The sequence below is a fragment of the Mobula hypostoma genome, chromosome 20, assembly GCF_963921235.1.
Source record: "Mobula hypostoma chromosome 20, sMobHyp1.1, whole genome shotgun sequence".
NCBI classification, from domain to species: domain Eukaryota; kingdom Metazoa; phylum Chordata; class Chondrichthyes; order Myliobatiformes; family Myliobatidae; genus Mobula; species Mobula hypostoma.
This window is the reverse complement of record NC_086116.1, coordinates 18,483,190-18,627,368: the sequence shown is the minus strand read 5'-3', so window position 1 is coordinate 18,627,368 and position 144,179 is coordinate 18,483,190. Positions and strand designations below refer to the sequence as shown.

General features: G+C 40.9%; 1 protein-coding gene across 3 annotated transcripts; it reads left to right on the top strand.

Moving 5' to 3' along the window:
- The first annotated feature begins 46,392 nt into the window (after positions 1-46,392).
- LOC134359356 (potassium voltage-gated channel subfamily A member 3-like) lies at positions 46,393-124,749 on the top strand. Of its 3 annotated transcripts, XM_063072483.1 has the most exons (3): positions 46,393-50,737; positions 115,752-115,793; positions 123,877-124,749. In XM_063072483.1, exon 1 carries the CDS (start codon positions 47,125-47,127, stop codon positions 48,574-48,576), a length of 1,452 nt encoding a protein of 483 aa, XP_062928553.1. In that variant the 5' UTR covers positions 46,393-47,124; the 3' UTR covers positions 48,577-50,737; positions 115,752-115,793; positions 123,877-124,749. The 3 variants fall into 3 exon arrangements, with proteins under 3 accessions (XP_062928553.1, XP_062928552.1, XP_062928554.1); XM_063072482.1 differs by lacking the exon at positions 115,752-115,793 and having other exon boundaries at positions 123,877-124,738; XM_063072484.1 differs by lacking the exons at positions 115,752-115,793; positions 123,877-124,749 and adding an exon at positions 68,793-70,046.
- Positions 124,750-144,179: the final 19,430 nt, after the last annotated feature.

Below are 144,179 nucleotides of genomic sequence, written 5' to 3'. Positions count from 1 at the left end.
CCTGGTCCTCACCTGCCATCTCACCAGCCTCCGGATCCAGCACATTATCCTCTGCATCTTCCGCCACTTTCAACAGGACCCCACCACTAAGCACATCTTTCCCTCTCCACCCCTCTCCACTTTCTGCAGGGATCGATCTCTTCACGACTCCCTGATCCACACGTCCCTCCCCACAGATCTCCCACCCGGCACTTATCCCTGTAAACGTAAGTGCTACTCCTGTCCCTACACCTCCTCTCTTGCCACCATTCAGGGCCCCAAACTTTCCTTCCAGGTGAGGCAACACTTCACTTGTGAGTCTGTTGGGGTCATCTATTGCATCCGGTGCTCCCGGTGCGGCCTCCTCTACATCGGTGAAACCCGATGCAGATTGGGGGACCGCTTCGTCGAGCACCTCCGCTCCGTCTGCCAAAACAGACAGGATCTCCCAGTAGCCACCCACTTCAACTCTGCTTCCCACTCCCATTCAGATATGTCCATACATGGCCTCCTCTACTGCCATGATGAGGCTAAACTCAGGTTGGAGGAGCAATACCTCATATACTGTCTAGGTAGTCTCCAGCCCCTTGGTGTCAACATAGAATTCTCCAACTTCCGGTAATTCCCTTCCCCTCCCTTCCCCTATCCCTATGTCTCTCTGCCCCTTCCCCCAGCTGCCTACCTCCTCCCTCTTGGTTCCACCTCCTTCTACTACCCTTTGTGTTTTCCCCTATTCCTTCTTCACCTTTCCTGCCTATCACCTCCTTGCCTCCCTTCCCCCACCGCTTTATCTTTCCCCTTACTGGTTCTTCACCTGGAACCTACCAGCCTTCTCCTTCCCACCCTCCCCCCACCTTCTTTATAGGGCATCTGCCCCTTCCCCCTACAGTCCTGACGAAGGTTTCCAGCCCGAAACGTCGACTGATCTTTTCCATGGATGCTGCCCGACCTGCTGAGTTCCTCCAGCGTGTTGTGAGTGGGGCTAGGATGCAGGAGTCAGCTGGTGCATTTTGTGCATAGATTTTCTCATTCACTCTTGCTGACTGCTGTAAGAACATCTGATATCACTTGGGCATGGCAATAGATGACACATGGCCAGTTTTGACCTCTGACCTGAAAACCAAGATAAGACCACAATTTCTACATATCACACACTGAACACTTGTTCCTCAAGGATGTTCTACATACAAAAGGTATTGGCAGCCTTCAAGTTGACAACAGTGCACTTTCCAGGAACACTCTGTCCTGAAATAGCTGGCACAATGCTAATACTATCTCCATCAGAAGAGTGCAACAATTCTCCATTATGAGAAATAATGTATTCCAGCCTTTCCATGCAGAAAGCTGGGTTTGCTAGAGTAAGAATGTAAGGATGTAAATTTCAGCACTTTTGTCAATATGTTGACGCTCTGCCCATTTTCATTCAGAATGTTAATAAGTTTGAGATTTCACTGGAAAACCTTACATGTGACAGATTGCATTCAGTTAGAAAGTACACTATTGGAGGGAGCAGATGCTTTGGTTAGATGAGCATTGGTTCCAAAGAGTTAGAAAGTGATTTATAAGAAACTGGGAAGTGCCTTTGATTCACACTAAAGTGTGTTTTGTCGATGTCCTTTTAGGTCTTGAAAACTTCAAAAGGATCTCTTCACAGTGATTCAGGAACAGCTTCTTCCCCTTTGCCATCTTGTTCAGCTGCTGTGACATTGCTTCCCAGAATAGCCTAGTTGGTAATCCTCCATTGTAACCTCCGCACTGGGATTCTTTATCATCATATAATAACAATAGATTAATAGCCCTATAAAACAGGACTTTATCCTCAGAATAACATCCTGAATTGGACTGCTGTCTATATATCCACCTTAGAACATATTTACTTTGTTGTTTCTTCAAACTATTTGCCCGTATCGCTCACCTGTTTTTTTTCTTGCACAATGATCTCTCTTATCTATTTATTATCCTCAACAATCTTAGTGCTTCGTGTTTCTTCACATAAAATATTATGTGCTACATGTCTGTCCAGCTTGCTGTCTATTCTCATCCTGTATTTCATCAATGCTTTTTATTTCCTGATTTTTCAAAGTCCACCCCAGCTTAGGATCATATGCAACCATATTTAAAACAAATCAGGAATGTGGTATGTTTCTTCAATGAAAGGAAGTTGAAATTAAGAGTGTCATTAAGTGATAAAGTTAAGAAATAACGTTTGTGGAAGAAGTTACCCAAAAGAAGGGAAGTTAAAAATGGTGCTGCCAGTTTTTATGTATGACGAGTGAAGAAGAAGGAACGTTCAAATTAAGTGACAGGGACCTTCAAAATATTTATGAGAAGAACTTTAAAGAAAAAAATTAGAGAGGGTCTGGGTCATTTAGGAAGAAAAAGGTTAGGGGATAACCAATAAATGGAGCATTTACATTAAGCAACAGATCAGCAAGAGGTCTTGCTAAGTGGCCGGTGATCAGTCAGGAGCAATTGGAATTTTGATGGTGAGTGATGATGGAAGGGAAGTGGGCAGAAGAAGGGGTGAAGTAAAATATAAGTGAAATATATCTGAGGAAATTGTGAGTGGAGATTTTGTGTGTGTATATTTTTCAGATCGTGCAGGAATTTTAGAGAAATTGAGACAAGTAAGGCATATGTTTCAGCATGCAAGGATCTGGCCTTTGGAGGTCAAGGGACAGAGAACAGGATATATCTGGAATATATTACTGGGTAATGGTCACAAATGAGAGGACTGAGCTGGAATAGGGAACGGAGATGATTTTGTGTGTAGGATCTGAATAAGGACCTTACTGAGGTTCTTACGAGTAACAGTACTGCAATATTGGAGCTTTATGAGAGAGAAAATAACTGCCAAAACAGACAAGATCTCCCAGTAGCCACCCACTTCAACTCTGCTTCACATTCCCATTCGGATATATCCATACATGGCCTCCTCTACTGCCATGATGAGGCTAAACTCAGGTTGGAGGAGCAACACCTCATATACCGTCTAGATAGTCTCCAGCTCCTTGGTATGAACATAGAGATCTCCAACTTCTGGTAATTCCCTCCCCTTCCCTTCCCCATCCCTATTTCACTCTGCCCCCTTCCCCAGCTGCCTATCACCTCGCTCATGGTTCCGCCTCCTTCTACTACCCTTTGTGTTTTCCCCTATTCCTTCTTCACCTTTCCTGCCTATCACCTCCCTGCTTCCCCTCCCCCACCCCTTTATTTTTCCCCTTACTGGTTTTTCACCTGGAACCTACCAGCCTTCTCCTTCCCACCCTCCCCCACCTTCTTTATAGGGCCTCTGCCCCCTCCCTCTTCAGTCCTGATGAAGGATTCCGGCCCAAAACGTTGATTGATCGTTTCCACGGATGCTGCCCGACCTGCTGAGTTCCTCCAGCGTGTTGTGAGTGTTGCTTTGACCCCAGCATCTGGAGAATATTTTGTTTTTACATTCGAAGGGTAGCAGTAAATAAAAAGATTGACCTCAGTATGGGCTATTTTAACTCAATCATAACAGAAATGAAACCCAACATCATTCAAGGAAATCTGAGTGAATTCCGACTACGAGGATTCTGCTGTTTGGACATGTTTGTCTAGAAGCTACTTGCACTTAGCAGGGTTCTAAAACCACAACTTCCATATGCTCCTCGGTGTCCCTCACACCCCTCCACCCCCCAACACATATCACTACTTGTAGTGGGTTAGCCAAACATTAAATTGGAATAAAAGGCGATCAAGAAAGCTGAAAATCTCATGCCAATGTCAAAAGAATGGAATCTCTCATTTCCATTCCACACTTTTGGCCACTGCCTTCACTGTCTCCACATAACTCAAGTTCCACACCCCAATCCAGTATTAGTATTTCTCTAAGTCTTTGATAATCGGTTATATTGGTGTGCTGACCAGGATTTGATATAAAACTCCTCCTAGGGAACAACCAGTGGTTAACCAAGTTAGGATGCGACTTCCTTGTTTTGTATTCTTGGCCCCTATTTGCAAAGCCAAGAATTGACCATGTTTTTTTTTTGTAATAGTGCTCTCAACCAGTTTTAACTCCTTCAAACATTTGTGTTCATACTTCCTTGTTCTACCTGTTATTTCACCCCCTCAAATGAAAATTTTTGATAGATTGAGAAATAAAGACGTGTTCAGCTTTGGGGTATAATGTAACTCTACTTTCAACTTCATGTACTGTAAGTCTAGTTACATTTGTTAAGAATTAGTCTCCAGCAGTTACTGAATAAGCCCAGATACTGTATGGTTCTTTGTGAGTATAAATGATATCGCTCAGTATTTTAGGAAATTTACCTTTAGTCATATGGACTCTATGTACCACCTGAAATTGTATGAGGGAATGACAAGCACATAGCGATGAAGTATTAACCAGTTTAAAAATTTCATTCTAAGTTTCCTCAGATACTGATGTCTGTAAATCTTGTTCCCAGAGATTCTTAATTTTGTCTAAAGGAACATTCCCCGTCTCCAGTAACATACCATAAATATTAGATATTGAACCATTATGAAAAGGTGTCAAATTAAAAATTATGTCTAGTAAATTCTCATCTGAGCTTATAGGAAATGTGCAGAATTGAGATCTTAGAAAGTCTCTGATCTGTAGGTTATCTAAAAAGTGAGGTTTGGATAAGCTATATTTAGCTGACGTTTGCTCAAATGAGAAAAGATTTCCTCCAGCAAACAGATCCCAAAAACATTTAATACCCAACCTGTCCCATTCTTTAAAAATTAAATCAGTCATGGAGGGTTTAAAAAAATTAGAATAAATGGGACTAGAAAGGGAAAATCTCAATAAACCAAAATGTTTTCTAAATTGTATCCAGATCCTCAGAGTATGTTTAACTATTAAATTATCAGCTAGTTTACTTACAAATAAAGGAAGTGAGGATCCAAGAAGAGAAATGGTAGAAAATTTATTAACAGAGTCAGCTTCTAAAGAAACCCATACCAGACAGTCTACACGATTAATATAATATAGCCCAAATGTAAGACATCCGATATTAACTGCCCAGTAATAAAACCTAAAATTAGGTAAGGCTAAACCTCCAGACTTATTAGGTTTTTGAAGATGAACTTTCTTTAAGCAAGGACGCTTATTTTTCCATATATAGGGGGATAAAATAGATTCAAAAGAGTCAAAAAAGGATTTAGGAACAAAAACAGGTAAAGCCTGAAAAAGATATATAAATTTAGGTAGAGTATTCATTTTAATAGAATTTTTTGTCTAATCAATGATATTGAAAGAGGTGACCAATTTAATGATATCTTTTTTACATGGTTCAATAAAGTAAGAAAGTTTCCTTTAAACAGGTGTTTGTAATTCTTAGTGACTGTTACACCCAAATAAGTAAATTGATTCCTTACAATTTTAAAAGGGAGATTAGTATTAATTGTTACCAAATTATTTAAAGGAAATAATTCACTCTAATATAGGTTCAAATTATAACCTGAAAACCGGCTAAAACAGGTTTACCAAAAAAATTACCAAATTTACCAAATGAATAATGAAGCCATATACACCAGGATCACATGTTTGTACATAAACAGTTATTCTATGACAGCTTGAAGTTCAATAGGAATGTGAAACTTACTTCAGCAAATGTTGGCTTAAGGCATAAAAGGTCATCTCATGTTCTTGTTTCTGTTATCATCTCAGAACTTTTTGTTGGAATGCCGACATTCACTGTTAAGACAAACACTTACATATTGGCCTTTTGCAACTAAAATTCCACTGTATTCTGGAAAGAGGAAAAGGTTAAAAAAAAAAGACAAAAAAAACCCTAAAATTTTAAATATAACAAAATACTCAGACATTAGTCAACATCCAAGAACATAGAGTCAAGTCATAGTGGGCCTTGAATAGTGGGAGGAAATCCAGTCGTTATTCATCTCCAATACCTCATTTCCCAACCCTAAACCATGCGTTTCTCGAGGTTTTATTTGGATCCCTCCTTTTCTCATCTACATGCCACTGCTCAGCAACACAAACCAGCACAGTTTTCACATGAGTTTTGATGTCACTGTCTCCACAGAACCACCACCTCCTCTGACCTCTAAATTACCAGATTACTTGCAGAAAATTTTGTACAAATACTGCTGAGATTTTCTCTGTTTTCCTCAATAGTGCCCAAGACTACCACTTTAAGTTCACTTCCTAAAGCTCCTCTCTTTTGGTACTTTGCACTCCAAATTCCATTCCACAGTTCCTTTCAAAACTTAACTATTCAGAGGTAATGATGAGTTTGAGTACAGAGAGGAAATTAAGAACCTGGTGGCATGGTGCGAAGACAATAACCTATCCCACAATGTCAACAAGACCAAGGAATGGTACTCTTCAATAAAGTTTTAGCTGCTGTGTTTTATACATAGATATCAAAATCGAACCATACACATTGGGTTGGACTGTGCTCGCCAGAGACAGATGCTTCCTCAGAGAATTGTTGTGTATCTTCCTCACGCACTCCGGACTCCACCTCCCAGCTCAAGACAGGACTCCAGCAGTGAAGCAACGACCTTCTGAGCTAGGAGTCCTGATGAATTTTGTACATTTCCTGTCAGCTTTGTGCCAAACATAAAGCAACATGGACCCATTCATTTGCATTGTGCCCTTGACCTTGAGCAAAAGGATAAGTGCAGTTAAGTGATTTATTTATACTTATTTACTTAACTTTATCTCATTGATTTTCCAGGGTGTTTGATGACCATGTAGCCTCCCGTAACTCTCCATCTTCTTCTTTGGCAATCTCTGGAGTTTGAGGATGATTTGCTTCTATTCCAGTTTTGAGGAATGCAAGGCATCCTTGTACTTAAACATGAGGAGGCTATTTGCAAGCTCGCTATCACATGGCTGGGCGAAGCAAGTTCTTCGTCCAGTTTGAGAAGGTTCAAAATGAACACAAGCAATGCTCTGCTGCACAGATTTAGTGCATGAACACACATGACCACATCCACTTGTACTCTAACCCCCTGTCTACACACACATGTGCATGCACAAACATATGTGCATACACATATATATACATACACTTACAAATTTGTCCAAAACCAGCTGCCTTCCTTGCATACTGTTATCCTGATACCCTTCCTGCTCCATTGCCCATTCCCTCAATCTCCCCACTGCAATCTCCTCTTCCTCAGCCTCCCACTTCCCTCTTCCTCTCTCTCTCAGCTCTCCACTTCTGATTTCTGAGCGTAGATGAGGAAATGAGACAGAATACAAAAGAAAATACAGAGAATGTATTTATAGTCTAGAAGGAGTGAGAATTAGCCTTTGACCATGGAGGAAATGGAGCTAATATCACCAGTTTAGCTGCAATCTTAGCACTTACAAATTACCACAGGGAAATGGATTTTTTAACCCAATGATCTCTCCACACAAGTATTTTAGTCAAAATGAGTGATTTTTTGAGGACAAGCTTAAGATTGCTTATTTATTTCAATGAGATTCCCTACAGTCTTCTGACACAGGCTGGACAGATTTAAGACACGGTCATCATTCCCTAATTTCCTTTCCATCCTTAGTTCAAAAATGACCCCCGATCAACAGGCTTATTACGAAATCACAGAAATGATCCCCTTTAGTTAAAGCAAGCTTGTTGAAGGTTTTTGTAAAGACGGAATAATGAAAAAAAAATTACAAAATCACAGATAAATGATTAAAGATTAAGCATATAAGTAAGTTGCTTTTCTAAAAGTTCAGAGGTAATTATGGAATTGAGCAGAACTGCATGCTAATCTATTGCATTACAATGTCCTCAAACCCTTCTCCACTTTGTTAGCAAGCAAAAGACTCTAAGTGCAATTCAGTTCTGATGAAGGAAACACAAACTCTTTTTCTGCTTCCACAGATGCTGCTTGTACTTTCAGCATTTTTAGGTTTAGCTTTTTAAAATTACATTTATTTCAATTAAGGGGCACATTTACCTTATAAGAATAAACACAATGTAACATAGAACATATATCAAGATTAGGAGAGTTATAAACATTGCTGTACTTTCCAGCTTATAATCAAATTCTATCTCAGAATAAACAGTTAGGTAATTAATTAACCAATGCTGAGCCCTGTTCAAAAGTTTCTTTGTTGTGTTTCCTTTCTAGATCATTGTTCAAGGTCACTTTCACATTGATATGACACCAAACAAATGAGCAGCTTCTCATAACCAGTTCGATTCGGCCTCTGTCTACAAACACGGGCACATTAAAAATTTTTAGTTAAATAGTGAATATGTTGCAATTAACCTTGGATAACATGACCATTTTTTGATAATAGATTCCACAGATAATTTGAATTTCTTGCTTCAGTTCTAGATTTATCTTCCAAATCCATTTTGGAAATCTTGTTTTCTTTACTGGTATGTTAATTTTACATTTTGTAGTCTGGTGACAGTACTTGTGATAGCAAGAAATTGTCTATAAATTTGAAGGCAGAACAGATACACAAAGATGAAATTCTGACAACAGACAATTGGGTCTACTTCATTGCCTTTCAAGAGTAGAATGCCAGAATACAACCAATGCCGAGCATGTCTTCTCAGACAATAGAGGTGTTTAGACCTTATTAATGAGTTCATTTGTGGCTTTCTTTTTCAATCTTTTTATTAATTTCAACATCATACACATTACAAAAATTAAGTACAGAGTGATTGGGATTGTATTAATTAATAATATATCCTAAGGATAAAGAATTTTCTTTCTTTTCACATGTACATCATACTTATTCTAGGATTGACTTTTTTTTATAGATTCTCATTTAATTCCATCTGTATTTGAATGTAACTATGACATCATTGCCATCTCTGATCATGTACCATTGAATCTCTCTATCAAATTACGGGATATACCTTCTAATACTAGACAATGGCATTTTAATTCCAATTTACTTCAAGACTCAGATTCTGTAAAATTTATTAAGGATCAGATTGACTTTTTTTTTAACTAATGCTATGGACGAAATTCCCAGTGGGGTTATATGGGACACTTTTAAAGCCTATATCCGTGGTCAGATCATTTCCTACTCGGCTAGATTGAAAAAATGCACTAAGAATGAAATACTTGTGTTGATTGATAAGATTAAAGACATTGATAAACAATTCGCCACTGCTCCTAATGAGGAGCTTTACAAGCAGAGAGTTGAACATCAAATGGAGCATAGTTTACTCTTAACATCGTCAATAGAAAACCAACTAATGAAAACAAGAAGTGAGTTTTATATACATTTGTGGCTTTGATGAAACTGAACCAAAAGTTACATTTTCAATTTTTACCTTATTTCTCAATGTAAAATTAAGGCTAGGCTGACACACACATCAATATTTGTATTTCTGTCATGGAAACATCTCACTTATTTAATGGAGAAGACCAAGGACTTAAATTTTGAAATTCTCTCTCTTAATTGAAGAATAGGGGGAAGTTTGGTATACAAGGCTAGGTAAGGTGTTAAAAGCAAAATAAGCCCTTCATCTGTATTGCAGCCGACCAAAAAATTGTGTTTTTTGAAGAAATAGATTTATTTTGTCATGTTTCAATGCATTGGGAACTACCTGTCCTAATCTGGTCCTGTAAAGGTTAACTCTTTCACTCGGGAGAGTTGCCACAGTTTTTTGGAAGAATCTGTCTGATTGTTAAAACATAGATTTGTGTTGTGTACTCTGCTCAATAGCTTCAAACCATTTTTTTTTACCACCACTTAAGGGTTCCATTCTCATGATGGTAAAAGAACCCATTCTTCTACAAATAGGTAGATGGACAGAATATTCAGTCTGTATAAACCCAAGTTAGTGAGAGCTGTCTGCTATCTCCCTGAACTCAGACTTGGAAAGGAAAGTGAGGATAGCCTAATCCTTTGCTTTGGTCACAATTGCTCAAATATTTATTGAGTCATGAGTGATGAGATTTCCACCAGGAAACAGGATTGTCAAACTATCACATTCTGCTTCTCAGTCCAAGAAGAGACTCCTCATAAGTAAATTCTTCTTCTTCACATGTCCATCCATCAAAGACACAAATCTTTCCATGGATGGGTACAATCCCATGGAGTTGGCCTCAGCAAGATCCTAAACTGTGCATGAGCCATCCTCAAGTAGTGGGAGGACCTAGGTTTTCCACTCACCAGAGTGGCAGCTACCTCCATAACCTGGATCAACACGTTGACGTCGCATGGAGTCCTGCATGCTTCAAGGACTCAACAGGTGATGCCATCTCAGGACCACCCATGTTGGAATGCTGTGGATGAGATGTCAGATGAAGATTGATCCAACCGCAGCTCCTGAGTGGATAGGCTTGCATCTGCCCCTCCTGGACCATGCCATACAAAACAACAGTGGCAGATAGGTGGTACTATCCTAACAAAGATGCAAATGCTGTTAAGATTCTTTGGGTTGAGACAAATCTGCAGCTATTGTTCCACGCTAGGTCTCTATATACAGACGGAATGTTCAAACTCCACACAAGCATAATTAGCACTGTAATAACTTCATGCAAGTGCACAGCAACTCATTGTATGGCTGTCCCTCATTTTGCATATGGAACCTCCCAGACGACGTTATTTTAGACACTGACTTTACTTCTCATTTTCCCAATAAGGAGCATGTAAGGAAATATGCAATCCGGGCTTCCCTGAGATAAACTGCGTTGAGTTCCATTTGAGGTTTTGAATCTTATTTGTATTGAAATTGTGCAGGTGGTACAAATGAGCTTTGATGTACAAAGGTATTTGCATTTCTTTTGAGTTGATGAAAAGCAATCAGTCTTATTGCAGCTGTCATAATGTGCTCACTTTGGACAAAGTACTGCTGTCATCAGGCCTTGGCACTGATCATTCTATGTGAGTTAGGATAGATTAGTTGGTCATTTATGCAAAGGTCGAAGAATAGGGGTAACAATACATTTCCTTGGGGAAGACAATACTGGGCTACTGTAACATACCAAATAGTCTAACATAGCAGTTGCTATATTAATCAGTGATGACTTGAAATTTTCACTGCCTTCCTGCTGTAATCAGCACTGAGGGAGCCAAGTGTGCAGATATTATCAGGTGTGTAAAGTTCATTAATCTTCCGGATGTCCGACAAACTTTAGCAAGGTCAGGTGTGTACACAATGTTCTTCTGGGTGTGATACAGAGATGTCAAGAAGCCAGGTGCTGCTGTTTGTTTTGTCCCCTGCTTGCTCTGTTCAATTCAGATTCACTGGTGTAATGTGGCACCATAATGGAGGGAGTCTTACTCACAGAAAGAAGGCAAAACCTTGACCACCACATCCAAACTTCCTTGGCTTTATAAAGAAGCAACAAACTGATGAGTTTTGCTTTCAACATCAGGCTGTTGATATTGTTGAAGACTTTTTGGCGCCAGGCCTCAAAGAATCCTCTTGCATCATCATAGTTCAAGTTTAGTTGTCATTCACCCATACAAATGTATACAGCTAAATGAAATATCGTTCCTCTAGGGTCAAGGTGTAAAACACAGTGCATACAGTCTCACACAACACATATAATTATGATACAGTGCATACGGTCTCAAAATAGTATTTGCACAAGTCAGAAAATAGGGAGGCATGGGATCCAAGGAGACCTTGCTTTGTGGATCCAGAATTGGCTTGCCCACAGAAAGCAAAGGGAGGTTGTAGATAGTTCCTATTCTGCATGGAGGTCGGTGACCAGTGGTGTTCCGCAGGGATCTGTTCTTGGACCCCTCCTCGTTGTGATTTTTATAGATGATCTGGATGAAGAAGTCGAAGGGTGGGTTGGTAAGATTGCCGATGACACAAAGGTTGGGGGTGTCGTGGATAGTCTGGAGGGCTGTCTGAGGTTCAGCAGGACATCAATAAAATGCAGAACTGGGCTGAAAAGTTGCAGATGGAGTTCAATCCAGATAAGTGTGAAGTGGTTCATTTTGGAAGGTCAAGTTTGAAGGTAGAGTATAATATAAATGGTAAGACTCTTGGCAGTGTGGAGGATCAAAGAGATCTGGGGGTCCCTGTCTATCGGACACTCAAAGCTGCTGTGCAGGTTGACAGTGTTGTTAAGAAGGTGTATGGTGTGTTGGCATTCATCAGCCATGGGATAGAGTTCAAGAGCCATGAGGTGATGTTAGAGTTATACAAGACCTTAGTTAGGCCCCATTTGGAATACTGTGTTCAGTTCTAGTCACCTCATTAAATGAGGGTTGTGGATACTATAGAAAGACTTCAGAGGAGATTTACAGGGGTGTTCCCTGGATTGGAGAGAGTGCCTTATGAAGATAGATTGAGTGAACTTGGTCTTTTCTCCATGGAGCGATGGAGATGAGAGGTGACCTGATAGGGATGTATAAGATGATGAGAGGCATTGATTGCGTAGACAGTCAGAGGCTTTTTCCCAGGGCTGAAATGGCTAACATGAGGGGGCAAAGTTTTAAGGTGTTTGGAAGAAGGAACAGAGGGGATGTTAGAGATAAGTTTTTCCACACAGGGAGTGGTAAATGCGTGGAATGCACTGCTAGCGACGATGGTAGAGGTGATACAGTAGGGTCTTTTAAGAGATTTTTAGATAGGTACATGGAGCTCAGAAAAATAGAGGGCAATGCAGTAGGGAAATTCTAGGCAGTCTCTAGAATAGGTTACATGGTTGGCACGACATTGTGGGCTGAGGAGCCTGTAATGTGCTGTAGATATCTATGTTCTATGTTACTAAGTTCCTGAGTGGCATGGCTTGAAAATTGGTGGTGCACGGGATGTTGTCTTGGAGCCACTTTTCTGCAAGAACAAGCTGCAGCAGTTCCTCATCTCACACTGGGTCAGCCACAGATGAAGGCAACACACACAAGATGCTGGAGGAACTCAGCAGGCCAGGCGGCATCTATGGAAAAGAGTATAGTCGACGTTTCGGCCCAAAACGTCAGCTATACTCTTTTCCATAGATGCTGCCAGGCCTGCTGAGTTCCTCCGGCATTTTGTGTGTGTGGCTCGGATTTCCAGCATCTGTAGATTTTTCTTGTTTGTCATAGGTGAAGGCAATCCAATTTGTCTTCCAGGGAGCAAACACTGGAGAGCAGCACCAACGTCAGAGCCAGCCTGCAGTGGCCGTCCCCCAACCCCGCACAGATTCCAGTGCACCCGCCGTGGCTCTGTTCTCTCCCACACCATCTCCAGTGACTGCAACCGGCAATGCCATGTCATGAAGGCCTGGTCTCTGCAGCAACCTGAGGCCACAGCTCTTCTACCATCAACCTCACCAAATAACTAATGGACCAAACTTATAGGATTTTGTATTGCCAATATCCAACAGGGTCTTGCGATCAGAAGAAGAAGGTTTAAGACAAACATTTGCACCGTTTGTAGGACCCGGAGAGGCTGCTGTGATTAAGCACACCAGCAACTTACCAGAAGTCATGGTGCATAACCAGAACCAGGTGGTGTTAAGATGGGCCCTAATTGTCCTATTTATTACTCCCTGACTGGGCTTGGAGCTAGTGGAGCTGGGTCTTGAAGAAAATCAATGTACTCTGATAGGCAAGCCAAAGAAGCCTGACTATCTCACCATTTGCGAACATTTGCCTTATTTGCCTGTCCTCATCCTATTCCTTCTGTTTTAGACCAAGTTCTTCATGAAAAACCTACGTTGTGGAGCAAGGAGCAGATGACGCATCCCCTCAGGAGTACCATGGAGCACTACAGACACCAAGTTCTCATCTTGGACTCTGCACCACACTCCCTGTGGCCACCATTATACTGGCGCTTTGCGGCATCAGCCAGAGCATGAACAGAGGTGATGAGGGAGTGAGGCTTCCTGTTCCCCACGAGACAGCCATCTGTAGAATGTAGCAGCTGAAATGTGCCAGGCAATGCAGATTGCCTGAGGATTAATGAGTCATTGCAAATTCCCTGGAACTTGACTTCCCTGCGAGTGTCTGTGATGTTTCTGGATCAAAAAATCCCTGACCCAATTTCACTTGGGAATGCTGCAAACAAGTGATAATTGATTTCATCAATGCCCTGCATATGCTAACACATACACATATGGAAACAACAGTTGCATTTCTACAAGTTGTAGTACAAATGTAATTGTATAGCTCGACTAGGTTTGGGTGATTTATGCCCACATAAAAATGTTGTATAATTCGATGGATTTACTAATTCCCTGTTTCTTAAGATGTGGAAGAGTCAGTGCCAGGAGGGAGAGGAGGAGGAGAATTTATAGCAAGTTGAGGAGAGTTAGGTGGCGTATTTCAGCCAATTCATCTGACGGATGATATAGTGTACTAATAGCTACAAGTTCCGAGAGTCCTGGTCTAGTGAACATTCTTGCAATTCCACTATCTTTTATCAAGATGGAAACTCTTCACTTTAATCCTTTTTTTGAAATAAAATACATCAGATTAGCATGCATCGCTTAAAGTCAGTTTCTGGTCTTTCCAGGTGATAACTCAAGGAATATTTCTCCAGGCCAGAACTTGTGGGTCAAGAAGTATTTTTATACAGCTGCAAACAATAGAAACCTAACACTCTGACATTGTGTAAACACTTATGTGCATACCCTTTGGTAATTCCCAATATGTTCTCTTCCTTCTTAAAATCCTACATAGTGAAATCTCAGTGGCTTCAGCAAAGGGAAGGGCAGATGACTGCTCAAACAGCCGAGATGCTCTTGACCTACATCTTAAGCCTTTTGAAGCCCATGAGACTGTGCCAGAGTAATCCATGCAATATACAGGATGTCAGGATTTAACTGAATGAAGGGTAGTGGGTGAGTAGGACACTGGTGACATCATTCCTGCTGTCAATATGCTGCTCAGCAGTTTGCTGCTAGTTAGCTAGATGCTGGAGTTGGATATTTGTCTTCCTGTATTATGACCATAAGACCATAAGATACAGGAGCAGAATTAGGCCATTTGGCCCATCAAGTCTGCTCCACCATTTCATCATGGATGAATCCATTTTTCCTCTCAGCCCCAGACTCCTACCTTCCCCATTCTCGCCCCCACCCCCCACTGTATCCTTTCATGCTGTGACCAATCAAGAATCTTTGAACAGCTGCCTTATATATACATACAGACTTGGCCTCCACAGCTGCCTGTGGTGATGAATTCCACAGATTCACCACTCTCTGGCTGAAGAAATTCCTCCTCATCTCCATTCGAAAAGGACACCATTCTATTCCAAGTCTGTGTTCTCTGGTCTTAGACTCTGCCTCCGTAGGGAACATCCTCTCCATTTCCGCTCCATCAAGGCCTTTTACTATTCAATAGGTTTCAATGAGGAAACCCTTCATTCTTCTGAATTCCAGTGAATACAGGCCCAGAGCCATCAGATGCTCCTTATATGACAAGCCATTCAAATCTGGAATCATTTTTGTGAACTTCCTTTGAAACTTCTTCAGTTTCAGCATTTCCTTTCTAAGATAAGTGGCCCAAAGCTGTTCACAATTCTCCAAGTGAGGCCGCACCAGTGTTTTATAAAGTCTCAGCATTACAGCCTTGCCTTTATTTTCGAATCCTCTGAAAATGAATGCTAACATTTCCTTTACCTTCCTCAACATGGACTCACCTGCAAATTAATCTTTAGGGAGTCCTGCACATGGACTCCCAAGTCCCTTTATGCTTCAGGTTTTTGTATTTTCTCTCCATTTAGAAAATAGTCAACTCTATTATTTCTTCTACCAAAGTGCATGACCATACACTTCCTGACACTGTATTCAATCAGTCACTTCTTTGCCCATTCCCCTAGTCTATCTAAGTCTTTCTGTAGCCTCTCTATTTCCTCAAAAATACCTGCCCCTTAAAACCATACTGTCTATGGCCTACTTTATCATGTGGCTCCAAGTACCCAAAACCACATCCTTAACAATCGACTCCAACATCTTCCCAGCCATTGAGGTCAGACTAACAGTCCTATAGTTTTGTTTCTTCTGCCTCTCTCCCTTCTTGAAGAGTGGAGTGACATTTGCAATTTTCCAGTTCTTAGGAACTATTCCACAATCTAGCGCTCCTTGAAAGATCATTACTACTGTCTTCATAATCTCTTCAGTCACCACTTTCAGAACCCTAGGGTGTACACCATCTGGTCCAAGTGACTTATCTGTTTTTAGACCTTTCAGTTTCCCAAGAACCTTCTCTCTAGTAATGGTAACTTCACACGCGTCATAACTCCTGACACCTGGAACTTCCACCATACTGCTAGAGTCTTCCTCAGTGAAGACTGATACAAAATACTTTCTCAGTCCATCCACCATTTCCTTGTCCCCCATTGCTACCTCTCCAGCATCATATTCTAACAGTCCATTATCCACTCTCACCTCTCTTTTACATTTTATATGTCTGAAGAAACTTTTAATATCCTTTTTAATATTATTGGCTGGCTTACTTTCATATTGCATCTTTACCTTAATAACTTTTCTTAGTTACCTACTGTTTGTATTTAAAAGGTTCCCAATTCTCTAACTTCCCACTATTTTTTTTCTCTATTATATGCCCTCTCTTTGGTTTTTATGTTGGCTTTGACTTCTCTTGTTAGCCATGGTTGTGTCATCTTGGCTTTAGAATACTTCTTCCTCTTTAGGATGTATGTACCCTGTGCCTTCCGAATGGCTTCCAGAAATTCCAGCATTGCTGTTCTGTCATCATCCCGGCCAGTGTTCTTCTCCAATCAATTCCAGCCAACTCCTCTCTCATGCCTCTGTGATTCACTTTACTCCACTGTAATACTGATACATCGGGCTTTGGCTTCTCCTTCTCAAATTTCACGGTGAATTCGATCATATTATGACCACTTTTCCCTCAGGGTTTTTTTACTTTAAACTCGCTAATCAATTGAGGTTCATTGCACTATTCCCAATCCGAAGTAGCTGACCCCCTAGTCGGCTCAAACATGAGCTGCTCTGAAAAGCCATCTCGTAGGCATTCTAGAAATTCCCCTTCCTGGTATCTAGCACCAACCTGATTTTACCAATTTACCCACATAAATGACATGCATTTGTATTTTCTGTCCATTTAGAAAATAGTCAACCTTCTCATTGCTTCTGCCAAAATGCATGACCATACACTTCTCGACACTGCATTCCATCTGATTGTTCTGTTGCTGTCCCTTATGGATAGCCTCTGTTTCTATGGATGAAGAATTCATTACAAAGGACTGTGACACCCTGCCAGGCTCTGATGTCTGACAGCAGCTTGCAAATTCCTTGCTTCTCATGACAAACAACCCAGGAGTGGGACAGGGTGTGACACTTGCCTCCAGCCAAGCATACGGTGGTAGGGTCTGTGGATGAGTCAGTGTCACTATCTCTCTGCATGTTTTGTGCAATGGTAAATGCCCTGGAGTTGAATTAGGATCAATGGGTGGCAGGAGTCTTATCACATTCCTGTTATTCCGTGTTCCCAATACCGTGGTTGGGGAATTAAGATCAGATGAAACAACTGTAAAAAAAAGTCATCTGTGATCCATTTCAGTCAGAAGTATATACAGTGGATCCCAATTAACTGGGACACATCGGTGCCAGTACATTTTGGCTCAATTATGTAGCTGCCCCAATTTGCTGAGATTTCATGGAAACAGTTAAAAAGGTATAAAAAAGACAAATTAACATTGAACTGAATAACAAAATTTGTATTTTAATGAAGTACGTAATAAATTGGAAAACTACTAAAACAAATACAGTTCTATAAAACAGTGTATTAGTTCCTAATAGCTATTGACAGAAATCTTCATTCAGTGTACTTCAATCTGTTCTTTCGATTTACCGTAAATTAACAAAATCAGCGCAGACACCTGGTGGACTGCCTTCAAACAGAGCTTTCAATAACAGCGACCTCCAAATTTTCGTTTTAATTGTGACATTCAAGATTATGTGTCCCTTTAAATTTGTCATAGTTCCTATCTTGCTGAAGTAGTGAAATCGATTCATTTTCTCTCCTGGCCGTTTCTATTATCTCCAAGTCTGAATGCTGGAAACTGCATTGAGCAAAGCAGTTCGGAATTGTCTTACTGTTTATTTCTTGCCAGTTATCAGTGACAAAAATCATTGCTTTTTAAACAAAAGCACATGCAACAAGCACTATTTAAAAACAGTTCGATCTAAGCACGCTGTAGCTTCTAATGGCCACACAAGTGCACGTGACTGACACTACTTAGAACAGGTTCAGCAGCAGTCTCCTACCCCAATTAAATGGCATGGTGTCCCCAACAAACTAAGAGAATCCCAGCAATTTTATCGACTACTTTTTAGTTCTTTAAGAGTTGACCCAAATAAGCAGCTGCCCTGATTAACCAATGGCCCAATTAACTAGAATCCATTGTATTTTTAAAATTACATTTGATCCCATTGCCCACAACTTCTCCCATCATAGGTAGGTTATTTTTTTAGAGCTGAGTTATTTGTGCAGTGGCAATCATAGTTCTACATTCTCTTGGCTAAAGCAGAAAATGAAAGAGCAATCATTCCAACGCTTCAACAGATCATACATTACATTGCACTCAAATATGCCAGAAACTGTTATTACTCTACTTTAGGATTTTATATGGCTGCATGTTACAAATTCTACAATGTTCTTCCAGTACCTCTGTGTGTGGGCTACTTTTTCATTGCAATGACCAGGGATTCAAACTGAGGATCATTATGCCTGCAAGTTTCAGTCATATTTTAAAAGTTCTGTATTTTTATGTTAACTGAGTGCAGATTGAGTTTATGAATAAGAATGAACATCTTTATTGGATTACTTATCCGTGTAAGCGGAACAAGTGCTACACATGCCCTTACACTTCCTCCCTTACCACCATTCAGGGCCCCAAACAGTCCTCCCAGGTGAGGCATCACTTCACCTGTGAGTCGACTGGGGTGATATACTGCGTCCGGTGCTCCCGATGTGGCCTTTTATATATTGGTGAGACCCCGCGCAGACTGGGAGACCGCTTTGCTGAACATCTACGCTCTGTCCGCCAGAGAAAGCAGGATCTCCCGGTGGCCACACATTTTAATTCCACATCCCATTCCCATTCTGACATGTCTATCCACGGCCTCCCCTACTGTAAAGATGAAGCCACACTCAGATTGGAGGAACAACACCTTATATTCCGTCTGGGTAGCCTCCAACCTGATGGCATGAACATTGACTTCTCTAACTTCCGCTAAAGCCCCACCTCCCCCTCGTACCCCATCTGTTACTCATTTTTATGCACACATTCTTTCTCTCACTCTCCTTTTTCTCCCTCTGTCCCTCTGAATATACCTCTTGCCCATCCTCTGGGTCACCCCCCCCCTTGTCTTTCTTCCCGGACCTCCTGTCCCATGATCCTCTCGTATCCCCTTTTGCCTATCACCTGTCCAGCTCTCGGCTCTATCCCTCCCCCTCCTGTCTTCTCCTATCATTTTGCATCTCCCACTCCCCCTCCAGCTTTCAAATCCCTTACTCACTCTTCCTTCAGTTAGTCCTGACGAAGGGTCTCGGCCTGAAACGTCGACTGCGCCTCTTCCTATAGATGCTGCTTGGCCTGCTGCGTTCACCAGCAACTTTGATGTATGTTGCTTGAATTTCCAGCATCTGCAGAATTCCTGTTGTTTATCTTTATTGGATTGATGTTCACCTGAGGGAATTGAGAAACTAATTCATTAAAATAAAAATAAACTGCTGGAAGAATTCAGGAGGTCAAGCAGCATCTGTGGGGACAAAAAAGATGTGTTGACATTTCGGGTCAAGTCAACTCTAGCATCAGCAATCTCTTGTATCTCCTTAAAACATAACCATGAAACACATTAAACACAGGAATCCAGTACAGTCGACGTTTCGGGCTGAGACTTCGTCAGGACTAACTGAAAGAAGAGCTAGTAAGAGATTTGAAAGTGGGAGGGGGAGGGGGAGATCCAAAATGATAGGAGAAGACAGGAGGGGGAGGGATGGAGCCAAGAGCTGGACAGTTGATAGTCTTCTGACAGTTGATGCTGCCTGGCCTGCTGCGTTCACCAGCAACTTTTATGTGGGTTGCTTGAAATTCCAGCATCTGCAGATTTCTTCGTGTTTGCGTTTTTAAACACAGGAATCATTCTTCTCTGGAGGATGCATTACATGCATTGACAATATCAGAATTTTCCATATTCTTATCCAATGTGTAATAAAATCAGATTTTGTTGTTCTAATGGCATGTATTCCAGAATATATACCACAGCAAAATATTGCAGATTATCTCAGTCTTTTCCATGTGTCTCACTTGAGTTCCAGAGAACCACTCCATTGTTGTGAAGTTTAAAGGTATATTTATTTCACTTGCTTTATAATTATAAATTATAATCTTTGTAATAAAGTATAAGTAAGTTGTAATTACTTCATAACTGAATATTACTGAATTCAATGGGCTTCTGTAGTCACATCTACGAAACAATCTTGATGCTAATGAAAAATCTGGATTATTAATTCATTATAGTGTTGATCAGCATAGATAGTGTTGTCAGATATTCATCACTACACAAGGCACTTTCCATGCTTATTGATCGGAAGAAGATGGCAACAGCAAACAATGTGACCAAAGGCGATGTTCTTCAGGCAGTTCACAAAGCTACTTCTTTTACTTCTTCTTCTTTCAAAGATGATTCTGCTACTACTGAAAGCTGTGATTTACATTTTGCTGGTGCGCTTTTGGGTTGATTGAGTGATCTGTCTCTTTGATGTCTCCGAGGGAGATCGGCGAGGTTTTGAGTGGCCTGTGCGGCCTGGAGGCCAGGAAGCCTGGAGGTGGGGTGCGAGGGCATGATCAACTCCATTTCTTGTCGATCACACTGATTAAAACATTCAGCAAGTTTGAAACCAATAAGGACGAGAGTGGAAGGCAAACGAGCAGGTGTTCAGCACTGTCTCCCTCCATTTGGCAAGGCTCGATTGCTGCTGCTGGAGGAAGGTGCCTGTGTTTGATAGACCTCTCTCCCTCTCGTTTCATGCCGCCAGGGGATGGTACTGGAGTCTCAGGTCTTGGGCAAGGTTCAATCGACACTGTTTGTGCACTGGACTCTGTGGTTTATGTTATGGTGTCTTTCTAGTTTCTGGTTACTGCTTTTTTAGTGCTATTTTGTGCAAATTTGATTGGGGTGGGCTGGTTCTGTAGACTACAGTCAATGAATGACACAATACTAAATTGAACTAAACTGTATATTCCTAGACCGAATGCCTCTGTAGTGATGTTTTATATTCTGTATTTTTCACTTATTTTTTGCTATTTGCACAATTTGTTCTTCTTTTGTGCATTGGATGTTTGATGTTTTCTTTGAACAGGTTCTATGGTTTTTTTCTTTTGTGGCTGTCTGTGAGAAGGCAAATCTCAGAGCTGTATACTGCATACATACTTTGATAATAAATATACTTTGCGCTTTGAACCTTGAACTAATTGTGGATTGGTCATATAACATTGGTAATGGAAGAGTATACTGCATGATAAAGGGAAATATGTATATAAATATTTCAGAAAACATTAGTGGAAATTTAAGGATTTGCTATTTAGGCTTAGGCCCACATTTAAATGAAATTGTTCGATTCAGAGTGAGCAATGCTATAACCTATCTTTAACAAGTGTTGGAAGATAGGGATAGTAAAGATAGATGAACACATGTTCTTCCAGAAGATTGTGTGTAGCTCCAGATTCCACCATTTCCAGTCCCTTGTGTCTCTGGTACGGATGGCCACTATTGACTCAGTTAGTCAGAGAGCCTTTTCCATGCTGTGCGACTCCAATATTTGTAAAAACAGAACATCTGGACTATGTTTGCAACCCCTCAGATGTTTTACCAATACTCTGACATTCTTAACCTAGCATCACATTGCAAATAATTCTGAAGACTCAAGATACAAATAAACAAAGGAATTTACCAGGAACACAAAATAGTAGCGCACCAACAAGTTCCTCATTGATATTAAACTGAAAAATCGTCCGTGCCATTTTCTCTTGAAAATATCATTTCAGGCTTTACTAAAATTTTTGAGTAAGTTTTAAAAAACGTTGTATATTGCTTAAATAACAGTGTTGTCAGGACCGCTCCTGGTGTTTTAGAAATAGATGGCATCACCAAAATTCTCCAGTTGAATTTCCCACAGTTGCTGGCATGTAGTGACATAGCTGTCAGCTAATCCATCAGCTACTAAAGGCATGTATGCACAACACCAGGTCCCACCTCCCAAACACTTCTATTTCTTATACCATGGCTTCAGCTGTGGACAGGAAATGCTATCCCAGGTTTACTGACAGGGATGCCCTGAGGCTTATGCATTATATCCTCTGCAGGAGGGAAATTTTGTGCACAGATGCCATGCAGACCCACCAGGGCCATGTGCAGGTGATAATAGCAGAAGTTGCTAAGCAGCAGTGCACACTATACCGTTGACCAAGTATGACAAAAATAGTCCTCACAGTTTAAGACTTCTTCATTCCATTTTCAGCTCTCGTCCTTATAGCTATTTAGGCACAGTCGACAACTTCCCTTAGTATACAATCAGTTTTCAAAAAGAACTTGCTTTTACCTCCTTTCTCACCACCCTTATCCTTTCCTCTACCTCTCTCCCTTGATGTGTCCATGCTGCACAGTCTGTATCTATCTACTCTTCTCCCTAACCCTACTGCTCTGCTTGTGCCTGTTCTCCTTTCTCACTTTGCCTACTGTGCTGTCTCTCTCTCTTCCTTTCTCTATCTCTCTGCCTCTCTCCCCTTATGCCCTCTTGCATTCTTCGCTACTCCGACTCTCTCTCCTGCAACAGCACACTCACTTCTGCATTCTTCAGTAGCTGTCACTTCAGTCGTTCCTCTACTTCCACACTCCCTTGACTGAGACACAACATGACCCAAGGAAGCTGCAATGTTGAGATTAACCAGCCAACTTCCACAATTGTTATCTATTCCAGGTTACTAAGAGGCCTAGATCGACTGGATAACCAGAGATTTTTTTCCCAGCGTGGAAATTACTAATATGAGGGAGCATAATTTAAGGCGAATGGAGGAAAATAAAGGGGGAATGTCAGGGGTAAGTTTTTTTTTCCACAGAGAATGGTGAGTGCATGGGCACACTGCTGAGATGGTGGTAGAGGCAGATACATTAGGGGCATTTAAAAACTCAGACAGGCACATGAATGAAAGAAAAATGGAGGGCTTTGGGAAGGGTTAGATTGGTGGTTTCCAACCTTTTTATACCATGGACCCCTACCATTAACTAAGGGGTCTATGGACCCCAGGTTGGGAACCCCTGGGTTAGACCGACCTAAGTGTAGCTTAAAAGGTCAGCCCAAGTTGTAGGCCAAAGGGTTTGTACTGTGCTGTAATGGTCTATGTTCTATGGCACTCCAAACTGGAGGTAGATCACTTCATCTCTACAGAGGAGAAAATCTGGACCTAATGAAAGTTGAACAAGTAAACACTAGGTACATTAAGCACAGTTTACCCAAGATTATCAGGGTATGATTTCATTTTACCTAAGCATAACTTCACTAATTGCTGTTGGGGCTTTCACTTAAGACCATAAGACCATAAGATATAGGAGCAGAAGCAGGCCATTAAGCCCATGGAGTCTACTCTGCCATTCAATCATGGGCTGATCTAATTTGTCCAGTCATCCCCACTCCCCTGCTTTCTCCCCGTACCCTTTGATGCCCTGGCTAATCAAGAACCTATCTATTTCTGCCTTAAGTGCACCCGATGACTTGGCCTCCACAGCCACTCGTGGCAACAAATTCCACAGATTTACCACCCTCTGACTAAAGTAATGTCTCCACATCTCTGTTCTAAATGGACTTCCTTCAATCTTGAAGTCGTGCCCTCTTGTCCTAGAATCCCCTAGCATGGGAAATAACTTTGCCATTTCTAATCTGTTTAGGCCTTTTAACATTCGGAATGTTTCTATGAGATCCCCCACCATTCTCCTAAACTTCAGGGAATACAGCCCAAGAGCTGCTTGACGGTCCTCATATGGTAACCCTTTCATTCCTGGGATCATTCTCATGAATCTTCTCTGAACCCTCTCCAATGCCGGTATATCCTTTCTAAAGTAAGGAGCCCAAAACTGCACACAATTCTCCAAGTGTGCTCTCACAAGTGCCTTATCGAACCTCAACATCACATCCCTGCTCTTATATTCTATACCTCTAAAAATGAATGCCAACATTGCATTCGCCTTCTTCACCACTGATTCAACCTGGAGGTTAACCTTTAGGGTATCCTGCACAAGGAGTCCCAAGTCCCTTTGCATCTCTGCATTTTGAATTCTCTCCCCATCTAAATAATAGTCTGCCCATTTATTTCTTCCACCAAAGTGCATGACCATACACTTTCCAACATTGTATTTCATTTGCCACTTCTTTGCCCATTCCCCTAAACTATCTAAGTCTCTCTGCAAGCTCTCTGTTTCTTCAACACTACCCGCTCCTCCACCTATCTTTGTATCATTGGTAAATTTAGCCACAAATCCATTAATTCCATAGTCCAAATCATTGACGTACATTGTAAAAAGCAGTGGTCCCAACACCGACACCTGTGGAACTCCACTGGTAACCAGCAGCCAGCCAGAATACGATCCCTTTGTTCCCACTCTCTGTTTTCTGCCGATCAGCCAATTCTCCACCCATACTAGAAACTCCCCTGTAATTCCATGGGCTCTTATCTTGCTAAGCAGCCTCATGTGCGGAACCTTGTCAAAGGCCTTCTGTAAATCCAAGTACACCACATCTACTACATCTCCTTTGTCTACCCTGCTTGTAATTTCCTCAAAAAATTGCAGTAGATTAGTCCGGCAGGATTTTCCTTTCAGGAAACTATGCTGGCTTTGGCCTATCTTGTTATGTGTCTCCAGGTATTCTGTATTCCGTGATCTCATCCCTAATAATCAATTCCAACAACTTCCCAACCACTGATATCAGGCTAACAGGTCTATAGTTTTCTCTCTGCTGCCTCCCACCCTTCTTAAATAGCGGGGTAACATCTGCAATTTTCCAGTCATCCGGTACAATGGCAGAATCTATTGATTCTTGAAAGATCATTTCTAATGCCTCCACAATCTCTCTAGCTACTTCCTTCAGAACCCGAGAGTGCATTTCATCGGGTCCAGGAGATTTATCCACCCTCAGACCATTAAGCTTCCTGAGCACCTTCTCAGTCATAATTTTCACTGCACATACTTCACTTCCCTGACACTCTTGAATGTCCAGTATACTGCAGATGTCTTCCACTGTGAAAACTGACGCAAAATACGCATTCAGTTCCTCTGCCATCTCTGGGTCTCTCATTACAATATCTCCAGCATGATTTTCTATTGGTCCTATATCTACCCTCAACTCTCTTTTACCCTTTATATACAGAAAAAAAGTTTTTAGTATCTTCTTTGATATCAGTTGCCAGCTTCCTTTCATAATTCATCTTTTCCTTCCTAATGATCTTCTTAGTTTCCTTCTGCAAGTTTTTAAACGCTTTCCAATCCTCTATCTTCCCACTAGCTTTGGCTTCCTTGTATGCCCTCTCTTTTGCTTTTACTTTGTCTGTGAGTTCACTTGTCAGCCACAGTAGTGTCCTTCTTCTATTTGAAAATTTCTTCTTATTTGGAATATATCTGCTTTCACTTGCTTCATTTTTCACAGAAACTCCAGCTATTGGTGCTCTGCTGTCCTTCCTGCTAGTGTCCCTTTCCAGTCAACCTCGGCCAGTTCCCCTCTCATACCATTGTAATTTCCTTTATTCCACTGAAATACCAACACATTGGAATTTAGTTTCTCCTCAATTTTCAAAGTGAACGCGAACATATTGTGATCACTGTTCCCTAAGGGTTCCTTAACCTTAAGCTCTCTTATCACCTCCGGATCATTGCACAACACCCAAACGAGCACAGCTGATCCCCTAAACACGAGGAATTCTGCAGATGCTGGAAATTCAAGCAACACACATCAAAGTTGCTGGTGAACGCAGCAGGCCAGGCAGCATCTCTAGGAAGAGGTACAGTCGATGTTTCGGACTGAAACCCTTCCTCCTCCCCCTCCCATTTTCCAATCTCTTACTAGCTCTTCCTTCAGTTAGTCCTGACGAAGGGTCTCGGCCCAAAACATCGACTGTACCTCTTCCTAGAGATGCTGCCTGGCCTGCTCCGTTCACCAGCAACTGTGATGTGTGTCAGCTGATCCCCTAGTGGGCTCAGCAACAAGCTGTTCTGAAAAGGCATCCTTTAGACATTCTACAAATTTGCTCTCTTGAGGACCAGTACTGGCCTGGTTTTCCCAATCCACTTTCACGTTAAAATCCCCAACGATTATCATGACATTGCCCTTCTGACACGCCTTTTCTATCTCCTGCTGTAATTTGTAATCCACATCCCGGCTGCTGTTTGGAGGCCTGTATGCAACTGCTATTAGGGTCCTTTTACCCTTGCCATTTCTTAACTCAACCCATAGAAACTCTACACCTTCCGATCCTATGTCATCCCTTTCTAATGATTTAATATTATTTCTTATACGCAGGGCCACACCACCCCCTCTGCCTACTAACCTATCTTTCTGATACACCGTATATCCTTCCAAGGACTGCACCTCCAGTAAAAAGGAGTAACTTCTAATCATTCTCAATTAATGATGACTTGTTGCATCCACTTTCAGTTATGTCAGCCAATTCTGCGAAACTACCCTCAGCATGGGAACACCAATAAAATTAACAAATGGCTTCAAATTTTGCCTAAAAGATGGGTCACGTAAACTTACACTTGCCGAAATTTAGCTTCAGAGTGGAGTTTACAAATTTGTGTGTGTTGGTGGTGGGTAAGTGGAAGGTGAAGAATTAGGGAATTGAAGAGGGAATGTCAAAAAGGAAGGAGAAGATAGAATGGAATGGAGCATGTGGTTAGGGGTTGTCTGAGCAGGATGTAAAGGGCAGCACAAAGCGGCGAAAGGGAATTAATTTAAGGAGGCACAAGTAAGTAGGAGGGTCCAAAATTAAGAAGAAGTAGTGAGTTAGGCAGATTGAGATGAAACATGATAGCCTCCAACCTTCTCCATGACCATCTTCTAAGTAATCAACAACTCAATAATATCCCCAGCCACCTCAGCTCTTACTCCCATTTCCTTATCTTCCAACCCTGCTTTTCAGGCCTGGTTCTGAAAATGTCTTCTGTTTATCCGACTATGGAAGACCTGGGAGATCAGAAAGATCCAGGAGGAACAGGGTATGCGTGGAGATTGAATGTGACATTGGAACTCAAAATGACCGCATGGAGTACAAGGGATCTCCATAAGGTAAGATTGAATGGAGTCTGGTAATTCTGGGCAACATCCCTTCATGCAGTCATTCCAAAATTCCCATGACACTCTCATCTGAGATCCTTTCCATGTGCTGTGATCCCCAACTCTTTCAAGATGGCAGGGCCAGGCTCTTGCGTACTAAGGAAAGCATCATTCATGGCCACATTCAGCAAGTAGGAAATGCAGTTCGGCTTCCATCTGACATCCCAAAAATCACAGAAAAGCCAGTCTCCTGCCAATCTGATTTGCTCAATGTTATGTCAACAACCGACTGCAGGTATGGATTGAACCAAGGCTCTGTGACCAGGCAACATCCCAGCTGTCTTACTGAAGACCTATGTTCCAGAACTAGCTAGGCCTCTCGCCAAGCTCTGCAGTTCAGTTGCAACACTGGCATCAACACGGCAATGTGGAAGCTTGCCCAAGTATGTTCTATTTACAAGAGCAGGACAAATCCAATGTGGATAATCACCGTCTAATCAGGCTACTCTCAGTCATCATAATGTGATGGAATGTGTTGTTGACTGTGCTTACTGGCAGCGCTTAGCTCACCAAGAACCTGCTCACTGATGACTGCCCTTCGCACCTCAGCAGTATTTGACTAAGTGTGGCATCTGAAATTAACTGGAGTGAATAGCCATCAAATATAAAACTCCCCAGCACTTGGAATAAGTCTTTTCACAAAGAAAAAGACTTGTGGTTGTCAGAGGTCAATTATCTCAACCCTGGGACATCACTGCAGGAGTTCTTTGGGACAGAGTCATAAGTGGGACCATCTTTAGCTGCTGTGACCACCTGGTAAGATGTGGGATGTTCATTATTCCACTCCACATGCAACTCTTCAGTAAATGAGGCAATGCATGCCTGCATCCAATATGACCTAGACAATATTCAAGCATGGGTTAGTAAGTGGCAAAAATGTCAGGCAATCACCATCTCCTAAAAGAGAGAATATACCACCTGTTGAAAATCAGTGGTATTACCAATGCCAATTTCCTCAGAGGTCACCAGTGAACAGGTACCCGACCAGACCAGCATATAAATCCTCCAACTGTAAGTTAGAAGCCAGGTGTCCAGTGATTCAACGTCTGATATCCTACGGCCCTCTCACCATTTGCAAGGTACTGGTATGGTGGAATATTCTCCATTTACCTGGAAGCGTGGAGTGGCAACAACTTTTAAATTGCCCAAGGCTATCCAAAATATTGATTGACATCCCCTCAACCACCCTAAATATTCATTCCCTTCACCATGACCGCACAGTATCTGCTGTAATGAACTCTTCTGGCCTATGCGGGGAGCCAGAGGGCGTTTGGCACCAAGGTGTTTAGAACAGTTGAATTGGTTAATTGTTGTTTAACGAGAATTGTTAATTGTTATGGTACCTTTTGTTTTTCTCAAGCCACTTGCTCTTTATAATGTGGTCTCTAGGTGCTTTTTGTTTAAACTTGTTAAGTTTATTTTAATAGGCTTGGAGACTCCATGTTACTTGTATTATTTAAGCGGATGCCCAATTAGTGCTAATCGCAGGGTCCTAGTCTGAGAATGTTATGTCCCGCGGTGTTGTTCGTTCTGTTGGAAGTACAGCTCATGGACAAGCAGCATGGGTCACCTGACCTGTATATTATGCAGTTATGTTCTCTCTCATAAAGCTCCAATACTGCAGTACTGTTACTCTTAAGAACGTCAGTAAGGTCCTTATTCAGATCCTACACACAAAATCATCTCCGTTCCCTATTCCAGCTCAGTCCTCTCATTTGTGACCATTACCCAGTAATATATTCCAGATATATCCTGTTCTCTGTCCCTTGACCTCCAAAGGCCAGATCCTTGCATGCTGAAACATATGCCTTACTTGTCTCAATTTCTCTAAAATTCCTGCACGATCTGAAAAATATACACACACAAAATCTCCACTCACAATTTCCTCAGATATATTTCACTTATATTTTACTTCACCCCTTCTTCTGCCCACTTCCCTTCCATCATCACTCACCATCAAAATTCCAATTGCTCCTGACTGATCACCGGCCACTCAGCAAGACCTCTTGCTGATCTGTTGCTTAATGTAAATGCTCCATTTATTGGTTATCCCCTAACCTTTTTCTTCCTAAATGACCCAGACCCTCTCTAATTTTTTTCTTTAAAGTTCTTCTCATAAATACTTTGAAGGTCCCTGTCACTTAATTTGAACGTTCCTTCTTCTTCACTGGTCATACATAAAAACTGGCAGCACCATTTTTAACTTCCCTTCTTTTGGGTAACTTCTTCCACAAACATTATTTCTTAACTTTATCACTTAATGACACTCTTAATTTCAACTTCCTTTCATCGAAGAAACATACCACATTCCTGATTTGTTTTAAATACGGTTGCATATGATCCTAAGCTGGGGTGGACTTTGAAAAATCAGGAAATAAAAAGCACTGATGAAATACAGGATGAGAATAGACAGCAAACTGGACAGACATGTAGCACATAATATTTTACGTGGAAAAGATCGGTCGACGTTTCGGGCCGGAACCCTTCGTCAGGACTGTAGGGGGAAGGGGCAGAGGCCCTATAAAGAAGGTGGGGGGAGGGTGGGAAGGTGAAGGCTGGTAGGTTCCAGGTGAAGAACCAGTAAGGGGAAAGATAAAGGGGTGGGGGAAGGGAGGCAGGGAGGTGATAGCCAGGAAAGGTGAAGAAGGAATAGGGGAAAACACAAAGGGTAGTAGAAGGAGGTGGATCCAAGAGGGAGGAGGTAGGCAGCCGGGGGAAGGGGCAGAGAGACATAGGGATAGGGGAAGGGAGGGGAAGGGAATTACCGGAAGTTGGAGAATTCTATGTTGATACCAAGGGGCTGGAGACTACCTAGACGGTATATGAGGTGTTGCTCCTCCAACCTGAGTTTAGCCTCATCATGGCAGTAGAGGAGGCCATGTATGGACATATCTGAATGGGAGTGGGAAGCAGAGTTGAAGTTGGTGGCTACTGGGAGATCCTGCCTGTTTTGGCAGACGGAGCGGAGGTGCTCGACGAAGCGGTCCCCCAATCTGCGTCGGGTTTCACCGATGTAGAGGAGGCCGCACCAGGAGCACCGGATGCAATAGATGACCCCAACAGACCCACAAGTGCAGTGTTGCCTCACTTGGAAGTACTGTTTGGGGCTATGAATGGTGGCAAGAGAGGAGGTGTGGGAACAGGTGTAGCACTTGCGCTTACAGGGATAAGTGCCAGGTGGGAGATCCGTGGGGAGGGACGTGTGGACCAGGGAGTCGCGAAGAGACCGATCCCTGCGGAAGGCGGAGAGGGGTGGAGAGGGAAAGATGTGCTTAGTGGTGGGGTCCTGTTGAAGGTGGCGGAAGTTGCGGAGGATAATGTGTTGGATCCGGAGGCTAGTGGGGTGGTAGGTGAGGACAAGGGGAACGCTGTCCCTGTTGTGGTGGCGGGAGGATGGGGTGAGAGCCAAACTGCGGGAAATGGAGGAGATGCGGGTGAGAGCATCATTGATGATAGCAGAAGGGAAACCATGATCCTTAAAGAAAGAGGACATTTGAGATGTCCTGGAACGGAAAGCCTCATCCTCGGAGCAGATGTGGCAGAGACGGAGGAACTGGGAATAGAGAATGGCATTTTTGCATGTGGCGGGGTGGGAAGAGGTATAGTTGAGGTAGTTATGAGAGTCAGTGGGCTTGTAGAACATGTCAGTGGACAGTCTGTCTCCAGAGATGGAGACCGAGAGATCGAGAAAGGGGAGAGAAGTGTCCGAGATAGACCAAGTGAATTTGAGGGCTGGGTGGAAGTTAGAAGTAAAGTCGATTAAATTGACAAGCTTAGCACGGGTGCAGGAAGCAGCACCAATGTAGTCGTCAATGTACTGAAGGAAAAGTTGGGGAGCAGTACCAGAATAGGTTTGGAGCACAGACTGTTTCACATAACCAACGAAGAGGCAGGCATAGCTAGGGCTCATGCGAGTTCCCATAGCTACACCCTTGGTCTGAAGAAAGTGGGAAGAGCCAAAAGAGAAGTTATTGAGTGTGAGAACCAGTTGGCGGAACACCTGTTCCTACACCTCCTCTCTTGCCACCATTCAGAGCCCCAAACAGTACTTCCAAGTGAGGCAACACTTCACTTTTGAGTCTGTTGGGGTCACCTATTGCATCCGGTGCTCCTGGTGCGGCCTCCTCTACATTGGTGAAACCCGACGCAGATTGGGGGACCGCTTCGTCGAGCACCTCCGCTCCGTCTGCCAAAACAGACAGGATCTCCCAGTAGCCACCAACTTCAACTCTGCTTCCCACTCCCATTCAGATATGTCCATACATGGCCTCCTCTACTGTCATGATAAGGCCAAACTCAAGTTGGAGGAGCAACACCTCATATACCGTCTGGGTAGTCTCCAGCCTCTTGGTATGAACATAGAATTCTCCAACTTCTGGTAATTCCCTCCCCCTCCCTTCCCCTATCCCTATGTCTCTCTGCCCCCTCCCCCAGCAGCCTACCTCCTCCCTCTTGGTTCCACCTCCTTCTACTACCCATTGTGTTTTCCCCTATTCTTTCTTCACCTTTCCTGCCTATCACCTCCCTGCCTCCCTTCCCCCACCCCTTTATCTTTCCCCTTACTGGTTCTTCACCTGGAACCTACCAGCCTTCTCCTTCCCACCCTCCCCCTACCTTCTTTATAGGGCCTCAGCCCCTTCCCTCTTCAGTCCTGACGAAGGGTTCCGGCCCGAAACGTCGACTCATCGTTTCCACGGATGCTGCCCGACTTGCTGAGTTCCTCCAGCGTGTTGTGAGTGTTGCTTTGACCCCAGCATCTGCAGATTATTTTGTGTTAATGCATCCCAGCCCCTTGCCCAAACCATACCATGTCTCTTATGCCCTCTAGGGTGGATCCATTAGTGGGAACCCTCAAAGTGCACAATAGTACTCAAATGCAGCTCAGTCAGTTTTTACATCCTGAATTCAGGAACAATGTTGTTAAATTGGAAACCTGTGCTTTTTACTCTGCTCTTCACCTGAGAAAAGTGAACAGAATTATATACTGTTTCGCCTTGCATGTGTTTTTGAGAAATTACTGGAGTGTGTAATGAAACAGTGTGGCTGAACACCTTGATATCTTTCAAGGGTAGCTCATGTCTGACAAATCTGAATTATTTGGAAAGGTGATTAAACTATGAGAGTGCATGAATGTCTATGGATGTTATTTACAAGGACTTTCAGAACCTTGAGATAATATCTCTGGAAAAAAAAACTATCAGCTAAGGTTGGAGATCATGAAATTGAAGACAAAATATTGACCTGGCTAGCAAATTTGCTCGCAGTTTGAGACAATGGGCAAGTGCTCAAATTGGCAGGAGGTGACTGGTACTGTTCTACAAGGAACAATACTGGGACCACGTGCGTTCATCATATTTATGAATAACTTAGATGACGAGATAGCTATGCATTCAATTGTGCCACTGATATAAAGATAGGTGGCATTGTAAGCAGGGTAAATTACATTACAAAAGATTATTAATAGAATAAATAAATAGAGGTTTTAATCCCTGGAATTTAGAAGATTAAAGAGAACAGACTCAGAAACTAAACGTCTTTCTATTTTCCTCTGAATTAAATCTGTTTGTGGGCTTTTTATGTTTTTTCTGCTGAAATGTTTCTTTTTTAAATATTAATTCTTGTTCATTTTAAAGCATTTATAGGTCCCTCCTTCTGATTATTGTAATAAACTGCTGTGTACAAACAATGATTCTATTGTTCCACATAAATAATCTGATTAAAACTTCAAGTTAGTGATATGAGAGAAATATTTTTCAATAGGTTTCAACAGGTACACTTAATGTCAGAGAAATGTATGCAATATACATCTTGAAATTCTTTTTCTTCACAAACATCCACGAAAACAGATGAGTGCCCCAAAGAATGAACGACAGTTAAACGTTAGCACCCCAAAGCCCCCCCAGCTCCCCCTCCCATGCACAAGCAGCAGCTAGGCAACAGCACCCTCCAACGAGCACTCAAGCATGCAGCAAGCATCAATAAAGACACAGACTTGTACCCTAATGACTACTCGATCACCCGATAATTCGACATACCACAGCCTCTCTCTCTCCCTAATAAAGGAAAAAGAGGTGTCCCTGTTTCACAGCAAGAGGGGAGACATAACAAACAACTCACTGATTTCCGATGTTAAAAGTCTGTTGCCTTGCTTTTTCCGAGCTCTGCGCCCAGAGAGTCGGTCCCCCCAGGAACGCTCAGATCTCTGGACACACAACCCATGGCAACTAACCTGCTGCTCCCAATGTTCCGTGTTCTCAGTTAGTGGCACCAGCCTGGGATCAGCACGTCCTCAGAGCTATGTAAATCCGGCACTCTGAAGGCACGCTAGCCTTCCAGGCCGCGTCCTTGGGATATCAAAAAGTGGCCAGTTGTGAGGCCCTGAGAGCGGGTCCCATTCCCACAAAGAACTGAAGTCAGAGTGTAACTCCAGGTCAGGGTCTTCAAAAGAACCTTGAAAAGGAAAAAAGAGATATCAAAGATAGAAATAGAACTGTCTGTGAAGATGCAAGCAAAGAAGTCGCCATTTAGTTATCTATTTTCATAGTTCATTTAATCGAAATTATTTTTAGCAATATTTTCAGAAATTATTTCAACATATTATTGTGAAAAGACCTCAGTTCTAGGAACATTTATTGCAAAAGAAATTTAGTGAAATATTTAAATCCAAAATTTAGCTGAACACGAGCCTGCAATAGATTTATGTAAGAAACTCCTACCTCATAATAAATGAGCCATGATGGAATAGTAGAGCAGACTTGATGGGCCAAATAGCCTCGTTCTACTCTTATGTGTTATGGTCTTATGCTCTCCTGCCTGCAGTGTTGCTCCATTGGGTATGGCAGGGGATGGAATGGCCCTTCTGTGTGAAAGCACACACACCAAGGTGCTCACTCCATTTCCTCCACCGCTGCAGAGCTAGTGCAGGAATTCAGGCTGCATCAGTTTTCAGGGGAACCGAGTGGCTCGGTGGTGGAACTAGTACAGCTGCTGCTTCACAGCTGGAGTGACCCAGGTTCCATTCTGAATTCCAAAGTTTTTGGTGCGGAGTTTGCATGTTCTCTTTCTGACCATTTGAGTTATCTCTGGATGCTCAAGTTTCCTCCACATCCAAAGAGATGTGTGTAGGTAATTTAATTGGCTACTTACCAAGTGTATAGGTAAGCACTAGAATCTGGAGGAAGACAATTGAAATATAGGGAGAATAGGTTACAGTGACATTAGTGGGGGGAGGGGTGCGCATGGGACTGCTCTGTGGCCTTTATGGGCTTGGTGCCTGAAACAGCCTCCATTTAAGCAACAAGAAAATGTGGAAGTTCGTTGAGGGAAATCTTTGGGTGGACTGGGCCGACCAAAAGAAGATGAGACGGGGAGGCAGCATCAGAGTAAGCTGTGATCAGGGAAGGGAAGAAGAAAGCAAAAACATTTGGTGAAGCTACCTTGAGATGAGACCATGAGGCTACTCGGCCCATCAAGTGTGTTCCGCCATTCCATCGTGGTGATTTATTATACCTCTCAACCCCTTTCTTCTGCTTTCTTCCTCATAACCTTTGATGCCCCTATACTTATACTTTATTGTCACCAAACAATTGGTACTAGAATGTACAATCATCACAGCGCTATTTAATTCTGTGCTTCCCACTCCCTGGATTACAAATATTAAATATTAAAAATATTAAAAATAGCAAAAATTAGTAAATATTAAAAATTTAAATTATAAATCATAAATAGAAAATAGAAAAGTGGAAAGTAAGGTAGTGCAAAAAAACTGAGAGGCAGGTCCGGATATTTGGAGGGTAAGGCCCAGATCCGGGTCAGGATCTGTTCAGCAGTCTTATCACAGTTGGAAAGAAGCTGTTCCCAAATCTGGCCGTACGAGTCTTCAAGCTCCTCTTCCTTCTCCCAGAGGGAAGAGGGACGAAAAGTGTGTTGGCTGGGTGGGTTGTATCCTTGATTATCCTGGCAGCACTGCTCCGACAGCGTGTGGTGTAAAGTGAGTCCAAGGACGGAAGATTGGTTTGTGTGATGTGCTGCGCCGTGTTCACGATCTTCTGCAGCTTCTTTCAGTCTTGGACAGGACAACTTCCATACCAGGTTGTGATGCACCCTAGAAGAATGCTTTCTACGGTGCATCTATAAAAATTAGTGAGGCTTTTAGGGGACAGGCCAAATTTCTTCAGTTTTCTCAGGAAGTAAAGGTGCTGTTGAGCCTTCTTGGCAGTGAACTCTGCTTGGTTGGACCAAGTCAGGTCATTTGTGATATTGATCCCGAGGAACTTAAAGCTTTTGACCTGTTCCACTTGCGCATCACCGATGTAAATTGGGTTGTGCGGTCCGCTACTCCTTCTGAAGTCAACAACCAATTCCTTTGCCTTGCTGACATTGAGGGATAGGTTATTGTCTTCGCACCATGCCACCAGGTTCTTAATTTCCTCTCTGTACTCAAACTCATCATTACCTGAGATACGGCCTACAATTGTTGTGTCATCAGCAAACTTATATATTTAGTTTGATGGAAACTTGGCTACACAGTCATGGATGTACAGTGAGTACAGCAGGGGGCTGAGTACACAGCCTTGTGGGGTACCGGTGCTCAGAGTGATTGTAGAGGAGAGCTTGTCCCCTATTTTTACAGCCTGGGTCCTGTCTGTGAGGAAGTTGAAGATCCAGCTGCAGGTCTGAGTGGTCAAGAATCTATCAACCTCTTCTTTAATTATACCCAGCTGTCTGTGGCAATGAATTCAAAGTTCAAAGTACATTTATTATTGAAGTATACAACCTTGAGATTTATCTCCTTACAGCAGACATCCCACCCTGCAAAAACTCATTTCAGGGAGGTAGCACCAGCACCCCTGCACCCCCCCCCCAGCTTCCCGTGTGACCTCCAAAGGTGTATGTATACAGGACATTTGATTATGAAAGAACACAACAATTTATTTGATCACGTATTGACACTAGTTACACACACATATTTTGTTGGCAGTCTCAATGTTAATAGCTAAATGCCAATGCAAATAGCTTTTCTATTTCTTTTGCAAAACTTCCTTGTACTGTGGTGTGGCTTGCTTGGCAGATTTGAGCATTTTGCCGGAAGTCTCAACCTCATAGTAGTCTGTGTCAATGAGTTTGTTAGTTTTTACAGGACATGAGATTCACAAGTGTTTTGTGAGACTACTGACTTCTGAATTCTGTCTTAATATGACGCACCATGCTGAATGCCCTTTCTACATCACAATTAGAATTTGGCAGCACCAAAAGCAGCTTCATCAACCGGCAGAGCTCTTTGAATCTCAACTGCCCTGTGCTCACAGATTTTACTTCGGACAGCTTCCCCCAGAACACATTAACTGGCAAACTTTTGTAGTTTGGCACCAGTCCTTCAAGATTTGTTGAGACATAATCCAAGACTTCCAAGTGGAGCTGTTCTCTTGCATCTGCCTTGATCACATTTGGAAATCTCTCTGCCAAAGTCAAAATCTGCTCTGGAGTCACTTCATCCTGGCATTCTGCATTGACCACTGACAGATTTTTCAAGATTTGGTCTCTCATTGGGAACTTCTCCAAGACTTTTTGAAATCACCTGACATAGAATGCTCTGGCATCTTTGAAGAAGTGCTTTGTCTTGTAAGGAGGGATCTCTTGTGCTTCCTCGCTTATATTATATTATATTATCAGGGAGTCATTTTTTTACATAGAACATAGAACATAGAATAGTACAGCACATTACAGGCCCTTCAGCCCACAATGTTGCGCCGACCCTCAAACCCTGCCTCCCATATAACCCCCCACATTAAATTCCTCCATATACCTGTCTAGTAGTCTCTTAAGCTTCACTAGTGTATCTGCCTCCACCACTGACTCAGGCAGTGCATTCCACGCACCAACCACTCTCTGAGTAAAAAACCTTCCTCTAATATCCCCCTTGAACTTCCCACCCCTTACCTTAAAGCCATGTCCTCTTGTATTGAGCATTGGTGCCCTGGGGAAGAGGCGCTGGCTATCCACTCTATCTATTCCTCTTAATATCTTGTACACCTCTATCATGTCTCCTGTCATCCTCCTTCTCTCCAAAGAGTAAAGCCCTAGCTCCCTTAATCTCTGATCATAATGCATACTTTCTAAACCAGGCAGCATCCTGGTAAGTCTCCTCTGTACCCTTTCCAATGCTTCCACATCCTTCCTATAGTGAGGTGACCAGAACTGGACACAGTACTCCAAGTGTGGCCTAACCAGAGTTTTATAGAGCTGCATCATTACATCGCGACTCTTAAACTCTATCCCTCGACTTATGAAAGCTAACACCCCATAAGCTTTCTTAACTACCCTATCTACCTGTGAGGCAACTTTCAGGGATCTGTGAACATGTACCCCCAGATCCCTCTGCTCCTCCACACTACCAAGTATCCTGCCATTTACTTTGTACTCTACCTTGGAGTCTGAACTTCCAAAGTGTACCACCTCACACTTCTCCGGGTTGAACTCCACCTGCCACTTCTCAGCCCACTTCTGCATCCTATCAATGTCTCTCTGCAATCTTTGACAATCTTCTACACTATCTACAACACCACCAACCTTTGTGTCGTCTGCAAACTTGCCAACCCACCCTTCTACCCCCACATCCAGGTCGTTAATAAAAATCACGAAAAGTAGAGGTCCTAGAACAGATCCTTGTGGGACACCACTAGTCACAATCCTCCAATCTGAATGTACTCCCTCCACCATGACCCTCTGCCTTCTGCAGGCAAGCCAATTCTGAATCCAGCTGGCCAAACTTCCCTGGATTCCATGCCTTCTGACTTTCTGAATAAGCCTACCGTGTGGAACCTTGTCAAATGCCTTACTAAAATCCATGTAGATCACATCCACTGCACTACCCTCATCTATATGCCTGGTCACCTCCTCAAAGAGCTCTATCAGCTTGTTGGACACAATCTGCCCTTCATAAAGCCATGCTGACTGTCCCTGATCCGACCATGATTCTCTAAATGCCCAGAGATCCTATCTCTAAGAATCTTTTCCAACAGCTTTTCCACCACAGACGTAAGGCTCACTGGTCTATAATTACCCGGACTATCCCTGCTACCTTTTTTGAACAAGGGGACAACATTTGCCTCCCTCTAATCCTCTGGTACCATTCCCGTGGACAACGAGGACATAAAGATCCTAGCCAGAGGCTCAGCAATCTCTTCCCTCACCTCATGGAGCAGCCTGAGGAATATTCCGTCAGGACCCGGGGACTTATCTGTCCTAATGTATTTTAACAACACCAGCACCTCCTCTCCCTTAATATCAACATGCTCCAGAACATCAATCTCACTCATATTGTCCTCACCATTATCAAGTTCCCTCTGATTGGTGAATACCGAAGAGAAGTATTCATTGAGGACCTCGTTCACTTCCACAGCCTCCAGGCACATCTTTCCACCTTTATCTCTAACCGGTCCTACCTTCACTCCTGTCATCCTTTTTTTCTTCACTTAATTGAAGAATGCCTTGGGGTTTTCCTTTACCCTACTCGCCAAGGCCTTCTCATGCCCCCTTCTTGCTCTTCTAAGCCCCTTCTTAAGCTCCTTTCTTGCTTCCCTATATTCCTCAATAGACCCATCTGATCCTTGCTTCCTAAACCTCATGTATGCTGCCTTCTTCCACTTGACTAGATTTTCCTCCTCACTTGTCACCCATGGTTTCCTCACCCTACCATCCTTTATCTTCCTCACTGGGATGAATTTATCCCTAACATCCCGCAAGAGATCTCAAAACATCGACCACATGTCCATGGTACATTTCCCAGCAAAAACATCATCCCAATTCACACCCGCAAGTTCTAGCCTTATAGCCTCTTAGTTTGCCCTTCCCCAATTAAAAAATTTCCTGCCATCTCTGATTCTATCCTTTTCCATGATAATGTTAAAGGCCAGGGAGTAGTGGTCACTGTCCCCCAGATGCACACCCACTGAGAGATCTGTGACCTGACCCGGTTCATTACCTAGTACTAGATCTAGTATGGCACTCCCACTGGTCGGCTTGTCCACATACTGTGACAGGAATCCATCCTGGACACACTTAACAAAGTCTGCCCCATCTGAACCCTTGGAACTAATCAGGTGCCAATCAATATTAGGGAAGTTAAAGTCACCCATGATAACAACCCTGTTATTTTTGCACCTTTCCAAAATCTGCCTCCCAATCTGCTCCCCTGTATCTCAGCTGCTACCAGAGGGCCTGTAGAATACCCCCAATAGAGCAACTGCTCCCTTCCTGTTCCTGACTTCCACCCATACTGACTCAAAAGAGGATCCTGCTATATTACCCACCCTTTCCGTAGCTTTTTAGAAGTTTATTACAACTATAAGTAAGTCTACAGGGAGATTGGCCTCATCACGTAGGACATCAATGGAGTAGCTTCTTAGCAGCCAGCCAGCTATTTTAAATAATGTTAGCTGTGCTAATGAACAAATGTCACCTGTTAAACTCACCTCAACGTGTCTTTTACAGTTATATAACCCACCACGGGCAATAGAAAAGTCACTGCCTCAAAGAGTGCAGCGAGCAACACTGTCATTATTTTTGACCCCTGTTAGACAGGGGTACACTTTAGTGTAGCCTGGGGTGAAGTATGTTTTATATTTTCTTTTTTCGGAACACTCTGCCATGGTGTTGCAGGACACTAAACTGAACTGATGGACAATGAAAGAGAGATAGAGGTCAAATGTAAAGCCCACCCACAAAGAAAACTGATAGGTCTACTTAGCAGAAAGAGGGAATAATCAGGATGCTCTCTTAGTCACTCTCTCGCTACGTCTGTCATTCACTCTCTCTGTCTCTGTTCCTCTCTCCCCCCCACCCCTCGCTCGCTTGCTCTCAAAAAAATCGATTTCTGGGCTATCATATATAATTTGCGGGTGTCAGGGAGCTGCTATCAGTATGCAGGAGCTTCCCGGAACTTCCGGGAGAGGTGGGATGTCTGTTACAGGCAGCCACAAAACAAAGAAACCCAACTGAACTCATAAAAGAAAGAAGACTATCAAATACCTAATGTGCAGAGAGAGAAAAAGAAACAAATTGTGGAAACAATAAAATTAAGCAAATAGACTTCAGAACAAAAGTGTGTCGATAGACATGAAGCCCTGAGCAGGCCACAGCCTCAGTTCAGAGCAGAGCCAAGCAAGCACCGCAGAGCAGCCCAACCCTCACCTCTTGTCCTGACACTTTGCCTTTCAATCCATCTGGCCAGAGTTTAAATCGTCCAAACATCAGGTCGTTCCTTTCACTAGGACTAGGATCCAGGCCCTGTTGCATCGTTATGCTCTGAGCCTGGAACCTGCTGTCACGTTTTGGCCTGTACCCAACCTTTCCAAATAGGCCTGGTGCTTAGATTGGTCTAAGCTTGCTCTGAGTTCAGGTGGACGGGCCTCGAATCTGCCTCTCCACCGCTAGAACTTTGCTCCGTTCCACTCTCCCTGACTTTGTCTCCAACATGCCTCAGTTTCACCTCAACTTTGCCTCGCACCCACACAATTTGTCCCTCGACTCAGCCTTGCCTTCATTTACCTCTCCATTGTTTGTGGTGATCTTTTACCACAATTTACAAGAAAAACTGTTATTATTAAAATATTTAGTTGTATTCTTTATTTTGTTTGCCACCAGTAAACAATCACTGAGAATTCCACTGCTTCACCATGCTCTGGCGAAACTTTCTCCAATGTAAGCACATGCTTTCTTAGATGCAGGACCCAAAACTGCTCACGATACTCTCAATGCCATCTGACCAATGCCCTATAAAACCTCAAAATTACATTCTTGCTTTTATATTCTAGGCTTTTTGAAAGGTTCAAAGTAAATATATTATCAAAGTACATCTATGTCACTATATACAACCCTGAGATTCATCTTCTTGCGGGAGTGCTCAGTAAATCCAAGACCCATAACAGGATCAATAATGCTAACATTGCATTTGCCTTCCTTACTACTGCCTCAACCTGCAAGTTAACCTTTAGGGAATCCTGCATGAGGATTCCCAGGTCTCTTTGCACCCCCAATTTCTGAATTTTCTCCCTGTTTAGAAAATAATCTATGCTTTTATTCCTTCTACCAAAGTGTATGACTGTACACTTCCCTATACTGTTTTCTATCTGCCACATCTTTGTCCATTCTCCAAATCTGCTGAAGTCCTTCTCAACACTGCCTGCCCCTCCACCTATCTTTGTATTGCCTGCAGACTTGGCCACAAAGCCATCCGATCAATCATCCAGATCATATAATGTGAAAAGAAGCATTCCCACTGTGGAACAGCACTAGTCACCAGAAAAAATACAAAGGATTGGTTGATAGCTGAAGGGATATTGGATGGCTGGGATAAATAAGATTGTTTCAAATCATAACTGAGGATCCGAATTACCTTTGCACAGCAGAGCGATGCAAGAAAATGGGAATCTTAAAAGGGGATATTATTGCTGGAAAATTAATGCTGCAAATTCTTCTGCAGCAGACTGGGTAGGACTTTCTCCTTTTTGTCTCAATTCTACATCCAGCCTTAGACACATAAATGCATGTTGGCAAGTCATGTTGATGTTCCTTTGCATGCCCAATGGCCTCTGTGCAATATACTCATGAAGAACCCAAAACAAATTTTAAAGAGTCAATAACAGTGCACAAAAGACCAAATCTCATTTGGTACTATTTTATTTATAACCGTATAACCATATAACAATTACAACACGGAAACAGGCCATCTCGGCCCTTCTAGTCCGTGCCGAACGCTTACCCTCATCTAGTCCATCTACCTGCACTCAGCCCATAACCCTCCATTCCTTTCCTGTCCATATACCTATCCAATTTTTTTTTAAATGACAAAATCGTACCTGCCTCTACCACTTCTGTTGGAAACTCGTTCCACACAGCTACCACTCTCTGAGTAAAGAAGTTCCCCCTCGTGTTACCCCTAAACTTTTGCCCCTTAACTCTCAACTCATGTCATTAGATTCTATTGCTTACATAACCCAGAAACTACCTTCATTACACAGAACAGTCTGTCAACCTTGTCACTCTTACTAAGGTGAATTGTGTAATTGAAAGTGCAAGAACCAGGATCTTTCTTTATTGTTAACACCGTGGCAAATCTGATTTTCTTTATTGTGCAGCAACACGATCAAGAGTACTGGAGCAAATGGTTATCTGGAGATTACAATTCAAACTTGCTTACAGGTCCACAGGCTACTTTTTGCCAGAAACCCACTGATGGAATTGATCTTGACTGAGTGATGTCAGGACACCGAGCCTACAGTTAACACTAAATATTCCAGTGTAGTTGAGGCCCAGTATATTAAAGAGCAAATGTGCCTTAAAGTGACAATTAATGTAAAACAATCATTCTAACCTTCAAACTTAACGCATTTACAAACTGTGGAATCTAAGCCCAACCAGGAGCCTGGGCTGAATGCTGAGGAGCACTCCCTACTAAAAGCTTGGAACGCTGCCTTCATGTCCATGAAGGAACAGCTCTCAGAGCAACCAGGAGAAATCTCATCTGGGGCACCAAGAGGGCAAAGACCACCTATGCACAAAATTCAGGAACACCTGTCTGATAATGATCCCCGGCATATGTGGCCGGGCCAGACAACATCCCATGGGATGTGCACACCAGCTCACTGACATCTTCACGAGCATCTTCAACACTTCACTCATCCAGGCTGACATCCCCACATGTTTCAAATCAGTCACCATCATTCCTGTACCAAAGAACTCTACACCTTCAGAACTAAATGACTATTACCCAGTGGCAACGACGCCGATCATCATGAAGTGCTTTGAACAGCTGATAATGGCACAGATCAAAATCTCCATTCCTGTCACATTGGATACTCACTAATATGCTTACTGACAGAACTGCTCTACGACAGGTGCCACAGCATCTGTCATGTACCTGGCCCTGACACACCTAGAAAACAAGGACACTTATGTCAGAATGCTGTTTCTGGATTTCATTTTGGCATTCAACACTATTGTCTCACAGACCTTGGTCCTACTTCTTGGTTTAAATACATCACTGTGCAATTGGGTGTTTGACTTCCTAACCAACAGACCTCAGATAGTCAGGATGCACAGCAGCTCCCCCCTACCCACCATCCTCGACAATGGTGCCCCCGAGGGTTGTGTGCTGAGCTCATTGCTGTTCACTCTGCTCACACATAACTGCAGAGTTAGATACCCGAGCAATCACAGCATCAAGCTCGCAAATGACATGACGCTAGTGAGGCTCGTCACCAACAAAAATGAGATGGCTAACAGAAAGGAGGTGGAAAAGCTCGAGGGCTGGTGCCAGGCAGACAACCTCTTCCTTAATGTTGACAAGACAGAGGAGATGTTTTTTCACTGCAGGAGAACTCACACCACTCACATCCCCTCCCTTTACATCGGCAGCACAGAAGTGGAAACTGGAAGCAGTTTCAAACTCCTGGAAGTGCGGATCACCCACAACCTCTCATGGTCCCAGAACAAATCTTAAACAGTCAAGAAAGCTCACCAGCACCTCTACTTTCTGAAACGGCTGAAGAGAGCTGGACTTTTCACATGCATATTCATGTCATTCTGAAAATGTGCCGTAAAGAGCATCCTAATAAGCTGTATCACTGCTTAGAATGACAACTCCACTGCAGCAGGCATCAAGGCTCTACAGGAAGGCTCAGAACTGGTCACCATATCACTGGCAAGGGCATATATACAGAAAGGTGCCGGAGAAGGGCCAGAAATATCATGAAGGATCCCACCCACCCTACTCGTGGACAGCCTGCCCCACTCTCATCAGGAAGGAGGCTATGTAGCATCCACGCCAGGACCACCAGACTCAAAAACTTTCGCCAAGCAGTGAGACTGATCAGCACTAACTCCATCCCTACTTTATTATTTCCTGTCAGTCACCTAGCGTCACTTTATGGACATACAATCAATCCATGTATACAAGTTATCTTATATATTTATATTTATTGTGTATTTTATTATTATTATTTGTTCTCTATTGTTGGTGTCTTTTTGGTGCTACATCAGATCTTGAGCAGCAATTATTTTGTTCTCCGTGCACTTGTGTACAGGAAATGACATTAAACAATTTTGAATCTTGAATCTTGAATGTATTTCTTCAAACAGTAAATTGCCTTGGATATCTCCACTTTGACACAGGTTTGGTAGTTTAGTGACTGCTTAGGAGCATGGGGTATTTCTGTAGAGCTCAGCATGGCCTGTGGGACAACCAACGCTACTTCACAATCAGATATGTCATTCAACACTTTAGGCGTCCTTAAGAGATCTGAAGGTATGGTTTAATAACCAGCATCTAGAAAGATAGGATCATATTCAGGGGAGACCCGATCTGGAGCATTCAGGAGCTTTTCAGGCAGATGAATATGGGGAGAGGGAAGAGACTGACCCAGACAAATGAGCAGAAACAGCAGACCCTTTCTGACATGTATACCTGTGATGCCCTCATCACTGCATGCTTCACCTAGACTTCATTTGTCCACATATCTGAAATATAACTACCAAATCTGCTTGTCCCTGTGGCATTCTTGTCAACAAATCAAGAAAGTTGTCTGGAAACAGCATGCCTTGCAATCAGTTTTCTGTGTCCTTCCATGTATCTCGATTACACAAAGTTAAAGGACCTTGAAAGATATTAACTACAAGTCTACAAGAAAGTGTTGCCAGCAAATAATATTTGATCCTAATTACAATTAGTGTAACTTAACACTCTAACATTGCAATTCCCTGCACCAACACAAATCTGCTCTCTCTCTCTCTCTCTCTTTCTTCCTTAAACTCCCATAACTTCAGCAAAGTCAGAGCTTTTTGCTCAGATATGAGTTCTGACACTGAGGTGACTTTGGTATCATGAAAGCCCCCTCAGACTTCTCTTGCTGAGTGGAGGCTCATTAACAGATTGCTACCCAGCAGAATTTTATGATCTAATTCAGTCCAGCCTTTGTTTCATGAACATAATGCACACTAATCAGAACGGAGTTGCCATTCTTCTAATTGTGAATAGATCACTCATTCTATTTTTTGCCACAAACATAATTATCTCAACCTGGATAGGCAGCTCTTTGTTAATTAATATAGTCGAACTGAGGTTTTTTGGGAAGCATATTTCTCCTTAAATAAGCAAACAAGAAATCTAAAGTAAAAACAACTTTTGTACTGTTGGCAAATCTTTTATATTGATTACTTTTGGACTAACATAACATTCCATCAGCACCACTAACTTTTACCCCTAATGGTAAACCAAGACTGAGCAATACCCTCGACCACGACTGAGGATGAGGAAACCTAATCTCTCGTTAGCTGATGTCAGTGCACGTTTTCCAAGTGGAACTGCAGCGCAGCGGTCTGGAATAAAACTTAGTTCTCCCCTGTCCACCCCACACAGGGTCAGGCCTGCACGGTCTTTGTGCCATACACTAGGTGGTGCAGTTACCAGGAGAGCACTCAGGGAACTTAATTCCTGGCATTTTCCCCTGTGGTTCATTACAAAAATATATAGGATGTTTTGTTTTAAAAAGGATAGAAACTATAACTGAAGTAGATTGCCGTAGTGAAGTGACAAGGTTAACTTTCTTTCACAAAAAAGTGACAATTCATAGTTAAGTATACTCGTTCAGGACAGCAACTAAAGCGAAAGAGCAATGACACTGCATCGGAATCCCAAAGCGTAGGTACTTGTCTCATGTTGAAAGAACGCTATATCCCTCAACGTCTACTTTCTTTAAGCAAAGAAATGTATCAGTTACGTGTTAATATTTTATAGGTGTTGTTAGTAGCTAGGAATTAGTAACTTATTAATAAATGCTTCAGTAACGGCATGGTGTTGATGTTGGGGCGGTGCAAGAGTTGTTACAGATAACGTTAACCGATAGCATAAACGCCTGTGAAAAGCTGCAATAAAAATCAGGTATAATTTGGGAGAGTCCAGGTATTGAGATAAAGGGATTTTTTTTTTATTCTACCAGTTTTCATATGCATACACAATTTTATTGATGAAGGTGAGATTGAAAGAAAACTTCCCGGGAGCAAATAACTGAATTCTCACATTCCCTCAAAAAACTGAAGAGACGTTTTAAACTCACGTCTCCGAACTGGCGATAAACACCAGAGACAATTGTGGTAAACTGCCTCTTGGCACAGTCCCCTAGATTGTACACGCTGACCACGTTCCCACGGAGCGAGGTCTCGCTTTCTCTGCTCTGCTGAGGTAATGGGGGCCGATGAAATCTTCGCTGTGAGCCTCCACCCCCCCCCCCCGCACACTTTATCGTGATCTGGCGCGCTACTGTAATTCGTGCGGTAATCTAAACAGTTAAATTGGAAATCCAATCAAGGCAACCTATCGAGATGGGGAGATTTTGATTTATAGGACAGGCAGCCATGGAAAGGGACACAAGTCAGTCTGGAGTTTGGCAGAATAAACAAAGTGGAAGGGATGTGGAGCTGAGTCTTCGTCGGCAGTGCCACTCATTAATACGGAAGGCGGGTATAAATTGGGTGGACGAGTGTGGCCAGTGAGGGTGAGGGTGTGCTCTAGTGAATTGGGGACGGGGAAAGGTTTCTCTCACGCCGGGAGTCCGACGTGATTCTTCCTCGTTGTTGAGGAACGTCAACTTCACGTCATCACAGGGGATGGTGAGGGGCTGAGCTATTTTAAATGCTGTGATTGTAGAGTCCCTGCCCATCTGTCTGTGTCTATGTGGGAGAGAGAGAGGGAGCGGAGGTGCGGAGCCGGGCTGCGAGATTTAACAGGCGGGGGCTGACCAGGGAAATGCGAGGTGGTCCGCTGACTGATCAGAAAAAGACTCGACTTGGCCCTAGTCGCTCCTGAGGAGGGAGGAGATCGCCCCCGACCCAAGATGACTCTCGTGCCGGAGGAAAACATCGACGAGTCGGTGGCGTTGGCCGCGCTTTCTCAGGGTAACTGCGACCCCGAGCTATTGGGGCAAGAATGCTGCGAGAGGGCGCTCATCAACATCTCAGGGCTGAGGTTCGAGACACAGCTTCGGACCCTCTCCCAGTTCCCCGACACCTTGCTGGGCGACCCGCGAAAGAGGATGCGCTACTTCGACCCTCTTCGAAACGAGTATTTCTTCGACAGAAATCGCCCCAGCTTCGACGCCATCCTCTACTTCTACCAGTCGGGAGGGAGGCTGAGGAGACCCGCTAACGTGCCTGTCGACATTTTCATGGAGGAGATTAAATTCTACGAGATGGGTGAGGAGGCCATCGAAAATTTCCGAGAGGAGGAAGGTTTTATCAAAGAAGAAGAGCGCATTTTGCCCACCAACGAGTACCAACGTCAAGTTTGGCTTCTGTTCGAATACCCGGAGAGTTCAGGGTCCGCCAAGGGGATTGCCATAGTCTCCGTCCTTGTCATTCTCATCTCCATCATTATTTTCTGCCTGGAGACCCTGCCTGAATTCAGAGAAGATACCCGCCTGGAACCGAGGAGAATCGTTGTCAATGGCACTGACACCTTGGGGGTGAACATGTTTACCGACCCTTTCTTCATCATCGAGACTCTCTGCATTGTTTGGTTTTCTTTCGAACTGTTGGTGAGATTTTTCTCTTGCCCCAGCAAATCTAGCTTCTCCAAGAATATCATGAACATCATTGACATTGTAGCCATCATCCCGTACTTCATCACACTGTTTACCGAGTTAGTGTATCATCAAAGCAACGGGCAACAGACGATGTCCTTGGCAATCCTCAGGGTCATCCGCCTGGTTCGAGTGTTCCGAATCTTCAAGCTGTCCAGGCACTCCAAGGGGCTTCAGATTTTGGGGAAAACCCTGCAAGCCAGTCTGAGGGAGCTGGGGTTGCTCATGTTCTTCCTCTTCATCGGGGTCATCCTGTTTTCCAGCGCCGTCTACTTCGCCGAGACGGACGACCCGGACTCCAGCTTCTCCAGCATCCCGGACGCTTTCTGGTGGGCAGTAGTTACCATGACGACAGTGGGTTATGGAGACAAGTATCCTGTCACCATCGGAGGCAAGATTGTGGGATCCCTGTGCGCCATCGCCGGTGTCCTGACCATCGCGCTGCCCGTGCCCGTTATTGTGTCCAACTTCAACTACTTCTACCACCGGGAGAACGAGCACGAAGACCAGGCTGAGTACATGCACATCAGCAGCGGGCAGCAGGCACATTCCCTCGGCCAACTCAAAGTCAGCAACCAGTCCCTCAACAAAAGCGAGGCGGAGGATAACGTGGACGCACTGATCAAAGATCATCAGTACCCGGACTACACCCCTATCAAACAGAGACCTTCAGACAACCAAGCCAGGAAAATATTCACTGATGTATGATCAAAGGCAGGAGACAGCGGGGGGAACGGGGGCTAAATACTTACTGAGAAACTCTCCATCCAGTGCTTTAAGTCACGTTAAAAAGAAACATTTTCTAACGTTCAGTCTCAACAACACATGGCAGGCTGAAAAAATGTACAAATGCATTTGTGGCAGAATTAGATCAAGGAGGAGGGATGCATCAAATTGCTCAACAGATTTTTTTTTAGCTTTGCAATCAAAATGTTAAATTTTCGACATTTTTTGCAGTTTAGTCAACGAGACCACCATTTGTTTTGCTTTCGTTTTGATAATTCCGTCATTCTAGTTTACAGTTTTGTCTTCAAAGCACACTAGCTAAATTAAAGAAAACAAACAAATACGTGTGTATATATGTGTGTGTGTGTATATATACATACAATATATGTGTATATATACATTTTTAATCAGTCCAGCATTTCGTGGGTTTGGGGATCTAGACAGGGACTGTGTATTTCCATGGAGATGGGAATTTCAGCTCCCACGCCCTCCCTCCCCCACCTCAGCGGGAAAATGTCTGACCTGAATGGGGAGAAAACAAAGCTTCAGGATTTTCAAATCAGTAAGAAAATGTTTGCACAGAAAGCGGAGTGGGCGGAAGGGCGGAATTAACCAGCAATCAAACATTGTGAGAGAGAGAGAGTGAGAGAAAGGGAGAGAACGAAAGATAGAGAGAGGGGGGAACAAAATGATGCGAAGATTACAAATCGAAGGAGAACAGCTGTTGCTGTAATGCCAGAAATGAATATCTAAACAGCATCGACTCCACCGTAGAACTGACACTGATTATTCTGCTGTTAGGTCAAAGCAATTTCCGATATGATACACTGGATACATTTGATGTGCCATTGTCCTGACTCTCTGGAGGTGGGGGAGGATTAAGCAAAAACACCTTTCTCAATCATCGACGTTGTGTATTTTTTTAATATCATTTTTGAAGAGAGGGCGGTCGATACCTTAAAACAATTATGGCTGTTGATTGCATTCGTACCATTATTTTGTTCCACTTTATGATTCCAGTTGCTACCCAGCCCTACCCCTCCTAACGCGAACGTCTTGAAGTGCCTGCTTGAGAAAGAGACAAAACAAGGGACACGTGTGAAACCCAGGCTGAGGCGGTCTGCCTGCAGCAACACGCCGCTCACGGCGGCGATGCGCCGACTAACCAGCACCTCCCCGTGGGACAATCTCGTCAGCGTCGTCGGTTGTCACGGCAACCTTCTGGCCCGCTCTCTCGCCCGACGGCCGGAGGTGACGCGCCTCACTCAAAAAGTAAATCATCGTTCGAAAATGACTCAATTACTGCTTTATTTGCATTGACATTCTACAAAGCCCCCAAACTCGCTGCCTTGTGGAGATATTGTTTCAATGCAAACATTCGATCTAATTCTCTGTACCACTAGCCGGCTCAGCCGTGTTACAATTTACCCCAACTCAATGGAATTTGTTTCTACCAGCAGAAATGTAGGTCGAAGTGTCCAAAGCAAACGTGAGTGACCAGCCACCATTTTCAGCTGTAAATTGTATTGTACAGTCAATAGAGATGATTTCCAATTTTGACTTTAAACCCAGATCAGGATCCTTATACGCAAATTCTCCCCCACGACAGCGAATAACCACACTACCTGGAACTGTGGCCAGCGGATTTCAGTCAAACTCCTGATCGAAGGATTAATGTGAAATTGAGTGAAGTCAGCCTGGTGCTCGGAGTTAGGTCGCTCCCTGGTCTCTAAGCTGGCCCTCGTTGCATGGAAATCCCAAATCTAAGAGTGCAAATTCTCACTAGAGTTAGTAACTCAAATTCCTCGGGTAAAGGGCGAATGACTTTTCTTTGATTATTTCAAGACTTTCAATCGGCGCACACACACAATGGGGAACTTGAAGCAATTGCCGAAATTCCTTTGCGGGACTCTCACTGATCACCGGACATGACCCAGTGGGACACTTAACCCGCTTGGAATTGCCAAGACCGTTACGCAGGCCTCGCGGGTCTGAAGGAGAGGACTAATGTAGCCAAATCTCCTTGCAGGCCACTCAGAGAACATGCAAGGTTTACCACTAATCGCGAAAACCAAGATTCACAAAGTAGACAGGAATGTGTACGACATCAAAATTGCCAGTTTGTGACGGCACGGTGTGAAAGGTGAGTGTTATCGTTAATGGTTATAATTACAATGGAAGTATCACTTGTTTCTTTACACATCGAGATTTATATAATTATAGATCATCAACCTCACTCAGTGTGCAATTTCGCCACAAGGAAATATATTTGGCATTTCTGCGTGCTGTTGCATTTACGAGATTTTGTTGGCACAGCGTAGCATTTGCTTAAATTTTGCTAATATTTTTTTACATTTTTTTTCGAAAGGTAGCGTTTCTAGACGTTCCAATCCCTTGAAATGTGACCAAACCGAGATTTCTCTCTTACCAATTCGAGATGGAATCAGGGCAACGAGCAGCACCCGACTGTGATTGTAAATTTTGGAGTGCTTTTATAGGGGATGATGGATAACCTTTTGTCCTTTTGAGGGATGTAAATATCAAGCATTCCCCGCCTGCAGTTATTCCCGCTGACGACATTGCTAACAATACCCGACCTATGTCTATATGTGACTGCTCAAATAGATGGAAAAGATTCCATTGCACGATGGGAAGAAAAACCGGGAGTCCTCCTATCCTTCGCATCATTCCTCAACCAACCCACGCACGCACAAAAAAGATCAGTATCCTGCTCTACATAATTGCCATGAGGAATTCAGCAAGCCAGGCAGCATCTGTGGAGAGGAATTAAGTTTACTCCCCTCCATAGATGCTGCCTGACATACTGCGTTCCTAGCATTTTTCTGTGTCACTGGAGATTCCAGCATCTGTGGAATCTCGTGTGTCTACATAATTGCCAGCCAATTTGCCCATGTAAAGGGTGGATAGATTTTTGCAAGAAACCCATTGATTTTGAAACATAGGGGATTCTGAGGATGTGAGTATGTGCTATACCCTATATATGCAATTTATTTTCTTATCGTAATTTTTGGTAACTTCAGTATATTGACATTGCAGTTAAAGTTGCTCAGATATCACTACCTTGACATGTGGTGCATATTTCAATATTTAGATGAAGGCTTTACAGAATCATTTCAGTATTGAAGGGGATCATTCAACCCATCACTTCTGTTTTTTACTTGCCCAGTGAACCTTATTTTTTTTCCCTGTACCTTATCCAATTTATTTTTAAAAATAGCAATCAAATATGGTGCCACAACTCTTCTGTAATTCTGAATGCTAATGTTAATACATACAGACAGCTCAAGGAGGCTATTATATAAGCAGGTTAACTATTCTGGTAACTTGGAACTTCTGAGAGATGAGTGGAGCCTTTTAGAACTTCTGACACAGAGTCTATCATTTAAGTCCAAGAAAATGAGTTGAATGTGTAGCATTCGTTTTTTTTTACCTGGTTTATGTTTTGAAAGTGCTGGAATTAGTTAATCAAATGATAGACTAAGCATGTTCTCAAGGTCTAAGCTCTTGTTACATCCTGTGCAATGGAGCAATTGTTTGGGTTAAAATGTCACCCTTGCAGACATTTTATAAGTACAGGAGAATGGGAGAATTAGGGCATTATGTTGTATTATTGCTAGTTCACCTAGAGGAGTCAGTATAACCAAGGAATTTGATGTTGCTGCTGTTTTACAGGTAAAATGGCATCTCTGTGGCTGAATAAGTTGTGGTAACATATTATTGCATTGTTATTGCACTTAAATGACCAAAAAGGAATGATTTCTCTTAGAATGGTGAAAGGATTCAATATAAGTATAAAAGCGTAAAGCAAAATTGTAAAATTTATCTTTCATCTTTAGAACAGCATTTGCAGATTACAAGAATGCTGTTTGAAAAATAAATTCATATTATAAGAACTATCATTCTCAGAATATGTATTCAGGGCAGCAAGATGCCATTGGTACGGTGAGGGCAGGAGTACTTAATATTGACAGTGACAGAGAGTCCTTATGTGTATTATGTGTTAGGAATTCATAAGTACTAAAAATATAATCAATTTTACTAGGCATAGTCTACACATAGCCTATTAGCAAACTGCTTCACTATGCATGTCATAATATGGCCTTCTTTATGGCTGGTGTAAAAGTATCAAGTGAAAAATAGCTTTGGTTTCTAGTCAGTCAAATTTTCCCTCATCCTGCCTCTTAAGAACAGGTGCACTTTGAGCACCTTGGCATGAAACATTGTGGATCAGCCAGTAAAACATGCATTCGTAGGCATTAGTTTGAAGGAGAAAGTTCCAGATTTCCACCAAATTTTATGTAATGAAAGATTTCCTCACATTACTTCAAATTATTGCCCTTTGTTCAGCTATCTTCCCACCAGTGGAGATAGTTGTCTCCATCTCCCTCGTGAACTCCATTAATCATCTTAAATACTTTAATTCATTTTCAAAAATCAAGGGAATATAGTGAAAAATGTAATAATAGTTCAACAGAGTAAAATTAATTTAATATCTCTTGCCTGAAGGATTTCTTTTCAGAGTTTACTTTCAATGATTTTGGTAAGTATTTAAGATGCTGGGCAGCACAAATATTTCGTGTGCTGTCAGACTCAAGGTGTTTAGTGTGATGCAACATTTCATCTCTTCTTTGATTTCTTATGATTTGGAAAGTATTTTCTGATAAAGTAACTCATTCACAACAGCCTCACAAAATTTCAGGCAAAGGCTTCTGAAATCAGTCATTGATGTCCTTCAATATTGATTCATAAATCACAAATGAATATATTAATGTAGTATACAAAAATTAACCATAGAAATGAGTTTCGAGCTTGTATATTGAAATTATAAGTTGTTAAAATGCAATTAGCATGCAATTAGAATAAATGTTTCTCATTCATTATATCTTAGAATGATACAGAGTAGAAAGAGTCTCTTAATTCACTCATGCACTGGCTTGCTCTTTTGGTAAAAGTCTTGATTAATCCAACTTTTCTTGGGCAAGCTATTAGGTAAATTCATCATTAGGAAATGCCCCTATTCCCTTTCGAAAGGACTGTTGAACTGGCTTCTACCTCCCATTCAAGCAACACATTTCATATTGCGAATAAATGTTTTGTAATGCAACCTTTGGATCTTTTACCAGTCATTTTAAATCTGTATCTTCTGATCACTAACATTTCCACCATTAGGATAGTTTCTTCTAATTTCATCCACTAAAATCATACAATGTTTTGAATGCCACAGTGCAATTTCCTTTTGACCTACCAGGCTGATGAGCAACCCAGGTTCTCTCATCAATTTACCAAAATGAAGGTCTCCATCCTTGATGTCATTTTCACATGCCCTGCTGCCTCTCCAAAGTCTGACAGCATTAAACCCTTCCATAGTTTCATTGCTTTTTTATGTAGTACTTCCATTCATCAAGGCTCTCTCAAACGCACTTCTAGCTTTAGAGTCTTGTATGTATTCAATCTCAGGACTATTTCTTTTTCAACAACTTTTAAAACTGTCCTTCAGTCTTTTAGATAGAACACACCGTAGCCACAATGCACCAATAGCGAGGAAACGAATTATGCAGATTATCATCCAAAATATTGTACAGAGGCAATTCAGTAATTATTGCAGAGTTGTATAATGGTATTTTCTTGGGTCATCCAGTATTGCAATGGAGGACTGACTGAGATAATATGTGCACCATGAAGACAGGCTCTTCAAGATCTTTGCTGACATTATGGTAACTGACTAGAAGTACCATAAGTAGTTTATGATAAATAAAGAACCTGTTAAGTTTCAGTACAGTCAGAGGAAATCCAAAAATAACAACAAGAAGTGATGAATGATCAAAGCAGATCAAGTAGCTAATGTTGAACAAGAAACAAGAGTTAATGTTTCAGGTCAAGGACTTTACTCTCTCCAGAGAATTAGATCTTTAGATCTCCCTCCTCTAATCCCATTTTTCTGTCCTGTAATTTTTCTTTAGAAATGATACTATCTTAGTAGTCTATCTGGTAAAATATACCAGCTACAAAATTCTTTTGCTGTGCCTATTATTTGAATGCTCGGGCTGCTGTGCTGATGGGGGGGAAACAGATCCAATGTGGTGAACTTAACATGCATGTGGATATTTACAAATTGCACCAACTGTGATATTGATAAGTTTGTCAAAATGCAGACGGCTCATTGTGGCTGCAAGTGTGCAGGGAAGAATGATCATGATTCCAAGCAGTTGAGAATGTTAATTTGAAATCAGCAGTGCCAAACCTCAATGGTTTGGTCAAAACCCTCTTAAACATTGCGCAGGTGGAACACACATTTAATACTCAAATTCCATTCCTGGCGGTACTTAACAGGATCATCATTGACATCCAATTTAATTGCAGATTAAATTCATTTGGCTAATTCTATGTTCTACTTGAGTTTGAAGTTTTCTAGGGATCTTTAAAGTTTCCAAATCTATGGAGAAAAATGTGCTGTAGATTTGGAATATTTCTTAGAATAAAGTCTACAGCAAAGCATACAGCATGTTGTTTTCTGTAGATGTTGTTCCAGGAAATGAATGCTTCTGGAAGCATTCTCCGCAAAGTACACCATAACTGGCAGAATGGACAGTAGACATGAAGAATAGAACAAATTGCAAGAAGAGGAGAGAAAAAGGATGGAAAAATACAGATTAAGAAAGTATAGCCATGCAGCAAAGTGTGTAACACCTTTGCAATTCATTAGGGGCGTATACCCTTGTTTCAGGCACAACTAAATTCAGATCGAGGTGAGGATCTCATTCCCAATGGCCACCAAGCTTAGTCTGTTCATGACATTTTATGGATTTGGATTCTTTCAAGTTGAACCTTGAGATATTGCAGCATCTCATAATTTGCCGTCTATTGTTAGAAAATGGAAGTCACTGATCCTCTCTGTTGAAGGAAAGTGAAGTACACTATCTTTAATTTCTTCTTGCCTGAAAGTATTGGGCAGAAGGAGCATGTGGCTCTGTGAGGATTGCAGACTTCTTCATTGTGTGGGATGCTCTTAGCTGCATGCATAGAGTTTTGTGGGTATTCTATTTAAACCCTAAGATGTACTTCAACTGAAGGGGGTTACATTCCAGAATCTACCTCTGATGTTTGGCCAGCAATCTGCATTGTGCCCAGTATTCTGGCTCCAGCCATGAAATGCCTTCATTCTGGTCCAGTCCACTGACCCATCTTCAGTAAGGGCTAGGAGGAGGATGCAGAGATACTTGAAGGGATGTCTACTGTTTATCTGAATGGCATATGGAATTTAATGGAGACAAATATGAAATTGTCCACTTTGGTATAAAGAAAGACAATAGTAATTTTTAAATGGAGGATGATTGAAAGGTTCAGAGAGACTTGTATGTCCTTAAATACATAGCACTGAAAGTTGCCATGCAAGGACAGCAAACAATTTGAAAAATAAATCATAAGTTGGCCTTTATTGTAAGACAATTTGAATACAAGAATAAAGATGTCTTACTGCAACTATGCAGAGCCCTGGTGAGATCACATCTGGAATATTGTGTATATATCTGGTCTCTGTACCTAAAGATGGAGATATTTGCGATAGCTAGAGTGCAATGAAGCTTCATCAGATTAATTCCTGCGAAAATGAGCTTGTCATTTGAAGACATGGTAAGTAGATATATTTTCTGGATCTTAGAAAAGTGAAGGATGATCTTACTAAAATGTACAGTATGCTTCCAGGGTTTGACAGGGTGGACCTAGAGATAATGTTTCCCTTTGAAAGGGTTTCTGGAGCCAAGGGGTTAATCTCAAAATAATGGGTCACCCACTCAGAATTGCAGGAGAAGAGGTTTCTTTTCAAAGAGTAAGCAAATTTTTGAAATTCTCCACTTAAGGTTGCTTTGGAGGCTGAGTTACTGAGCTTAATGAAGGCAGAGATTAATAGATATTTGACAGATGGGCAAACAAAGGATATAGAGGTGGTGCAAAAGAGTGATTCTGAGGTAAAAGTTCAGCCATAATCTTACCGAACAGCAGAGCTGGTATCAGGGGCTGAAAGCTCCTCTTCTTATGAGCTACTACTACAAACTATATGTAGCTTACTGTGTGCTGATAAGGACAGTTTTATGATAATGTAGTTCCTCATTGTATTAAGAATGGTGTAGACAGATTAACCCAGTGCTTATCTGCTGGACAGCATGGGCTCTAAGACTTGTAGGGGACCTGCGACATGCTGAGTTTCTGGCAGGCTTGTCAATGCATTAACAATTACATTATCTGCACTGATCAGTTAGCTTTTGAAGGATGCCACATTGAATCTTCATGAGTGCTTTGCAGCAGGAATATTCTGAGACCTTTTCTTCTGGGGAGCTGGCACCCCACTGCTCGCAATGGCTGTGTGTTCCTCAGGCCCAATAACTCTTCATGTGCAGGACCCATATCTAAGAAATAAATAAGGTGTTGGTAGGGCCTAGTTTTGTATAAGACATCAGTGAGGCCTGATTTGGAGTATTATGTGCATTTCTGGTCACCTACCTACAAGAAAGATATCAGTAAGATTGGAAGAGTACCAATAAAATTTAACAAGAATGTTGCCAGGACTTGAAGACCTGAGTTATAGGGAAAGCTTGAATACGTTACGACTTTATTCCCTAGACCGTAGGAGAATGAGGGGAGATTTGATAGAGGTATACATAGGGTATACATAAGGGTATAGACAGAGTTGTGTTGGCGCGTGGCCAAGTGGTTAAGGCATTCGTCTAGTGATCTGAAGGTCGCTAGTTCGAGCCTTGGCTGAGGCAGCGTGTTGTGTCCTTGAGAAAGGCTGTGTCCTTGAGAAAGGCACTTAACCACACATTGCTCTGCGACGACACCGGTGCCAAGCTGTATGGGTCCTAATGCCCTTCCCTTGAACAACATTGGTGGTGTGGAGAGGGGAGACTTGCAGCATGGGCAACTGCCGGTTTTCCATACGACCTTGCCCAGGCCTGCACCCTGGAAACCCTCCAAGGCGCAAATCCATGGTCTCACGAGACTAACGGATGCCTATATATATAGATAGAGTAAATACAAGCAGTCTTTTCCCACTGAGTTTAGGTGAGACTAGAACTAGAGGTCATTGGCTAAGGGAGAAACTTGAAATGTTGAAGGACAACATGAGAGGAAATCTGTTCTCTCAGAGGATGGTGAAAGTTTGAAATGAGCTACCAGTGGAAATGGGGGATGTGGGTTTGATTTCAACATTTAAGGGAACCTTTGATAAGTACATCGAAGGGAGGGGGTATAGAGGGCAATGGTCCAGGTGCAGGTCAACGGGACAAGGCAGAATGAACTAGATGGGCCAAAGGCCCTGTTTCCGTGCTGTAGTGCTCTATGACTATGAATCTATGGCATTACGCAGTACTCATGGTCTCAGGTTCTGGGCTGGGGAGGTGGGAGCGTAAAACTGAATGATTTTAGGTCTTCTTCACTCTCCTCTAGCTCTTGTTCCACTGCCCAATCAGCTGTAGTTCCAAGGTATAAGAATTAGGACAGCAGCATTGGAAGTGTGGCAATATGTAGCCTCCAGATGATTAGAGACTGTGGAATGAAAGGAGGAGAGGGATGCGAGAAAATAATATTAATCACAGTTTCTCTGGTTTCAGCCCCACTCTTGACAATAACGTCTGTACATTTTCGGTCATTACTTGTTTTTTCTACAGCACCATGCAAATGTCTTAGGCACACACACACACACACACACACACACACACACACACACACACACACATATATATATATAGCTAGGGTGTCTCAGACTTTTATCCAGTGCTTTTTTGTATTGCACCATTCTGCTGCCCCAAAAATACAAATTTCATGTCATTTGTGAGGGATGATAAACCGCATTCTGATATGGGTCTCTACTTTGGACGATAGGGAGGGGGGAATCATGGTTGGGTAAAGGGGAAACCGGGGGGGGGGGGTGATGTGGGAAGCACCAGAGAGACATTCTGTTGTGATCAATAAACCAATTGTTTGGAATCAAATGACCTTGCCTGGTGTCTCAAGGTTGGGCGTGTCTGCACCGTGCCACCTCCCACTCCTGGCACTCTTTCTCTGCCACCTGTCCCACACTCCTCCCATGGTGATCTGCCCTTACCATTCCCAACATCCGTTGCTCCCGCCAGATTTATAAATTTGCTTTCCGCTCCACATTGACAAATACAGTACTGTGCAAAAGTCTCAGGCACCCTATCTATCTTTCTATCCATATATACACCCAAGACTTCAGCACAGTACTGTATAGGTATAAGCCGATGTATTCTTCCCTGTCCTCCGTTGGCTAGCTACTGCTGTCTGTGATAGTACACCACCTGTCATGCAAGAGGGAGCTGAGAGTGTGATTAAGAGCTGTGTGTGTATGCAGGTAATTTGCCCATCATGGTTAATAGTTGGTGTTATGTATCCTGTAAATTTTAGTATAAGCTAAGGGTAGATATCCAGCGGCACTGTCAAGTTCACTGAAGGTCTGGTGAAATAGCTGTATGATATGTTTGAACCCTGGTAAATAATGGTTGTCAGTAGGTGAGTGAGCAGAGAGCAGTGTTTGGGACTAATGATGTTGGAGGGATACCGCTGTTGAGAATACATACTCACTGACCTTGGCCACATGTATAATGTTGCAGAACCTTTTGAGGTCCTGTATCTAGGCCCTTGTAGTTTAGATGCTACAGCTATCTGTATATACTTTTCTATTTAATGCTTAAACGTAGAAAGCAGAGCAGTACAGCACAGGAACAGGCTCTTCGGCCCATTTTGTCTGCACTGACCATGATGCCAATTTACCTGATCTCACCTGCCTGCACACGGCTCCTCTACTGCTTACGCACTCATGTGTCTACTGAATTATCTCCTAAACGTTGCTATCATACCTGCTTCTACCGACCACCACCCCCAGCCCTGGCAGTGCATTCCAGGCACCTATCACTCTCCGTGTAAATCAAAAACTTGCCTCATACATTTCCTTTAAACTTCCCTCTTAAATTAAACCTACCTTCCCTAGTACTTGACATTTCCATCCTGAGATAAAATTCTTAATTATCGAAATTATATATGCCTCTCACTAGTTTGGTAAACCTGTGTCATGTTACCACCCAGCCTCCAATGCTCCAGAGAAAGCGGAACAAGTTAGTTCTACCTCGTTTTATAAGTAATTCACTCCAGCGCAGCCTGCATCCTGGTGGACTTCTTCTACAAGGAAGCCTTCACATCCTTCCTATTGTGTGGAAATCAGAGCTGCCCACTGCACTTCAAATCAATGTTCAATACAGAAGTCAGCATTACATCTGGTATTATATATTCAATACCCCAAGTGATGAAGGAACGTACACCTTCTTCACCTCTCTATCCACTTGGCTTGAAACTTGCAGGAGGTTCTGGGCTTTCACCCCAAGATCGTTCTGTATATCAGTGCACCTATAGGTCCTGCCATTTACTGTATGCTTGCCTCTTGCAACTCACCTCCCCAAAAGCATCATCTCACACTTTCTGGAATTATACTCCATCTGCTATTTCTTCACCCAAATTTCCAAATGGTATACATCCTGCTGTGACCTTTAACAAGCTTCCGCACTATCCGCAACTCCAGCAATTTTTATATCGTCTGCAAACTTGTTAGTGAGAACACCTACATTTTTATGTTTGGAGGATCCTTCTGGAGAAACAGAATTGGTCTCCTGTACCAAACCTTCAGCCTACTTGCTTGCTATTTTTAGCCATTCCTGAAAGTCTCCCAGGTCAGAATGAATTCAAGAATGCCTTTCTCATCCAGTGAAGTTACATTGCACATCCTTTTATAAACTGCAGGCTGAAAATGATGTAGTGCAAGCCTCTCTTGAAATTGGGCGCACTCCCTGGCGAGAATTGAATGAACACCATGGTTAGTGTTGACAGAAGGCAGCAATCATATATACAAGCAGACAGCACAGAGCAAGTGTGCTACCAGCATCAGAAAGAAGGGGCATAGATTATTCACTCATAATGATCTCTCTAGCTGTTTTGATGCCACACTTCTTAGCCCCCACGACACTGTGATGACCATCTGGATGATAGAATCATACTTTAGTTTTTCTTGTCATCGCGAAGCTCTTTGTAATCTGTAATTAGAAAGTATGGTTGAATAAAGCAGAGGGAGATTATTGAGTGATGGGACACTACCATTTTAAAACATATGTTACATTAAGTTTCAAATATGACAAAAATACTGATGCAACGGTTTGAAATATGGATGTACCGTGCTCAAAAACAGACAACTGTTACTTCCATCACTAACATCAATTCCCGCCATTGCCTGTAAGGAGTTTGTGTGTTCTCTCCGTGACAGTGAGGGTTTCCTCTGGGTGCTCCAGTTTCCTCCCACAGTCCAAAAACGTACCGCTTGGTAGGTTAATTGGTGATTGCAACATGTCCCGTGATTAGGCTAGGGTTAAATTGGAGAGATGCTGGGCAGTGTGGCTTGAAGGGCTGGTAGGGCCTATACTGTGCTGTATTTCAATAAATTAATAAATCTGCCAAACACCTCTAAAGCATTCCCTTCATAAACTTCAACCTATAGGCTTATACCAACCTAGATCTTTGATCAAGTACCAGCTAACAACTAACTCAGGCTGTGCTCCAATACCAGCTGACAGCAATGACAGGCCTTACTCTAATTCCACATGTCATCTATCTTACACCATTTTCTACTGCCAGTCACCGCCAATACCAATTAAAATCCATCTCACACTACCATTACAAAAAATGTATTCTGCATTGAATGGTGAAATGAAAGACAGTTTTTGCATTTTGTTATTTGTTCCTAGTTAGATAATGAAGAAAAGACAATAGCTGCACGGATATAAATATTGTACCTTAAAATTTGTATGAACTATTTCGTAATTTGTAACAATAATGTGTATTCTTAAATGTTAGCGTTTAACTTATATTGTTGGGTATAATTAAATAATAAAGTTAGTAATTTGAGCAAAAGATTGTATTTATGGTAGTAAGACAGAATTAGATCACTGCAAATGGAAGACTGCTTAATTGTTCTTTCTTAGCTAAGATACCCAGTCTATCCATAATTAATCTATGCAGGTATAATGCATTTAAATACTGTTTCTATAGAGTGCTTTATTCCTGTGATACCTGCACTGAATGCCGAGTGAAAGCAAATCTTCATGAAAGCTCAATGTAGCCATTCTACTTGAAGAGGGCAACACTGGTCCAGGGACATGTCCTTAGATGCTTCTCGCTGAGGCTTCTTTATATAATGAACCCATTCAGTCTCCTGTGTCTGTATTGATTCCAGGATAACAGTGATGTGTACCAAACCTCTTACTGCTCAGCCTATGTAAACACTTTCCACACAAACTTGAATTGTAGGTGCTCAAGCTGTGAGATAGTTAGGCCTGATTAAGGTGAAGATGGTGCAGACATTTTCACATCACTATGAGATGTGACGTTGCATTAATTTGAGCATTCTTGCACTAAATGAACTCCTGTGGAATTAAGCCAATTTCATAAACATGTAAGCCTTAGTAACAATAAATATTAACAAATGATAATATTACTTTTGTAGACAAGACACAGATACTTATAATAAAGAAAACAGATTATAAGTTGACTGAACATTACTGCTACAATAATAGATTTATGAAGTGGACTGTGTGGGGAGTGTGGTGTGCAAATGAGATGGCTGAAAGCTCTCCCAGGGTAAATGCAATATTGGATGGAAGGGTGGATATGCATACTGGTCCACATTTGATAGATCAGAAGGCAGGACTGTGACAAAGAACTGGAATTTGTTAAGAAGCCAAGGGAGAATTTGCCAATTCAATGAAAATTTTGAATTCATTGTGCAAGGATAGTGGGGAAGGCATGATGTTGATCAACTCTGCCATGGAAGGTCCCAAGCCTAGTTACAAAAAGAGGAGGCTTGGGTACAGGGATAGCAACCTCATCCCGTAAAATCCCAGAACTACAGGAACACCAACAGAAGTTCCAAAGACCTCATGCATGGGAGAGGATGGATCTTCAAAGATGGACTACACCTGGGGACGACTTGAAACACTGGCCCAGAACAGAGGACTCTGGCAAGCTGCTGTCAGTGGCCAGTGTCCCAGTAGGGGTAATCAGCTTAAGAGGAAGAATGATGTTGAACAGTGAAGTCAAGGGTGATGGATAAGGAACAAGCAGTTGGGGAAGAGATGCATATAGCAGCACCTTGAAGAGATTTTCAAGATCAGAGCCAAAGTAGATTTATCATCGAAGTATGTATATGTTGCCTTATGTCATACTACCTTGAGATTCATTTTCATGCAGATATTTACAGCAAAATAAAGAAAAACAATACAATTTATAAACAAAGACTGACAATATGCAAAAGATGACAAATGCTGAAAATAGAAATCATAAATAATGCTGAGAACATGAGTTGTAGAATCCTTGAAAGTGAGCCTTTATGTTGTGGAATCAGTTCAGAGTTGAGGTGAGTGAAGCAGTCCACACCAGTTCAGGATCCAGATGATTATAGGGTAATAACTGTTCCTGAACATGATGGTATGGGACCTAAAGCTCTTATACCTCCTACTCAATGGTTGTGGTGAAAAGAGAGCATGGCCTGGATGGTGGAGGTCTTTGATGTTGATACTGCTTTCTTGTGGGAGTGCTCCTTGTAAATGTGCTCAATGGTAGAGATTTGCCTGTGATAGACTGGCCTGTATTTACCACATTCTGTAGACTTATTTCATTCTGGCCAATGGTGCTTCCAATGTTTATGTATGGGTAGAGAAGTTTGGAAAACTGAGTCTGAAATTGATGGTTAAAGAATTTGTTTTAGAGGAATGAGGTAAAACAGAAATGTTTTACATTAAATTATGCAGGATTTCCTGTAATTAAATCACCTGGGACAGTGCATGAACAAAAAATTAGAGGATGTGCAATCTCTATTTGTAATTTTGTTTGCATTTCTTTCTAAGCCTTAAATTATTATATGGCTAGTGTAATAATAGTAAAGTCTTCCTATAAAGCAAAATGTAGTTTGTAGTAATTAGCTTAAATAATATTACTCTTAAGTTCTATTTTTTAGAATTTGTGCCCACTGGCCCTAGATTCCCCCATGATAGGAGGCATCCTCTCCATGTCCACTCTATCATGCCTTTTAATATTCAATAGGTTTCAATGAAATTCCACCCCTGCCCCCCTATTCTTCTAAACCCCAGTGAGTACAGATCTAGAGATCAATTGCTTTTCATATGTTAAACCTTTCATTCTTGGTATCATTCTTGTGAACTTCTTCTGGATCTTCTCCAATGCCAGTACATTCTTTCTTAGATAAAGAGCCCAAAACTGCTCACAATATTCCAATACAGCCTCAGCATTATATCCTTGCTTTTGTATTCTTGTCCTTTTGAATAGAGTGCTAACATGCATTTGCTTTCCTCAACACCGAGTCAACCTGAAAGGTAATCTTTAGAGAATCCTGCATGAGGACTCCCAAGTCTCTTTTCATCTCTGATTTCTGAATTTTCTCACCTTTCAGAAAATAGTCCTTCAAACAAAGTGCATAACCATACACTTCCCTACACTATATTGCACTGCTGCTTTGTTGCCCTTTCTCCTCATCTAAGTCTTTCTGCAAACTTCCTGCTCCCTCAAAACTACCTGCCTGTACAACTGTCTTTCTATCATCTGCAAACTTGGTGTACTAGGTATGATCTCTGCATTACTGAAGGTATTAGAAAGGACAAGGTTGTCAGGGGTTGGGGAAAGAAACTGAAAATAGCTGTGAATCTACAAATAAGGAACTCCTGTTATAAGGACATTAGAAACAGGAACAGGAATAGACCTATTGATCCCTTGAGTCTGTTCTGTCATTCAGTAAGATCATGGTTGCTTTATTTTTGGCCTTAACAACACTTCCCTACTGCCCTTTCATACTCCTCAATGTCCTTGTAATTCAAGTGTCTGTCAATCTCCATTGGATATGTTGAATAACTCCACAACCACTACCCTCAGGAATGGAGTATACTAAATGCTCAAAGGGAAGAAATTCCCTCTTGGTTCCCCCTAATTCTAGGTTTTCACTCAGTAAGAAAATTGTTTCAGCTTCCATGATGTCAATCTCCCTCAGAATCTCAAATGTTCTAATGATCATCTCTCCTCTTCTAAACTTCATTCAGTATAGAACCAACCTGTACAATATCATTTGTCAAGCTAACTCTTTCATCCATGGAATTAACCTAGTGGATTTCTCTGTGCAGCTTCCAATAAGAGATGTCCTTCATTTTCTATGAAATAATGAAATTTGTCAGGATGTTGGAGCAGGGATCCAATCGCAGACCCAGTACTGTGCACACAGTGATATTAATTGAGTAACAAATCCCGAGGCACAAACAACATCAAAGTTCAGGCAGATATCAAAGCATCCAGAGAAATCCATAAACCAGAATCGAGAAACAGGTATAGTCGATATTCAGGCAGACAGAGTACAGATACAAATGCTGGACAGGCTGAAGAAAATTCACTGGGACAATCTGGCAACAAACAGGTGAAAACACAGGACTGAACTACACTAAGCAATAGGCAGATGATAGGTGGAGCACAAAGAGATGTAGGTGGCAGTATTATAGGTAATAATGAGAAACAGATGAGAGACGGAGTACTGTACTCAGTAATACGGGGGCCGGAGTAGAGCAGGAGCGGAGACAGGAGCTCAAGGCAATGCAAAACCATAGACTGATGACTTGGGGGAAAACACACAAAAAGGCAAGGTTCAACTGGAGGTACTGACAGAAATTGTAACTGTATTGAATATGTGTTTCACCAGTACCCTGTAGAACTACATCAAGATGTACCCTTTTTCATCCTCCATACCTCTTGCAATAATGTCTCATATTCCATTAGCCTTCCTCGTTACTTGCTGTACCAGGATGATAACTTCTTGTATTTCATGCTAGGATCACCACAACCCTTTGCACTGCAACGTTTTGTTTCTCATTCTGTCTTCCAAAGTGGATAATAGTCTAATTTCCCCACATTACACTCTATTTGTCAAGTTCTGCCACATTCCATTTACCATTATTCTCTTGCATCTCATTATGCCACCCTCACAGCTCGCTAACCTGTCTATCTCTGAATCATCAGTAAATTTATTTGTAGAACTGTTGGTGCTTTCATCATTTATACATAGTTATTGATCACTATACATAGTGACTTATATAGGTATCCAGATTCTCTGTTTTATTTTGGTCAGTTTAACCTTCATCCATGTAAATACAGTCAGTGGCCACTTTACCAGGTACAGGAGGAATTAATAAAGTGGCCACTGAGTGTATTTTTGTACATTCGTGATCCTCAGCTGCTGTAGCCCATCTACTTCAAGAGTTGGCATGTTGTGCATTCAGAGGTGCTCTTCTGCACCCCACTGTTGTAGCACGTGATTCTTTGAGTTACTGTCACCTTCTTGTCAGCTTGAACCATTTTCCTCTGACCTCTCTCATTAACAATGCAATTTCACCCACAGAACTGCAGCTCACTGGATGTTTTCTGTTTTTTGCACCATTCTCTGTAAACACTAGAGACTGTTTTGTGTGAAAATCCCAGGAGATCAGCCTTTTTCTGAGATACTCAAATCACCCCATCTGGCACCAACAATCATCCCATGGTCAAAGTCACTTAGATCACAATTCTTCCCCATTCTGAAGCTTGGTCTGTACAACAACTGAACCTCTTGACCATGTCTGCATGCTTTGAGTTGCTGCCACATTATTGGCTAATTAGATATTTGCATTAACAAGCGGGTGTACAGATGTATCTAATAAAATGGCCACTAAGTGTATTTTATGACCTAATCACCTCTGCTCATACCTTTCACAGACTAATTAACTTTGTGCATCCTGTTTGTTGCATTCACAAAGAATGCTAACAAATATGTCAAATACAATTTCCCTTTCATAGAACCATGTTGACTCGACTTGAATGTCTTGTGATTTTCTAAATGTCCTGCTGTTACCTCCTTAATAATGGATTTCAGTATTTTCCCTATGATTGATGTTAGGCTAACTTCCTTACAATTTCCTTGAATAGTGATGTTACATTTGTGATTTTCCAGTGCTTCAGGGACCTCTTCAGAATCCAGGGGATTCTGGTAGATTACATTCAAAGTTTCCTCTATCTTGTCAGCCATTTCCTTTCTGACGTTAGGATACAGACTATTAGTTTCCTGGATCGTTAACCTTTAACATCATTACTTTGCCCACTGTTGTGTCTAGTGAAAGAGAATGATCCAAAATTCAACTTCGTATAACCATTGGATTATCTATTAATTATGACATGATTTTAGTGTCTTCTACCACAAAGACCAATTCAAAGTCATCACTTAAGCTTTATGTCATTTCACTATTTTCCTTTACTCATTTCTCAGTCTCCAAGAGGCCAGTGTTTACCGTAGCTACTTTTATTCTTTTGATATACATGTAGAAGATCTAAGTATCTGTTTTATCTGCTAGTAGGCTGTATTCTCAGAGTCTGTCTTCTCTATAGGTCTTCTAGGCATCCTTTGCTGCTCCAAAGAGTTTCTTAGTTCTCTGCCCAACCACAAAGTGTCAGAACATTGTATATCTTTCAATTTCATTGCTGTCCTAACTTTATTAGCCAGCAAAAGTTTGTGCATCCTTCCTGTAAAGCCTTTTGTTCACACTAGAAGGTTCCTCTGCTAAGATTGATGAAATACATAAATATCTGCCAATGTTTATCTGCCAATGTTGATCTGCCATATTACCCTTTACTTCATTTTCCCAGCCCATGTTTGCCAATACCATCTTTGTACCACTGTAATTCCCTTTAATTAATTTTATGATACCTAAGGTTTTTGCTCTCTACTCAATTTGAAGTTCTGCCAAGCTGTGATTACTCTTTCCTTGGAAATCCTTTACTGTAAGATCATTAATTCTTCCTGTCTCATGACACAATACTGTGTCTAAACTAGTCAGTTCACTGATTGTTTCCTCAAAGTATTGCTCCGAGGAATCATCTGGAGTTATTACCATCATCATTATGCGCTGTGTTGTATGACATGGGTGATCATGGTCTACCATCTGTCCCTAATCTGCAAGGATGGCTGCCTGTGGGGAAGACCCTTCTCACGCTGCTTGTCCCATTCCTTTCTCTATCCATGACCATGTTTATTCTTGGCATCTAGAATACCTTCTGCAAACACATCCTCAAAGCAACACTTGGTAATTTACTTTGTTCAATCTACGATAAGCATTTTTACTGCCGTGTCTTCTTATAAGCTCTCATTGTTCCTTGAGTCTTATAGAATCAGAAAGTTGAATTCTTGATCTCCTAATATGCCCGATTGTAGCCTTTGCATTTTATTGTTTACTTTCATTGCATTTTCCCTGTAGCTGCTACTAAATTATGCTCTTTACATTCTGTTTTCTTTCTACTACCTCAGTGTACTTATGTATGGTGTAATCTGCTGAGATAGCACACACACTGAAGTTTTTCAAAGTATTTTGGTAATAAACTAATGTTAGCAATGTCACCACAGGATAACAGCATTAGACAGCATGGAAACAAGCCCTTCAGACCACCGTGTCCATGCCAAAGTACCTATAGCATGCCAAAAACCTATAGTACCTATAGGCTTAGGCACATATATACAGCTAGGGAGCGGAGAATGAGTTTGTAAATCTAGTGGGAGCAAATCTGTTGAGAATGGCGAAGGTAGGGTGCCACAGGAGGGTGTAGGACAGGTGGTAAAGATGGAGTGCCAGGAGTGGGTGGAGTGGGTGCAGACACACCCAGTTCAGAGACACCAGGCAAGGTCATTTGATTCCAAACAATTGGTTTATTGATCATCATAGAATGTCTTTCTGCTCCTTCCCCTATTCTCAACCATGATTCCCCGCTCCGTCCCCTTCCCATTCTCTGTCCACAATAGAGACCAATAGCAGAGTCAGGTTTATCAACACTCAAATATGTCTTGAAATTTGTTTTTTTTTTGCGGCAGCAGTACAATGCAATTCCTAAGATTGCCGCAGTACTGTGCAAAGGTCTTAGGCACCCCAGCTATATAAATCTGCCTAAGACTTTTACACAGCACTGTATGTAAAGTTTGGAGGAGGGGAGAGGATGGTGGCGTGACGCAGTGCGCGCGGCCGCTCCGAAATGATATCGTATTTGTTAAATAGGTACCATACACTATCCTGATTTGATGGAGACAGACATGAGAAGCACGGAGGAACATCTGGAGAAACTTCTGAAATGCCTGCTACGCTGCCGCTGCTACTGCGCGATCGAGAATCTCCAGAGGGGAAGGCCCCAAATCCTCTGCTTTGCCTATTGCCTGTTGCCGGGGCCGGGGTCGAAGCGCTCGGCAGAGATGGTGCTTCGTGCTCGGTGTCGGAGGGCTGGTCGGAGGCTCGAAGTTTTCGGACGGACTCAAGAGTCGGCAGTGGTTGGATGCTTCCAAGATGCTGCATCGGCAAGTTTGCGGCACTGGAGGTTCATGGCAGGAAGAGAGTTTCTCTTCCTTCTACCATCTGCGTGAGATGATGGGACTTTCGACAGACTTTGAGACCTTTTTTGACCATGCCCATGATCTGTTCTTTATCAAATTACGGTATTGCTTTGCACTATTGTAACTATATGTTATAATTATGTGGTTTTTGTGGTTTTTTTAGTCTTGGTTTGTCTTGTGTTTCTGTGATATAATTCTGGAGGAACATTGTATCATTTCTTAATGCATGCATTACTAAATGACAATAAAAGAGGACTGCGTGTTCTCATAATCTAATCTAATCTATACTAATTTCATTTCCCAGGCACTTAATCTGCAGCCTAATATGCCTTGGCAATTCTAGTGTTCATTCAGATGTTTCTTAAATTTTTAGAGTTACCTGCCTCCATCATCTTCTCAGTCAGGGCATTCTCGATTGCAGTAATTTTTTATGGGTGAAAAAAAATCCATTTAATCCCCTCTAATCCTTCTGTCTTTCGCAGCCATGGAGAGAAGTTTCTTACCATCTGTCCTTTATGTACTTCCCATCATTCCCTTTGTGGCTCCTCTGTTCCAGGGAAAGCAAACCTAGCCTATCTATTCCTTCCTCATAACTGAAACCGGAATCCAGAATCACTTCTGCTCCTTCTCCAGTGCCGTCATGTCCCTCCTGTGATGTGGTGACCATTGCTGCACACAACATTTCAGTTGTACCAACACTTCCTTGACCTTACAAGTGAAGGCAAGTATGCTGCACTGTATACTTTCTTCACCACACAATTTGTTCGGTTAATTTAAGCAATATTTAGGGCATTGTACCGCGGTGCTAAAAAAAAAAAACAAGTTGCTGGAAGAACTTTACAGGTCAGGCAGCAGCTATGGAGGCAAAGGGATGGTCAACATTTTGGGATTAGATTCTGCATCAAGACTTAGAGTGTGAATAACCAGCTCAAATAGGTGTGCATAGAGGGCTGAGGTGGGAGCTGGCAACCAATGGGTGGATCTTGGTAGCGAGAGCTTGATGGACAGATGGAAGCAGCTGGCGGGGGCGGAGGGGGGGGAGCGCTGGAGATAGTGATAGAGGATGGAGAGTAATCAGTCCAGACAACAAAGGGCTAAAGATCATGGAATCTGAGCAGGAAGGAATGTCATGAGTGGTGGGCAAATAGGAACAGATGGGAATGGAATAGAAGACTAAATGAGTTGAGCATGTGGGTCAAAGACCAATGAAACTTGTTTGAGAAAGGGAAAGAAATTGGCTACCTGGGGACCTGTTACCAGGGGTGAATTCCAATCTCCCATATAACGAAGTCAAGAGATAGCCATCTCAGCAGAATCTCCAAGTAACTTGTCACTGATTAACTGGACTCTGAAAACACATTTCACACTTTATCTACATGTGCACAAAGAGAACATCATGGACCCTGTCTCCAAACTATTCTGAAGTTTGAACAAAGAATCTCCATTTTATACAGAATTGTCTAAGAGTTATGGGTGTTGACCAATTAGGAATCCTGTGAATGTTCAAATTATTTATTCGCATGATCAATCATTATTCATAATACAGGTGTTAAAAGTCACTGGAAACTCCAAGTTAACAACTGATAATACTTTGAAGTTAGTAAAGTAATTGTTCCCAATTGGTGTGTGCTTTGCATCCTTCGATTACATCTTAATTTTGTCTCAGTAAGCCAAATGGCGCCAGTCCCCTGTTGGACAAAAGGGAATCTGCATTCAGACTTTTCTTGTATGGTTGACTGTGCACTATTTGTAAACTAAATGGACATTTACTTAACCATTGGCTTGCTGCAACTTCCTCACCAGGATCCACCTTTTGATTCCCAACTCCTGGGTCACCCCTCCCCTTCACCTCATTATACTCCCCCTTATACATGATCCTGAAGCGGGGTTTGATTCAAAGTGTCAGCTGTCCCCTTGCCTTCACAGGTGCTGCCTGGCCTGCTGAGATCCTCCAGCAGCTTGTATTTTAGCTCCAGATCCCAGTATTTGCAATCTCTTGTCTCTGTGTGTAATGCACATTCTGTAATAGGGCAATCTATTATTCCCACTGGTGACTTTTCACCTTGATGATTTCTTATCCCTACCTAATTCCCCATCCCTGTTGTAATCAAAGGCTTTATTAATCGGGCCACCCACCTCCTTTCTGCCTAAACACAAGAGATTCTGTGGATGCTGGAAATCCAGAGTAACCCACACAAAATGCTGAAGAAGCTCAGCAGGTCAGGTTGTGTGTCACTCCTTTCTGCCAATCTTTCTGAAATATCATATACTCCTAAACATTCAGTTTGAGGCTTGGCCACCTAACAGCTACATAATAGTTGTGAGATAGTATCTATTTATTTTTATTAGTGTCATCAGCTCACATACCTTGTTATAAATACTGGGTGCATTCAGATATAGAGCTTTAATTTTATCTTACCATTTCTGCTTCTTCTGAATCTACCTTCTTGTGCACTCTTCCACTTGTCACTCTGTCCCATCCTTGGGCACTATTACTGTTGATATAGTGACTTTCACTGTTGCCTTTTCCTTTCCTTTTCCCTTCACCTGCATTCCTAACTTGTATTTCCAGATCAGCATTTCTCCTTTCTGATTCTACCTTCGGTTTCTATGCCCCTGAAGAGATGGTTTACAAAGAAAACTGTCCAAGTATTGGTGAACATTTCCACTGAGATGCAACTTTTCTGACTTGCGGGGGCCCTGACTCCCCCAGAATGCACACTCTTTGAAAACGCATGTCAGTTATTAGACAGTGAATTCATGGGATAGAGTACACTAGAATACACATAATATAGAAAGTTTTAATCAAAAATTAGTTCATTGTGAAGGAATAGTGGATAGATTGATTATAGACATTAATGTAGAGAAGGTAAACTGTGAGAATGTTTTGCTGTTGTGTATTACTGTAAGAGTCGCAAATTTCTACCGATGTACAGTGGAGAGCACTCTAACTAGCTGCTTCACCGTCTGGTAAGGGGGAGGGTGCTACTGCACAGGACTGAAGTAAGCTGTGGAATGTTGTAAAATTAGTCAGCTCCATCATGGACACAAGCCTCTGTAGTATGCAAGACGTCCAAGTCATCTTCAAATGTGGTGCCTCAAAAACTGGTGGACTCACACCACCTAAGACATGTCCTCTTCTTGTTACCCTCAGGAAGGAGGTACAGAAGCCTGAAAACGCACACTCAACGATTCAGGAACAGTTTCTTCCCTTCTGTCATCTGATTCCTAAATGGACATTGAACCCATGAACACTACCTCACTACTTCTTTATTTCTGTTTCTGCAATACTTATTTAATTTAACTATTTAATATATATATTTGCTATAATTCATTTTTTTCTATATTATCATATATTGCATTGTACCGCTGCTGCAAAGTTAACACATTTCATGATATATGCTGGTGATATTAAACCTGATTCTGAACGCACACAAAATGCTGGAGGAACTCTGCAGCTCAGGCAGTATCTCTAGAGAGCAATAGGCCTCGGAAGAGCCACTGGGTTCTGAAGCTCTCAGAGATGTTATCGAAATTCTGAGACTTATGGATAGGACTGCAGTTCAAACTAACTGTAGTTCATAATGACCTCTTTCAGTTTGTTTTTCGTATTGTCATCCATTTTTTCTTGTTGCCCATTGGCAGGCTGGGGGCTTGGGGGATCTGTTAGTTTTTGTGCAAAAGAGGGGTGTTTGTGAGTTTTTCTTTCTTTTTCTTTTAGTTTTCATGTGGGGGGAGATTGATGTCTTTCTTTCAACTACTTGTATAGTTTTCTGTATTCTATGACTATCTGGAGAAAACAAATCTCAGAGTTGTATTCTGCCTACACACTTTGATAATAAAATTAACCTTTGAACCTTTAATAAACCGTTAATGTTTTGGTCCAGGTCCCTTCATCAACATCTGCAGAATCTTGCGTTTTTCTATCACTGAAGTTTTTTGTAATTAATTTAAAAGATATAAATGGAATTGGCAAAGCGAACTTTTATTGGCCATTCCTAATTGGTCTTGAGAATTGTTGAAAAGCTGCCTACTTGGAACAATGCAGTCCTTTAGAAGTAATTCCACACTGCAGTTGGGCAGGGAACTTCAGGATTCATGCTGTGCAACAGTGAAGCAATTGTGAAAATAGTTTGTGATCTGTTTGACAAACCGCAAGTACCATACAAGTGTTGGTGCTACCAAGTGATTGCTCCATTTGTATCTACTTCTTACTGGTGCTGTCAGAATATCTTGGCGTGTAACATTATTTTATGGACTGTTCACATTGCAGCTTTAGTATAGCTGTGGCAGACAGTGTAAGTACTTAGGAAAAGCAACACACATCAAAGTTGCTGGTGAACGCAGCAGGCCAGGCAGCATCTCTAGGAAGAGGTACAGTCGACGTTTCGGGCCGAGACCCTTCGTCAGAGCTAACTGAAAGAAGAGCTAGTAAGAAGTTTGAAAGTGGGAGTGGGAGGGGGAGATCCAAAATGATAGAAGACAGGAGGGGGAGGGATGGAGTTAACAGCTGGAAAGTTGATTGGCAAAAGGGATATGAGAGGATCATGGGACAGGAGGCCTAGGGAGGAAGAAAAGGGGGAGGGGGTGAAACCCAGAGGATGGGCAAGGAGTATAGTCAGAGGGACAGAGGGAGAAAAAGGAGAGAGAGAAAAAGAATGTGTGTATATAAATAAATAACGGATGGAGTATGAGGGGGAGGTGGGGCATTAGCGGAAGTTTCCTACTTCTTCGGCAAGGACTCTCCCACCCCCACCGATGACCCCTTCTCCCGTCTTCAACCCTCCTCCTCTTCATGGACACCCCGCTCTGGTCTTCTGCCTGCTCTGGATCTCTTTATTGCTAACTGCCGACAGGACATCAACCGTCTCGACTTCACCGCACCTTGTCCCCATTCCAACCTCACTCCTTCCGAACGCTCTGCTCTCCACTTCCTCCGCACTAATCCTAACCTTACTATAAAACCCGCCGATAAGGGGGGCACTGTTGTAGTCTGACGCACTGACCTCTACCTTGCCGAGGCACAGCGACAACTCGCGGATACCTCCTTTTATTTACCCCTCGATCGTGACCCGCTAAGGTGCACCAGGCCATTGTCTCCCGCACCATCACCGACTTTATCCGCTCAGGGGATCTCCCATCCACTGCTACCAACCTTATAGTTCCCACACCCTGCACTTTTCGTTTCTACCTCCTACCCAAGATCCACAAACCTGCCTCTCCTGGTAGACCTATTGTCTCAGCTTGCTCCTGCCCCAGCGAACTAATTTCTGCATACCTTGACACTGTTTTATCCCCACTTGTTCAATCATTTCCTATCTATGTTCGTGACACTTCTCACGCTCTGAAACTGTTCGATGATTTTAAGTTCCCTGGCCCCCCCCAACATTATTTTCACCATGGGTGTCCAGTCCCTATATACTTCCATCCCCCATCAGGAAGGTCTTAAAGCTCTCCGCTTCTGTTTAGATTCCAGACCTAACCAGTTCCCCTCTACCACCACTCTGCTCCGTCTAGCGGAATTAGTCCTTACACTTAATAATTTCTCTTTTGGTTCCTCCCACTTCCTCCAAACTAAAGGTGTAGCCATGGGCACCCGTATGGGTCCTAGATATGCCTGCCTTTTTGATGGCTTTGTGGAACAATCTATATTCCAAACTTATTCTGGTATCTGTCCCCCACCTTTCCTTCACTAAATCGACGACTGCATTGGCGCTGCTTCCTGCACGCATGCTGAGCTCGTTGACTTCATTAACTTTGCCTCCAACTTTCACCCTGCCCTCAAGTTTACCTGGTCCATTTCCGACACCTCCCTCCCCTTTCTAGATCTTTCTGTCTCTATCTCTGGAGACAGCTTATCTACTGATGTCTACTATAAGCCTACTGACTCTCACAGCTATCTGGACTATTCCTCTTCTCATCCTGTCTCTTGCAAAAATGCCATCCCCTTCTTGCAATTCCACCATCTCCGCCGCATCTGCTCTCAGGATGAGACTTTTCATTCCAGGGCGAAGGAGATGCTCTCCTTTTTTAAAGAAAGGGGCTTCCCTTCCTCCACCATCAACTCTGTTCTCAAACGCATCTCCCCCATTTCATGCACACCTGCTGTCACTCCATCCTCCCGCCACCCCATTAGGAATAGGGTTCCCCTTGTCCTCACCTACCACCCCACCAGCCTCCGGGTCCAACATATAATTTTCCGTAACTTCCACCACCTCCAACGGGATCCCACCACTAAGCACATCTTTCCCTCCCCCCCCCACTTTCCGCAGGAATCACTCCCTACACGACTTCCTTGTCCATTTGACCCCCCCCCCCCAATCCCTCCCCACCGATCTCCCTCCTGGCACTTATCCTTGTAAGTGGAACAAGTGCTACACATGCCCTTACACTTCCTCCCTCACCACCATTCAGGGGCCCAGACAGTCCTTCCAGGTAAGGTGACAGTTCACCTGTGAGTCGGCTGGGGTGATATACTGCGTCTGGTGCTCCCAATGGGGCCTTCTATATATTGGCGAGACCCGACGCAGACTGGGAGATCATTTCACTGAACACCTACACTCTGTCCGCCAGAGAAAGCAGGATCTCCCAGTGGCCACACATTTTAATTCCACATTCCATTCCCATTCTGATATGTCTATCCACGGCCTCCTCTACTGTCAAGATGAAGCCACACTCGGGTTGGAGGAACAACACCTTATATTCCAACCTGATGGCATGAACATTGACTTCTCAAACTTCTGCTAATGCCCCACCTCCCTGTCGTACCCCATCCGTTATTTATTTATATACACACACTCTTTCTCTCTCACTCTCCTTTTTCTCCCTCTGTCCCCCTCACTATACCCCTTGCCCATCTTCTGGGCTTCCCCCACCACCTTTTCTTTCTCCGTAGGCCTCCTGTCCCATGATCCTCTCATATCCCTTTTGCCAATCAACTGTCCAGCTCTTGGCTCCATCCCTCCCCCTCCTGTCTTCTCCTATCATTTTGGATCTCCCCCTCCCCCTCCCACTTTCAAATCTCTTACTAGCTCTTCTTTCAGTTAGTCCTGACGAAGGGTCTTGGCCCGAAACGTCGGCTGTACCTCTTCCTAGAGATGCTGCCTGGCCTGCTGCGTTCACCAGCAACATTTATGTGTGTTGCTAGAAATTCCAGCATCTGCAGATTTCCTCGTGTGTAAGTACTTAGGATGATGGATTTCAAGAGGTTTTGAACTTTTGATTCATCCAGTTTAGTCATGAGGAACCAAACTTATCTTGAGAATAAGCTAGTTAGCAGATAGTGATAAATTGTAAATTGGTTAATTATTATCAGATATATAAAGATACAGTGAAAAACTTTCTTCTGCATTCTACCTATACAGATCATTTCAATGCAACAGTGCATTGGATTAGTATGAAGGAAAACAATAACAGAATGTAGAATACAGTGTTACATACACAGAGGAAATGCAATGCAGGCAGACAGTATGGTGCAAGTCCAAAATGAGGTACATTGTAGGGTCAAGAGTCCAAATCATTGTATTAGAGGACCATTCAAATGTCTTATAACTGTGAGAAAGCAGCTGTCGTTGAGTCTGGTGGAACATGCGTTCAGTATGCCTCACAATATGATGAGGCCTTAATGTCAAGAGGATAATTTGTTCTTTAAGTACAATGTAATTCCTACCTTTACTGCTGTGCACAGATAGGAAACAGGAGAAGATGAGTTTAAACAGGTATAGAGCTTGCTTTTATTTCCTCACCATCTCTTCCAGCCCTTGGCAACCATGCCCATCGGGACACGGCTAGCTGGTTGGTGATGTTACTGTGCAATTCTTGGCTGATAGACTTTAAAGTTCCCCTCCAGGCAGACTACTAATTCATAAATTGAAATGGTATAAGTGAAGTTACAGGAAGCATCCGAACTCATGTTTGACTCAATGCCCTGAGATGCCATGGTGCCTGAAGTCAATATTAAGGACTTTGAGGACCATTCATTCCTGCCTAAATACCACTGTCTGCAATCTTTAGTGCAGCTGTTCTGTCAGAGAGGACATATGGTATGAGAGTTTGGACAACTAACTGGAAGATATAATGTTTATGAATGTAACTCTTGTTGGGCTTTAGCTTGACTAGTCAGCCTTCCCAATTTAGCCGTAAGATCAAGAGGGTTATAAGCATCATTGCTATGCCCAAATCTGGTGCGTAGACTGATGACAGATGGTCTAGTTTTATACTTACTGAGTACTGAATGCAACTGCATGGTTTGCTAGGCCACCTCAAGGCAGTTCAGGGTTAACAACATTACTGTGAGTTTAAGTTACATATTGACTTGATTCCTTTCCCTAAAGAACATTAATGAATCAAGTAAATTATTTTGCAGCAATTTCATGCTTTTATGCTGATTTACAGTTTTAATTTCATCTTATTTAATTAACCAGATTTAAATTTCTTAGCTGCTGTGGTTTGAGTTGAATCAGACCTCTGGGTTATGAATCCAGCAGTTTAACCACTATGTTGCCGCTCCCACAAAATTGAAGTGACCATTAAAAGAAAATTGGCTTTATATGAATACACAACATTCAGGTCACAAACAGTTGTAAATTTATGAAAATAAAGTGCTGCCCACATGCTTAAAAAAGTTTGTTCTTAACTATCTGTTTATATAGAAATTGAAAATATAAAAACAGACTTCTGTCCATTCAGTTCATGCCATCACTTATCCTCTGCAAGAAAAAATTGTTAGAATCAAATTTATTGGGTTTATCCAAAATATTTCTTGAACTTTCATCAAACTTCTTGTGAGATCATTGTCCTTTGGCAATTCCTACTGATAGATTTACTCTTAACTGTTGACACTGAAATTAAATTTTACAACCTCTTATCTTTCAAATAAAGAACTTTTTCTTGTTTTCTCCTGTAGATCTCTTGCATTTTATAAGTGCTCTTCTATTCTTGACTCCCTGATTCTGCTTTTGTACCCTATTAGAGGATGTTGTGTCATTTTCATTCAGCAAAACAAAGTTTTATTTTCCTATTTACATTTTTCATAAAAATAGAATTCCTAATTTGTGTTACATACTGTTTAGAGCTTCAGTAGTATTCCCGTGACGTGGAGATCAATCATGCATTTGGTGATCTAACTGAGGGTTCAGTTAGAATTTCACATAAAATCATGTACAACCACTTTCCCTTTCTCCGCAAGTCTTTAACTCTGTTTCCTTATCCATAGCTTTCTCAAACTTAGAAGGTGCATGTGAAATCCTACCAATTTATACCTTATTTTCTGTGGATCACATCCATTTCAGAGCATAAGTACTGCAGTTATGCTTTATGAAAATACATCACAACATTTTGTTCCCTCACCTTATCAACCTATCACTGACCAGAAATGTTAACTATTTATCTGTTCAAAGAAGGTGCCAGTAGCTTGCTTATTTATTTATTTATTTGTAGAATACAGCGCAGAATAGGTCCTTCTGGCGCTTTAAACCATGCCACCCAGCAATAACACAATTTAATCCTAGCCTGATCATGGGACAATTTTACAAAGACCAATTAATCTCCTAACCGGTACGTATTTGCACTGTGGGAGGAAATTGGAGCTGCTGGAGGAAACCCACGCAGTCACAGAGAGAATGTATAAACTCCTTACGGGCAGTGGTGGGAATTGAACCCGGGTCTCCTGAACTTGCCTTTGCTGAGTTGCAAAACAAATGTATCAATTGCAAGTTTCAGCACCAACTTCTCCATATCACCTGATAAATAAAAACCGACACAATGCACAGAACTGAATGTGAAAGATGATCACTGCCCAGTTCCAACCGCAGCAAGGATATTAACCCCTGCTGTTTTACTCTGATGTAAGTTTTAATGTATTGTCAATTTTATTCTAGTTTGTTGTTTCTCTCAACATCATATCACTAAAGCTTTATTAATGATGCTCTCTGTTGTATGTGATCAAATGCTTCTTCAAGAGTCTTTTACACTACATTTCCTCTTCAAAGAATTTGATGAAGTTATTTGCAGATTCTGGGTGGTGGGGTGGAGATACATCTCCACCAAAAGAGGTGTAAGGCACCTCTTCTCTCTGCTATCCTGTAGGTCATCCTTGGGCAAAGTGGATCACCTGCTTAGACCCCCGATCAGGGTCACGTGAAGCCATGGAAGCAGGTGGTGGTTGGTCATACGAGCAGCTGGTGCATATCACAAGTCCTGGTTATGTGACCACCGACGCCAGCCAGACAATCTCTGAAGAGCATTAATAATGGTTGGGATCACCTGTCTTGTAAAGACACTGCCCAGAAGAAGGCAATGGCAAATCAGATCAGGATAAAAAATTGCCAAGAACAATCATGGTCATAGAAAGACCATGATCACTCACATCATACGAGACTGCACATAATGAAGATGATTAGCAGATTCTTAACAACAATATTATAGCTTCTGAGCAAATACACTTATTAACAAAATTAAGTAAATACTTTATAATTTAATAGACCAGAAGATGGAAAATCAATAATACATTGGATTAGCTCTGTGCACTAAATTGAATGGGAAATCTCAAAATTAATTAATAACCTATTGGCATAATTTAAATGCCATACACATGCATAACAAAGCTCTTGTACTAGCTATATGAATAAAAGTATTTAGTATTTGGAGAATGGAGAGTGTGGACAATGAAAGGGGTCAGGCTGAAATTATTTTTTAAAGGAACTTTTGGCTCTGGGAGAAGACTGAATGAATGAAGGAAAACCAGCTCATATTTGTTAAAAGCTGATTGGATTTAATTAATTCAAATTAATCTTTTTCTGAAGTTAATAGAAAAAGTTGATGAATTTTTCATAAGGCATCTGACAATGTTCTACATAAATGCAAAGTTAATACAATTGAGGCCCATGGAATAATAGGTCAGTGGCAGCTTGGATATAAAATATGGAAGGAGATAAGTGGAGATTTATGGTAAATGGTTGTTTCTCAGACTGGAGGATTGTAGACAGCAATGTTTCCAGCATGTCATGACACGAAACTCAGAAGAGTAGTGTACAATGCGATGGATAGAGATCAACTATGAGTTTATATCAGCAGGCTGACAGAATGTCAGACAAATGGCAAGCGGAATTTAATATAGAGGCATATGAACTGACATATGTACTTCTGCAGGAAAAGCAAGCAGAGACAATACAGATTATGGAGTAGAGATCTTAGGGGGTATGCAGGAACAGAGAATATGTATGCTTTGAAAATGAAAGGGTGTGTATTGCTGGGATGCACACTACTTGGATTGAATTACATTTTCTTTGCTGTGGTAATTTTAAATTACAGGATTTTTTAGTAAAGCAAATGGGATCCTTGCTGTTACATATAGAGGGATGAAGTACAGTGAAATTATTTTGAATATTTATAAAGGACTGGGTAGTTCATAATTGGAGTATACTACTCAATTCTAGTCACTACATTTTAGATGGGAGGAGAGGACACAGGGAAACAATACTGGCCTGCTTCCAGGATGAAGAATTTCAACTAAACATTAGACTGCAGACTTGGGATTGATCCTCGTGTAACAAAGAAGCTGAAAGAAAAAATATCAGAGGTGCAAAACCTTCTCTTGCTTAGATGAGTCCTACTCCAAACAACCTGAAAAGTACGATGCTATCTGAGTGACCTTCCATTTACCACCATAAATATATACTCCCTCAATATTTATAGTGGTAGATGAGATGCCAATCAGAATAGCATGCTATTCTGATTGAAACTCTCAGCAGATCAGGTAGCATCTGTGGAAAGAGAATCAGAGTAAAAGACTGCAGGAAGGAGAGCAAACATGTCAATTTTAAGTTACTGAGGGGTGAAAGAGGGATAGATAGAACAAAGGGAATAGTTCTCTTTTGGCAAGGTCAAGAGTTGCCATTGCAATAAAGGTATTGATAACCTACCTATCTGGGTGATAGTTTAATGAGGGCTAACAAATAAAATAAATAAATAGAGAAACTTGAAAGGCTTAAGAGGAGAACATTCAGAGAGATGACACAAAGCAAAGTAAAAGGAGTAACATGCCTGACTACTGAGTGTAGATCCAGTAATCGACTCCCTTGATTACTGGCATATTGCAGAAGCTCGTGTTTAATTGACAGCTTCTCCCAAGCCAGTGAACTCTATTACCTAGAAGGACAAAGGGAACAGGCTCAAGGGAGCACCACCATCTGTGCTTGCTTCTTTGAATCAGAATCTCAGAATTTCCTTCCTAATAAATCTGTGGAGGTACCTTAACCTCATCGGTTTAAAATGACAATTAATGCACCAGTTCCTCAAGAGCAATAAGCAATGGCAATAAATGTTGTTCTTGCTAGAACAGCCAACATTTTACTTATCAAACAACATCGGTATCTATAGGTAGTGAAAGAAATCCCAAATTACCTCACAAAGAAAGCTTTCCAGTTACAGGCAACTCCCATAATGCAAGGAGTGGGGGTCTGGAATTGCATTCCCTGAAAACGATCCATATTGCAATTTTTGTGTAACATGAAACTTCATCGTCTGCACATGCATCAAGAATCTTGAGTTCAATTTGTGCCTATTTACTTTAACTATGTGAGTTCTGTGAAAGCATATTTTATTCTGCATCTAAAAATTTTGGGGTGGTTATTTACAAATTCAGTTAAGGCAAATTTCTATTCTACAAGCAGCCATAAAGTGACGGGGGTGAGGGTTGCCTGTACATCAGTTTGGAGAAAAATATTGATTATATTTTAATTACTTAAGAAATATTTTCATTAGTAATGATGAATTGCTTCTGATCATCATTTATTAAGGGATCAAAATACCCAGGAAATATTTCTCATTGTTAATTTGACATGAGGATTTATCCGTTCATGCAGTTTTGAATTTTAGTGGAAGTAGAGGACATTGCCTTTAACCAAGTTCTGAATCAGTTTTTGCCCTGTTAAATGTGACAGCTGTCAGCCTCTAAGTAAATATAAAAGTATTAAGATCAAATCATCTGTGATTTCTCCTGCACAGCCATATTTGGAGAAACTGTCCTATGTACAACTTAAACATGATGGAGTGTGGCACCAAGGTATCAGGCACAATAGCAATCATTCTGTGTGGTATAGCAGTTTATCTCACATGCATGTGCCACACTGAAGAGAGTGCTGGTACGCACACATTGAACAGCCACAGAGTGGAAAAAATGACAAGGTGCTCTCTTTCGGCGTTTATTTGCTTTTGTTAATTCTGTAACAGGTCTTCCTGTGATTTCTAGCTTGGTCTTCATCAGACAGCACAGTTCTATTCACTCTTGTCCATTTCCCCCATTTCTCACAATCCTAGCTATTTATGTCAATATAGAACACAGAACATAGATGTTACAGCACAGTACGGGCACTTCAGCCCACAATATTTGTTGACCATTTAAGTTGCACTAAGATCAATCTTACCCTTCCCTCCCACATAGCCCACCATTTTTCTGTCATCCATGTGCCTATCTAAGAGTTTTTTAAATGTCTCTGATGTATCTGCCTCTACTCCCAGCAGGGTATTCTCCACATCCCCCAATGTCTGTGTAAAATACTTATCTCTGATTTCAATATACTGGGGACCATTCTCATTTTGACATCATTGATTTGTTGAAAGAAGTGAACATGATGTACAAATTTAAAATTAGAATTGATGTTCCTAAAATACGATACCCACTGCATGCACACACACTACTAATAATAATAACGTTATTTATATAGCACATTTCATACATTAAGATGCAAGCTCAAAGAGCTTTACGTAGATTGTAAGGATCAATGGATAGAGTCACAAAAATGAGACAAAATTAAAAATCATAGGTAAAGATAAACATTATATTAAAAATTTCAAAGTAATTTATTATCAAAGTACAAATATGTCAACATTTACAACCCCGAGATTCATTTTCTTGTGGGCATACTCAATAAATTCATAGAATAATAACCATAAAGAATCGATGAAAGATTGCACCAACTCAGGGGTCAACCAGTATGCAAAAGACAACAAACTATGCAAATACAAAAAGAAAGAAATGATAATAATAATAATAAGCAAATAAGCAACAAATATCAGGAATATGAGATGACGAGTCCTTGAAGGTGAGTCCATAGGTTGTGGGAACATTTTAATCATGTGACAAGTGAAGTTATCCCCTTTGGTTCAAGAGCCTTATGGATGAAGGGTAATAACTGTTCTTGAACCTGGTGATGTAAGTCTTGAGGCTCCTTTACCTTCTTCCTGATGGCAGCCGTGAGAAGAGAGCATGGCCTGGGTGATGGGGGTCTCTGATGATGGATGCTACTTTCCTGCAACAGCGTTTTGTAATAGATGTGCTCACTGATGCGGAGGGTTTTTCCTGTGGTGGACTGGGCTATATCCACTACTTTTTGAAGTAAATAAAATGTAATTGAATGTACCAAATTATATTAATATAATCAACATCAACAGGCATTAAGTAATCCTATAAGTAGGCCAAATTAAAAAAGTAGGTTTTTAGAAGAAAAGACTATGCAATGTTTGTTGGTGGGTACCTTAGCAAATCTGACAGATGTATGCAGGTTGAAGCAATGTTGTCAATCAGAGTACAACATAGATCTGATGCCAATACTGTCCAATTGGAACTCAGCATCCGGGATACTGCCCTCTCTTAAACTTGCATGGCTGAGTGTTCATTTAGGAACAGGAATGAACTTACTCCTAATCAATGCATTTCAAAGGAATCACCACCTTACAATTTAGTTCCTGACTGATTTAACCTGGCTGCTAATAAAATTATTTAAGTGTTGACAGTTTCTCAAGTTGTTTCAAGTGTAATATATAGAGGGAGTGTTGTGCCAGCTCCGAATGATTTTTTTCAGTGACTTAAGTGTTTCTGCACTAAACAGCTGCAGCCGGACATGGTTACATTAGGAAGAATTTGATTTGGAATGTAGAATGACTGGCAGACAGAGTAGAGGCCACACAGAACATAGCTAGCCATGTGAAGTAGGAGATATGGTGGGCAGGCGAGGGGTTTAGGGAGGTGGTAGGGCTCAGCTAGGAAAATACTCCTGAAGTGTTTGCCTACAGTGTTTGGGAGGCAATTCTTCCCGAAGTTCAGTGAGAAACAATGTGGAACATGTCTTCTCTTCAATACAGTCACACTGACTGATATCTCCCAGCTGCTGCAGTTACAGCTGCAAACTTGGAAATGCATAAGGACAAATTTGCCATTGACTGTCATGGTGAGCAGATATTTGCATGAGGAGGAAATGAGACGAAGCAACCTAGAAAGTAATTTTTTGTCCGTGTTCTTCAGGAATAGCTCGACTGAGTCTGAGAACGATAATTGTAATATCAATTCCCCATTCACCAATATTCCCATGCCTTAACTGACCTTTCTCATTAATAATTGCAAGATCTACACAGCTATAGTAGAAATCAAGTCATTGGAAAGTAATTATTTTGATATAAATTTATGAAGGAAATGCTGCAATATCATAATTTCTTTTTCTAGTCAACATTGTGCATTCTCACAGTATTTGTCTTCTGCCTTTACCTCAAACTTTTTGCGTAGTGACTTCAGTATGACTGTGAGAGAGGTCCTGATCTACAGTGGAAATAGCAAAAGTCCTTATGAGGGAAGGAACTACATGGGAATACCACTTCTCCACTCACAGTCTTTTACATGATCTTTTTCTCCAGTCATAATCCTAACGTTAAAATTTATATTTGTTTTTTATTGCTTGCTGCTCTGTCAAATTACAGAAATGCCTGTTCCCTATCCAAAACAACATATGCATGCAAAATGCTGGAGGAACTCAGCATCTCAAGCAGTTTCTATGGAAATGAATAAACAGTTGACATTTCAGGCTAAGATCCTTCTTCGGGACTGGAAAGGAAAGGGGAAGACACCAGAATAAAATAGTAGGGGGAGAGGAAAGAGGATAGCTAGAAGGGGATAGGTGAAGCTAGATGGTTAAGAAAGATAAAGGGCTGGAGAGAAAAGGATCTGATATGAAAGGAGAGTGGACCATAGGAGAAAAGGAAGGAGGAGTGACCCAAGGAGAGGTGATAGGCAGGGGAGGAGAGGTAAGGTGCCAGAGTGGGGAATAGAAGAAGAGCGGAGAGGAGAGATTTTTTTTTACTGGGAGGAGAAATTGGTATTCATGTAATCAGGTTGGAGGCTACCCAAGTGAAATATACCCTCCTCCACCCTGAGGGTAGCCTCATCGTGGCATGAGAGGAGACCATGAACTGATATTTTGGAATGGGAATGGTAATTGGAATTAAAATGTTTGGCTCCGGGAATTTCCACTTTTGGTGGTTGGAGTGAAGGTGCTTGATGAAGTGCTTCCCCCAACTTATCCAGTTGCGTTTTGCTAATACCTTGACCAATTGACTGATTGGATTCAGGACAAAATTCACAATGACATTTGGGGCTGGGTGATAAATTCTGGTCAATGCACAGAAATGCTTACTTTCCATGAATAAATATAATTAATTTCTTCATGTATGATAGAATTCACTCTGGGGAAATTAAATAATGGCAAGAAAAGATGGAGTAACATGAGTAATCCAGGATTTTAATTTCTGAACATCCCATTAAGCAGCTAGATGTTCAATATCAGCCATGAAGGCAAACTATTTGATATCATTTCAAAATTTTCAAGGTTAAGTTTGAGTTGAGATAAAATATAACATTTTTCCCATGTAGAGTTTACCAGGTCATTAATTTCTCCAAGGGCCTTTAAACATAGTCTGCTTTATTATGGGCTTCAGTTACGTATTTAAACTCTGCTTAAATATCACTTAGACAAAGGCAAGAGGAAGAAATGACCCTTGCAAATGTTTAGTATTCTATTTTAAAATTAGTGACCAAAATTACTGCTTTGAATTTTTTTTTCTCTGTTGAAACCCACTGAAGTAAATTTGTCAAGAATTTAACTTTAGTGATATGTAGAAGGATCCAGAATCCTGCATTCCCAGAAGGAAGGACAGTTCTCTTAGCCATGTTCTTATGAAAACAGAATTTGGTTAGCGGCAGTCTGAGGTCACAAATTAGCTCCAAAATCAACATTTATTAATGAAAAGGGAACTTACGTACTAAAGGTAAAAAGCTGTGTATTTTAAAAAACAGACCGCATTTTTCCAAAATTTAAAGTAAGTCTGTGAGAGGGACCCTGTGCTTCCAGCTGCCTATTGCTTTAATTCTCCCTCCCACTCACACATTCAGTGTTCTGACTTTGGCTTCCTACACTGTTTCCAGTGAAATCAATTGTCAGATCAAGAACAACAGCATATCTTACAACTTCACTTTACTTTACTTTATACTTTATTATCGCCAAACAATTGATACTAGAACGTACAATTATCACAGCGATATTTGATTCTGCGCTTCCCGCTCCCTGGATTACAAATCGATAGTAAATATTAAAAATTTAAATCATAAATAGAAAATAGAAAAATGGAATGTAAGGTAGTGCAAAAAAAAAACGAGAGGCAGGTCCGGATATTTTGAGAGTACGGCCCAGATCCGGGTCAGGATCCGTTCAGCAGTTTTATCACAGTTGGAAAGAAGCTGTTAAAACTTGGCATCTTATAGAACATAGGCCTTAACATTAATTTCAACAATTTTATCTAACTGACTAGTTCTGATAAAAGCTCATCAGCCTGTAATTTTAACTCCATTTTTCTCTCGAAGCAGATGGTATCTGACTCATTGAATAGTTCCAACATTCCCAGTATTTATCCCAGACTTCCAGTGTCTGTACCCCACCTTCTTGTTCTGGCTTCTGCCCCCTTCCTTTCCAGTCCTGATAAAAGGTCTCAGCAAGGAAAAGTCGACTGCTTATTCCCTTCCATAGATGCTGCCTGAATTGCTGATTCTTCGCGCATTTTGTATGTGTAACGTTCCGTTATATTGGCTCGTGTATGTCTAGGGGAAATCCCGCCCAGCACCTGCTTCAACAGTCCCCTCAGGGTCAGTCGCCGCCTGAATCAATCACAAACATCAATCATCAGCCAGCACACCCAGTAAATTTTAACAAATACACTTTATAGATATTACTAATTCTATGACATTAATATGCATTTGATACAGAGAGGAAAGTAATGGAAAAAAAAAGGCGCCAACGCTTATCAAAGTCCAAGTTCTTCGCGCGCTACCGTTGGAGCTCAATTCGACGTCAGATGACCACCCGAATTCCGTCGACTCACAGCTCGGGACCACCCTGAGTGATCGACCGGAGCCTCTCAGCACGTCCGCCGTCCTCCTCGTCTCTCCTCCGACTCCCCGCCAAAACTCAGTCCACAGTCATATCATACAGCATGGCATCCGAAAACAAAACGATACATAACCATCCATTGGCTAATAGAACCTTGTTATCATCATTTTAAAGTAAAACAAACTGTTAACGCAAACTCTCTGCAGCGTTAAAACACAACAAAGCCGCATTCCCCAGATTAACATAACAAAATCGCCATTTTAAATGTAACAAAAGAAAGACCCCGTACATATGTGTTGCTCACAGTTCTTGCATTGCTTTTTGTTCTCTTCTGTGAAAATAAACCCATCTAAAACTTTGACCAACTTCTATAGATGTGTGGTGGAGAGTATATTGACTGGTTGCATCACAGACTGGTATGGAAACACCAATACTCTTGAATGGAAAACCCTGTAAAAAGTATCGGATGCGGCCCAGTCCATAACATGTAGATTCTTTCCCACATCTACTGTCGCAGGAAAACAGCATCCATCATCCAGGCCATGCTCTGTACTCATTGCTGCCATAAGGAAAGAGGTATGGGAGCCTTATGTTCCACACCACCAGGTTCAGAAACAGTTATTATCCCTCACCAATCATGCTCTTGAATCAAAATGGATAAGTTCACTCACCCCATCACTGAAACTGATTCTGCAGGCTATGAATTTACTTTCAAGGACTCTATAATTTATTTTCTCAATATTATCTATCTATCTATCTTTTGTTTTCTTTATTTGCACAATTTGTTGTCTTTTGCACATGGCTGTTTGTTCATCTGTTTGTGTGTAGTTTTTCATCGATTCTGTCGTCTTTCTTTGTATTTACTATGTACGTCCACAAGAAAGTGAATCTCAGAGCAGTATATGGTGCCATATACAGTTCTGTACAAACGTGTTAGGCATATATATATATATATCTATATATCAAGATCTATCTATATAGATAAACTTGATTCAGATATGGGTCTCTATTGTGGACTGAGAGTGGGAAGAGAACAGAGAGAGGGGAATCATGATTAGGATTAACCATGATTAGGAAAAGGGGAAGGGAGAAGTGAGGAAATGGGAAGCACCAGCAAGACATTCTGTAATGATCAATAAACCAGTTGTTTAAAATCAAATAACCTTGCCTGGTATGTCAGGGCTGGGTGTGTCTGCACCTGCACCAACCCCCACACCCCACCCCTGGCATTTCTTCTCTGCCACCTGTCCCACACCCCTCCTGAGGCACCCACTCTCCTTATACCCGACATCCTTTGCTTCTGCCGGATTTACAAAACTCATCCTCCACTCCAAGTTGACAAATACAGTACTGTGCAAAAGTCTTAGGCAACCTAGCTATAGATATGTGCCTAAGACTTTTGCACAGTGCTATATGTACTTCGATAATAAATTTACTTTGAACTTTGATTCAGATTCTATTTTTATTACCGTAGACCAGGGGCTCCCAACCTGGGTCCTCAGACTCCTTGCTTAATGGTATTGTTTCTTGACATGAGAAAGGTTGGGAATCCCTGCCCTACACAGACCAGTGATTAACAAACATTCCACAGCTTTTCTTACACCAAACACCAATGGCATCACTCAGATTCTTTTGGTCCTTACAGATGATGCTTCTATCTCAGCCTTCTCTACAACTTAAAATAACTGATTTTTTTAGTTCTGATGAAATGTCATCGACTTGATATGTTACCTTTTCTTTCTCCACAGTTGCTGTCTGATCTGTTCAGTATTTTCAGCATTTCCTGTTTTTACTTCACTAAATAAGCTCTGGAATGTGGTTAACCTTACAACTCAATAATAGACTAAACTGTGTAAAATGAATCATTGTAAAAATTTTGTCTTTAAATATTACACATTGCACCTTAACTTTGTTGAGGTAAAAAAGAATTGGTGGATAAAGTATTATTTATTAACTGGGCTAAGATCATCTCCAAAATTTAAAATAAAATAGATTATCACTAAAACTGGTAAAACAGTGTTGAGAGCAAACTTGTGTTATTTTTACTGGAGGTAATAATGCTTCTTCATATTCCTTTACAATATAGAGTTAAATATACTGACGAGTGACTCAGGAGTAAAGTGCACACTGAGAAAGGCTGAAGGCAGGCAAAGTGGTTTTGTTTGTTTTTTTTGTAATTTATTTTTTATTGAATTTCATCATCAAACAAACATTTCCATAAGATATATTTCAGATACTGTACATATATATCATATAATCATATTTGTCACAGATCTCCAGATAACATTAATCTGAGGTATACACTTATAGAAAGGAGAGGAAAGAAAGAACAAACGAAAGAAGAAAACTATGTACAAAGTAGGGAGTGATTTTTTTACAACATATTCATTGATTTGTGAGAATAAAATCAGGCCTGAGGTGTTATGTAGTTAAACAATTTTTTCCAGTATGAATAAAATTGTTCCAACTTATGATTAACAGATGCTGTTATCTTCTCCATTTTGTAAATGTCCATTGTAATTTCCATCCATACATTTAAAGTTGAGCTCTCCTGTGATAACCATTTCCTGGTCAGGGTCTTTTTATGAGCCACCAGCACTACATTCATTAAATATTTATCTCTTTTCAACCATTCTTGAGGTATATACCCAAAATATATGGTCTTACTCTTTAAGGGTATTTCACATTTAAAGATGTCTTGTAGGGCATTATGTATCCCACTCCAATAGTCTTTGATACTGGGGCATTCCCAGAAAATATGATAATAGTTTGCATTTTGATTTCCACAATTTCTCCAGCAAACGGGGTGGGGGGGGGGTTACTATCATAATGAGATTTCTGAGAGGGTGTAATAAAATATCTTAACAAATTTTTCCACCTGAACTCCCTCCATTTCTGTGAACTGGTACACTTCCATTGATACCTCCATATTATTGTCCAGTCTTCCTCATATGTTATTATCCCTCCTTTCTTCTCCCATTTTGTTTTAATGTATAAAGTCGAATATGTTTTAAGATTTGATAAACCCTTATACACGCTTGAAATTATTCTACTACCTTTGTCTGAATTATATACTTTTCTAAATAGCTCTATCAGACATGTACTTGCCTTGGTTACATTTTTAACCATCCTATTATACTGCTGCATCTGTAAATACTGGTAAAGGTCTTGGTTTTCTAATAAGTGTTTCTCTTTGAGCATTTCAAAACTGAACAGTGTTTCTTCTTTCATTATATTGCAAATAGCTGTTATTCCTTTAGCTGTCCCGTCCTTAAATCTGGCATCCAGTTTATTCGGCGTAAAATCCGAGTCATATGCACACCATTTAAGAATTGCAATGTCTCTGTCTAGTTTATATTCTTTTATAATAGTTTTCCATATTTTAAGAGTCCATTTCACCCACGGGTTGTGAATATTATTTATGTAACTTTGTAGGTTGTTATCAGCCAATATTTCCTGTATGGGGATGGAAAGTATCCTCTCCTCAATGTTTTTCCATTGAGCGTCATATGATGGGTTGCACCAGCATATCACAGCTCTCAACTGTGCTGCAAAATAATAACCTCTAAGAGAAGGTAGGCCCCATCCCCCCTTTTCCTTGGCTAATTGCAAAGTTTTGAGACGAGCCCTAGCCTTTTACCTTGCAATTTATATCTTGATAGCATCTTGTTCCATTCAGTGAATTGATTTTGGTTAATCTCTATTGGTAGGGTCTGAAAGAGGTATAGTAGTCTGAGCAGTATATTCATTTTAATAGATTCAATCCTTGAACTGAGACCAAGAAAAGAAATTAGGTCCCATCTCGTTACATCTTCCTTAATTTTTTTATATATAGACTGATAATTGCATTCTGATAATTTTGCCAAACCTTTTGGCATAATGATACTCAAATATTTGACGGACTCTGTTTGCCATGCCCAAGGATATCTACTTTCAATTTCTCTTGGTGGGCTATAGTTATACGAAAGTAGTTGGGTTTTATCTATGTTGATCTTGTGTCCTGGTAATTGACCATATTGTTCAAAGAATTGCATCAATTTAGGTAAAGAGTATGTTGGTTGCCCTAGATAGATCAAAATGTCATCTGCGTAACAGGCCAATTTATGCTCAGTCCCTTTAATAGTAATTCCCCTGATATCTTCATTTTGTCTGATGTATTGAGCTAATGGTTCCAGATATAATGCGAAGAGTAGCAGTGACCATGTACAACCCTGTCTCGTGCCCCTTCCTGGGGTAAAACTATTAGATAAGTATCCATTGATTTTAATCCTGGCAGTAGGATTGTCATATAGTGCCTGTATAGTTTTAATAATTGTGTCATGTAGACCACATCTATGTAAAACTCTGTAAAGAAAATTCCAATTAACTGAATCAAATGCCTTTTCAGTGTCCACGTTTATCACTATTGCTTCAATTTCATTTTTTTTATATGATCCATAATGTGAAGTGTCCTTTGTATATCGTATTGTGTTTGGCATTGTTGTATAAAACCTATCTGATCATTATGTATCAGTGTGGGTAGAAACTCTTCTAATCGTTTGGCCATGATGGAGGTAAATATTCTATAATCCACATTAAGAACAGATATGGTTCTAAATGACCCACATTCCATTTTATCCTTGCCTTCTTTCAGTACAGCTGAGATTATCGCCTCCTTCCAGCTGGGTGGCATTTGTGCCTTTCTTAGGGCCCGGTTTCAGTGTGGGGAGTAAAACAGGAATTGACTCACTTCTAAACTCTTTATACCACTCTGTCATATATCCATCTGATCCTGGTGACTTGCTTAATTTTAGCCTACTAATTGCAGTTTTTAGTTCAGCTTCAGTTATATCAGCAGTCATCATTCTATTTTGTTCTTTGCTTAAAGTGGGTAACTCGAAAGAATTCAGGAAGGTGTCATTTTGGGTTATGCTTCCCCCTGGAACTTTGGAATATAGAGTTTTGTAAGACATTTCAAAAGCTTCTTGAATTTCACTTAGCTTAATTTTTGTCACTTCTGTTCTTGGATCCCTAACTCTATGAATTGTATTTTCTGCTATCTTTTTTTTAGTTTCCACGCCAGTATTTTCATAGATTTAGATCCACTTTCATAGTGTCTCTATTTCACAAACATAAATTTTTTCCTAATTTCTTGCGTAGCCAAACTATTTCATTCCTATTTTTAAAAATTTCCTCTAGTGTACCCTGTGCCAAACTCAATTTGTGTTTTTTTTTTCTGGTTCCTTCAGCTTACTTTGTAATTCCTCTAATGTTTTATTCCTTATTTTTTTCTTATATGAAGATATCACTATAATTTTCCCTCTTAAGACAGCCTTCAGAGTATCCCATAGAATGGGAGGTTAATCCTCTCCATTATCATTGAATTCTAAGTAAAGATCAATTTCTTTTTTAATTTGCTCCTTAAAATAGGGATCATTGAGTAGACTTGAATTTAGTTTCCAAATAGTATTCTTTGGTTGCAGGTCAAAATCAACAGATAGATATATAGGTGCATGGTCACTTTCATCTATTGTCCCAATTCCACAGTCTATTTTTGTATATATGGAATGGGGAGCAGAATAATGAGTATAATCCCTTCTGTCGGGGAAAAGGTCCCTCCATATATCAATTAGACCAACATCCTCAAAAAGAGTGTTAACTTTCTTATGTAAGGACTTTGTTTCCTAAGTTTTTCTACTGGTAGAGTCTAACTTTGGTTGTAATTGTAGCTTTAAGTCTCCCCCACATATCAAGAGACTTTCTGTTTCCATTACCATAATATTAGTAATTTTCTGGAAGAAACTAATATCACTTCCTGGGGGTGCATATATATTCAATAAAGTAAGTGGATTTCCATCTATATTCCCCCTTACCAGAATATATCTGCCCTCCTTATCTCTCATTTCGAATACTTTTTCAAAATTTAGCTTGCTTGAGATGAGAATAGCAACTCCTCTTCTATCTCCTGATTTATATGAGGAGAAAAACAAATTAGTGAATCCCATTCTCTTTAATTTTCCATGCTCATTATCACTTAAGTGAGTTTCCTGTAAATATACTACATGGGCTTGTTCTTTTTTCCATTTTTGATAGAATTTTTCTGTGCTTGACTGGATTCAACAGCCCATTGACATTAAAAGAAATGAATTTTACTTTGTCCTTAGCCATGTGTATTTATCTGTTAGTATATCATTGAAATTTGCAGAATATAACTTAATTGATCTACTCCCTGAACAAATAAGAGCAAAGAAACGCGAATAATAAAAACAAAGGTAACGAACGTGTGATTCCAAGGCTGGGTTGAGCTAGAAGATATGTCTAGCCGTGGGGGGGATAGCCGCTTCTACCTCTGCGTTGAGGGCCCCCACTGCAGTACGTATAAAATCAGTAAAAAAATCTATGTCCATTACACGGAAATGATTTCCCTGTGTATTCCTCCCATGTATATATTCTCATTTAGGTGGGGAAAAAGGAATGAATGAATGAATTTTTAAAAATTGAGTAATATAAAATCCACATTTTAATACTTATTTCTCGAGATAGGTATATCACCGTCTATTGAAGTAGTTTTATTTGATATAAATATATAAACTCCATTGGAAACCAGAGAAGGAATTAAAAGTGTTTTGCTCTTAAAAACTACAACATAGTTATGAAGATCTGACAGACAGGGAAAAAGTTGTTGGGTCAACAATTCCTGGGATGGGAAGTCGGTTTATATCCATGCACACAAATTCCAAAAAAGTCACACTAGATACCGCATTAGTAAGAATTAATGAGTGGGTTGGTAAGCCTTGATGGACATATGAGAGGAGATATCTGCAGAATGCAAGCTAATTTGATGCCAGTGCTGCCTATTTGAAACATATCATTCCAGTTATAACTTAATGATGCACAGCTGAGCATGGATTCAGTGGTGGGAAAGCATTTCTCACTCCCCTCTCCCCCTTCCCACATTTCCTGTGAATTTTAAAGAGATTATTAATTACTTGTGCATTTGTTGGTGACTCGTTTCTACAACAGTTTTGTGAAGGATTAGTGCTTTCTAAATTATGCTGGAGTTGCTGAAATCAGCATGGAGCATTTTAGCAACAGGGCTCCACAGTAATGACTTTCTACCAGGCATTGGTGGACAAGTCCGTTATTAGAGTGAGAAAATAAACAAGAGGGAATTCAGAACAGAACATGTTGCTTGCTGTAAGAGGGCAGGGAGAATGAGAAGCAGGGGGGTTTAACTGAAGGTAATATCCACCCAGTGCAGTTCCTTTACCTGAAATATCATAAAGTAACTATGTGCAAAACATACCTTTATGTATATAATGAAACGCCCCAGTTTCCTTGGCTGCATAAGTCCAGGGAAGACCACTTTCCACCCCACCAAACTCATGAGACTGAGGCATGCTTGATCCCATCCCAAACCCCTGTTTGCGTGGATGCTGTGTCATTTGCTACCTTGTTATAAATTAACGCCATGAAGTAACAGACGTAAAACACTGCATATGATTAAAGGAATTATATTTATGAATCTTAACTAAAAGGTTAGTAAAGAGTACTAAAAAGAAAAGGGCCCATTCTAATTTTACAGTCAAATGTGCACTAGTTGGAGTTCATCTGGAATTTCTCTGTCACTCACGCGCTGGGCCCTCGTCAGCACGAACGCCCACACCACCTTCCAAATGTTGCTTGCAATCCATCTCGAGCAAACGGGTCTCCCACTGGATTGTAGGCTACGACCGGTTCTCCCCAGCAGCTTCTCTCTTCATCTCCTCTCGAACAAAAGCCCCAAGCCCAACCTCAGTGTCCCTCACCAGAGAAACAGCCCCTTCAAATCGACCGTCCTAATTGAATGGCAAACGTTTCTCCTCATCTCTTATCTTCGACAATAACCCAAACATAAGCTGAAAACAAGCAGCTCTCACAAAAGAGCACAAAATGAAATACATACAACATAACAGTAAAAATATGAACCAGAGCATTACAATAGTAAATGAAATCTATCCCCACATACACTCATGTCTCCAGTCCCAGAGCTGGGTGAAGTCAGGTTGAACAATACATAATTAGAACCATGGTCTTTGGTGTATCATGATTCTTAGGCTGGAATTTGTAATACTGACCATATTTAACAGTGGGCTCTCCACTGCTGAACACAGGAGGTCACAGATACCATAAGACCATAAGATATAGGAGCGGAATTAGGCTATTTTGCCCAATGAGTCTGCTCCACCATTTCATTATGGCTGATCCAATTTTCCTCTCAGCCCCATTTTCCTGCCTTCCTCTCTGTATTTCTTCATGTCCTGACCAATCAAGATTCTATTAACCTCTGCCTTAAATTTACAGAAAGATTTGGCCTCCGCAGCTGCATGTGGCATAGAATTTCACAGATTCACCATTTTCTGGCGGAAGAAATTTATCCTCATCTTCGTTCTAAAAGGACGCCCCACTATTATAAAGTTATGTTCTCTGGTCTTAGACTGCCCCACCATAGGGAACATACTCTCCACATCCACTCTATCAAGGCCTTTCACATTCACTAAGTTTCAATTCTTCCGAATTCTAGCGAATACAGGCCCAGAGCCATCAAAAGCTCTTCCTATGATAAGCCATTCAATCCTGGAATCATTTTCGTGAACTTCCTTTGAACCCTCTTCAATTTCACCACATCCTTTCTAAGATAAGGGGCTCAAAACTGCTCACAACCCCCGAAGTGAAGCCTCACCAGTGCTTTATAACGTCTCAAGATTACATCCTTGCTTTTATGTTCTAGTCCTCTTGAAATAAATGCTAACATTGCATTTGCCTTCCTCACCATAGACTCAACCTGCAAATTAAACTTTTGGGAATCCTGCACCAGGATTCCCAAGTCTCTTGGTGCCTCGATTTTTTTGTATTTTCTCTCCATGTAGAAAATAGTCTACTCTTTCATTACTTCTACCAAAGTGCATCACCATACACTTCCCGATACTGCATTCTATCTGCCAATCCTTTGCCCATTCTCCTAATCATTCTAAGTTTTTCTGTAGCCCTTCTACTTCCTTAAAACTACTTGCCCCTCCACCTGTCTTCATATCGTCTGCAAACTTTGCAACAAAGCCATCAATTCCATCGTCCAAATCATTGACATATAATGTAAAAAGAAAAATTCCCGAAACAAACCCCCATGGAACACCACAAGTTTCTGGCAGCCAACCAGAAAAGGCTCCCTTTCTTCTCACTCTTTGCCTCCTGCCAATCAGCCTCTGCTTTATCCATGTTAGAATCTTTCCTGCACTTTTTCAAAGGCCTTCTAAAAATCCAAGTACATAATGTCAACTGATTCTTCTTGGTCTATCCTGCTTGTTAATTCTTTAAAGAATTCCAACAGATTTGTCAGGCAAGATTTTCCCTTCAGGAAACCATACTGCCTTTGGCCTATTTTATCATGTGCCTCCAAGTACCCTGAAACCTCATACTTAATAATCGACTTCAGCACCTTCCCAGCCACTGTGGTCAGACTAACTGGCCTACAGTTTCCTTTCCTCTGCCTCTCTCTCTTCTTGAAGAGTGGAGTGACATTTGCAATTTTCTATTCTTCCAGAACCATTCCAGAACCTAATGATCCTTGAAAGATCATTACTAATGCCTCCACGATCTCTCAGCCACCTCTTTCAGAACTCTGGGGTGAGTTACCTACATTCATAACCTTTAGTTTCCCAAGAACCTTCTCTCTAGTTATGGTAACTTCATGATCCCCGACACCTGGAATTTCCACCACATTGTTAGTGTCTTCCACAGTGAAGACTGATGCAAAATACTTATACAGTTTGTCCCCCATTACTACCTCTCCAGCATTATTTTCCAGTGGAGTATCCACTCTCGCCTCTCTTTTACACTTTATGTATCTGAAGAAATGTTTGGTTGGTATCTTCTTTAATATTATTGGCTAGCATACTTTCATATTCCATCTTTACCTTCTTAATGACATTTTTAGTTGCCTTCTGTTGGTTTTTAAAAGCTTCCCAATCCTCCAATTTTTGCTCTATTATGTGCCCTCTGTTTGGCTTTTATGTTGGCTTTGAGTTCTCTTGTCAGACACGTACCTCTTCCTCTTTGGGATGTACCTTGCCTTTAGAATACTTCTTCTTCTTTAGATGTTTCTTGCTTTAGACTACTTCTTCCTCTTTGGGATGTACCTTGCCTTTAGAATACTTCTTCTTCTTTAGATGTTTTTTGTTTTAGAGTACCTCTTCCTCTTTGGGATGTACCTTGCCTTTAGAATACTTCTTCTTCTTTAGATGTTTCTTGCTTTAGACTACTTCTTCCTCTTTGGGATGTACCTTGCCTTCAGAATACTTCGTCCTTTTTTGGATGTACCTCCTGTTTCAAAGATACTTTCTGTTCAATGACAGCCCGTGTATTTTCTACTATCAGGAAGTGATCGATGAGCTTTGTGTGGATTACAGGCCTTCATGTTGTACGGGGTCATATTGACTCTCTGTATATAATTTGTAGGAAAAGTATGCCCAATTTGAGGTACACTGCAAATGAAGGATATTCAGGTCTGTCAGTGCCAGCTGGTGAGTGATAGTATACAGCCCGTTATTCAAATTAATGCCCAGAATCTCAACAACAATCATGATACATTCGGTATGGACATGGGGGAGTTCTGTGGTACCCACACTGTGGTTTTCGAGGATCATGGTGGAGCATGAAGGAAAGTAGACTATAGCCAAGGATGAGAAATGGGGAGGAGGAAGAAGTTAACACATCCTTGAAATATAGTGTTCAGTTCTGGTTACCTCATTATTGGAAGGATGAGGAAACTTCACAGAGGGTGCAGTGGAGATTTACCAGGATACTGCCTGGATTAGAGAACGTGTCTTTGGAGCGAAGGAGGATGAGAGGTGACTTGTTACAGGTGTACAAGATGATAAGAGGCCTAGATCAAGTGGCTAGCCAGAGAGTTTTTCCCAGAGTGGAAATAGCTGATACGAGGATGCATAAATTTAAGATGATTGGAGGAATTTATGGGGTAAGTTTTTTATGCACACAGAATAGCAGGTGTGTGGAATGCCCTGCCAGCAGTGGTAGTAGAGGCAGATACATTCGGGACCTTTAAGAAGCTTATAGATAATTATGGATGATAGAAAAGTGGAGGGCTATGTAGGATGGAAGGGTTTTATTGACCAGGGTACATTATAAGGTTGGCATAATGACATCAGCCAAAGGGCCTGTACTGTGCTATAGTTTTCTATATTCTTAACCTATTCCACCTCTTCCAATAAACTGTCCAAAGAGGGTTCAGGCTTCAGAGGAGGAGACTACAGGAGGACAATCTTGGGTAGATGTGGAACCTAGAACTCTGGCTTTGGATTGCAGTTTGTGAGCATGAGTAAAGCAGTCAGGGTTGGTTGCATTTTAGGACATCATGCGACAGCTGTGCAAGTCATTCGTGTGAGCATACCTGGAGAACTGTGTGAAGTTCCTTGTGCTATTCTCCAGGAAGAAAGTGATTAAGCTAGAGAGGGTGCAGCAAAGATATATAAGGATGCTTCCAGGACTGCAATGTTGAGTTATAGGAAGGGACTGCATAGGTTGGGACTGTTCTTCCCTGGAGACTCAGGTGAACTTAAAGAGCAGGGCTTCCCATGGACCAATAACATTAAGCAAGGGGTCTGTGAACCCCAGGTTGAGAACCCTGTTACAGAGGTTTATAAAATCATCTGGGCCACAGATGAAAATGGATATCACATCCTTTTCCCCAGAAACTAAAAGTAGTGGGGATGATTTTAATGTGAAAGGAGAAAGGTTTAATGAGGACTGGGGGTCGGGGAACATTTTTCATACAGAGAGTTGTGAGCACGTTGAGTAAGCTAAGGGAAGAAGTGGTAGAGGTAGGTACAATTACAATTCTTAAATAGTGTTACAACAAATTCATAGAAAGGAAAGCTTTAGCATGGGGTCCCAATCCTTGTGTAATGGTATTGATCCATGGCATAAAAAAGTTGGAAACTCTTGGTTTAGAGGGATATGGGCCAAATGCAGGCAAATGAGATTAGCTCAGAAGAATGTCTTGGACAGCAGGAACAAATTTGGTCAACGGGCTTGTTTCTGTACTGTATAACTATGACTCTACAACAACAAGGACAGTGGTGACATAATAAATGTAATCTCCCTGAAGAGAATCATAAATCGTTGCTGTTGGAACCATTACCTTAGGAGGATATACGTATTGTTGGATTGCTGTATCAAACTGCTTGCTCTTTTGAACACTGAAATCCACAGTCATGATGGTGGCAGCTGAAGAGTGAATTGTAGAAATTGGAGGTGACCTTCTACTATGTAAAGCAAACCTTTGGTTCTGTCGGTTTGTGCTAAGGTATTGGCCATGAGGTGTCATATGATTGTGCTGGTACTCCTCCTATGTTGAAAAAGAAGTTCTCCCTATAGCTTAGTGTATGGTTGCTGCTGGTGTGTTGATGATCCTGGACATGTATCCACCAACCATTTAAAAGTGTGTCTGTGAGCTCAGCTGCCTCTGCAGGCTGCTACATCAGAAAAAAGTGTTCTGTAGTCAAAAGTGATCTCATTCTTTGAGGAGCTTGCTTTGTATTCTACTTTTGACCAGGCTGCAGGACTAGTAACTCACAATGCGCATAACCCAGCACTAAAGTAAATAAATAATGCATAAGGTCAGCTTCTTCGTGTGTGCGCTGGGCGAGTGATGGTGTGTCTTCATCTTCTTTCTTTTCTCGCTCTTCTGTAGCGACCTGGTTAGTTGCTGTGACTGGTTGTTTGATAGGGGAAAGATGTGAAAATACGATAGTGGTGACGAATGAAGGAAGTGCAAGGTGTGTCTTTATTCCTCTGTAAGACAAAGGAAGGTGGGATCTTAGCAAAGCGATGGATATGAGTGTAGTTTCATCTTCTGTGATTTTGGTCCTGCATCAAGCCATGGACTCAATATCGCCCTCTCCATTTACATTAGCACTTTTTCCGACATTCTCTAAACAAATTTTCTGACCTTGATCATGTGTGTAAACCATTAAATATCTTGAAGCTTGACTGCCGCTGTTGATTATGACAGGTACCTCCTCTACCACCGGTGGAAACAATACTTTTTCACCTGGATTGGCAAAGTTGTGCTGGAGCCAGTTGCTCATTGCTAGATGGTGCTGCCTATATCACATGCCTCCTTTGCAAATGCACCTCAGATTGATTGGGGCATTGGAAGTCTGGTCTTCAAGATCCATGTGCAACTCCTAATTAAAATGAACAAAGTGAATTGCAGTAATCTGTACTGTAATTGTGGAAATCAGCAGATCAAATAAAGCCTGTGTGTTACCAGGATAAAAGAAATATGCAAGTTTATTGCACATCTTAATTCCTTCATCTGTTCAGACATTGTGAGTTTAGCCACTGGAGTGCTTTACCCTAAAGATGTGTATAATATTACAACATTGCTGACTCTTCTCCCAATCGACCCAGTACAAGTAACTACAGGTGGGGAGCTTTCTCTATCAGGCTATGTCATTATATTGTGAGGGATTGCAATTCAAACTTTTAATATGTTTTTTCCCTCCCACTTCTACTTTAGCGGAAGTAGTAATTCATTTGAAACAAGTGTTTTGACAGACATTCTAAATGATATCACTGTTAACATGATGGATTCATTTCATGGATTTAACTGTTCTTGTGTTAAATTGAACTTCTGCACACTACTTCAGGGAGACTTATGTGCTTGTATGTTCCAAATGTAATTGTCATTGAGGCTGCTTATAAATTATTACTGTTGCATTTTTTGTGTTGGGTTTTTCTGGTGTGTTATGTACTGTTGAAGCAATTTCAGTACCGTTGAGTCTATTCCTGAAGAATAAAAATAAATTGAATTTCGAAGGATTTGTTTAACTTGAATCAGTTGGGACCCTGTGGATGTAGAAATCAAATCCATAGCACATTTTTCTACACCTGGAAATTGGATCATGTTGTGCTGAAAGATACCATTTTAATTTTACCTGGAGTAAACTAAGTTTATGGTAATTGCCAGGTGAAATGGTGAGACTCATGCCCACACCGACACACATTTCTGTCCACACCGACACCCATTTCTGCCCACACTGACACTCATTTCTGCCCACACCGACACCTATCTCTGCCCACACATACCCATCTCTGCCCACACCGGCACCCATCTCTACCCACATCGACACCCATCTCTGCCCACATCAACACCCATCTCTGCCCACACCGATACCCATTTCTGTCCACACCGACACCCATTTCTGCCCACACCGACACCCATCTCTGCTCATACTAACACTCATTTCTGCCCACACTGACACCCATTTCTGTCCACACCAACACTCATTTCTGCCCACACTGATACCCATCTCTGCCCACACCGACACCCATTTCTGCCCACACTGATACCCATTTCTGCCCACACTGACACACATCTCTGCCCACACCGATGCCCACACTGACACCCATCTCTTCCCCAACTGATACCCATTTCTGCCCACACCGATACACATCTCTGTCCGCACTGACACCTATCTATGCCCACACTGATACCCATTTCTGCCCACACTGATACCCATCTGTGCCCATACCCACACCCATTTCTGCTCACATCAATACCCACTACTGCCCACACAGACGCCCATTTCTGCTCACACCCGCACCCATTTCTGCCGACTCCAACATAAACCAGACTACAAATCTCTAGACAACCACTGCAGAACAGTGTCAGTACAACTATGAGCACATCATAGCATTTAACGCTTCACTAACTAAAGGAACTCTTTAGTGACAAGAAGAGATTTGAATCGATAGCTGACTGCAGACTGCTCAGAGCTGTTAAGGATAGCTTGTCGCAAAACTTAGCTACTGAGATGGTTCAATGGATGTTTCTATGGTGTCATTTTCTGAGACAATCTCGTTGCCAGATGCATCAGTGTAAGCACGGCAAGTAAACCGGGGGTGGGGGTTTGGGGCTCCTGAGGCAGACATGGATATTTGTCCATTTTCAAGGAACCTATTCCCAGAGTCGTCAGAGACACCACATTGTAGGTGGAACTACCTAAGCAGCAAGACCATCACCAGCTCAGATCTTCAAAGTCCAGAATCAGTTTCATCTGCTATCTGAGAAGACAATAGGGGATTCCCTCTGGAAAACAGCTTCTCTTAAGGATGTGCAAAATCATAGCTCTGATTACAAACCAGGTGAATCACCACTTTAATCATTACCACCAACCGTTGTACATTACAAGTCAACTAGGAAAGCCCAGGAAATCTAATTTATTTGATCCCATGTGATGCAGAGCACACATATTGCTTTACAAATCTACCTGCGCTATTTTTAACACATCAACAAAGAAGTCCCTGTTCCAACTACCTAAATGGGTTTCCAACAACATGTACTCCCTGGTTGGTGGGACTTCCGCACAAAGTATACTATTCTTTGAAGATGTCCACTCTGCTGTAGAGCTTAAACCGATAGGGCTTAACCACACAATAACAGATGGGGTGAAGTTCTGCTCCTCTATTCATGAGGAGGTACATGATTTCTTGCAACCTGGTGAGAAGATGCACTTGATAGTGACTTCTCCCATCCAGGTGGCCTCCCTTACATTTGTTGCTGTTCTAGGCTGAAATGGAGGAGGTGAGGATAATCTTTGCATTACCTTCTGTATGGAGGTGACTCTGGGTGTGTGGAGGAGTAAAATTTCAGTGGTGGATGTTGGAAGCTTTTGGATGTTATAGTTGATGTGTATACACTGTGAATTAAGTGTGCATTTGTATCTATCAGCTTTCACCATATGGCAGCAGTATTTCTAGTGGTCCAAAACCCACTTTGTGAGGACTTGATGACACTTGTGATGTTGTTCCGTTAAGTCCCATTCTTACTTCTGGAGGGGACAATTTAAGCTGCCTGTCTTTTCTTAACCTGACCCTTGCAGGTTTCCCAGACCATGCTCGTATCTCAGTTATGAGCAATTCCATGTCCCTTTGTGTGAATTATGGAGGCTCTCTCCCCATTTCATGCAGTCCCTCTCTCTGTCTTCATGGAAGCTACAGTGTCTGTTGCTGATGTCTGACAGTCACAGGGATTGGTATCGTTCTCTGAACGCAGTGCAGCAAAGCGTCACTAACTGTTTTGAATGTACATCATTCTGGGTGTAAGAAACACTCCAGTGTTGCTGCGTACTTGATTTTGACAACATTTGCAATTTAGGCTCTGACCTGGTGTTACTGTAGCATGCCCAAAAAAAAGTGCCCCGTCCTAACCCTGGGCAAAAATTTCTTCCTGTTTGTGATCGTTTCCAAACTTATAAGCAAATATCAGAATACCATTTCTCTTATTTGAGCTATAAACATCAATGAGCCACTGGTATTAACAAGGTTCCAAGGTCTATGAAGTAGACATAACGTGAGTAGGTTTGTTAATCTCTTGGTTCATGGTGGGTCAACAAACATTTTGTCTGAAGGCCAATTGCCAGGAAATTCAGTACAGTACCATAAAAAGGCCGAGACATTCTGCATTAACCATCCATCTGTCTTTCACAGGGTCTTTGTTTTGGGTGCTCCACTTATACTGAGTGGCTGAAGGAATGTGGGTTGTTCTGGGGTGAAATCTGGTCTGAAGCCATGGAGAGAAACGGCATGGGAGTTAGGTCCATAAATGGAGGGGTCAGAATAAAAGTTAGCAGCCGGTCAGCTTTAGGTAAAATGATGTGAGCTTTGTCTGACAGGATCACTGGAAAGGAGAGATCTTTCTGAAGTAGTTATAGGGGGAAGTGGATGAATTAATGATCATTGTTGACAGTTTGGGATGGGGTTGATAGTCAGGGATGTACAAGTATTGGATACATTGGATAGTCTCATTATCTTGGGGTAGTGGAAGAGGGCAACAAGCTTGCCTTGATAGCAAAGGGAACAGCTATGGTTGGAAGTTGTAGGGAATGACCAAGTGAGAGCTGGATGAATACTTCACTTGAAGGCTTCCTACCAGAGTCAGGACTCCAATGGCAGCCTAGGTTCTAACCAGAAATGATACATTTTGGAAAGCGCCTTGTTAAATTTCCGGAGTAATGGGAGATTCCCTGCAATAAGTTCATTTTCAATTGTATAATACTCAAATTGCATCACAATTGAAATTCTTGGCCTCAGTGTGCAGATCAGAAACACAAGGTTTTAGTCTCTACTTATCAATGAAGGAGGAGAATGAAAGAGAAGATGTTATTTTTGTAATGTTGTGAATTCTGACTACTCCCTGAAAGGTGTATTTAGCTAATTAGCCATTCAGTTATGCTAGTGCAGCCATGGGGTGAGGATATAGGTGAACAATTATGTAGGTCAAAACCGAATGTGTGTGTGTGTGTGTGTGTGTGTGTGTGTGTGTGTGTGTGTGTTTGTTTACTGGGGGGGGCAGGGGATGTATGCAGAGGTTGGTGATATTTGTAGTATAAACTAGGCTGGAGAAAAATTACTAAAAATAAATATGGTGTGGTGGTCAGAGGTTAAAAATGTGCCATCGCTAGCTAGTGGTCAGATTAGTTTGTTGTATTGATGATGTCAACATTTAACACAAGAGGTGGCCAGGTTTCGTTGCAAGTAGATCTGAAGGGAGGAGAGTGCTGGCAGTAAATAAATGAATGAGTCTGAAGTGCGAAGTGGGAGGGTTACAAAGAGCCAAGTTTTACTCAAATGGGGAAGGGCATTGGGGGTGTTCAATCAGGTGGAGGATCAGGATTCTTGGTGGCTTTTGGTTATAAATTTCCAATATTAGGTATTAGTTGATTAGAGACAAAGAAAGTACTGTAACTCTGAGAATGAGTTCTGGGAGGGGTTGAGTGGATGACTATCAAGGTAATTTTTGGGCATCTGGACTACATTTAGAACTTTGATTTAAGTTCCTTTACTACTAAAAGTTTAATTTTTTAAGAATAAAAAATACATTTTTGAATGTAATATTTTTAATATTTCTGGTCTAGTTTGCATCTCCTAGAAATGTATCACTATTTTGCTAATGGGGTGCGCTCAGTGTTCGGAATTAGTACGTGCAGATTCACTTTGGAAGGATTGTCATACTTTTGATGGCATTATGTGCAGTTTCAATTATAACAGAGGATGAAGTTACAACGTTAGAATAAATCTTAAGATTCAATTTTGAAAGCAACAGCATAATGTTTTAGCAACACACACAAAATGCTGGAGGAACTCAGCAGGCCAGGCAGCATCTATGGAAAAGAGTACAGTCGAGATTTCGGTCCTGCTGAAGGGTCTCAGCCCGAAATGTTGACTGTACCCTTTTCCATAGATGCTGCCTGGCCTACTGAGTTCTGCCAGCATTTTGTGTGTTGCTTGGATTTCCAGCATTTGCAGATTTTCTCTTGTTTGTGATAGCACAATGTTTTAACTTTGAAAGCAACCTACGTGATGTCAAATCCAGAAACAGTATGTAGAAAAATTGCTTTGGATGTAATCAGTGTGTATTTAACTAGAAAGGCAATTCATGTTGTTTGGAAAGTATACAGTTTCATTGCCTGAAGGAAAAATACAGTTTAACTTTGGAGAGAATGGGTTCATGTTAAACTTGGAAGGAGTGATTAGATAATTAGCTTTGGACAAAGTGTATTCTGTTTCAGCCACGAGAAAGCTAATAATTGCAGCAGTAAGAATGTTCAGGGGCCTTCAGTTCATAAAAAAAGGCCATAAAACTGATTTTTAACTTAATTCTCTGATTGGAACATATGCACACTGGGAGGGTAGCATCGATGAATTTAACCTAAAAACAAAGTAATTAATTTCCAGCAATAAACTCCTGCTGAGTTCCTCCAGCAGATTATATGTTGCTCCAGATTCCAGCATCTGTAGTACCTTGTGTCTCTATAATTGACCAGTTGGAAAATTGATGAAAAATAATGTCACTATTTCATGTTCCAATATTGTTTGAAACATACTGAAAAATGCATCAGAAATTTACAAAAATCTAAATGTTCAAAGTTCAAAATAAATTAATTATCGAAGTGCATATGCCATATACAATCGTAAGATTCAATTTTGTGTGTGTATGTGTGTTTGTGTGTGGGGGTGGGGGTGGGAGCTGTGAGCACTTGTACACGTTGTGATCGTGTAATCCAAACATCAGTGTGAAAGCTCAGTAAAACACAAAATGCTGGAGGAGCTCAGCAGGCCAGACAGCATCCATGGAAAAGAGTACAGTCGATGTTTCAGGCTGAGACCCTTCATCAGGACTGGAGAAAAGAGATGAGAAGTCAGAGTAAAAAGGTGGGGGGGAGAGGAGGAAGAAGTACAAGGTAGTAAATGATAAGAGAAACCAGGAGATTGTTGAAAGAGATAAAGGGCTGGAGAAGGGGGAATCTGATAGAAGACCATGGCAGAAAGGGAAGGGGAAGGAGCAGCTGAGGGAGGTGATGGACAGGTAAGGAGATAAGATGAGAGAGGAAAATGGGAATGGGGAATGGTAAAGGAGAAGGGGGATGGGCAATTACTGCAAGTTGGGGAAATCGATGTGCATGCCATCAGGTGTTGCTCCTCTAATCTGAGTGTGGCCTTATTGCAGCAGTAGAGGAGGCCATGGACCGATGTGAAAGCTAAAGGGCTGGGGACACACTATTGCCAAAGTCCTGAGAATTCACCCAGACACTGAAGAAAAACATTTACGAGCTGTAAATGCTTTACAACTCACTAAATAAAATTCATGAATGAGAGAATGAACAAATAAAATGTACTCCATCTAGATCTGACTGAATTTCTACGAGTGAGGCTGTAATTTACCTGACCTTGCTGAAGACACTGAGCGAGAAAACCCATGTTCACAAGTTATACAGAGATCAGTCCAAGTGACTGTACATTGACCTCATCATGAAGAGCCTAATTTACCCTTATAATTTGTACCATGTGAATCATGATTATGTATGTGCTGTACATCACAAATTAAACAAGTAATTAGGAGAATAAATTGAACATTTATATCTAATTATTTTATTATTTTAGTTCTGAAGTACTTTGCTGATATGAAACATTCTGTGGCTGAATCTTGAATTGACTCATTTTTTTTAAAGTGTCTAATGACATTTCTCCATGAAATTCTGTTGGAAAATCTCCAGGGAGTATGTCATGTGGCATGGCACAAATAAAAACACAACATCTATAAATGACTGGCACTGCACTTTTAACCTTGTTCCATATATAAAGTCTCTTCCTGTGCAGATTTGTTTTGGTAAGGAAAAGATCTTTGCCAAAAATAATTGTTTATATTCAGTACAATTGCGTAGGACTGGTACACATTGTTAGTATGGTGCATTTTAGTAATGAATCTAAAAGGCACAGTATAACTGGCAGTAAGTGAAGGTTAAATTATCCTGTTCTACATTTCTGTGCGTGTATTCTAATGCGTATGTTAATGTCCATGTTAGAAAACTACATCTTTATAATGAAATGTTGATACTTTGCAATAATTTTTACTATTAATGCCTGCACAGTGTTTCAGCACCTCGCTCGGCATTAATGTTTCATCAAAAGAGCAGCCTTGGAGGCACTTCTCCATTCTAGATGATCTCAAGGCCAACATTTAAAGAAACAAACTTAAGCAAGGTTTAGCAGATGCTGCAAATCTGAAATAAAAGGGAAATACTGGAGACATCAGCAGTTCGGGCAGAATTTGAGGAGAGAGAAAGTGGGACAAAATAAGTTTCTTGAATCACTGTCCTTGTTCTAGGGAAGGCACACTCACAGACCAAAAAAAGAAATCAGTCAGTTTAGAGAGGAAAAGGTAATCAGAACTCTAGGAGCTGATTTCCTGCAACTGAACACAATAAAAGCAGGAGGATTAAGGAGTGAGGAGCTCCTCCTACTTGGTTTTCTAATCACTAAAATGTTTTCTGTTCATTATATTTTGCATAGTATAGTATAATTTTGTTCATCATATGAACTTCATCTTCTTACCACAGTCACATTTCCTCCTCCTTTCTTCATGCACTTCTATTTTTTCCTTCAAATATATAGATATAGTCACTTAACTTTAAAATGCTGAATCTGTGTTTCTGCTCGATGGGATGATTCTATTCCGTGTGGACAGGAACTCCTTGTCAGATTGCATATGGCAATAAACAATCTTGAATCTTGCAATGATGACTGATTCAGCCTGCTTTATTGCTTCTGATCAGTCATTCATTTCCTTATTATTACATGCTCAAGGAGATCTGTTTTTCTTCTGAGAATGATGTAATGGTCTTTTGGAGGTCACCTGATGTGATTTTCCCGCCAATGTGAGGTCACGTGATGACATGTGCACCGTGACTATATAAGGGTCGACTCAGGTGACGCAGTAAGGTTTTTAGTTTGTAGATTTCCAGGTAGAACGTGCTGTATCTCCGTTTCCGTTGCGTGTTTGTTTTTGCGACGCAGTTTCATTTTTAAAACGGTTTTGCGTTCTATTGCAAGATGCCATATTATTGGACTGGAAATTTTTGGCTAGATGTGTTGATTTACTCAATTCCAACAGTAGAAGGGAGAGTGAAGAATTTATCGAAGCGCAGGATCAAGGAATCGAGAGGAGTCGGCATCGTTTGGCAGTTTAAGAAAGGATCAACCATATTCAGTCTTCGTTGGCGGAGTAGCAACTTGCATCGAGGATAACTCTTGCCAAAAAGAGCAAGGAGTTCATGTAACGGTTTGCTCTCTCTCTTTAAAAGAATTTAAGGTCAGTTGTTTTAAACTGTTTATTTACCTCCACGTGGATTCTGTGGACAGAACCAGCAGGAAAGTTGTGTCTGTGAAGAAATCCTTCTTCAGAGAAGCCTCTCCCCAATTGAACGTATAGATCTGTTGGACTTCGAATTTATTGCTTTAAGAACTATATCTGACTTTATCACTTTAAGAACTGTTTTCGCATTTAATGCTTTAAGAACCAGTGCTGAGTGTTGATTTGTTCAACGGCTGCATATCAGTTAACTTCCAGTTAAAGTTTTCGTTTGTTTTTTTTTACCTTATCGTTTATCCGTGTTTAATAAATGTTCGGTTTTTTTATATAACCTGTCTCGATTGATATTCATTGTTGCCGTTTACATAACATAATAAACTTTTGCTGGTCAAATTTAGACTATTTCCTTTATCATCATCATCATCAGGTGCCATGCCCAGTTTGAGCTTTGACTGCCATGGCCCACACACTCCTGTTTCAGGTCAAGTGGATCAATTCATTGGTATTCACTTCCAGTTCTCTGGCAGCTGTCTCCATCATCATTTGTCTTTGCCTTCCTCTTGCTTTCTTCCCTTCAATCTTTCCCTTAATTACCCTGCATTCTAACTCCTCTTTCCTAATCACATGTCCGAAGAAGTTACGTTGCCTTTTATACTTTATACTATTTCATGATCTTTTCATGATTTCATACATTATTTCTCTTTTGTGTTTGCTCTGTTCATGACATCCTTGTTAGATATTCGTTTCGTCCATGATATTCTTTGCATCCTCCTCAAAAACCACATCTCTGCTGCTTCAATTCGTTTCCTCATGTTACTAGATATTGTCCAACATTCTGAGCCCTATAACATTACTGGATAAAAGTAACATTTCAGTACTCTGAGGTGGGTTGTCATGCCTAGTTTAGTATTGGTCAGTGTACTCTTAATTCTCGTAACGGTGTCTTTTGCCATCCCTATTCTTCTTTTGATGTCCATGTCGCACCTGCCATCTGATGTCACCCAGCTTCCTAAGTAGTAAAAGTTCTGTACTTGTTTTATGTCTTCCCCATTTATTTTCAGCCTGCAGACAGGATTCTCCTTCCTTTTCGATATCACCATATATTCTGTATTTTTGCAATTGATAGATAGACCCAGTTTTGCACTTATCAAAGTTGGCGGTGAAAACATCAATAATTTCAGATATGCGGATGACACTGTGTTAATTGCAAGTACGGAGGAAGAACTACAAAACTTAATTGATATAGTTGTTGAAGAAAGTGCAAAAATGGGTCTATCTATCAATTGCAAAAAAGACAGAATGTATGGTGACTTCCTTTAATACAATGGATTCTGGTTAATTGGGACACATCGGAACCAGTATATTTTGGCCCAATTAGTCAAAGTTTCATGGAAATAGTAAATAGGTATAAAAAAAGAAAAACTACCATTTAACTGAGTAGCAAATTATGTATTTAAATACAATACAATACAGAACAAATTAGAACCACTAATGCCACTACAGCGCTCTAAAACTGTGTATTAGTTCCTCATAGTTATCGACAGAAGAATTCATCCATGTTCTTTTGATTCACTGTAAATGAACAAAATCCATGCTGACACCTGGTACAGATAATGGACTGCCACCATCCTTTCAATGATTGCATCTTCCAAGTCTTTATTTTCATTGTAACATTCGAAATGATCGCTGATACCTTCAAATTCTTCATAGTTTCTAACTTGTTGAAACAGTGAAATTGTTTCATTTTTACTCCTGTCTTTTCTGGCATCTCCATGCCTGAATGCTTGAAACCACAGTGAGCAAAACAGTTATGAACTTTCTTACTGCTTATTTCTCGCCAACTATCAGTGACTAAAAAATTCACGGCTTTTTGAACATAAACACACGGAACTGGCGCTATTTGAAAACTGTTCACTTTAAGCACAGTCCAAAGCCACACAAGTGCACATGACTGATGCTAGTTAGAAACTGTTTGGCAACAGTCTCCTGTCCCAATTAAGTGGCATAGAGTCCCAAGTAAACAAAGGAAATCAAAGCTATTTTCTTTCATTCTTGTTATTAATTGTTGTCCAAAAGAAGCATCTGCCCTGATTAGCTGATAGGTCAATTAACCAGAATCCACTGTATTCCCATATTCCTGGTTACTAACTCGCTGAACAGTGATCATTTTTTCTGAATTACCTTATGAAACCCTCTCATAATTTTGGATATTTTTATCATGTGACTTGATTTCATTTCTTCTAATTGTAAGTGTCCCATGTTCTCCAAATTGCCTCTAACTAAAGGCTACTGTCTTTAGAATCATTTTGTTTTCCTCTGATTCCAGTTTAGCCAGGGCTTCTTGATGCCGTACTCAATCAAACGCTGCCTTGTTTATTCTCATTTCACCTCTGGCATTCACCTCTTTTGTCCATGTTTGGACCAAGGCTGGAATGAAGTCAAGAGCTGAGTGCCTTTGGTGAAACCAAAGTTGAACATTTGCAAGTTGGTTGTTGGTAAGAAAGTTTGTTTGATTGCACTATTGAGTATCCCTTCTTTTACTTTGCTGCTGACCAAGACTAATGAGGTGGCAATTGGCTAGGTTGGGCTTGTCCTGCTTTTTGTGGAAGGGATAGATGTGGGCAATTTAACACATTACTGCACAGAAGCCGGTGATGGATCTGTACTGCAACAGTTCACCCAAGTGTAACTCTCACTTCGCCTAGTGGCTTAATATAGGGAGTGATAGCCCCTGCCCTGGCCAAACTTAAGAAATCTCATTTGGGTGGATTCTGCACGATGTGTTCCCTGTTACAAATCAGTACTCTGAAATAGCGAACAGTACACAATATGCGATTAAACGATTAAGCTTTATAACTCTTACTTTGACTATATGGTTAGTAGAGAAATGAAATAAAAGGAAAAAAAGGCACAATCTTATTAAACAGTCTGTGCGCAAAGTTGGAGCTCACTCATAGGCCCATCGTTCACCATTAACCTCCTCTGATCATCGCAGCTCTTCAGACCCTCACTCCGAGTCCACCCCGTCTGGTGGTCTACCAAATCTCTCCATTCGCATCTTCTCTCTTCATCTCTCTCCCTCTCTGGCAAAAGCTCATGAAATCAACTGCTTCCAGATTCACAAGACAGGGCAACAAAATCTTGATTGGCTAACATGCATACCACAGTCCTGTTATCTGCAACCATAACCCAAACATCGCTACTACAGAGAAACCATTACTTCAGCAGTGAATATTACAGAGAAGCCATTTCATTAGCCTTAGCAGTAAAACATTACAGAGAAGCCATTACAGTGCGTTACACAAGAGTATGGCAAATTGAGGAGCACATCTTCAATACTATTACTAAAATGAGATCGGAGTATTGTGAGCAGCTTTGGGCCCTATATCTAAGAAAGGATGTGCTGGCATTGGAGAGGGCACAAAGGAGGCTTACAAGAATAATCCTTGGAATTAAAGGGTTAATGTATATGGCTGTGGAGGTCCAGTCATTGGGAATATTTAAAGCAGAATTTGATATTTCTTGATTAGTTAGGGCATCAATGGTTCTAAGGAGAAGGCAAGAAAATGGGGTTAAGAGGGAAAATATATCCCTCATTATTCAATAGTGGAGCAGACTTGATGGGATAAATGGTATAATTCTTCTCTTGTGCCTGATTGTCTTACTAGCCAGAAGGGGGGAGAGTGAGGGCAGTAAATAGTAATCATTAGAAGGTTTCTTTAGCCAGGTCGAACTGAATTCCACAAGATTTTGGAGTCAATGTTGAAGACTCCCAGGACAGTTCCCTCTCGACTGTACACCACTGTGCTACTGGTTCTGCTGTAAGGAAAGGATTTACCAGAGATGTCCTAGAACATTTCTATTATCTGCAGCTCCTTGGTTTATCTTTGCAGATTTTACTATCTAGGAACTGTGAGACTAATTATCCAAGCTGTTAATTAGGCATAAATTACATAGCAACTCAAACTAGAAATATGCATGGTTAAACACAAAATGTGCCAATTGTTCAATATGCTGTACCATGCCAATAACTTCTCCATTTAAACTCCCTAACTCACCACTGCAATAGTATATCAATTATGTGAAATTTCTATATTTGTATAATACATATAAATTAAACTTACCAAAATTAAGGCTTGTTCATTTTAGTCTGAGAAATTCTCTTTCACATGAGTCAAACAGTAATGCTGCCAAACAAGCACCCTGGAAATAAAAATAATCTATAGTTAAAAAAAACCTTTTTCTCTTTCTTTCCTGTTTTTCTCTCTTGACTTTGACATTCAGTGGCATGATCAACACTGGTTCGCTGTCATCAACACCCAAGGCTCCACTGTACCAGCCAAATAAACATTATAGCCATAAAAGAGGATGTGAGGTTGGGTATTCTGTGGTAAATGACTCACCTCCTTACATTGCCAAGCATTTCCACCACCTGCAAGGCACAACTTAGGAATGTCAAGGAATATTTATTTTATTTTTATTTAGTGATACTGTGCGGAGTAGGGCCTTCTGTCCCTTTGAGCCACACCGTCCCAGCAACCCGACAACCCTGATTTTGCCTAAACCTAATCACAGGGATAATTTACAATAAACAATTACCCTACCCAGTACATCTTTGGACTGTGAAAGGAAACAGGAGCACCCAGGGAAAACCAATCCATTCCCTGGAGAGGGCCTACAGAGCCTCCTTACAGAATGGCACCAGAATTGAACTCTGAACTCTGGCATGCACTGAGCTGTGAAAGTCTCACGCTAATTGCCATGCTACTGTTGGGCCTCCATTTGCCTAAATATATGCCACTCTATTTTCCATTTGCCTAAATATGTTTCATTCTAGCAATTCTCAAGGAACATATACATCCAGAACAAAGCGACCCACCTGACTGGCACCCCATCATCTTTTTCCATAAAGATGCATGGTGGCCTTAGTGGGTGCCGCAAACAAGATGTACATCAGTAACTTGCTTAGGCTACAAGGAAAAAGCTTCCTAAATTTGTAAACCCCATCACCAAGCAGGACTGAATTTTAGGTACAGGGAAAACTCCCACTGGCTGATTTCTCTCCAAGTTGCAAATGTATTGATTTCAAAGCTCAAAATTCAAAGTGAGTCCATTGTCAAAGTACACCATATATAACCCTGAGATTCATTTTGAAATTTTGAAATATATTGCCATTACTTCATCTTCAATGGGTGTAGGCCTTGGAACTCCATACCGACAGCATTGTGGGAGTTCTTTTACCAGAAGGAGTTGATAAAACAATTCACCATTCCTTTCTCAAGGACAACTAGAAATGGTCAATAAATGCTGAACTTGCCACCAGTGTACAGTTTCCTAGAAAATGAACAATTTAAAAAAAAATCTTGTTATTTTTCCATCCTCAATTCTTTCTGTAATGGATTTGACAATGAACTTGCTCTACTCAAGGATTATTTAGATTACGAGAGGAAAATAGTCACTGAATGAGTACTGTGATAATAAGATGTGTAATTTAAAGACTAGTTTAAATTCTCAAATTTGCATAATTTGACTTTTACACAGAAAATGCTGGAGGAATGCTGAAAGTCAGGCAGTGTGTACGGAAGGGAATAAACAGTCACTGTTTTGGGTCAAAACCTTTCATCACGACTCATGTATCCCTCTACAGATGCTGCCTGACTTGCTGAGTTCCTCCAGCATTTTGTATGCATAGCTCAAGATTTCCAGCATCTTCAGAATCTCATTTTGTCTGGAGGTGCTAAAACAGCACTGAGGGATCACCAAACTCTGAATCAAAAGTAATTTTTGCGGAGTGGTCTATGTGGTGTCCACTCATGTGGTTGTGGCGGGTGCCGTCTGAAATGATAGGTCCATCAGGATAGCTCAGAGATTGAAGGAGAAGCAGATATTTCATGCACATGACCTTTTTGGAGGAGGTGTACAAGATGAGGGATGTCCTCTACTTAGAGTATGTAATGTGTTCCTGTCGTCTTCCCATCTCATCTTGTTCTGGTGTTGCCTGTCTTATCATGTACTCATTCCTTCTGCAGACTAAACAAACCTATAGATCACATAGAGGCAACAGCTCCGAAACAGGCCATTTGGTCCATCCAATCCATGATGACCATGAACCACTATTTACACTAATCCCATTATATTATCCCCAATTTCCATCATCTCTCCCACCTACCCCCAGTTTCAACCACTAGGGGCAATTTATGGTGGCCAATAAGCCTCCTAACCAACACCTAATTTGCTAATTGATGTTAGGAGCAGGTGTTAGCACACGTGTCCTCCATCAAAGTGGTTTATTTAGTGAAGGCACTAAACTCATTTAGTTTACGTAGTCGATTTCGCTCACCCTCCGCGATGTCCACTCCTCTCTCCAGGGTGCTGGAGCCTTTCGCTGTTCTGTTGTTGTTCGATTTAAACATTGGCCCAGAGAAACTGAAAAGACAGAGTGTTGGTGTCCGAGGTGAGGGCCAATTTTGCTTGCTCTCTGCAATGGTCACTCCTCTCTCCATGGCGCTAAGGGTATGAAGATTTCCCTGGCTGCTGTGCTCTGTGCCCGCTAATATGATGAACTGATAAGCAAGGCTTTGGGCCTCCTCTGGGTTTCGGATCTGAGGAGTCAGTTTGGTTCAGAACGTTGGGGTTTGCTTCAATTGTTTGCATGATTTGTATTTTTTCCCCTTTCAGTTGCACATCGGGTGTTGGTTTTTAATTTTTTTCTTTAATTGGGTTCTTTCAGGCTTCTTGCTTTGTGGCTACCTGTTGGCAAGCAATCCTCAAGGTTGTATAATTTATACATTCTTTGATAATAAATGTACTTTGAATCTTTGACTGTTAGTGGGTAATTTAAGTGGGTAACAGCCCTTTAAAATCTGCTGAGCTGCCATTCCTAGCACATGTATCCCTTGGTGATAAGTGCAGGTTAAACCAATGCTTCAAGTAAAGGTTATGTCTCGGACAGTGGAGTACAATGGCGTGACCATCCTTGAGACAGTATGCCATTTGATTTCACTCACTGTTTCAGGCATTGATGCAAGTCTCACACAGAATGATCCCAGCACTGTCACTGCTCTCATCCCTCTGCTGGGAGGAAGTTGGTAAAGAAAACACTGCAGATGCTGGAAATCTCAAAAAAAAAACCCAAAATGCTGCACCTACAATAGCTTGTCATGTAGTGTCCCAAAAGTTCAAGTTTATTGTCATTCAACCGTACACGGGTATACAGCTAAACAAAACAATGTTCCTCAAGCTCCAAAGTGCAAAACACAGTATACGTATCACATTCAGCACACAAAATAATATTAACACATTTAAAAAAGCATTCGGAAGCTGTACAAGTTGACATAAAGATGATATAGAGTTAAATATACAGAGGTATTGCTGCTACTGCTGCTGTCATCAATAATGTGTACTGGGTGGTAACAGGGAGTTCAGAAATCTTGCACGTTGGGGTAAGAGGCTGTTACCTGTCTTGTTCTCATACCTTCTGCCTGATGCTAGGAAGTCAGAGATGGTGGGACGGAAGGCAAGGGTCTCTGACAATTTTGAGGGCTCTGGGAATTCAGCACTTATGGTATATGTTCTAGATTGTGGGGGGAGAGATTCTGATGATTCTCTCAGTAATCCTCACAATCTGTTCTAGGGTCTTGTGGTCAGATGCCTTGCAATTCCCACACCAGACAATGATATGGCTGGTGAGGACACTCTCGATAGTCTCTGGTAGAATGTGGTTCGAATGGGTGTGTGGAGTCTCATCATCTCAATCTCCTCAGGGAATGAAGGCGCTGCTGTGCTTTCTTGACTAAAGAGGTGGTGTTGGAGTATAGGGGAAGTGCCATTGCTCAGTGTGATGGAGTTAGAGGTGTTGCTGCCAACATGGACTGTCTGAGGTCTCCCTGTCAAGAAGTTTGAGATCCAGTTGTAGCCGGAGGTGTTGGGAACAGACAAGGACAGCTTACCCACATCCTCTGAGGGATGAGTTATTGAACACTGAACTGAAGTCAATGAGCACCATTCTGATATAGGAGACACCATTCTCAAGATGGGACAGGACTGAGTAGAGTGCAGATGCTACTGTTATCATCAGTGGACTGATTCCGGCAATATACAAACTGATAGGGCTTCAATGTAGTGTGAAGTTCAAAGTTCAAAGTAAAAGTTTTTTTTATCAGGTACATACATGTCACCACATACAACCCTGAGATTGTTTTTCTGCATGCATAGTTAGCAAATCTATAGAGCAGTAACTGTAAACAGGATCAATAGACGACAAACTGAGCAAATGCAAATATAAATTAATAGCAGTAAATAACAAGCATGAAACAACAAGATACAGTGTCCTTAAAGTGAGACCATTGGTTGTGGGAGCACCAGAAATAAAATGAGTGTATTTATCCCCTTTTGTTCAAGAGGCTGATGGTTGAGGGGTAGTAACTGTTCTTGAACCTGGTGGTGCGAGTCCTGAGGCAGCTGTACCTTCTTCTACCTCATGGCAGTAGCGAGAAGAGAACATGCCTGGGTGGTGAGGATCTTTGATGATGGATGCTGTTTTCTACGGCAACATTTCATGTAAATGTGCTCAGTGGTTGGGAGGGTATTGCCTGTGACGTACTGGGCCTAATCCACTACCTCCTGTAGGATTTTCTATTCAAATGCATTGGTGTTCCCATGCCAGGCTGTAATGCAGCCAGTCAGCACACTTTCTACCGCACGTCTATAGAAGTTTCCCAAGGTTTTTGATGACATGATGAATCTCTGCAGACTCCTGAGGAAGTAGAGGCACTGTTGTGTTTTTTTTTGCAATTCCTTGCAGTTTTTACCACTTGGGGTAAAAGAGAGGCAAGACTGCGCAGGTGCGTGACGTCAGCCAGTATAGCATGAAAGGTTTAAAAAGGCAAGGGACCTACAACGGATTTTGATTCGGTGCAAGAAGTCTGTAAGTGAACGGCTGATTTTTGGAGCCAAGGCAGTTTTTACCACTCGGGGTAAAAGAGAGCCAAGACTGCGCAGGCGCGCGTGACGTCAGCCAGTACAGCACGAAAAGTTTAAAAAGAAGACCGCCATATCCAGCAGGCAGCGTTCAGAGAGGCAGCAGAGTGATAGGGCTTTGGCTCAATGGGCTTAGGCGGTAACAGGACGAGGAAAGGTAGGTTTACCTGTATTAATTGTGGAAAGGAGGCAGTATGTATGTGAGGCCAGTTTTCTGTGCTCGGTGTCAGATGTGGGAGGTCCTGGAGTCTCCCAGCCTCCCGGACGGCCATATCTGCACCAGGTGTGCCGAGCTGCAGCTCCGAAGGGACCAAGTTAGGGAACTGGAGATGCAGCTCGATGACCTTCATCTTGTCAGGGAGAGCGAGGAGGTGATAGAGAGGAGTTATAGGCAGGTGGTCACACCAGGGCCACGGGAGACAGACAAGTGGGTCACAGTTAGGAGGGGGAAAGGGAAGAGTCAGGTACTAGAGAGTACCCCTGTGGCTGTACTCCTTGACAATAAGTACTGCTGTTTAAGTACTGTTGGCGGGGGGACAGCCCACCTGGGGGAAGCGACAGTGGCCGTGCCTTTGGCACAGAGTCTGGCCTTGTGGCTCAGAAGTATAGGGAAAGGAAGAGGAAGGCAGTAGTGATAGGGGACTCTATAGTTAGGGGGTCAGACAGGCAATTCTGTGGATGCAGGAAAGAAACTCGGATGGTAGTTTGTCTCCCACGTGCCAGGGTCCGGGATGTTTCAGATCGCATCCAAGATATCCTGCAGTGAGAGGTCGTGGTACATATTGGTACCAATGACATAGGTAGGAAAAGGGAAGAGGTCCTGATAAAAAGACTACAGAGAGTTAGGAAGGAAGTTGAGAAGCAGGACCACAAAGGTAGTAATCTCGGGATTACTGCCTGTGCCACGCGACAGTGAGAATAGGAATAGAATGAGGTGGAGGGTAAATGTGTGGCTGAGGGATTGGAGCAGGAGGCAGGGATTCAGATTTCTGGATAATTGGGATCTCTTTTGGGGCAGGTGTGACCTGTACAAAAAGGACAGGTTGCACTTGAAACCCAGGGGGACCAATATCCTGGCGCGGAGCTTTGCTAAGGCTACTGGGGAGAGTTTAAACTAAAATTGTTGGGGGGTGGGAACCGAACTGAAGAGAGTGGGGAAGAGGAGGTTGGCTCACAAATATAGAAAGCTTATAGAAAGTGCGAGAGGGAAGATAGGCAAGTGATAGGGAAGGGATGCGCTCAGACCGAAGGTTTGAGATGAGTCTATTTTAACACAAGGAGTGTTGTGAACAAAGCAGATGAGCTTAGAGTGTTGATCTGTACTTGGAGATATGATGTGGTGGCCATTACAGAGACTTGGATGGCTCAGGGACAGGAATGGTTACTTTAAGTGCCGGGTTTTAGATGTTTCAGAAATGGCAGGCAGGGAGGCAAAAGAGGTGGAGGCATGGCACTGTTGATCAGAGATAATGTCACAGCTGCAGAAAAGGTGGACGCCATGGAGGGATTGTCTATGGAGTCTCTGTGGGTGGAGGTTAGGAACAGGAAGGGGTCAATAACTTTACTGTGTTCTTTTTATAGGCCGCCCAATAGTAAAGGGGATTTTGAGGAGCAGATAGGGAAACAGATCCTGGAAAGGTGTAATAATAGCAGAGTTGCCGTGATGGGAGGTTTTAATTTCCCAAATATCGATTGCAATATCCCTAGAGCAAGGGGTTTAGATGAGGTGGAGTTTGTCAAGTGTGTTCAGCAAAGTTTCTTCACACATTACGTACATAAGACTGCAATAGGAGAGGCTGTACTTGATTTGGTATTGGGAAATGAACCTGGTCAGGTGTCAGATCTCTCAGTGGGTGTGCATTTTGGAGATAGTGATCATAATTCTATCTCCTTTACAATAGCATTGGAGAAAGATAGGAACAGATAAGTTAGAAAAGCATTTAATTGAAGTAAGGGGAATTATGAGGCTATCAGGCAGGAAATTGGAAGCTTAAATTGGAAACAGATGTTCTCAGGGAAGAGTATGGAAGAAATGTGGCAAATGTTCAGGGGATATTTGTGTGGAGTTCTGCATAGGTACGTTCCAATGAGACAGGGAAGTTATGGTAGGGTACAAGAACTGTGGTGTACAAAGACTGTAATAAATCTAGTCAAGAAGAAAAGAAAAGCTTACAAAAGTTTGAGAGAGCTAGGTAATGTTTGAGATCTAGAAGATAATAAGGATAATAGGAAGGAGCTTAAGAAGGAAATTAGGAGAGCCAGAACGGGCCATGAGAAGGCCTTGGCGGGCAGGATTAAGGAAAACCCCAAGGCATTCTACAAGTATGTGAAGAGCAAGAGGATAAGATGTGAAAGAATAGGACCTACCAAGTGTGATAGTGGGGAAGTATGTATGGAACCGAAGGAAATAGCAGAGGTACTTAATGAATACTTTACTTCAGTATTCACTATGGAAAAGGATCTTGGTGATTGTAATAATGACTTGCAGCAGACTGAAAAGCTTGAGCATGTAGATATTAAGAAAGAGGATGTGTTGGAGCTTTTGGAATGCATCAAGTTGGATAAGTCACCGGGACCAGATGAGATGTACCCCAGGCTACTGTGGGAGGCAAGGGAGGAGATTGTTGAGCCTCTGGAGATGATCTTTGCATCATCAATGGGGATGGGAGAGATTCCGAAGGATTGGAGGGTTGCGGATGTTGTTCCTTTATTCAAGAAAGGGAGTAGAGATAGCCCAAGAAATTATAGACCAGTGAGTCTTACCTCAGTGGTTGGTAAGTTGATAGAGAAGATCCTGAGAGGCAGGATTTATGAACATTTGGAAAGGTAAAATATGATTAGGAATAGTCAGCATGGCTTTGTCAAGGGCAGATTGTGCCTTATGAGCCTGATTAAATTTTTTGAGGATGTGACTAAACACATGGATAAAGGTAGAGTAGTAGATGTAATGTATATGGATTTCAGCAAAGCACTTGATAAAGTACCCCATGCAAGGCTTATTGAGAAAGTAAGGAGGCATGCAATCCAGGGGGACATTGCTTTGTGAATCCAGAACGGACCTGCCTACAGAAGGCAAAGAGTGGTTATAGATGGGTCATATTCTGCACGGAGGTTGGTGACCAGTGGTGTGCCTCAGGGATCTGTTCTGGGACCCTTACTCTTCGTGATTTTTATAAATGACCTGGATGAGGAAGTGGAGGGATGGGTTAGTAAGTTTTCTGATGATACAAAGGTTGGAGGTGTTGTGGATAGTGTGGAGGGCTGTCAGAGGTTACAGCGGGACATTGATAGGATGCAAAACTGGGCTGAGAAGTGGCAGATGGAGTTCAACCCAGATAAATGTGAAGTGGTTCATTTTGGTAGGTCAAATATGATGGCAGAATATGGTATTAATGGTAGTGTGGAAAATCAGAGGGATGTTGGGGTCCAAGTCCATAGGATGCTTGAAGCAGCTGCGCAGGTTGACTCTGTGGTTAGGAAAGCGTATGGTGTATTGGTATTCATCAATCGTGGAATTGAATTTAGGAACCAAGAGGTAATGTTGCAGCTATATAGGATCCTGGTCAGACCCCGCTTGGAGAACTGTGCTCAGTTCTGGTCACCTCACTACAGGAAGGATGTGGAAGCCATAGAAAGGGTGCAGAGGAGATTTACAACGATGTTGCCTGGATTGGGGAGCATGCCTTATGAGAATAGGTTGAGTGAACTCGGCCTTTTGTCCTTGGAGCGACGGAGGATGAGAGGTGACCTGATAGAGGTGTATAAGATGATGAGAGGCATTGATTGTGTGGATAGTCAGGGGCTTTTTCCTAGGGCTGAAATGGTTACCGCAAGAGGACACAGGTTTAAGATGCTGGGGAGTAGGTCCAGAGCAGATGGCAGGGGTAAGTTTTTTACTCAGAGAGTGGTGAGTGCGTGGAATGGGCTGCTGGCAACGGTGGTGGAGATGAATATGATAGGGTCTTTTTAGAGACTTTTGGATAGGTACATGGAGCTTAGAAAAATAGAGGGCTATGGGGAAGTCTGGTAATTTCTAAGGTAGGGACATGTTCGGCACAACTTTGTGGGCCGAAGGTCCTGTATTGTGCTGTAGTTTTTCTATGTTTTTATGTTTCTATATTTAATATGATGGGTCCAGAACAGGTCCTCTGAGATAGTGACACCCAGAAATTTAAAGTTACTGACCCTCTCTACCTCTGATCCTCTGATGATTACTGGCTCTTGGACCTCTGGTTTCCCTCTCCTGAAGTCTACAATCAGTTCCTCGGTCTTATGACATTGACTAAAAGGTTGCTGTTATTATACCACTCAGTCAAATTTTCAATCTCCCTCCTGTATGCTGATTCATCACCACCTTTGATACAGCCCACAGCAGTGTTGTCATCAGCAAACTTGTATATGGTGTTCAAGCTGTAAAAAGCAGGATTTAATGCACCTCATGACCAGCATTCAAAGCAATTCATTATTATTTAGGTCAGTGCCACTGAGGTCGTTGTTAAAGCAGGTTTCGTTGGCCTCTTGGGCACTAGGATGATGGTGGCAGCCTGCAGGGACGGTGGACTATTTCAGAGAAATGTTAAAGATGTCCGTGAGAATGTCTGCTAGCTGGGCTTTCTAAAGAGAAAGACATTCAATGTTTCAGGTCAGTGACCTTCCAGCAGAACAAGAAGTGAGAAATCCATCGTGTTTAACATTACAGCAAAGGGGCAGGAGTGAAGAGAGCAAAGGGAATGTCCATCACAGCATGAGGGAAGCACTGGTAGAGGTGGGCTGGTGGAAATGCCAGACGTGAAGCATATGAAATTCAATGCAGAGTGGACATTCACAACAAAGATATAAAACTTCAGAGTTCAAGGTTAAAGATTGTTTAATGTCATTTCCAGTACACGAGTGTGAAGGAGAACAAAATAATTGTTACCCTGGATCTGATACAGCACAAAAAAAATCTGCACACAATAAGATAAAGAACACAATACTAAAGAAAATACAATACATATAAAGACACAAGATTGCCTATATACATAGATTACAATAGAGTGACACTAGGCACTGGAGAGTCTGTACATAAGGAGACTGCCGGAAAATGATAATGTAGTGGTGCTGATCAGCCTTACTCTTGGGAAAAGTAACTGTATCAGAGCAAGAGGCAGCAGTGATACAGAAACCTGTCCCTTTTGATCTTAATACGTTTATTTGACATAATCTTTAAGAATACTTTAATGAACTAAAAGGTTCAGAAAGTATAGGCAGTTGAAGATCCTCTGATCCTTTATGTATTAGATGCAGAGTTTGCAATATGAAGCAGCAATTATCACAAGAAAAGGGAAGATTAATAAATTTTGTGGGAAGGAGAAAATACCACAACTTTACGTGTATAAGAAACAGTATTCCAAGTGTTGATAACATTGGATACCACTAATTTGTAATTCCCATAATAAAATGAAAATTGTTCATTTTCATTAGAGCGTGTGGCCTGAAGGCCTTAGGCTTCAGCTTGATACCGAAGTTCCCAATAACTGGTGCAGTGATTGTAACAATGCAGCTTTAAGCACACTGCTGATCTGTTTCTTTCAATTTTTGAAGTCTTTTTTTCAATTATATTGTGATTTTATTTCCATTGCCATTGTATTTTCAGCAAAGGAGTTGTCCTGTAATGGCCTATCAGATCCTTGCATTGGAAAATTTTCATCGGTTAAGTTGATCCAATGTGATTTGTGCTACTCCAACCTTTTCCTTCACACATGCTTATTTTCCTTGTGTTATGTCTTGGAAAGCCAATTGAATGATAGGATTGGTGTATCTTGGCCAGAGTACTCTAGCTGTACTGTTGTATTGCGGTATAACATGAAATTGATGTATTCTTTTCTGGTTTATAGGAAGAAAATGATTTGATACATTATCCCTTCTGTACACCTGCTGCTAGACCCAGGATGAACTAACTAATTCTGAGTCAATGTGTCCGAACATGTTGAATAGAGCCTGAACCACAAGAGTAGAATTGGAAGAAAATGAAACAGGTACATAAACACATCGGAAAAAATGGATCCCACACACTCTGTATCTGCTACTGTGTTAAGAGAGAACCCCAATCCTGTTCTGTAACTAATGTTCATGCACCATTTTGAAATGTACATGTTCAGATTTTGACAATATTGTATTTTTCTTCTCACCTTTTAAATACTGTTTCTTTTGGTTTTAACTTAATTTTACACAAAATGTGGAGAACTTGTACATTACAAGGAAATGAATTCAAATTTATATAGATATTCTTACTATCCCAATCACACCTTTTACATATGATTTCAACCATTAAAAATCTGAGAGCTTTTATTTGGGCTGCAGTTATCCAAATTAAAATTTAACTTGTGGGGTCTATTATCCATTGTGGACAGTAAATACTGTTCTGATACTGTGGGTTTAATCTTGTGGGTGAATTGTTCAAATATCTATTTTTGTATATATTATATATGTTTTATATTAAATGATTGAGTTTACTAGTGATATATTAATTATAAAAATATAGGGTTTAGTTAAATAGATTTCAATTTCCTTGGAAGACCTGTTCAGTGTAGTAAATGTTTCAGTGAAAAATTCAGTCGCATTTTTACATGCTATGATTTGTTAGTAAAGGACTAATGCATCCTGTTTGCAAATTATTAATGCACTTTTGTCAGATCATTGTATCACTGTAATTAAAGACATCTACCTCAGTTTGATGTATTCACTCATTTTTCTTTTATTTATGTGCCAATACATTTTTGACATTATTATAGTTTCTGTTTGGTGAAGGACTTTGGAAACCTCTACAAATACCTCAACATCTTTGCCTCAGGAGCCAGAGGTTACTGTGAAATGACCAACAACACCTTGGTTATAAAATACAAATCAAAGAGGAGAGGTTATGATCCCAATATAGGTACTGGGCATATAAAACAAAATGAGGGATTAGGAGAAACCTTACAACATTACCAGAATATTGAGTGTCTTGCACATGTGATGGCCAATGCTTATTTGATTATATTATTCAAAGTCATGCAGGATTAATTACCTCAAGATTTTAAAAGACTTCACAGAGAAACTATTGTCCAAAATTAGCAAGAAAAAGGGGACCTAAATTGGCACTTAAAAGAAGGGCCTTTCTCTCAAAGTTTCTGTTTTTATATTATGGAATAATAACGCTATTTTCTCCATTGCATTCACTGATTTTCTTGAAAAACATACAATGCAAAGAGCTAATCTGAATCTTCTTCGAAGTGCATATATTCAGTACACTACTTTAAATTCTTATACCTGCAATACTAATATCCATATATCACTATTGTATTTGTGATTGTAATCCGCTAGCTGTTGTGTCTTCAAGTGAACAACCTATGTTTTAAGTAGGCTATTTGGAAACTGGTAAAAGCTAAATAAGATCCCAGGTTGTAGATATTCTCTTTAATCTGAGTAGATTTTACATGACTGTCATGTTGGCAGGCCTCATCCATTCAAGTGACTGGGCTTCATTAGCATTGAGCTAGAGGGTAGTAGGCAAAAACTAAAATCGCAGTCTCTGTCACTTGTAGATCTATTGTGGGTAAACCCAAGATGAGAAACAACCTACTCCTTCCAGCCTCACCGCATTACAGAAAAATGTATCCTTTGGCCCCGCTGATTTGGTTTGGAGTTTGCATGTTGTACATTCCATTCTATTTATCCCTAAAATGGGTTTACGGTTAGAATGACATCAATAGAATCTTGGTATAAATGGAGACAACAGAATGCCAGTGAGTATGGAATGGTAAGTATTTTAACCCATTTTAGGGGGACACAGGTCTACTTAAAAAAATGATATGAGGTCTCGAAATTCAGCCCACAAAGTTTTTTCTTACAGATAAAAACAATATGCATATTAGCCAATTCTCATCCCTCTATATCAGGTGTTTCCAACATTATTTATGCCATGGATTACCATGGTTTGTGGGGTCCATGGACCCATAAATTGGGTACCTCTGATCTATATCAATTTGGGGTAATAATTAAAGATGGTAATTGTGTTTTGGGACAGGCCTTTGACTGGGTTTGTTGACTTGTGTTGAGTAACAGGCAATGAATAATTATTGAATATCTCTCCATTTTTGTGCTTTGAATATGGGTCTCAATTTCCCAGTTGCCACTCACCTTATCTTACCCTAGTGGTCATTATTCTTCCTTTGGGTGAGTCAGTGATAGGGTACCATGCTAGTTAATATCCATCTCTGTCCTCAGGCTGTTTACATAAAGTTCACTTAAAGCACTGCTGGACAAGATTCAGACCACAAAGCTAATGTCCTCTATGTCAAACCCAGTATGCATATGGTGAATCTTTGTACTATATATACTACATACAGGATATTCAAAATTAATTTTAACCAGCAATTAACCTTTTGGTTTGAGGATATTATAGGTAGTATCTTAAAAGGAAAATAGGTCTTGGTTAGATTTCGATTCTTAGAGGATTCGACTTTCCTGGTCTTTTTAATTTGGTTCCAATCTTGGCTAACCCAGCAATAGAGAGAGGTCTAATTTGATTTGTGTTACAATTTAAGTGTGAACATCATGCATCTCATTTAACCATTCATTAAATTCCTACTGAGAGTTAAAATAGAATCCTAACCCTCAAAAAGGGAGAAGCACAGCAATCTTTTAAAAATACTGAAGCAAGTTTGCTAAGTATTGCACGAATAATTTATCTACCTTTGGTTCATAATCCTTTTGAAATGTAGGGTTATCTAGTCTCTGCTTCTCAATAGTAATAACAGTAAATAAAAATACTACTTAAATTAGTTGTTAATAAATGACATTTTTGAAAGAAATGAGAATATTTAATTATATGAATATATTTTTGCAAGATTTAATTGTGTAAATCTGTTCGCTATTTAATTAAAATAGAATAATATTCCAATTATTGTTTGTTTTGTCACAACTTTTAAAAATCTGTTATTTTTTAATATCTTATTTCTTCATTTACATGGCTATTCCCTAAGCCTAGGTTCGGTAGACAATGAACATCTTTGAGATCATACAAAAGCAGCAGAGCGAGCAGATGAACAAGATACATCTAATTTTCCTTAAGATTTTATTTTTCCCTTGATGCAAGTGCCTCACCTCCCAGAAACCCCTTGACCCCAACAGTTCATTCTGTTTGAATCTGAGATTTTTAACTGTGTGTTACCCATTTTGTTTTTACAATATTCTTTTTGTTTTCATTTGAGGAATTTATGAAAGAATGAATGCAACAAATTCAGATTTTAAATAGAATGCTGCAACAATGCAAGATCAAATTTCTAGCTATATATGAAAAACGTGTTTGCTCTTTAGATGCAGTTTTCCTGTCAATGGACAAGGCATGTTTCTGAGGGAATACTGTAATTCTGTTGATCAGGATTTCTTTTGTAATCTGGATTAGTTTAATACATGTCATTATCAGAGAATAACCATGAATTATGTTATGACTTTTGTATTGAAGTGGTTAATTGAACATATTCTATTGACCACTCTTCAAAATTATAATATGAGCTCCCTACTATGGAGAGCACAGTAATCTGTGATCAGATCCCTGCCATCTCATCCCTCATCATTATTTGGTATGTTACTAGTATACTATCCCTCATCAGTAGTTGGTATACTATAGTAGTTGGGAGCGCAACGGTAGTGTAGTGACTAGCACGGCACCAATGCAGCTCGGGACGTCAGAGTTCAAATCTGATGCTGCCTGGAAGGAGTTTGTACATCCTTCCTGTGAACATTAGGTTTTCTCCAGTTGCTCCTGTTTCCTCCCACATTTCAAAGACTTACCGGTTAGCAGGTTAACTGGTCGTTTTAAATTGTCCTGTGATTAGGCTAGGGTTAAATAGGTAGGTTGCTGTACAGTATGGCAAGTTGGGCTGAAAGGGCCTGTTCTGTGCAGTATTTCTAAATAAATAAATAAAATTATTAAGTTGTTAATGAAGCAAATATAATTAAAAGGTAATAGTTGAAAGTAAATACTTAAAAGAGAATTAAAAGGTGGTCGGTAAATATTTCTAAAAGTTAGGTCATGCGAAATGACTTGCACCAGCTTGATCAGTATCAAGCCTAATACTTAATTTTAACCCGGTTGGTAAATTGTAAGCATTTGCTAGGTGTTCTCCGGCAAGGAATTATGGGTTGGTGTGATGCCAGCAGCATTTAAAGGGAAATAAGATCAGGAGTGGACTCCACAGAAAGAGTGGGTGATCAGTAGTTGTGTTGAAATTGTACAAGACTGAAGGAACTGTAGGATCTGGGTATATAATGGTAGGAATTATAAAAGGAATAAATAAAACTGATTCACCAGAAAATTGCAAAGAATATGTTGTTGCAGTTAAAAAAAGTGAAGAATAGGTCTGAAAAAATGTTGATTAATAGAACAGATGTCCTAATTTATCTCTGTTAATGACAAGCTTATATCTGTTAATCAGCCTCAGCAATGGGAAAATACGCGCTTATATGAATAAGGATAATTCAAGGGGAGTGTCATAGTGAGAAATTCTCGAGCAGTTGAACTTTGTGAGCTAAATTTGATAATCCTGAAAAAACAGCCACAGGGGTTGTGATAAAAAAGATAAGAAATTGGAGCAGGAGTAGGCCATTCAGGATCTAGGCCTGATTTTCCAACTCTGTACCTAAATTCCTCTAATATCTAAAAAAAATCAACTATTGAGCCTCTGGGGTGGTGAATTCCAGCGAGTCATCACCATCCAAGTGGAAACATTTCCTCTCCTTTCAATCTTAAATGGCCAGAACCTTATTTGGAGACCATGACCCCTAGTCCTAGATTCAGTAACTATGGGAAAGGTCCTTACTGTATTTATCCCATCAAACCTTGAAGAACTTTGTATGTTTCACTGTCATCTCTCATTCTTCCAGACTCCAGAGAATGAAGACCCCGACTAGACTACTCCAACTTTCACCATGTGACAGGGCGTTGAGTTTAGTAGTTGGGATATTATGTTGCAGTTGTATAAGTTGCTGGTGAGGCAGCCCTTGGAGTACTCTGTATTGTTTTGGTCACCCTGTTATAGGAAAGATATGGTTAAACTAGAAAGAATGCAGAAAGGATTTTCAAGAATGTTGACAGGTTTAGAGGCCCAGAGTTGTGGGAAGAAGTTGGCTGCACAAGATTTTATTCCTTGGAAAATAGGAGAATGAGGAGCAACCTTATAGGAATGTTTAAAAAGACAAGAGACACAGATAAGGTGAATAACAATGGTCTTTTCCACAGGGTAGGGGAGTCAAGAACCAGAGGGCATAGATTTAGGATGTCAGAGGAAAATTTAAAAGGAACCTGAGTGAAATATTTACATGCAGAGGGAGGTGAGAACATGGAATGAGCTGCAAGAAGAAGCGGTTGAGAGAGGTACAACAGGGCCATTTAAGAAGCAATTGGGTAGGTACATGGAGAGGTGGGGCTTAGAGAGATATGGGCCGAGCTTGGGAAATTGGGACTAGCTGGGCAAGCACAATGGTTGGCATGGACTTATTGAGCAGAAGGGCCTGTATCCATGCTGTTATTGCTCTATGACTCTGACACACTCACCAAACCAGGTACCAATCGGCTGAGTGACCACTGCACTCCTTCACAGCAAATATGTACTTTCTTAGGTAAAACCACTACACAACACGCCAGAATAAATTGCACCAAGACTTCATATATTTTGAATAAGAGATCTTTACTGTTGTAGTCAAGCCTTGTGATAAAGATTTATCTTCTTAATTATCTGCTGCACTTACATGTGGGGTTTCAGCGGCTTATCTAAAAACACTCAGGCTCCTTTGAACACCCTTTGGAGGGATATGGATGACATGCAGGATGAGAGCATTTGATACAAATTGGCATTGAGATTGGCACAACATTGCAGGCTGAATGGCCTGTTTAGTGCTGTATTGTTCTATGTTCTATGTATCCACATCTCCCAATCTTTCATCAATTGAAAAATACTCCAAATCCCTGCTCTTACCACCAAAATGGGTGAGCTTGCATTTTTCTGCGTTATACTCCATCTGCCCTTTTGCCACCTGCTTGCCTGAATCCACTTTTAGGTTTGTTTGTCTTCACTACTTGCATTTCCAATCAAAATGTGGAAATGTTACATTTAGTTCCTTCAACGAAACTACTGTGAGTAGTTGGGTCCCCAAATACTGTTACCTGTAGTAATCTACTAGCCCAGATTATCAATCTGATTAGGACTATTCTTTCTTTTCCATCTGTTAATTGACTCCCAGTCCATTCAAGTATATTGTCCCCACGTTCCTGTGATCTAACTTTGATTGGAAACCTGGGTGTGATCTATTGTCAGGCTAACCGGTCAGTAGTTCCCTGTTTTCCAGCTCCCCTTTCTTAAATAGTGATGTCACATTTGCTCCCATCCAATCTAAAACATCCATTTTATAGATTATGGAATTTAGGAAGATGATGATGAGAGCATCCACTATGTCCATAACGATCAGTTTCCAGACAGAGATGTAGATCATTACGTCTGTGGAATTATCAGCTTTCAGATTCATTAAGATGACAAAGACACAAGAGACTGCAGATGCTGGAACCAGGAGCAAAAAGATAAACAGGTGGAGGAACTCAGAAGGTCACAAAACACCATGGAGGAAACAGACAGTCAATGTTTCAAGTCCAGACGAAAGGTCTTAATATAAAACTTCAACTGCCCATTTCCTCCACTGTAGCCAGACCCGCTGAGTTCCGCCGGCAGCTTTATTTTTTCCTTTTTTTCCCTTTGGATTCATTACCCTCTCCAGTAGATTTTTTTTCTCTCTATCAATACTAATTTCTTTTTTATTTGTGTTTGCATCAGACCTTAGGCCTATTTTTGGGAGGTTTTCTTCCATCTCAGATAGACAAAGTTTTTGTTTAATCTACAGCCAATTCCTAATTCCTTTTGGATTTCCTCCATCTCTCAACTCACGTTTACAATTGCCAGTCTTTCCCTTTCTACATTCTTGTAGAAAGTTTACAGACTGCTTTTCTGTTTCTCACTCCTTCTCACTCATATTCTGTTTCTCTTTTTAATTTCTTGATGATCCTTTGCTGAATTCTAAACAGTGCAATTTATTGGGCTTGTTACTTTTTCTTTAGATTTAGTACTATCCTTAATTTCTCCAGCAATTCATGTTATGAGAGCAAATGCATATTTGTTGCAAATTATTTATTTAAATACCAGCCATTTCCTGTCCACTGCCATGCCCTTTATTATAATTTCACATTCTACTATAGCCAATGTTTCCTCGTTTTGATTGTAATCTCTGATTTCAGATTGAGCTACGTGCCATCAATACAAGTGATTCTGCAGATGCTGGAAATCCAGAGCAGCACACACAAATGCAGAAGAAACTTAGCAGGTCTGACAGCATCTATGGAGGGGATAGTCCTGATAGGCAAGACTTTTCAGTCCTGATAAAGGGTCTCGGCCTGAAATGTTGAGTGCTTTTTCCCCTCTGCAGATGTAGCCTGATCTGCTGAGTTCCTTCAATATTCTGTCTGCATTAAGCTACATACCTTTCAGACTTATAAAGTTTAGTCACATTATGTAAATCTTTTTGAAAGGCCTCTACAACACGATTATTAATTAACTCTTCCTTGTTGCAGTGTTTAGACCTAAAATAGCCTGTTAACTAATCAGTTTGTCATTACATTAATGTAGAAATACATCCCTTGTAGATTAGCCTACACAGAGTTCATCCTCAAAAATGTTAGCACTAATTTGATTTAAGCAGTTGATCTGTAAAATCAAATCACCCATGATTACTGTTTTATTACAGTTACACACACTTGTAAATTCCTTATTTCTTCCATGCTGAGCATCACTAACATATTCAGAAAGTATAAAATCCCACCAATGTTGCCTGCTCCCTGCTGCTTCCTGGATTCTAATTCTATACCAAGACTTGCTGAGCCAGGTTCCCTTCTAACTATTGTAGTGATGCCATTTCCATTTTAACACTACCACCCATTTCCTTTATACATGCCTTTTCTAAATGTTGAATACTCAGATACGTTCTGCTCCTGGCTTAGGTCACCCTGTAGCTACAACTCTGCAATGGGAATTTAATTGCGTCATGAATTCACCCACCTTCTTTGTGCTGCGGCATGCATTTGTGTATCAGGCCTCCGGGAGTATAATCAAGCTCTGTGCATTATTCCAATGTAGGCTGCACATCAGAGGGAAGCCCATCCTCTTTGAAAAGGAAGCAATGAACAGCTCCAGTGGCAAACTTAATGGATTCAACCATAATTTAGTATCTAATGGCTGATTCCATTGAAGCTTAAGCAGAAGCTACCCAAAATCTGTAGTGCGTTAGCAAATCTTGGCATACAATGCAAGCTCGAATTGCAGCATTATATGGGCCGTGTTCAAAGGAGCTTAAATGGCTACCACAGCAGAACCCAAGGATTTCTAAGGCATTGCTGCAGGGAGTGCCCATTATGCCATGGCATATAAACCTGCTGTCTTCCCTCTGGATGGATTTGTGATCCAATCTTTGTCACACTCAGGCTGCACTGCAGTGGCCTGCCGGCCAGTCATCCTAGAACTCTGGTGTTCATACGGAGAAAGAGCAGTCTGAACCTAAGCTTGCCGGATCTGATGTTGAAATTGTTCTTCAAGGCTATTTGCGTTCTCCTTTGCTTGGAGATGGTCACCTTCCACTTGCCATGTTGCAGTTACTAGGGTTTCTGATAGCGTCAGGCCAAGTAAAGGCACTCAGAAGAAATGCATCAAAGGAAGACCCAGGTATGTATCTGATGTTTCTCTGCAACATATTGTCTTTCAATAGTTGAATTGTTTGAATCGTTTGCACTGATTTCGCTCTCATTTTGGTTTCAAGCTGTGGTCTGTGATGGTGGACAATAGAGGGAAGGTAAGTCAGGGGACCATTAGTGACAGGAATTTGAGGTTGCAGTTACCAGAATCAGCAGAAAAATTATTTGAGGACATTATGGTCTGAACAGGTTCCCTAGGTTGTCTTCTCTCATATACTCATGGAATATAGAACAAGACTGCACAGGACCAGGCCATTTGGCATAAAATGCCCTGCCAAATGAATTAAACGTAATTAAATGCCTAACAAAACTAACTCCTTCAGCTTGCGCAGAGTCCATATCCCTCCATTCTCTGCACATTCATATACCTACTTTAAGAGCCTTTTAAACTACTTAGTTGTATCTGCTTCCTCCACTGCCCTTGGTGGCGCGTTCCAGGCACCCACGGCTCTCAGTGTAAAAACTTATACCGCACATCTCCTCTGAGCTTACCACTCTCAGTTTAAATGCATGCCCTCTGGTATTAGACATTCTGACCCTGGGAAAAAGGGTTCTCATGCTCTTCACATTCTCCTCCTGCTTCTCTACGGCTGGTTGTTGACAATGAACCATCATTCTGGCCATGTGGGAAACATGAAATAGACCATCTCACATTCTGCTTCTCACAGGGTTTCAGGTAATAGAACAACTCCTGAACTCCCTTGGCAGCTAAGATCTGAGAGCTCGTACTTCTTCATTCAAGTTGTAGTCTCAGCTCTTTCACTCCAGTAATTCTTCAAATAGTGTGGGTAAATGTATTAGTCACGTACTACTGATCAGCAAAGAGCTTATAGCCACCCCATGATTCAAATGGAACAAATGCAATCGCAAAATAGATACCAGCATACATGTTACACTGTAATGATCAAATACCAACAGGACATTAACTAAATGGGATCCCTTCCTTTTGTGGTAAAGTTGACATGCAGCACCTGTAGAGTAACACTGGTCATCAAGGGCAGTCTGACCATAAGCAGACCATCAGACCTTGTAAAGTTATTTCTGTGCTTTGTCTGCAAGAGTGAATGAAATATACTGGGCTGCCTTTGAAAGGGGAGTCTGATTAATTTCCTACATGCAACACTAAATGGGATAATTCACTAAGTGTCTTATTGTGTTTCAAGAAGATCTATGGAATGTTAACATTTGGTCAGATGTGACCTTCTTCATTTCTCTCATTTATTCTTCTAATAGATTGTTCTTTCCATTGTCTCCTCCAAATTCGCTTCTTGCCACTTCGTATTTAAGGATACACCTACTAATTCACCAATGTCAAGAAACAACTGGATAGTTTCAGCAACTAAAGCATCTGTATATTTCAGTCAACTTTGAAGTAGTTTAGGTAGAACCAAACATTTGTAGAATCATATCTTCAGTCAACAGCATTCAATCACCTACTACCCTAGAAGCAGTTGATATTTTTACATGGAATTGTAGGGGGTCTTTTATGCTACTGAATAAAAACTGAAGAGTGTACGGCTTTGGGAGGATGCTGGCTGGAGATGTGAGGTACATTGTGGCAATGCTGGCATCAATTCAACATTCCAGGCTAATTGTCAATGCCCCCCCCCCATCTACTTCATATCACATCTCAGACTAGAAGTGACTTGGTGTCCACAGTACTAACAAAACAAACTACAGAGTTAATCATTCTGTGCTTCAAAGATAATTCAATCACTATCGGACAAAGAGGAGAAGTATATGTTGGAAAATAATTGGGAAAGTTCTCAACACAAGAGGAGAAAAATATACCTTTTGATGGTTTGAATAGTCCATTTTGATTCCAGTATACCATGTTGCAAATCTAATGTTGATTTAAAGAAAAGTCATTCAGAGGATGTTACTGGCAAGACTAAAATTTATTAACCTTTCTTATTTTTTCTTGAGAAGTTGAGGTGAGCCATTTTGAACCTTTGTGTTCAGTGTGATGAACTTTTTACCTTCTCTATGGTTCCATATGCAGTTTCATATTTGTGATCTGTGCAAGGAAAATGGGACAAGTTGACAATGAGTGTAATCTTGTCAGAATGACTGGAATAATGAGAAATTAATGATTGCTAGGACACCATGAGCAACTTAAAGGTCATGAAATTATATCGGGGGGGGGAATACTCTGCAATTGAGTTTAGTAAGTGAAGAGTGTTGAGCAAAAAGCTGAGATACACAAGAGACTCTGCAGATGCTGGAAATCTGGAGCAATACATACAAAATACTGGAGAAACTCAGCAGATCAGGCAGCTATGGAGAGAAATAAAGTTGATGTTTCAGGCTGTGACCCTTCATCACCATAGATGCTGCTTAACTTGCTGAGTTCCTCCAGCATTTTGTGTCCATTGACATGAAACCTGTTGGATTGTTATTAAAAAAACATCATCCTTTCCAAGCCTGACCTATACAAAACTCCAGTCCCATGTTATGCAGTTGAAAAGGACATGCAAGTCATTTAGTTCCAAACAGGGTAATTATTGTTGAATCATGTAAACTTCCCACACCTTGAAAATAAATAAAGCATAAAAATTAATGTAAAATATCGAACTAACAATAAACCAAATTAACATGGCACTAAAAATTGTGTAATATGATTTTGCGGAGAAATTGGAAGTTTAATTTATCAATTTCAATTTTCATAATTCAGTATATATGACAATGCTGTACATGAAAATAATTAATAATGGTAAATGTATGCATTTATGTAGTCATTCAGCAATTATCTTGGGTATTTATACTTCGACCATTTTCAAATTAAAATGAAAAATGCACACATTTCTTTGAAACAAAGTGATGAACTACTGTGATATCACATTCACATATTGCACCTTGGTTATGGCTCATATCATCAAAAGCATCACAGCGTTTACAAGGAAACTATTTTGGTACTGCTAGCTCTGCAGCTCAAGCTCCAGTTCCGACTTCGGTGCTTGCTGTTCTGTTGTTTTCTTCTCATTTAAAATAATGAAAAGATGATAAAAATATGGCAAACACTCAACCACCAATTCTAATGCAAACATTGTTTTTCATACTTTATATTCAAATATAAAATGCTTAAATAACACAATATCTGTCTCAATTATCATTGAACATTGAGTGTTTTGCTCACCTCTGATATCTCGTGCAACTCCGTGTGAAAATAACTTCTAGTCTTCTAACCAGTGGCATGTTACCAATTCACCTACCTGCAAATGCAATTTTTCATGTTCACTAATTCAAAGTTTTTCAGAGTTTTGAAAATGTATTGGTCTCTGCCTTAACATTCTTCCTTTAGTGAAGACAAAGCTGTTTTTCATGCATTCTTCACAGTTATATGCTCTCATTTTTGTCTTCATTCTGTGAATTTTGACTTCATCGTTTCATGATTATTTTACCCTTCTTATAACAGGTTTCCAGATCTATGTGCAATGTTCCTGTACTCCAAGCTATATTCATCAGGGTGCAGGGGCTTTGCAAGATAATAATTTAATATTGCATGTAATTAATAGTTCAGTGAAGTGCAAACTTATGTAATCGAAGTAAAGCATTTAATGGAGACCCACCAGTGGACAGTGAAATGAAAGTCCTGTAAGCTTTCTTAAACTGGAGCATCAACCATTGATCCCTGAAAAAATTGTAGTAGAATAGAGGACTCAAAAGGAAAAATGGAAGTAAATTATTAAAAAATTCATTCCAAATGAATGATCAAAAAGAAAATACATTTAACTGATTGAGCATAACTTTGCAACACATACTTCCAGCATCCCATTCTATTAGCTTTGTTAATAGGCTTCAATGAATTTTAATTAAGAGTTGCCACTTTGGGAACATGGGCCTGAACTGTAACAAGTGGTGTCTTTTAATGCCTTTGCAACTGAGTGGAATGCCCCAAGCTGTTAAGGAAGGATGCAAAAGGAAAGTATTTGTATAATGCCCCTTACTTCTTCAAGATGTCCAGAAATACTTTTGAAATTCAGTTATTGTTGAGTTTTTGGAAACGTGACAGCTATTTGGTGCAGAGGAAAATCCCAAAGCAGCAGCAAGATAACATCCAGATAATCATTTTTTTAAGAGAATACATTTCAGTCAAGACACTGGTATAATTCGTTAGGTATGCAATCTGCTGTTTTCACTTGAGAGGGGAAATAGACCCTCGATCAGATGCCTCAGCAAAAGGACAATGGAATTGCTGATGACTCTATGTAATGAGATATCAGACTAGTTCCCAAAAGTAATTTTGCCATTAAAAAGGGAGTTGTAAAATCTATTGATAGAACTCTACATTTAGGAAGATCAACTAGAGCCACAAAAGATCAATCCCATATCCCACTGTCCTGTTAATGAATTAATAATATCAAAGGGTATCTGTAGCTGAGATGCCACACCTTGGAGTTAATTTTTTTCATAAAGGAAATAAACTTGTTGTAAGAAACAAGCTGTAGCACGGGGTAGTGCTGATCTATGATGTATCAGCCTGAATCAGTTGTTACTGTAAACAGTATCAAAATATACAGGAATTGACTTTTGTATCTGTGATGCTTAATAACTAAAGTACCTAGTAATCAAATAGCTGTTTGAAAGGTGGACAGCAACTCTAACCTGTTCCAATATATAGTAACAGATTGTAGTAAACCATATTATCTATGGTATACAATAAAGGATTGTGATTTTCAGTGACAAATCATGATACACCATAACACACCCATATACAATGGCAGTTATGGATATATGACCACAGACTGAAATATAGTTAGACAGTGATGTATAATAACAGACTATTCATATTGAGACATTATAGTGTTCAGTTAAATATTGTGATTTTCATAATAGTCTACAATAAGAAACTGTTGTTTACAACAACATAATATTATATAGAGCTACAGGCTGCAATATATAGTAACATGCAGTGACATACTGTAATAGATTGCAGTATACCGTCATTAACTGTGCTATACAGTAAGAGCTGCTATATTGTGTACAGTCTTTCTTTAAAGTAATGAAAGGAGGTCAGGTTTAATTATTGCAACATAATATTATGTCCACTCTTCCAAGATAGAATTTCTACTGAATCCTTTCTCTTTAATTTGATTATGAATGTAAATGTGTTATTACACATGTTTCAGCGCAATCTGTATCAGATCAGTGTTTGACTGGGCCCAAGTGAACCTTTGTCTTACATCCATAAATACATGCAGATAATTATACTGATGGAAAATCCTTGTTTGTAAGTTGTGTGTTAATTTGTAAGCCATTCTGTACTGTACCTAAATATGCAAATATTCTATATTACAATGTATGTAATACATGGATAAATATCAATACTATGACAAATATTATTGTACAACATCTTTTTCAAACTGCAATGCATTATGCAAAATCAATCTAAGTGATAAAGGCTGAGATACTCAAATATGATCAAAGATAAAACAACTACTGATTCAATGGCAGTGTATAAAATTTGTGTCTTGCAGATTAGGAGTAGAACATGTAAGCTCATCTCTGTATGTGCTGTGCCGTACGTTGGCTTTCTGGTACCACCAATAAATTCTTGTACACTGATAGAAAATATATTATTCCGGTCGTAATCAGTATTACTAGTTAATAAAAAAGTTAACTGAAATACAGCGAGTGTTAGAGTGTTTTTTTATTCAGTGGTTTGTATCATAGCTGCATTAGTTTATTTCTAGTTTGCTTATTCATTCCTAGGATTTAGCTTGATAGATAAAATACAGCAGTGGCTTTTACAGTGAGTGTCAGCGTTGAAGTGTGGGTGTGGGTGGGAGAAGAAATTCCCCAGCTAAGCCTGCCAACTAGACACAAGCAAATTCGAGCAAAGGACAGAAATCAGATGAGTGTGCAGCTTTGTTTTCCAACGAGCTTATGAGTAATTACCATTAACAAAGAGGTCCCCCCCCCGCTCATTAATTTTTATTTATTCATTTTTCAGGAACAGGAAATGGCTGGGAAGACCGACATTTATTGTCCATTCCTTATTGCCCTTGCACAGAATGGCTTGATTGGCTAGTTCAGAGTCAAGCACATTGATAGGTGTGGAGCTTCACCTAGACCAAGATGGGTAAGAATTTTCTTCCCCAAAAGCATTAGTGAACCAGATAAGTTTTTTTTAGCAAATAACCCAGTAGTTTTGTGGTTTTCATTAAAAATAGCTAGCTGTTTAAAAAAAATCCAGATTTTATCAGTTATGTGGGATTTGAAATCAGATCTCTAGTTAACTGGATGGAGCCTCTGGTCTGGTGCTGTGCTACCATTATCATTTACCATGCAAGCTAATTTTGATGTGGAACGTTGTCACCAGGGAAACCAAACAAATCTCATAAATAATTGATTTAAAATGTTCAAATAAACATTCTTTTGAAGTAGAGTCATAACAATTCTTAGCTAATCTTAATGTTTGCTGTTCCATAATGATCTTCGTCTGCATTCTTAAAGCCAATAATATGTAGAAAGAGTGTATTGGCTGAAGATGATTGATAGGTTGGTCTGAAAGATTTCCTTGGTCATATATTTAAAAGAGACATTAAAATTATTTTGGCAAATGCGTGTTTAATTGAGAATAAGACTCCATGAAAAAAAAATCGTGAACATCCTAATTTAGAATGTTAATGACGGTGTAATGAGGGCCAAGATTTCTGGCTATGAAGTTTGTCTGAACTGCACTCCAGAAGTTTCCAGATCCATGTATTCATACTGATTATGCAAAGCTTATAACTGCATCTGCTGACAACAGTGACATTTACAGCATTCAAAACTCGGCTCATCAATATCAGATTCTCAAAGCAATAGATCTGCATTTCATAATCACAATTAAAAATTAACTCATTAAGTTTAAAACAGACGCCAAGGATTGCCCCCGGAAACAAGTGACATCTATTCACCTGTGCTTGATCACCTCACTGGAAAAATCGAGAAAAGAAACTCTTTGTCCAAGTTCTTCATGGTCTTGTCCATGGCCCTGGATAAAATTCCAACTGGGTCCATTCAATAAAGAAAGCACATGTATTCTGACTATATTTCTTTCCATTGACCATATACTAAGAAGATTCTTTTTATTTCCCTGGATCTCTTCAGCTACCAGTTGTATTTTGGGCCAAGAATCACTAATCCATTACATAAACATTAAAGTATAATTGCATGCCAGCTTAACTTCCTGCAATTTTAACATACAAGGTAAGAAGGAGATTATAAATTAATAACTTGATATCTGTATGAATAGTTAGTTCCAATATTAGTCTTTCTGGCATTGATTTATTCTGATAAAATTAGCCCAGTGGATGAGATTGTGTACTTTGGCTCCAGATAGATGCACTTCTTCATGATAATAAGCATAATAATGATAACAAGCATAATAACTGGACTCTCAAACCAGTTAATTAATAATAGGCATCCGTTAGTCTCATGAGACCATGGATTTGCGCCTTGGAAGGTTTCCAGGGCGCAGACCTGGGCAAGATTGTATGGAAGACCAGCAGTTGTCCATGCTGCAAGTCTCCCCTCTCCATGACACTGATGTTGTCCAAGGGAAGGGCAATAGGACCCGTACAGCTTGGCCCCGATATCGTCGCAAAGCAATGTGTGGTTAAAGTGCCTTGCTCAAGGACACACACGCTGCCTCAGCCAAGGCTCGAACTAGCAACCTTCAAATCACTAGATGAACACCTTAACCACTTGGCCACGTGCCAACACACCAGTTACTCAATCAACTTACAAACATCAATATTGCAGTGCTGTTAGAATGGTATGTTCTCAGTTTTTGTGCACTGCAGTTCTAGTCATTGTCTGAATGATTTGAATCCTCCATCTTGCATTTTCTCAGTACTTTTAAGTTGTTCTGACGTTAAGAACATGTCCTAGCAGCATGTTCCTGCTCACTAGATAGATAACAAGAAATAATCTTTTCTATTCTTCACCTCAGCTACTGACATCTCTGCTATCTCTGATACAGTTAGATCCAATCTCATCTCTTACAACAGGCTTTTATCACTTCCTGTTCTGCCTGTCCCTGGTGCAGGATATGGGTTTAGATTTAGTACTGAGGGATTCATCGAGTGCTATAAGACACATTTTGCAAATGGTGGCATCACACATATGGAGTTATTTCTCAGGAATTCCTCTGATTTCCAGCTGTTACTCAAGGGGAGCAGTGTTATTCATTACTCAAATGCTGATTCTTGAGATGAGCACTGATGTCTAGGCTGATCATCCGATGATCTACTATTACCCTGAAGCAGCTCTCTATTCAGTGTCGTTCTGATGAACAGTGGGTATACCTCCACTCAACATTTCTAAAATACATTCTCTAGTTATTATCACTCTTGCTGTTTGTGGGCACTTGCTGAATACAAATTGGCTGTTCTATGTTTTACGTTACAGGAATGAGAATCAGAATCAGGGTTAACATCACTGGAATATGTCATGAAACTTGTTGTTTTGCAGCAGCAGCACGAGGCAATACATGACAATAAAAACTATAAATTATTATAAGTATATATAAAAAATAAATTAAATAAGTCATGCATTAAGTAAGGAAAAATACTGAGGTAGCTTTCATAGGTTTGTTCTCCATTGAGAAACCTGATGATGGAGAGGGAGAAGTTGTTCTGGAATGTTAAGTGTGTCTTCAGTGGCTGCACTTCAAAAACATTAAAGTAGTTGCACAGTGCTTGAAGAAGTCATGATACATAAAATATGTTATATAGGTAATAGACTTCTTTCTTTCCTTAACTGCTGCTATAACTCTACAGGAAGACTGGTTTCTGCCAAAGTTAAAGTGGTCAATTGGAAGAAGCTCCAATTTCCACTAAAGTTATTTGAGATGTAGGCAAAATTGTTAGCCAGTTCTTTTTTGGTATTAGTAACCCACAAGCAGCAATAAGAGGAATGGCTAACCAATCCGTTTTTGTTGGTGTTAATTGTATAATTGTGCGCATTTCATGAGGTTTTGATGATGTAATGGCAGAACAGCCAACAGCTGCTCACCCAGCCCCAGAAAATCACCTCAGTGACACAACCCTAGGGGAGGGCTTGAATTCAGAGTTATCTGGCCCCTGGTGTGGAAGGCGGACACCACCAACAGAACAAAAATATTTCTGAGTTTACAAACTTATCTCAGTTTGCAATTTAGCTTTTCTTCTTCTGTTTTCATGTCAAATGAACCCAATAAAAAAAACCTATGCTATGCTATCCAGGGTAATTTTACTGAACAATTATCACAGAGTATAATCTGTTACCCGTGGGTAAAGAAGCAATTCAGTAATTACCATCACTGCACAATGTCCAAGTAATATTTGCAGATTTTTAATTGAATAGCAGAGGCTGATTTAACTATTAATTATGGCAAGCATAGGGGCATGAGTATCTCTTTGACTTAAACAAACTGATCTCTTGTCATTAAATATGATGTGTTTTTTTGAAGTTGTACTGGTAACATGATTTATTAATTCTATTCATTTACACCATTCCTTATATAAATGGTCTTGAAATTCCTCATAGTTCCTTTTTAATACAAATATTACATATTTTTTTAATTGATGGTTTAGAGCAGTCGGTCATTTAATAAGCCTTTCATTTACATATCTGATAAAGTAAGTAACATGGTAAAACGTGTGAAAAACATCAGAATAAGCAAAGATTAACATGCATCTTTAGAAAGCTAGTGAGTCTCAAGACCATTGAAAGCAGAGCTTGTCTTAGGGACTGAACTGCTAGATATCCAGTGAGATTGACGTCAGTTTTAATCTTTGAGGAGACCAGAGATTATCATCCTGTGCTTGTGACAGACCTATGGCTGGAGCAGTTGGAATAGTTATGAGCAGAGAACCTGATTGAGGCATACTCAGTGCTAAGGTTCAGGTAGCAGAACTGATCCCCGAGGAATGCTAAACCCCAATAAAAACTCTCCTCCATCCCACCCTGGTTTGACTGAGTGCTGATGATCATCCTTACAGTTTCCTGTCATCTGAAGTCATACTCCCATCCACCAACCTCTCTGTAAAAGAGGTACAGCTGTTCAGATTCAATAGGAATCTGATACCTGCTCATTCTAGGTATTCACTTACCTTGAGGACCTGATGACTTCAAGCCGACAACAGTATCTGAACTATCTGCATTTGAGACACTAGTCAGTGTCTCAAGGGCTATTCAGTGATGCAACAGTTCTTGAATCTGGCACACAACCCAAGCTCACAGCAGCAACATTTAGACTATGAAAAGGATGAAGAAGATTAATGGTATGTGCAACAATGTTTCATTTAGCTGGACCGTTCTGCAAAAGTCGTGCAGGACTCGCCATTTCAGCACTCAAGATTTGTGATGTTGTGTTTGCTGTACCTCCTTGCCAAATTTCACGAAACTTTTCCAGCTGCCTCCCCATTCCTGGGTCTCAGTGAGCTGGTGTCTTGGGTGTTGGGGTTACAGATGGCTTTCACAGTGCTGAAGAACCCAAGCAAGCCATAGCTGTCCATGAGTTGCTGAGCCTCCTGCACCTTCTCCATCCTTCATCTTCCCTTTAGATCCTGGGTTTCCTGCTGGATCTCTGCCTTTTTCTCCATTGAGAGCAGCTGGATCCCAATCCAGGAATGCTTTATGTTTGTGGCTAATTAGCTCCGTAATGTCCTGGTAATTCTTATCAAACCTGACCCAGGTTCTTCTTGAAAGAGAATCTAAAATCTATTTATAGATGCCAAATATAGGTGACATTAGGACAGCTCAGAAACTGTGGATGCTTTGCAGTTCCTGTGGACTGGAAGGTGACCAGTTGTTTACACATCTCTAAGAAAATTCATCATTGTGTACTCCTTGAGATCTTTGATATTGATCTCCTTGGGCCGGTGTTTCTGTTGACACTGATGTTTTAAGATCAGGTTGATGAAGATAATAGAGTGGATTAGATCACACCAGCTGCCATTCTGAATGTGATTAGGACATTTTTGGGTCCCTTGCTCGGGCAACAACCTAATCTTACAGGTGTCATTTGTACCGGTGATGGGATCATCAAGTCTTGCGATTGTCATTCTGATGAAAGTGGGTGTTTGTTATGGTGAGGCGATGTTCCAAGGAGTTAGTAATCGGAAGGGCCTCTTTGCATTTGCCTTCCCTATTCCTTCCTTGCTGATCACACCACTTGGGCATCTCCTTTTCTGCCCCAGAATTGAATTTATACAGTAGGATCAATCTGTCTCCATTTTACGTCCAATGTTGGAGTAAAAGCTCTTAACCTCATTTAAAGCTTCCATGATTGGGGTGAATGAACTGACACAGTCAATTCCATGTTGGGCTGAGGCAAAATGTCATAAGGTATTTGCTAATACACACAGTGAATCACGGAGACATCAGACTAGCTCA

Excerpts from the sequence above, each read along its gene's own strand:
- LOC134359356 (XM_063072483.1), top strand. The coding sequence starts at position 47,125 with ATGACTCTCGTGCCGGAGGAAAACATCGACGAGTCGGTGGCGTTGGCC.